General features: G+C 43.5%; 2 protein-coding genes across 2 annotated transcripts; one reads left to right on the top strand and one right to left on the bottom strand.

The window, feature by feature from the left end:
• The first annotated feature begins 17,136 nt into the window (after positions 1 to 17,136).
• LOC115117851 (mitotic spindle assembly checkpoint protein MAD2A-like) lies at positions 17,137 to 20,854 on the top strand. Its single transcript, XM_029646354.2, has 5 exons — positions 17,137 to 17,313; positions 17,600 to 17,746; positions 18,477 to 18,597; positions 18,684 to 18,787; positions 20,146 to 20,854. Exons 1-5 carry the CDS (start codon positions 17,250 to 17,252, stop codon positions 20,316 to 20,318), a joined length of 609 nt encoding a protein of 202 aa, XP_029502214.1. The 5' UTR covers positions 17,137 to 17,249; the 3' UTR covers positions 20,319 to 20,854.
• A 2,585-nt stretch (positions 20,855 to 23,439) lies between these two features.
• LOC115117850 (cGMP-specific 3',5'-cyclic phosphodiesterase-like) lies at positions 23,440 to 102,356 on the bottom strand. The gene is made up of 23 exons (XM_065021940.1): positions 101,558 to 102,356; positions 95,447 to 96,002; positions 90,382 to 90,555; positions 77,918 to 78,007; positions 77,179 to 77,250; positions 74,633 to 74,722; positions 74,103 to 74,240; positions 58,149 to 58,216; positions 49,368 to 49,476; positions 49,144 to 49,228; positions 47,940 to 48,115; positions 45,152 to 45,211; positions 43,416 to 43,561; positions 42,983 to 42,989; positions 42,333 to 42,458; positions 38,402 to 38,496; positions 38,199 to 38,286; positions 32,021 to 32,121; positions 31,568 to 31,645; positions 28,305 to 28,368; positions 25,598 to 25,672; positions 24,420 to 24,503; positions 23,440 to 23,872 (listed from the first exon to the last, which is right to left on the bottom strand). Exons 1-23 carry the CDS (start codon positions 101,653 to 101,655, stop codon positions 23,753 to 23,755), a joined length of 2,700 nt encoding a protein of 899 aa, XP_064878012.1. The 5' UTR covers positions 101,656 to 102,356; the 3' UTR covers positions 23,440 to 23,752.
• Positions 102,357 to 144,179: the final 41,823 nt, after the last annotated feature.

Here is a 144,179-nt window from a genome sequence, read left to right on the forward strand (position 1 = left end):
AGAGGACACACAAACAGGGCTATTGGCCTGGCAAACATCCTGTGTGTGTGTGTGTTAAACTCCAGTTGTTGCTAGAGAACACAGGCAAAGTGCCAGGAGGGTAAGTGTACAAGTCCATCACTAAAGTGAGTTACCTCTCTCTGTCTCTCTCACCCTCCATCTCCTTCTCTATCTCTCTCTAACTTCCTCCATCTCTCTCTCTGTCTCTCACTCCCTCCATATCTCTCTGTCTCTCACTCCCTCCCTCCATCTCTCTCTCACTCTCTCCGCAGTGGGTCTCTCTCTATCTCTCACTCACTCCCTCCATCTCTCTCTCTCTCTCTCCCCAGTGGGTCTCTCTCTGTCTCTCACTTCCTCCATCTATCTCTCTCTCACTCTCTCCCCAGTGGGTCTCTCTCTGTCTCTCACTCCCTCCATCTATCTCTGTCTCTCACTCCCTCCATCTCTCTCACTCTCTCCCCAGTGGGTCTCTCTCTGTCTCTCACTGCCTCCATCTCTCTCACTCTCTCCCCAGTGGGTCTCTCTCTGTCTCTCTCTCACTCCCTCATCTCTCTCTCTCTCTCCCTCGCTCTCTGTCTCTCTCTCCCTCCATCTCTCTCTCCCTCCATCTCTCTCCCTCTCCCTCCCTCTCTCTCTCTCTCTCTCCCTCCATCTCTCTCTCTGTCTCCCACCCCCCCCTCTCTCTCTCTGTCTCTCTCTCCCTCCATCTCTCTCTCTCTCTCCCTCCATCTCTCTCAGTCCCTCCATCTCTCTCTCTCCCCCTCCATCTCTCTCACTCCCTCCATCTCTCTCTCTCTCCCCCTCTCTCTCTCTCTGTCTCTCTCTTCCTCCATCTCTCTCCCTCTCTCACTCCCTCCATCTCTCTCACTCCCTCCTCCATCTCTCTCTGTCTCTCACTCCCTCCATCTCTCTCTCACTCCCTCCATCTCTGGAATTTGCTACAAACACTTGACGGCATATAATCAGCACACAAACCTAACACAGCATTTGTAGCTGGGATTTTTATGTTTTTTTGATTGACAGATTTTTGGTGTAACCACACATTAACACACATATTCAGCAGCGAAACTTGATATACAGTAAACAAAAATATAAACAAAACATGCAACTATTTCAAAGATTTTACTGACTTCCAGTTCATATAAGGATATCTATCAATTGAAATGAATTCATTAGGCCTTAATCTATGGATTTTACATGACTGTTGGTCACTCCTTTGCATAGAGTAGATCAGACTGTTGATTGTGGCCTGTGGAATGTTGTCCCAATCCTCTACAATGGCTGTGCGAAGTTGCCGGATATTGGAACACGCTGTTGTAGACATCGATCCAGAGCATCCCAAACATGCTCAATGGGGGAAATGTCTGGTGAGTATGCAGGTCATGGAAGAACTGGGACATTTTCTGCTTCCATGAATTGTGTACAGATCCTTGCGACATGGGGCTGTGCATTATCCTGCTGAAACATGAGGTGATGGAGGTGGATGAATGGCACGACAACGGGCCTCAGGATCTCCGCAGTGTTTCTATGCATTCAAATCAATAAAATGCATTTTTTGAAATAACATTTTATTGAACCTTTATTTAACAGTTGGCCATCGAAGGTTTTAACTGAAGTCGGTTACGACGTCAAACTGCAGTGGTGAGGATTTTTATTTTTCTCAGGATGACGAGATGTGCTTCCCTGAGACAGTTTCTGACAGTTTGTGCAGAAATGATTTGGTTGTTCAAACCCACAGTTTCATCAGCTGTCCGGGTGGCTGGTCTCAGACAGTCCCGTAGGTGAAGAAGCCGGATGTGGAGGTCCTGGGCTTGCGTGATTATACGTGGTTTGCAGTTGGGAGGCCTATTGGACATACTGTCAAATTCTCTAAAACAACGTTTTAGGCAGCTTATGGTAGAGAAATGAACGTTCAGTTATCTGGCAACCGCTCTAGTAGACATACCTGTAGTCAGCATGCCAGTTGCACGCTCCCTCAAAACTTGAGACATCTGTAGCAAATTTTAGAGTATATTTTTATTGTCCCCAGCTTCTTGATATGCCATACCTGTCAGGTGGATGGATTACAGTTGAAGTCAGAAGTTTACATACACCTTAGCCAAATACATTTAAAGTCAGTTTTTCACAATTCCTGACATTTAATCCTAGTAAAAATACCCTGTCTTAGGTCAGTTAGGATCACCACTTTAAGAATGTGAAATGTCAGAATAATAGTAGAGAGAATGATTTATTTCAGGTGTATTTCTTTCATCACATTCCCAGTGGGTCAGACATTTACATACACTCAATTAGTATTTGGTAGCATTGTCTTTAAATTGTTTAACTTGGGTCAAACGTTTCGGGTAGCCTTCCACAAGTTTCCCGCAATAAGTTGGGTGAATTTTGGGCCATTCCTCCTGACAGAGCTGGTGTAACTGAGTCAGGTTTGTAGGCCTCCTTGCTCGCACAAGTTTTTTCAGTTCTGCCCACACATTTTCAATAGGATTGAGGTCAGGGCTTTGTGATGGCCACTCCAATACCTTGACTTTGTTGACCTTAAGCCATTTTGCCACAACTTTGGAAGTATGCTTGGGGTCATTGTCCATTTGGAAGGCCCATTTGCGACCAAGCTTTAACTTCCTGACTGATGTCTTGAGATGTTGCTTCAATATATCTACATAATTGTCAATCCTCATGATGTCATCTATTTTGTGAAGTGCACCAGTCCTTCCTGCAGCAAAGTACCCCCACAACATGATGCTGACACCCCCGTGCTTCACGGTTGGGAGGGTGTTCTTCGGCTTGCAAGCCTCCCCCTTTTTCCTCCAAACATAATGATGGTCATTTTGGCCAAAACAGTTCTATTTTTGTTTCATCAGACCAGAGGACATTTCTCGAAAAAGTACGATCTTTGTTCCCATGTGCAGTTGCAAACCGTAGTCTGGCTTTTTTAATGGTGGTTTTGGAGCAGTGGCCTCTTCCTTGCTCAGGGGCCTTTCAGGTTATGTCGATATAAGACTTGTTTTACTGTGGATTTAGATACTTTTGTACCTGTTTCCTCCAGCATCTTCACAAGGTCCTTTGCTGTTGTTCTGGGATTGATTTGCACTTTTCGCACCAAAGTACATTCATCTCTAGGAGACAGAATGCGTCCCCTTCCTGAGCGGTATGACGGCTGCGTGGTCCCATGGTGTTTATATTTGCATACTATTTATTGTTTGTAAAGATGAACGTGGTACCTTCAGGCGTTTGGAAATTGCTCCCAAGGATGAGCCAGTCTTACGGAGGTCTACAATTTTTTTTCTGAGGTCTTGGCTGATTTCTTTTGATTTTCCCATGATGTCAAGCAAAGAGGCACTGAGTTTGAAGGTAGGCCTTGAAATACATCCACAGGTACGCCTCCAATTGGCTAAAATTATGTCAATTAGCCTATCAGAAGCTTCTAAAGCCATGACATCATTTTCAACTTGGTGTATGTAAACTTCTGACCCACTGGAATTGTGATACAGTGAATTATAAGTGAAATAATCTGTCTGTAAACAATGGTTGTAAAAATGACTTAGTAGAAAAGTAGAAGTCCTAACCGACTTTCCCAAACTATAGTTTGTTAACCAGAAATTTGTGGAGTGGTTGAAAAACTAGTTTTAATGACTCCAACCTAAGTGTATTTAAACTTCAACTGTATGTTGGCAAATGAGAAATGCTCACTAACAGGAATGTAAACAAATTTGAGAGAAATAAGCTTTTTGTGCACATTAAAAATTTCTGGGATCTTTTTATTTCAGCTCAACATGGAACCAACATTTTATATTTATATTTCTGTTCAGTGTAGTATTTAATTAGTAATACTTACTGTTCAGTGTAGTATTTAATTAGTAATACTTACTGTTCAGTGTAGTATTTAATTAATAATACTTACTGTTCAGTGTAGTATTTAATTAGTAATACTTACTTCGAGAAGATTTGCATGTAAATGTTTGCATGTGAACGGTGAGTAATTATACTTGAATTATGTTGTTATAATGCTATGTTTCTGCGTGTGAGAACATGAGTGTGCAGTGATATTTCTACAACGATAAAATGTTAGTAATTTAGGCCTGGTGGTAGGCTGTACGCTATAGGAACATTCACTTAACACACGTAAGCCATTTCAAAGACTTGCTGACACCAGAAACGAGAGAAGCAAAGGGCAACTCTTTACACTTTGTTCTGTGAAATAGTATAACTCTTGAGAGGGTCACCACAGTCTCTCCTGTGAAATAGTATAACTCTTGAGAAGGTCACCACAGTCTCTCCTGTGAAATAGTATAACTCTTGAGAAGGTCACCACAGTCTCTCCTGTGAAATAGTATAACTCTTGAGAGGGTCACCACAGTCTCTCCTGTGAAATAGTATAACTCTTGAGAGGGTCACCACAGTCTCTCCTGTGAAATAGTATAACTCTTGAGAGGGTCACCACAGTCTCTCCTGTGAAATAGTATAACTCTTGAGAGGGTCACCACAGTCTCTCCTGTGAAATAGTATAACTCTTTCCGGAGAGGGTCACCACAGTCTCTCCTGTGAAATAGTATAACTCTTGAGAGGGTCACCACAGTCTCTCCTGTGAAATAGTATAACTCTTGAGAGGGTCACCACAGTCTCTCCTGTGGAAATGAAATAGTATAACTCTTGAGAGGGTCACCACAGTCTCTCCTGTGAAATAGTATAACTCTTGAGAGGGTCACCACAGTCTCTCCTGTGAAATAGTATAACTCTTGAGAGGGTCACCACAGTCTCTCCTGTGAAATAGTATAACTCTTGAGAGGGTCACCACAGTCTCTCCTGTGAAATAGTATAACTCTTGAGAGGGTCACCACAGTCTCTCCGGTGAAATAGTATAACTCTTGAGTAGGTCACCACAGTCTCTCCTGTGAAATAGTATAACTCTTGAGAAGGTCACCACAGTCTCTCCTGTGAAATAGTATAACTCTTGAGAGGGTCAGCACAGTCTCTCCTGTGAAATAGTATAACTCTTGAGAAGGTCACCACAGTCTCTCCTGTGAAATAGTATAACTCTTGAGAGGGTCACCACAGTCTCTCCTGTGAAATAGTATAACTCTTGAGTAGGTCAGCACAGTCTCTCCTGTGAAATAGTATAACTCTTGAGAGGGTCAGCACAGTCTCTCCTGTGAAATAGTATAACTCTTGAGAGGGTCAGCACAGTCTCTCCTGTGAAATAGTATAACTCTTGAGAGGGTCACCACAGTCTCTCCTGTGAAATAGTATAACTCTTGAGAAGGTCACCACAGTCTCTCCTGTGAAATAGTATAACTCTTGAGAGGGTCAGCACAGTCTCTCCTGTGAAATAGTATAACTCTTGAGAGGGTCAGCACAGTCTCTCCTGTGAAATAGTATAACTCTTGAGAGGGTCAGCACAGTCTCTCCTGTGAAATAGTATAACTCTTGAGAGGGTCACCACAGTCTCTCCTGTGAAATAGTATAACTCTTGAGAGGGTCACCACAGTCTCTCCTGTGAAATAGTATAACTCTTGAGAGGGTCACCACAGTCTCTCCTGTGAAATAGTATAACTCTTGAGAGGGTCACCACAGTCTCTCCTGTGAAATAGTATAACTCTTGAGAGGGTCACCACAGTCTCTCCTGTGAAATAGTATAACTCTTGAGAGGGTCACCACAGTCTCTCCTGTGAAATAGTATAACTCTTGAGAGGGTCACCACAGTCTCTCCTGTGAAATAGTATAACTCTTGAGAAGGTCACCACAGTCTCTCCTGTGAAATAGTATAACTCTTGAGAGGGTCACCACAGTCTCTCCTGTGAAATAGTATAACTCTTGAGAGGGTCACCACAGTCTCTCCTGTGAAATAGTATAACTCTTGAGAGGGTCACCACAGTCTCTCCTGTGAAATAGTATAACTCTTGAGAAGGTCACCACAGTCTCTCCTGTGAAATAGTATAACTCTTGAGAGGGTCAGCACAGTCTCTCCTGTGAAATAGTATAACTCTTGAGAGGGTCAGCACAGTCTCTCCTGTGAAATAGTATAACTCTTGAGAGGGTCACCACAGTCTCTCCTGTGAAATAGTATAACTCTTGAGAGGGTCACCACAGTCTCTCCTGTGAAATAGTATAACTCTTGAGAAGGTCACCAGGTCACCACAGTCTCTCCTGTGAAATAGTATAACTCTTGAGAGGGTCACCACAGTCTCTCCTGTGAAATAGTATAACTCTTGAGAGGGTCAGCACAGTCTCTCCTGTGAAATAGTATAACTCTTGAGAGGGTCACCACAGTCTCTCCTGTGAAATAGTATAACTCTTGAGTAGGTCACCACAGTCTCTCCTGTGAAATAGTATAACTCTTGAGAGGGTCACCACAGTCTCTCCTGTGAAATAGTATAACTCTTGAGAGGGTCACCACAGTCTCTCCTGTGAAATAGTATAACTCTTGAGAGGGTCACCACAGTCTCTCCTGTGAAATAGTATAACTCTTGAGAGGGTCACCACAGTCTCTCCTGTGAAATAGTATAACTCTTGAGAGGGTCACCACAGTCTCTCCTGTGAAATAGTATAACTCTTGAGAGGGTCACCACAGTCTCTCCTGTGAAATAGTATAACTCTTGAGAGGGTCACCACAGTCTCTCCTGTGAAATAGTATAACTCTTGAGAGAGGGTCACCACAGTCTCTCCTGTGAAATAGTATAACTCTTGAGAGGGTCACCACAGTCTCTCCTGTGAAATAGTATAACTCTTGAGAGGGTCAGCACAGTCTCTCCTGTGAAATAGTATAACTCTTGAGAGGGTCAGCACAGTCTCTCCTGTGAAATAGTATAACTCTTTGAGAGGGTCAGCACAGTCTCTCCTGTGAAATAGTATAACTCTTCCTGTGAGAGGGGTCACCACAGTCTCTCCTGTGAAATAGTATAACTCTTGAGAGGGTCACCACAGTCTCTCCTGTGAAATAGTATAACTCTTGAGAGGGTCACCACAGTCTCTCCTGTGAAATAGTATAACTCTTGAGTAGGGTCAGCACAGTCTCTCCTGTGAAATAGTATAACTCTTGAGAGGGTCAGCACAGTCTCTCCTGTAGAAATAGTATAACTCTTGAGAGGGTCACCACAGTCTCTCCTGTGAAATAGTATAACTCTTGAGAGGGTCACCACAGTCTCTCCTGTGAAATAGTATAACTCTTGAGAGGGTCACCACAGTCTCTCCAGCACAGTCTCTCCTGTGAAATAGTATAACTCTTGAGAGGGTCACCACAGTCTCTCCTGTGAAATAGTATAACTCTTGAGAGGGTCACCACAGTCTCTCCTGTGAAATAGTATAACTCTTGAGAGGGTCACCACAGTCTCTCCTGTGAAATAGTATAACTCTTGAGAGGGTCACCACAGTCTCTCCTGTGAAATAGTATAACTCTTGAGAGGGTCACCACAGTCTCTCCTGTGAAATAGTATAACTCTTGAGAGGTCTTGAAATAGATAACTCTTGGGTCAGCACAGTCTCTCCTGTGAAATAGTATAACTCTTGAGAGGGTCACCACAGTCTCTCCTGTGAAATAGTATAACTCTTGAGAGGGTCAGCACAGTCTCTCCTGTGAAATAGTATAACTCTTGAGAGGGTCACCACAGTCTCTCCTGTGAAATAGTATAACTCTTGAGGTCACCACAGTCTCTCCTGTGAAATAGTATAACTCTTGAGAGGTCTCTCCTGTGAAATAGTATAACTCTTGAGAGGGTCAGCACAGTCTCTCCTGTGAAATGAAATAGTCTCTCCTAACTCTTGAGAGGTCACCTCACAGTCTCTCCTGTGAAATAGTATAACTCTTGAGAGTCTCTCCTGTGAAATAGTATAACTCTTGAGAGGGTCACCACAGTCTCTCCTGTGAAATAGTATAACTCTTGAGAGGGTCACCACAGTCTCTCCTGTGAAATAGTATAACTCTTGAGAGGGTCACCACAGTCTCTCCTGTGAAATAGTATAACTCTTGAGAGGGTCACCACAGTCTCTCCTGTGAAATAGTATAACTCTTGAGAGGGTCAGCACAGTCTCTCCTGTGAAATAGTATAACTCTTGAGAGGGTCACCACAGTCTCTCCTGTGAAATAGTATAACTCTTGAGAGGGTCACCACAGTCTCTCCTGTGAAATAGTATAACTCTTGAGAGGGTCACCACAGTCTCTCCTGTGAAATAGTATAACTCTTGAGAGGGTCAGGTCTCTCCTGTGAAATAGTATAACTCTTGAGAGGGTCACACAGTCTCTCCTGTGAAATAGTATAACTCTTGAGAGGGTCACCACAGTCTCTCCTGTGAAATAGTATAACTCTTGAGAGGGTCACCACAGTCTCTCCTGTGAAATAGTATAACTATGTAGTCTCTTGAGAGGGTCAGCACAGTTGAAATAGTAGAGGGTCAGCACAGTCTCTCCTGTGAAATAGTATAACTCTTGAGAGGGTCAGCACAGTCTCTCCTGTGAAATAGTATAACTCTTGAGAGGGTCAGCACAGTCTCTCCTGTGAAATAGTATAACTCTTGAGAGGGTCACCACAGTCTCTCCTGTGAAATAGTATAACTCTTGAGAGGGTCACCACAGTCTCTCCTGTGAAATAGTATAACTCTTGAGAGGGTCACCACAGTCTCTCCTGTGAAATAGTATAACTCTTGAGAGGGTCACCACAGTCTCTCCTGTGAAATAGTATAACTCTTGAGAGGGTCACCACAGTCTCTCCTGTGAAATAGTATAACTCTTGAGAGGGTCACCACAGTCTCTCCTGTGAAATAGTATAACTCTTGAGAGGTCACCACAGTCTCTCCTGTGAAATAGTATAACTCTTGAGAAGGTCACCACAGTCTCTCCTGTGAAATAGTATAACTCTTGAGAGGGTCACCACAGTCTCTCCTGTGAAATAGTATAACTCTTGAGAGGGTCAGCACAGTCTCTCCTGTGAAATAGTATAACTCTTGAGAGGGTCACCACAGTCTCTCCTGTGAAATAGTATAACTCTTGAGAGGGTCACCACAGTCTCTCCTGTGAAATAGTATAACTCTTGAGAGGGTCACCACAGTCTCTCCTGTGAAATAGTATAACTCTTGAGTAGGTCAGCACAGTCTCTCCTGTGAAATAGTATAACTCTTGAGAGGGTCAGCACAGTCTCTCCTGTGAAATAGTATAACTCTTGAGAGGGTCAGCACAGTCTCTCCTGTGAAATAGTATAACTCTTGAGAGGGTCACCACAGTCTCTCCTGTGAAATAGTATAACTCTTGAGAGGGTCACCACAGTCTCTCCTGTGAAATAGTATAACTCTTGAGAGGGTCACCACAGTCTCTCCTGTGAAATAGTATAACTCTTGAGAGGGTCACCACAGTCTCTCCTGTGAAATAGTATAACTCTTGAGAGGGTCACCACAGTCTCTCCTGTGAAATAGTATAACTCTTGAGAGGGTCACCACAGTCTCTCCTGTGAAATAGTATAACTCTTGAGAGGGTCACCACAGTCTCTCCTGTGAAATAGTATAACTCTTGAGAGGGTCACCACAGTCTCTCCTGTGAAATAGTATAACTCTTGAGAGGGTCAGCACAGTCTCTCCTGTGAAATAGTATAACTCTTGAGAGGGTCAGCACAGTCTCTCCTGTGAAATAGTATAACTCTTGAGAGGGTCACCACAGTCTCTCCGGTGAAATAGTATAACTCTTGAGTAGGTCAGCACAGTCTCTCCTGTGAAATAGTATAACTCTTGAGAGGGTCAGCACAGTCTCTCCTGTGAAATAGTATAACTCTTGAGAGGGTCAGCACAGTCTCTCCTGTGAAATAGTATAACTCTTGAGAGGGTCACCACAGTCTCTCCTGTGAAATAGTATAACTCTTGAGAGGTCAGCACAGTCACCACAGTCTCCCTGTGAAATAGTATAACTCTTGAGAGGGTCAGCACAGTCTCTCCTGTGAAATAGTATAACTCTTGAGAGGGTCAGCACAGTCTCTCCTGTGAAATAGTATAACTCTTGAGAGGGTCAGCACAGTCTCTCCTGTGAAATCAGTCTCTCCTGTGAAATAACTAACTTTGAGAGGGTCACCACAGTCTCTCCTGTGAAATAGTATAACTCTTGAGAGGGTCACCACAGTCTCTCCTGTGAAATAGTATAACTCTTGAGAGGGTCACCACAGTCTCTCCTGTGAAATAGTATAACTCTTGAGAGGGTCACCACAGTCTCTCCTGTGAAATAGTATAACTCTTGAGAGGGTCACCACAGTCTCTCCTGTGAAATAGTATAACTCTTGAGAGGGTCACCACAGTCTCAGCACAGTCCTCCTGTGAAATAGTATAACTCTTGAGAGGGTCACCACAGTCTCTCCTGTGAAATAGTATAACTCTTGAGAAGGTCAGCACAGTCTCTCCTGTGAAATAGTATAACTCTTGAGAGGGTCACCACAGTCTCTCCTGTGAAATAGTATAACTCTTGAGAGGGTCAGCACAGTCTCTCCTGTGAAATAGTATAACTCTTGAGAGGGTCACCACAGTCTCCTGTGAAATAGTATCCTGTGAAATAGTATAACTCTTGAGAGGGTCACCACAGTCTCTCCTGTGAAATAGTATAACTCTTGAGAGGGTCACCACAGTCTCTCCTGTGAAATAGTATAACTCTTGAGAGGGTCAGCACAGTCTCTCCTGTGAAATAGTATAACTCTTGAGAGGGTCACCACAGTCTCTCCTGTGAAATAGTATAACTCTTGAGAGGGTCACCACAGTCTCTCCTGTGAAATAGTATAACTCTTGAGAGGGTCACCACAGTCTCTCCTGTGAAATAGTATAACTCTTGAGAGGGTCACCACAGTCTCTCCTGTGAAATAGTATAACTCTTGAAATAGAGGGTCAGCACAGTCTCTCCTGTGAAATAGTATAACTCTTGAGAGGGTCACCACAGTCTCTCCTGTGAAATAGTATAACTCTTGAGAGTCTCTCCTGGGTCACCACAGTCTCTCCTGTGAAATAGTATAACTCTTGAGAGGGTCACCACAGTCTCTCCTGTGAAATAGTATAACTCTTGAGAGGGTCACCACAGTCTCTCCTGTGAAATAGTATAACTCTTGAGAGGGTCACCACAGTCTCTCCTGTGAAATAGTATAACTCTTGAGAGGGTCACCACAGTCTCTCCTGTGAAATAGTATAACTCTTGAAATAGTAGAGGGTCACCACAGTCTCTCCTGTGAAATAGTATAACTCTTGAGAGGGTCACCACAGTCTCTCCTGTGAAATAGTATAACTCTTGAGAGGGTCACCACAGTCTCTCCCTGTGAAATAGTATAACTCTTGAGTAGGTCAGCACAGTCTCTCCTGTGAAATAGTATAACTCTTGAGAGGGTCACACAGTCTCTCCTGTGAAATAGTATAACTCTTGAGAGGGTCAGCACAGTCTCTCCTGTGAAATAGTATAACTCTTGAGAGGGTCAGCACAGTCTCTCCTGTGAAATAGTATAACTCTTGAGAATAGGTCACCACAGTCTCTCCTGTGAAATAGTATAACTCTTGAGAGGGTCAGCACAGTCTCTCCTGTGAAATAGTATAACTCTTGAGAGGGTCACCACAGTCTCTCCTGTGAAATAGTATAACTCTTGAGGTCACCACAGTCTCTCCTGTGAAATAGTATAACTCTTGAGAAGGTCACCACAGTCTCTCCTGTGAAATAGTATAACTCTTGAGAGGGTCACCACAGTCTCTCCTGTGAAATAGTATAACTCTTGAGAGGGTCACCACAGTCTCTCCTGTGAAATAGTATAACTCTTGAGTAGGTCACCACAGTCTCTCCTGTGAAATAGTATAACTCTTGAGAGGGTCACCACAGTCTCTCCTGTGAAATAGTATAACTCTTGAGAGGGTCACCACAGTCTCTCCTGTGAAATAGTATAACTCTTGAGAGGGTCACCTCTCCTGTGAAATAGTATAACAGTCTCTCCTGTGAAATAGTATAACTCTTGAGAGGGTCACCACAGTCTCTCCTGTGAAATAGTATAACTCTTGAGAGGGTCACCACAGTCTCTCCTGTGAAATAGTATAACTCTTGAGAGGGTCAGCACAGTCTCTCCTGTGAAATAGTATAACTCTTGAGAGGGTCAGCACAGTCTCTCCTGTGAAATAGTATAACTCTTGAGAGGGTCACCACAGTCTCTCCTGTGAAATAGTATAACTCTTGAGAGGGTCACCACAGTCTCTCCTGTGAAATAGTATAACTCTTGAGAGGTCAGCACAGTCTCTCCTGTGAAATAGTATAACTCTTTGAGAGGGTCACCACAGTCTCTCCTGTGAAATAGTATAACTCTTGAGAGGGTCACCACAGTCTCTCCTGTGAAATAGTATAACTCTTGAGAGGGTCACCACAGTCTCTCCTGTGAAATAGTATAACTAACTCTTGTGAAATAGTAGGGGGTCACCACAGTCTCTCCTGTGAAATAGTATAACTCTTGAGAGGTCACCACAGTCTCTCCTGTGAAATAGTATAACTCTTGAGAGGGTCACCACAGTCTCTCCTGTGAAATAGTATAACTCTTGAGAGGGTCAGCACAGTCTCTCCTGTGAAATAGTATAACTCTTGAGAGGGTCACCACAGTCTCTCCTGTGAAATAGTATAACTCACCACAGTCTCTCCTGAGAAATAGTACTCTTGAGAGGGTCACCACAGTCTCTCCTGTGAAATAGTATAACTCTTGAGAGGGTCACCAGTCAGTCTCTCCTGTGAAATAGTATAACTCTTGAGAGGGTCACCACAGTCTCTCCTGTGAAATAGTATAACTCTTGAGAGGGTCACCACAGTCTCTCCTGTGAAATAGTATAACTCTTGAGAGGGTCACCACAGTCTCTCCTGTGAAATAGTATAACTCTTGAGAGGGTCACCACAGTCTCTCCTGTGAAATAGTATAACTCTTGAGAGGGTCACCACAGTCTCTCCTGTGAAATAGTATAACTCTTGAAATAGTAGGTCAGCACAGTCTCTCCTGTGAAATAGTATAACTCTTGAGAGGGTCAGCACAGTCTCTCCTGTGAAATAGTATAACTCTTGAGAGGGTCAGCAAATAGTCTCTCCTGTGAAATAGTATAACTCTTGAGAGGGTCAGCACAGTCTCTCCTGTGAAATAGTATAACTCTTGAGAGGGTCACCACAGTCTCTCCTGTGAAATAGTATAACTCTTGAGAGGGTCACCACAGTCTCTCCTGTGAAATAGTATAACTCTTGAGAGGGTCACCACAGTCTCTCCTCCTGTGAAATAGTATAACTCTTGAGAGGGTCAGCACAGTCTCTCCTGTGAAATAGTATAACTCTTGAGAGGGTCAGCACAGTCTCTCCTGTGAAATAGTATAACTCTTGAGAGGGTCAGCACAGTCTCTCCTGTGAAATAGTATAACTCTTGAGAGGGTCACCACAGTCTCTCCTGTGAAATAGTATAACTCTTGAGAGGGTCACCACAGTCTCTCCTGTGAAATAGTATAACTCTTGAGAGGGTCACCACAGTCTCTCCTGTGAAATAGTATAACTCTTGAGAAGGTCACCACAGTCTCTCCTGTGAAATAGTATAACTCTTGAGAGGGTCACCACAGTCTCTCCTGTGAAATAGTATAACTCTTGAGAGGGTCACCACAGTCTCTCCTGTGAAATAGTATAACTCTTGAGAGGGTCACCACAGTCTCTCCTGTGAAATAGTATAACTCTTGAGAGGGTCACCACAGTCTCTCCGGTGAAATAGTATAACTCTTGAGTAGGTCAGCACAGTCTCTCCTGTGAAATAGTATAACTCTTGAGAGGGTCAGCACAGTCTCTCCTGTGAAATAGTATAACTCTTGAGAGGGTCACCACAGTCTCTCCGGTGAAATAGTATAACTCTTGAGTAGGTCAGCACAGTCTCTCCTGTGAAATAGTATAACTCTTGAGAGGGTCAGCACAGTCTCTCCTGTGAAATAGTATAACTCTTGAGAGGGTCAGCACAGTCTCTCCTGTGAAATAGTATAACTCTTGAGAGGGTCAGCACAGTCTCTCCTGTGAAATAGTATAACTCTTGAGAGGGTCACCACAGTCTCTCCTGTGAAATAGTATAACTCTTGAGAGGGTCACCACAGTCTCTCCTGTGAAATAGTATAACTCTTGAGAGGGTCACCACAGTCTCTCCTGTGAAATAGTATAACTATTGAGAGGGTCAGCACAGTCTCTCCTGTGAAATAGTATAACTCCTGAGAGGGTCAGCACAGTCTCTCCTGTGAAATAGTATAACTCTTGAGAGGGTCACCACAGTCTCTCCTGTGAAATAGTATAACTCTTGAGAGGTCACCACAGTCTCTCCTGTGAAATAGTATAACTCTTGAGAGGGTCACCACAGTCTCTCCTGTGAAATAGTATAACTCTTGAGAGGGTCACCACAGTCTCTCCTGTGAAATAGTATAACTCTTGAGAGGGTCAGCACAGTCTCTCCTGTGAAATAGTATAACTCTTGAGAGGGTCAGCACAGTCTCTCCTGTGAAATAGTATAACTCCTGAGAGGGTCAGCACAGTCTCTCCTGTGAAATAGTATAACTCTTGAGAGGGTCACCACAGTCTCTCCTGTGAAATAGTATAACTCTTGAGAGGGTCACCACAGTCTCTCCTGTGAAATAGTATAACTCTTGAGAGGGTCACCACAGTCTCTCCTGTGAAATAGTATAACTCTTGAGAGGGTCACCACAGTCTCTCCTGTGAAATAGTATAACTCTTGAGAGGGTCACCACAGTCTCTCCTGTGAAATAGTATAACTCTTGAGAGGGTCACCACAGTCTCTCCTGTGAAATAGTATAACTCTTGAGAGGGTCACCACAGTCTCTCCTGTGAAATGTAACAGTGGTGCTGAGGTTCTTGGAGAAATCTATTGAACAGTTAGACTGATAACATGACAGCCATTTGGTTGGTTATTCAATGGTTTAGGATTGGAACTTGATCACCACTTGGTCAATACTGTTGTTAACTTCCAGAGAGACGACCACCGATCGCTTTTGTTTGTTATGGGCAATGGAAAGGTTTCCAATATTTGCTCATTTAAAGCAAAGACCGTCCAGAATAATACAGAACTGTGAGAAGGACTTTGTTGCATTGCAGGTCGGTTGAGAAAAAAAACTCTATTTACTAGTGTAGTTTCAAAATGGCAGGCTTCTTAGTATAGGGCCAGGTGCTTTTCGTGACCAAATGACCGGACCAGTTGATGGGCTTTTGTGCTCTATTCCCTTGTACTGGCATTCAAAGAAAGTTGGTAACAGTTGAAAAGGATGATGAATGAGAACATCAAGCCTGCGGTAGAGGAAAGACCTGTGGTAATGGCCAATGTGTGAATACTGTGCAACAGGTGACTTCACTGTTGGGCTTACAGCCTGTATAAGTTTCCTACAGTACTGTTGGGCTTACAGCCTGTATAGGTTTCCTGCAGTACTGTTGGGCTTACAGCCTGTATAGGTTTCCTACAGTACTGTTGGGCTTACAGCCTGTATAGGTTTCCTGCAGTACTGTTGGGCTTACAGCCTGTATAGGTTGAGAGACCTGCAGTACTGTTGGGCTTACAGCCTGTATAGGTTTCCTACAGTTTACAGCCTGTATAGGTTTCCTGTTGGGCTTACAGCCTGTATAGGTTTCCTACAGTACTGTTGGGCTTACAGCCTGTATAGGTTTCCTGCAGTACTGTTGGGCTTACAGCCTGTATAGGTTTCCTACAGTACTGTTGGGCTTACAGCCTGTATAGGTTTCCTACAGTACTGTTGGGCTTACAGCCTGTATAGGTTTCCTGCAGTACTGTTGGGCTTACAGCCTGTATAGGTTTCCTACAGTACTGTTGGGCTTACAGCCTGTATAGGTTTCCTACAGTACTGTTGGGCTTACAGCCTGTATAGGTTTCCTACAGTACTGTTGGGCTTACAGCCTGTATAGGTTTCCTACAGTACTGTTGGGCTTACAGCCTGTATAGGTTTCCTACAGTACTGTTGGGCTTACAGCCTGTATAGGTTTCCTACAGTACTGTTGGGCTTACAGCCTGTATAGGTTTCCTACAGTACTGTTGGCAGGAAAGAGCAAGTGCTCTCCATAGACAACAGCAGGAGTGGCACCACATGCAGGTGTGACATTATTCCTCAACAGTGTCGTGAAATCTGGCAGATGATATAGTTATCGCTGGAAAAATGTATGACTGTTGCACATATGGTTTTTCACTTGACGGCGTCTTGTAGCTAATATCTAAAGTTTTTAAAAACTAAACTGAAAGTGGTGCTCAAAAGCATGCAGCTGAGAACAGGGTAAAGGGATCCTTTCAGATTCAAAAATAACAGTAGCAGCATTATTATCCCTCAGAAGAAAGTCGTATCTTTTTCCCAGGGGGGCTATATTTGTAGATCAGGGATTGGGCAACTTGTGGGAGGGGGCCACAAAAAAAAAACAGAACTCATCGTGAGGGTCCGCGTACCCAAATCCATACAAAATAACATTTCAAAAATTGCTGCAATTCTACACAGTTTGACCACAGGGCCTGGAGAAACTGTTGCTGTTTTAAAACAAGATTGCAGTAATTCTACAGTTTGACCACAGGGCAGAGAAACATTAGCAGTTTAACAGCTCATTTCCTGCAATTCTACACATTTTTCCATAGGGTGGAGGCAAATGTTTGCCGTTTTTAATATGATAACTGATGATCAATGGGCCCCACCCTGGTCGGTAATTCCACCATGCTTACTACAAGTTTAGATAGCTGTCCGCTAGACTAACTTACAAATTGAAAAAAAAATTGACTGACATGGGCTAATTGAGTGACTGCAGATGCAAAAACAAATTTCGAATTTGCCCCAATGTATTTTATTATTCTAACTCTCGAAAGTACGTTTTGAATTGGTCTGCAGGCCCACAAAAAAAGTGGGCCGCCAGTGACCCATCCCTGCTGTAGATAACACTGTTGTAATAGAGTATGAACAATATTAGAAAGCGTAGGACGGTTGAGTATGTAAGATTAGAAAAGCTTGTACTTATCGTAACATACTATGCTGTCTGGAGACTACTTTTATAATAGAATCCTTAAGAATGATCAGCAGATTGTAAATCTCCAGGTCTGGCACAACACCGCCCTCTGGCTTCAGAGACGCAACATTGCGGGGTTGTAAACCGGCTCGGTGGGTTACGCATGCGCGGAAGTTCAATGACCTGCACATTTCAAACCTTGGCGGCGGGTAGAAAAATATATCTGACCGAGAAGAAAATACAATACAACAAAAGAATATAACTCAAACGTGCAAAGATGACGAGCACACTGAAAGGCATTACCCTGAAAGGCAGCGCTGAGCTTGTGGCCGACTTTTTCTGTAAGTATTTCACCGACTTTTGCTTTATTTTCGCCTGATCAGAAAGGAAAGGCATGCTACTTGAACATGGCGATGGTTTTCTCTGCGGAAGCTAGCCATCTAACGTTGTTACAACCATCGCATCCGTATTTTCCATGACGATAAGTAATATGTATGTCCTTACATGTGAGTTTGCTATGCTAATATATCCATACGTGTGTAATTGTGCCCCTTTATGCATTATTGAGACAACAATATTGTTACTAGTTAACTAGCTAACCACCTAACGTTATGTCTGTCCCTGCAGCATTCGGGATCAACAGTATCCTGTACCAGCGAGGACTCTACCCACCGGAGACGTTCTCCCGAGTCGCCCAGTATGACATGAGCCTTCAACTCACCACTGACACCAAGCTGAAGAACTACCTGACCAACGTTGTGTCACAGCTCAAAGGTGCAGTATGAAATCAACTCGGTTGAATGTAACGCACATGCGCAGAACGTTCTAATAAATGTGGGGGCAGAGGTCAACACTGACAGACACTTTATAGCAGGACGATCTAACCTTTGCTCCAGTCACTTGTGTAGCTATTAACCGTATGTTATTTCTCACAAGGTCAAATGAGGTGTCATATTTCACAACTTACTGTGTTGATTTTCTCAATTTTGATCAATGTTTTCGTTCCCTCAGAGATGCCAGTATGTCTGTTTCTGCTGTAGAGACTTGTGTCTCTGTGTTGCAGAGTGGCTGTTTGACTGACTTGTATCTCTGTGTTGCAGAGTGGCTGTTTGACTGACTTGTGTCTCTGTGTTGCAGAGTGGCTGTTCGACTGACTTGTATCTCTGTGTTGCAGAGTGGCTGTTTGACTGACTTGTATCTCTGTGTTGCAGAGTGGCTGTTTGACTGACTTGTATCTCTGTGTTGCAGAGTGGCTGTTTGACTTGACTTTGTATCTCTGTGTTGCAGAGTGGCTGTTTGACTGACTTGTAGTGTTGCAGAGTGGCTGTTTGACTGACTTGTATCTCTGTGTTGCAGAGTGGCTGTTTGACTGACTTGTATCTCTGTGTTGCAGAGTGGCTGTTTGACTGACTTGTATCTCTGTGTTGCAGAGTGGCTGTTTGACTGACTTGTATCTCTGTGTTGCAGAGTGGCTGTTTGACTGACTTGTATCTCTGTGTTGCAGAGTGGCTGTTTGACTGCACAGTGCAGAAGCTAGTCCTTGTTATCACATGTCTGGAGACTAGTGAGGTGCTGGAACGGTGGCAGTTTGACATTGAGTGTGACAAGAGTGCCAAGGAGATCAGGTACGGTAGGATACTTCAGCAGCAGTGGTACCTAACCACCACAAACACACAAACATGTGACGGCCTTTGTGTGTCTCTTCTCTCAGCGCTCCCAGGGAGAAGTCCATCAAGTCCATCCAGGATGAGATTCGCTCAGTCATCAGACAGATCACCGCCACTGTCACCTTCCTACCCCTGCTGGAGACTGCCTGTGAGTAGTGTGTGTGTGTGAGGACCCGTGTTTCCATTGGCAGTTAAGGGCCTGCTTTTGGCCAATAAAAAAACAAACACAAAAGCCAACAAATAAGCACATTTCTGGACACTTTGTTGCCAAGCAAATATCCCGATGAAAATAAAAATCATTTTATAAATCAGTTTTGCCGTGCAGAGAGGTTGGTTCAGGTTGTCTTTCAATAAAATAAGCTCTCTACTCTCCCTGCCTGTCTGTCTGGAGCTTGACTTAGCAACCTGCATCATTCTATCAATTTGTACCTGACTGCAAATGTTCCCACCTATTGTGTTCGTGACAGACAGTTGTTTACAGGCGGGAAGTGTTCCGGTATTTTATGACGTTTTGCTAGATTCATCTCTCTAAAAGATCATTTCCAGACGTTTTACTAGATTCATCTCCCTAAAAGATCATTTCCAGACGTTTTGCTAGATTCATCTCCCTAAAAGATCATTTCCAGACGTTTTGCTAGATTCATCTCCCTAAAAGATCATTTCCAGACGTTTTGCTAGATTCATCTCCCTAAAAGATCATTTCCAGACGTTTTGCTAGATTCATCTCCCTAAAAGATCATTTCCAGACGTTTTGCTAGATTCATCTCCCTAAAAGATCATTTCCAGACGTTTTGCTAGATTCATCTCCCTAAAAGATCATTTCCAGGCGTTTTGCTAGATTCATCTCCCTAAAAGATCATTTCCAGACGTTTTGCTAGATTCATCTCCCTAAAAGATCATTTCCAGACGTTTTGCTAGATTCATCTCCCTAAAAGATCATTTCCAGACGTTTTGCTAGATTCATCTCCCTAAAAGATCATTTCCAGACGTTTTGCTAGATTCATCTCCCTAAAAGATCATTTCCAGATGTTCTGCTAGATTCATCTCCCTAAAAGATCATTTCCAGATGTTCTGCTAGATTCATCTCCCTAAAAGATCATTTCCAGATGCCATATGTCTCCACCCAGGAGGATTATTTAGATAAAGCGATCTTCCTCAAGTAGTTACCTTTTTTTATTTTATAAAAACAAAACAAGCTAGTTAGTTTTACTAGCTACTGTACCAAGGATGGAGGCAATAAGTGGGAAAATAAATATTCTGTCCTAAACACTGAAACTAAGGATAATGACAAGCCAGATGGAGGGAGAAGTGGCATAAGCTAATGTTCACCTGGAAGGCTCATTCCTCTCTTCATCAGTGTTCATGGGCACATAAAGGGACTGCATTAAATGGATTTCTATTTTATCTTCTAAAATCTGCTCGGACGTTTGACCGGCACATATTCTTCTTAACAGAAATATTCCTGATGCGCCTTGATAACCCCTGAATTTTGACCCCTCTCCCCAGGTGCCTTTGACCTCCTCGTTTACACCGACAAGGACCTAGAGGTGCCCGACAAATGGGAGGAGTCGGGCCCCCAGATCATCGACCAATCGGAGGAGGTTCGTCTGCGTTCCTTCACCACCTCCATCCACAAGGTCAACAGCATGGTGGCCTATAAGAGGGCCAACTCAGCCTAGAGCCTTGACCTCTAACCTGCCGCCCCCTGTACATAGTTATCGCTCAATGCCACATCTTTCCTGCTGAGTACAAAAAAGGAACGTTGGAGATGGACTACAATTGATCTACAAATCATAATCCATAGTAATTTAGGATCCAATGTGATTTGTAGGTCAGCCAGTCTGCAGTCGCCGACTGCCATCTCAAACGCGCACAATGGCTATGAGATAATATATACTACGCTTTCCCTTTCCTACCTCCACCTCTCATATCTCTGCCTCTCTCTCCCTGTATATCTAAAGTCCTTTATACTGATTATTCTGTCGTGTCATTTCCTCTGTGTATTGGGGAGGCCTTGTTCTTCCTGACTCACTGCTTTGATGTAAATATATTGCCTGTCAATGGTCACCGATCTCTTTTGGTCCAATGCATTTACTTCCTTCTGAACTTTACCTTGTGATCTATTCAGCACTGAGCCTCGCTGTTTTAGAAGCTAGTGTTTTGTGTGTTGTATTTTTAAGAAATGTTCCTACAATATATAAACGTTTCCATTTGATCATGAAGTCCGTGTTTTACCACTGCGATGGACCAGACGGTGGCGACGTAACCCGGGTTTCAGTCCCGGGTGGATATCCGCCATCTATCTCTACATGTAAAATGAATGGTTATTTAGACCAGTGTGACGTTATATCCAAAGTTTGCACAGATGACCGAGCACAAAGATAAGAAGCAGTATCCTTTTAATGGGATGTACCATTCAACTTGTCTCACAGTGTTCATCAGTCAACGGGGGGGGACGGACAGAAGTCTAATCTATTTCTATAGGAGAAACCCTTTCTGAATGTCATCACCTCAGCCTCCACTAACAACCAACAGGTCCTGTGACCTCTATACTGTGGCTGTTCATAGTCATCTTTATAGGTGCCGTGCCTTCACATGCAACACACAGGTCTATCATTGGTGGAGAAGCAACACATGATCTGTTTTGACCAATCAGACACCAAAGCACAGGGACAAGTAGACAGTTACGGAGACTTCTTTAAGTACACAATACAACCACAGGAACCACATACATCTGCAAGGAGAAAAGTGCTTCAGTTAGGACAAGGTTAAGTCCAATTTCAGTTTCACGTGAATGACAGTGATACAGTCCACATGTCTGTACGTGACAACTACTATAGTATATTATGTGTGAATTTAAGAGGTTTGGGAAATGGAGAAAGTCATTTTCTTACAGAAAGGTAGTGAGTGGTTTAGCAGTCCTGTATTGGAAAGAATATAAAAACGAATGAATCCCCTTTTACATTTTCCATGAGAAAGAGTATTGTTTTGTATGAAATGCAAATGACCTTAAGTTGCAAATATATTTTAGGCTTCGGGGGTCAAGTGCTCCTTTCAACTCTAAAGATGCCCCGGCCTTACACATTAAACATGTTTAAGAAGGGAACATCAGAAAGGGAGCTGGTCCATTATGGGGGGGTCAGGGCTGGTCCAGCTGGTCCATTATGGGGGGGGTCAGGGAGCTGGTCCATTATGGGGGGTCAGGGAGCTGGTCCATTATGGGGGGGGGTCAGGGAGCTGGTCCATTATGGGGGGGTCAGGGAGCTGGTCCATTATGGGGGGGGGAGCTCAGGGAGCTGGTCCATTATGGGGGGGGGTCAGGGAGCTGGTCCATTATGGGGGGGGTCAGGGAGCTGGTCCATTATGGGGGGGGGGGTCAGGGAGCTGGTCCATTATGGGGGGGTCAGGAGCTGGTCCATTATGGGGGGGGGGGTCAGGGAGCTGGTCCATTATGGGGGGGTCAGGGAGCTGGTCCATTATGGGGGTCCATTATGGGGGGGTCAGGGAGCTGGTCCATTATGGGGGGGGGTCAGGGAGCTGGTCCATTATGGGGGGGGGGTCAGGAGCTGGTCCATTATGAGGGACTACGGGTGGGGTCATCTTTGCATCAGAGGAGGCTGTTGGAGATATAGGAGGGAGGATGGGATCGTTGTAATAGCTGAAATGGAGTTAAACATGTGACTTCTATGTGTTTGATACCGTTCCAGTAATTCCATTCCAGCCATTACAAGGAGCCCGTCCTCCTGTAGCTCCTCCCACCAGCCTCCTCTGCTGTACATACAAAACGGGTTATTTTGGAAATGTGAATCACACCTATCATATCACAGGATGGCAGTGGAATCTTCTAGAACACACGTCAAGTCTTTGGCTCAATGCGTAAAAATACACGGGTGAATGGATGGTCCAGGAAAGTTTTCACAGCAGAGACGTGTGTGTTCTCAACATGAAACTTGACCTTACAGTATAGAAATGGAATAAATATATAAAACAAATAAATATGCAATAGGTAAGACGAGTGATCGTTACATAAGATGAACATTCTCTCGAAACCTTTGTGTTGTGAGTGTGTGGTGTGTGAGTTTGCACTGCTATTACTAACAAGCTTATGATTGTGGTGCTTTATGGTGGGTAAAAGTAAGTTGTATCTATACCGTTACATTAATTCCATTCCAGCCATCGCAATGAGCTAAGACCTGGGTTAAAATAGTATTTGTAATCTTTCATTGAGCTGCTTGGTACAACGGAACCAATGCAATAGTCTCAAAAGTACAAATCCTGCCCGACCATCTGGGCTCAAAATATTTGAGAGATTTCAAATAATATTTGAACCCAGGCCTGTCTTTTCTATGGTGGCATATTGATCCCTTGGTGCTCAGTAGGCCGATAGTAGCCACAGGCACGTGACACACACACACACACCTTCAGTGTTCTTCCTCAGACTGTGAGAGATATAATATAGTGACTCCTCCTTCATGTAGCAAGTCGACTTTGTGCACAAAAAAAAAAAAAAGACTATGGTAATAAATATAGCTTAGTGTTGATGTTGTCTTCTCAGGGTGGTGGAGGGATAGTGGGGATGGAGGGATAGTGGGGATGGATGGATAGTGGGATGGAGGGAGAGTGGGGATGGAGGGATAGTGGGGATGGAGGGATAGTGGGGATGGAGAGATAGTGGGGATGGAGGGATAGTGGGATGGAGGGATAGTGGGGATGGAGGGATAGTGGGGATGGAGGGATAGTGGGATGGAGGGATAGTGGGATGGAGGGATAGTGGGATGGAGGATAGGGGATGGAGATAGTGGGATGGAGGGATAGTGGGGATGGAGGGATAGTGGGATGGAGGGATAGTGGGGATGGAGGGATAGTGGGGATGGAGGGATAGTGGGATGGAGGGATAGTGGGGATGGAGTGATAGTGGGGATGGAGGGATAGTGGGGGGATGGAGTGATAGTGGGGATGGAGTGATAGTGGGGATGGAGGGATAGTGGGATGGAGGGATAGTGGGATGGAGGGATAGTGGGGATGGAGGGATAGTGGGGATGGAGGGATAGTGGGATGGAGGGATAGTGGGGATGGAGGGATAGTGGGGATGGAGGAGAGACGTTGAACAGGTCTACACCGCTCCGTTGAAGAAGGCTTTGTCGCCCTGTTCAGCCAGAATCTTCCAATTTTGTCTGTTCTTCTGGCAGCCCTCGAGTAGTGGGGAACAGGACTCAGACATACTGGCCAGGGTCTGATGTACAGAGAGAGAGACAGACAGAGAGAGAGACAGACAGACAGACAGAGAGAGAGAGAGACAGACAGAGAGAGAGAGACAGACAGACAGACAGAGAGAGAGAGCGAGAGAGAGAGACAGACAGAGAGATAGACAGACAGAGAGAGAGAGAGAGACAGACAGAGAGATAGACAGAGAGAGAGAGACAGACAGAGAGAGACAGAGAGATAGACAGACAGACAGAGAGATAGACAGACAGACAGAGAGATAGACAGACAGAGAGAGCGAGAGAGACAGACCAGCGAGAAAGTGAATGAGAGAATGACAGAATGAGAGAGTACCTTCCTTGTGTCAATGTCATACATTAACATGAAGAAAAAAAACTAAATTTAACAGACGTTCTTATCCAGAGCGACTTAGTAGTGAGTGCAGACATTTTCATCGAACCCACAACCCTAGCGTTGCAAGTGCCATGCTCTACACGGGACTATACATGCTATATGGCCAATAAAATGATCCCTAAACATGACTAATAAAGACCAATCAAATCATGTCATAGCTTCACCTCATACAGCTGTGTGCAGATGGCATCAATGAACGACACCTGCATGCTCGGAATCTTATCCTGCTTGTCCCGATTCATCAGATCCTACAAAAGAAAAACATCTTTACAAAACCTAGTTAAGTCCAAATGTCATTTGCTCCCACATTGACATCTGGCTTTGCTTGCCAACTCGTAAAAACCTGGCTTGGCACAAAGCCAACATGTGCACATGCCAAGATATTCAAATCAGAATCTTGGAGCCTTGTAAGTAAATTTGACGAAACCCTGATTTCCAATGGTAATGGATCAACCGCAGCAGTGTAATAGTATAATAGCACACACCAGAAGACAGTAACGATGGCAAGAAGGATAATAGCAAGAAGACAGTTACGATGGCAGGGAACATAATAGCACACACCAGAAGACAGTAACACACACCAGAAGACAGTGGCAGGGAACAAGAAGACAGTTACGTGCTTATAATAGCACACACCAGAAGACAGTAACGATGGCAGGGAACAAGAAGACGTGCTTATAATAGCACACACCAGAAGACAGTAACGATGGCAGGGAACAAGAAGACGTGCTTATAATAGCACACACCAGAAGACAGTAACGATGGCAGGGAACAAGAAGACGTGCTTATAATAGCACACACCAGAAGACAGTAACGATGGCAGGGAACAAGAAGACGTTATAATAGCACACACCAGAAGACAGTAACGATAGGGAACAAGAAGACGTGCTTATAACACCAGAAGACAGTAACGATGGCAGGGAACAAGAAGACGTGCTTATAATAGAAGACACACATGGCAGGGAACAGAAGACAGTTACGATGGCAGGGAACAAGAAGAAGACGTGCTTATAATAGCACACACCAGAAGACAGTTACGATGGCAGGGAACAAGAAGACGTGCTTATAATAGCACACACCAGAAGACAGTAACGATGGCAGGGAACAAGAAGACGTGCTTATAATAGCACACACCAGAAGACAGTTACGATGGCAGGGAACAAGAAGACGTGCTTATAATAGCACACACCAGAAGACAGTTACGATGGCAGGGAACAAGAAGACGTGCTTATAATAGCACACACCAGAAGACAGTAACGATGGCAGGGAACAAGAAGACGTGCTTATAATAGCACACACCAGAAGACAGTTACGATGGCAGGGAACAAGAAGACGTGCTTACTGTTGGCTCAATGTTGAGTTCTTCTCTCTCCTTGTCCCCTTGCTCAAAGAACTCTGTAGCCACCAACTTGGCTATCTGTAAGAGAAGATGGAGAGAGACAAGACAGAAAGAAGGGGAGCTTATAATAGCACACACCAGAAGACATGTTGTTTCAATGGCAGGGAACAAGAAGACGGATTAGTAACCTTACGATGTAGTCTGGCTCAGCCACAAAGTCTGGTCTGTTAGACTCTAACCCTATGATTGTAGTCTGACAGCCACAACGTCTGGTCTGTTAGACTCTAACCCTATGATTGTAGTCTGGACAGCCACAAAGTCTGGTCTGTTAGACTCTAACCCTATGATTGGTCTGCAGCCACAAAGTCTGGTCTGTTAGACTCTAACCCTTGATTGTAGTCTGGACAGCCACAAAGTCTGGTCTTAGACTAACCCTATGATTGTAGTCTGGACAGCCACAAAGTCTGGTCTGTTAGACTCTAACCCTATGATTGTAGTCTGGACAGCCACAACGTCTGGTCTGTTAGACTCTAACCCTATGATTGTAGTCTGGACAGCCACAAAGTCTGGTCTGTTAGACTCTAACCCTATGATTGTAGTCTGGACAGCCACAAAGTCTGGTCTGTTAGACTCTAACCCTATGATTGTAGTCTGGACAGCCACAAAGTCTGGTCTGTTAGATTCTAACCCTATGATTGTATCTGAATAAGTACTTTAGCCAATCTGATGTCCAGGGTTTTTAAACATTCGTGTCTTTTGCAGGTATCTAGGAATTAGAACGGCGGTGTTTCAATGAATGTGATACGACCAGGGGGTTTCAGGTTGGATAGACAGCCTCCTGTTGTGTGAAGACAAAAGATACACATATCCACGGCCAATTGTATCAGACACCCTGCAATAGCACTCAGTATCCTACAAAGTGTTCCCTGACGTTTGTAGCATGGGAATAATGCAGGAGAGAAACAGTGAAAGAGAGAAAGAGAGTTCTGCTAACTGAGCAGCAACCGTACTGCGTTCATGGACTCTTTCTCTTTACAAAGGATAAATGAAGATTGACTACAGCCTCAGGTTCCCAATCAAGGATGTGTGTGTGTGTGTGTGTGTGTGTGTGTAGCCATCTGCAGAACACTGATTGGAGCTGTGTAATTAAGCCTAGAGAGCAGGAGGGGGGGGGTTCAGGGAGAGGAGGAGAGAAAGGGGGAGAAGGAGAGAGGAGGAGAGAAAGGGGGAGAAGGAGAGAGGAGGAGAGAAAGGGGGAGAAGGAGAGAGGAGGAGAGAAAGGGGGAGAAGGAGAGAGCCGGAGGGGGGTTCAGGGAGAGGAGGAGAGAGGAGGAGAAGGAGAGAGGAGGAGAGAAAGGGGGAGAAGGAGAGAGGAGGAGAGAAAGGGGGAGGAGGAGAGAAAGGGGGAGAAGGAGAGAGGAGGAGAGAAAGGGGGAGAAGGAGAGAGGAGGAGAAGACATATTTATGTACATTTAATCTTGGCTGATGTAGTATCCACTCTAATAATAAGATCTACTGAGCTCAACGAAAACTTTGTATGTGTGTGAAAGAGGATTTGTGTGTGTGTGTGCACATATTCCCCATGTGTGTGTATGTGTGTATGTGCACAGATTTCCTATATGTGTGTATGTGCACATATTTCCTATGTGTGTGTATGTGCACAGATTTCCTATATGTGTGTATGTGCACAGATTTCCTATGTGTGTGTATGTGCACAGATTTCCTATGTGTGTGTATGTGCACAGATTTCCTATATGTGTGTATGTGCACAGATTTCCTATGTGTGTGTATGTGCACAGATTTCCTATATGTGTGTATGTGCACAGATTTCCTATGTGTGTGTATGTGCACAGATTTCCTATGTGTGTGTATGTGTGCTGGAAGTGCAGATGTATTCACCAGCTCTGTCAGTTCTGTATGTATTATGTGAGGACCTGAGGAGAGGATCGGTCTAGAACAGGTTTCTGGGTCTAGAGCTGAGTCTGGTTCTAGAACAGGTTTCTGGGTCTAGAGCTGAGTCTGGGTCTAGAGCTGATTCTGGTTCTAGAGCTGACTCTGGGTCTAGAGCTGAGTCTGGGTCTAGAGCTGACTCTGGGTCTAGAGCTGAGTCTGGGTCTAGAGCTGAGTCTGGGTCTAGAGCTGATTCTGGGTCTAGAGCTGACTCTGGGTCTAGAGCTGAGTCTGGGTCTAGAGCTGACTCTGGGTCTAGAGCTGAGTCTGGGTCTAGAGCTGACTCTGGGTCTAGAGCTGAGTCTGGGTCTAGAGCTGAGTCTGGGTCTAGAGCTGAGTCTGGGTTTAGAACAGGTTTCTGGGTCTAGAGCTGAGTCTGGGTCTAGAGCTGAGTGTCTATCCTCCTCTAAGAAGAGTTCTAGAGCTCTTTAATCACAAACACACACACGGTTAGAGACTTGTCAGAACCTCTCCTTCCATTGCACCTAGGGAGCTTGATGAGGAACAGGAGGAAGAGACTTACACAGGGCAGTTGAAATGACACCAGGAGAAGAAGAGAGACAGAGACAGAAAGAGAACATCATCTAAGGGGTGAAAAGAAAATGGCGAGGTACTGAAAAAGGATGAGAACAATGAGAGCTGTGTGAGTGAAAAATGAAACGTTTGAAAGAATATCAAAGGAGATGACAGTAACAAGAACACAGTTGAGTTTATGAAGTGAGTCTTGAGGCTAGTGAATGTGATCACACTTTTCACTTACCCTCTTCTGTACTGGCCAGGGCTTGGTAATGGCAGAGATGTCACATGCAGTCATCAGCATTGACCTACAGCAGGTGATACACAAGCATATTGTTGGACAAGCAAGGCAAGAGAGTGGGTTATGTTGAACCATTACGCTCAGCATCACTCCATCAAGGGAAATATTGTTTCTAACAAAGTTATCTACATAGATTTCAGGATGTGTAGATAATCAGAATTCATGTAAACAGCTTATGGGGTAAGTATGGGGTAAGTTGAACTGAGGGACAGGGTAAGTTGAACTGAGGGACAGGGTAAGTTGAACTGAGGGACAGGGTAGGTTGAACTGAGGGACAGGGTAAGTTGAACTGAGGGACAGGGTAAGTTGAACTGAGGGACAGGGTCAGTTGAACTGAGGGACAGGGTAAGTTGAACTGAGGGACAGGGTAAGTTGAACTGAGGGACAGGGTAAGTTGAACTGAGGGACAGGGTAAGTTGAACTGAGGGACAGGGTAAGTTGAACTGAGGGACAGGGTAAGTTGAACTGAGGGACAGGGTAAGTTGAACTGAGGGACAGGGTAAGTTGAACTGAGGGACAGGGTAAGTTGAACTGAGGGACAGGGTAAGTTGAACTGCAAGACAGGGTAAGTTGAACTGCGGGACAGGGTAAGTTGAACTGAGGGACAGGATAAGTTGAACTGAGGGACAAGGTAAGTTGAACTGAGGGACAGGGTAAGTTGAACTGAGGGACAGGGTAAGTTGAACTGAGGGACAGGGTAAGTTGAACTGAGGGACAGGGTAGGTTGAACTGAGGGACAGGGTGGGTTGAACTGAGGGACAGGGTGGGTTGAACTGAGGGACAGGGTAAGTTGAACTGAGGGACAGGGTAAGTTGAACTGAGGGACAGGGTAAGTTGAACTGCAAGACAGGGTAAGTTGAACTGTTGGACAGGGTAAGTTGAACTGAGGGACAGGGTAAGTTGAACTGAGGGACAGGTAAGTTGAACTGAGGGACAGGGTAAGTTGAACTGAGGGACAGGGTAGGTTGAACTGAGGGACAGGGTAGGTTGAACTGAGGGACAGGGTAAGATGAACTGTTGAACTGAGGGACAGGGTGGGTTGAACTGAGGGACAGGGTAAGTTGAACTGAGGGACAGGGTAAGTTGAACTGAGGGACAGGGTAAGTTGAACTGTTGGACAGGGTAAGTTGAACTGTTGGACAGGGTAAGTTGAACTGAGGGACAGGGTAAGTTGAACTGAGGGACAGGGTAAGTTGAACTGTTGAACTGAGGACAGGGTAAGTTGAACTGAGGGACAGGGTAAGTTGAACTGTTGGACAGGGTAAGTTGAACTGAGGGACAGGGTAAGTTGAACTGAGGGACAGGGTAAGTTGAACTGAGGGACAGGGTAAGTTGAACTGAGGGACAGGGTAAGTTGAACTGAGGGACAGGGTAGGTTGAACTGAGGGACAGGGTAAGTTGAACTGAGGGACAGGGTAAGTTGAACTGAGGGACAGGGTAAGTTGAACTGAGGGACAGGGTAAGTTGAACTGAGGGACAGGGTAGGTTGAACTGAGGGACAGGGTAAGATGAACTGTTGGACAGGGTAAGTTGAACTGAGGGACAGGGTAAGTTGAACTGAGGGACAGGGTAAGTTGAACTGTTGGACAGGGTAAGTTGAACTGAGGGACAGGGTAAGTTGAACTGAGGGACAGGGTAAGTTGAACTGAGGGACAGGGTAAGTTGAACTGAGAGACAGGGTAAGTTGAACTGCGGGACAGGGTAAGTTGAACTGCGGGACAGGGTAAGTTGAACTGCGAGACAGGGTAAGTTGATCTGAGGGACAGGGTAAGTTGAACTGAGGGACAGGGTAAGTTGAACTGAGGGACAGGGTAAGTTGAACTGAGGGACAGGGTAGGTTGAACTGAGGGACAGGGTAAGTTGAACTGAGGGACAAGGTAAGTTGAACTGAGGGACAGGGTCAGTTGAACTGAGGGACAGGGTAAGTTGAACTGAGGGACAGGGTAAGTTGAACTGAGGGACAGGGTATGTTGAACTGAGGGACAGGGTAAGTTGAACTGAGGGACAGGGTAGGTTGAACTGAGGGACAGGGTAAGTTGAACTGTTGGACAGGGTAAGTTGAACTGAGGGACAGGGTAAGTTGAACTGAGGGACAGGGTAAGTTGAACTGAGGGACAGGGTAAGTTGAACTGAGAGACAGGGTAAGTTGAACTGCGGGACAGGGTAAGTTGAACTGGACAGGGTAAGTTGAACTGCGAGACTGTTGATCTGAGGGACAGGGTAAGTTGAACTGAGGGACAGGGTAAGTTGAACTGAGGGACAGGGTAAGTTGAACTGAGGGACAGGGTAGGTTGAACTGAGGGACAGGGTAAGTTGAACTGAGGGACAAGGTAAGTTGAACTGAGGGACAGGGTCAGTTGAACTGAGGGACAGGGTAAGTTGAACTGAGGGACAGGGTAAGTTGAACTGAGGGACAGGGTATGTTGAACTGAGGGACAGGGTAAGTTGAACTGAGGGACAGGGTAGGTTGAACTGAGGGACAGGGTAAGTTGAACTGTTGGACAGGGTAAGTTGAACTGAGGGACAGGGTAAGTTGAACTGAGGGACAGGGTAAGTTGAACTGTTGGACAGGGTAAGTTGAACTGCGAGACAGGGTAAGTTGAACTGAGGGACAGGGTAAGTTGAACTGAGGGACAGGGTAAGTTGGTAAGTTGAACTGAGGGACAGGGTAAGTTGAACTGAGGGACAGGGTAAGTTGAACTGAGGGACAGGGTAAGTTGAACTGAGGGACAAGGTAAGTTGAACTGAGGGACAGGGTAGGTTGAACTGAGGGACAGGGTAAGTTGAACTGAGGGACAGGGTAAGTTGAACTGAGGGACAGGGTAGGTTGCGCCTCCTACACATTTCTGTACTGAATGAAATATGACCACAACCTTTTTAAAACCATGTCTATCTTTATTTCCCAAACACAATTCAACACGATCACAATCACTTTTTTTTTGTCTTCTAATCATTTTAAGCATATTTTAACATAGGCTTAACACCTAATAAAGACGTTGTCCTGTTTTAATGGGATATTTCGAGATGTTGGCAATGAGGCCCTTTTCCTACTTCCCCAGAGGGAGATGTTCGCGAGCCAATGCTAACTAACATTAGCACAATGACTGCAAGTCTATGGGAATCTACTACAATTGATCCCAACCTTGAAAGACGCACAACCAAGCTGTCCCCAGGTGAATATGTATATGCATATTGTGTCCACTAACCTCAGCAAGTCTTTATGATAGTCATCGTCCCAGACAAATTGGCTGTTCTTGGTCAGTTCAAAGAACTCTCCTCTCCTCCTGAAAAGATAGGCAGTAAATTTGATATCTGTCTTTCTCCCCGTCTGCCTGCAGTCTAGTCATACGCCCACACTTCAGACAAGGAGAGGGAGGGGAAGAGAGAGAGAGAAGAGCTGAGATTAGGAGATAAGGAGAGAGAGTTGTGAAAAATAGAAAAAGTGTTAGGGGGGAGGATAGAGAGAGATATAGTCAATTACTGCTTTAGTACATTATTACTAGATCTTCTAATGAATAGGGTCTGAATACAACTTCCACCTTGACATTTTTCACAGCCCATCAATCTTAATTGAAGTTCTAATGAAAACTCTGCATAAAAATGTGACTTGAACGGTTCCCCTCTGTGCGCATCCCAGTTGTGTGTGACACTGTACCTACTTCATGTACAGAGCCAGGTCCGTAGCCAGAATAGCCCTCTCGATCATCTTCAGAGTGGCCTTGTACTCATCCAGAGACAGACTGCTTAGAATCTGATTCCCCTGGGGGAGAGAAAGTGGTGGAGAGAGAGGGGAATAGAGAGAGAGAGGAAGGAATGAAGGAATGAAGGAGAGAGAGAAAGGGAGGGAGGGGAATGGAGGTGAGAGAGGAATGGAAGGAGGGAAGAAGGAAGGGGGGGTGCATGGATAGAGAGATAGAGAAGGATGGAGAGAGAGAGATGCAGGGATAGAGAGAGAGGGAGGCAGGGATGACAAATTATTGACCCAGTTAAAGTTTTGTCACATGAAAATGTGAAAATTAAACGAAAAATAATAACAAGGAATAAATACACAATGAATAATGATAACTGGGCTATATACACAGGGTACCAGCACTGAGTCAGGATAACTGGGCTACATACACAGGGTACCAGCACTGAGTCAGGATAACTGGGCTATATACACAGGGTACCAGCACTGAGTCAGGATAACTGGGCTATATACACAGGGTACCAGCACTGAGTAATGATAACTGGGCTATATACACAGGGTACCAGCACTGAGTCAGGATAACTGGGCTATATACACAGGGTACCAGCACTGAGTCAGGATAACTGGGCTATATACACAGGGTACAAGCACTGAGTCAGGATAACTGGGCTACATACACAGGGTACCAGCACTGAGTCAGGATAACTGGGCTATATACACAGGGTACCAGCACTGAGTCAGGATAACTGGGCTATATACACAGGGTACCAGCACTGAGTCAGGATAACTGGGCTATATACACAGGGTACCAGCACTGAGTCAGGATAACTTGGCTATATACACAGGGTACCAGCACTGAGTCAGGATAACTGGGCTACATACACAGGGTACCAGCACTGAGTCAGGATAACTTGGCTATATACACAGGGTACCAGCACTGAGTCAGGATAATTGGGCTATATACACAGGGTACCAGCACTTAGTCAGGATAACTGGGCTATATACACAGGGTACCAGCACTGAGTCAGGATAACTGGGCTATATACACAGGGTACCAGCACTGAGTCAGGATAACTGGGCTATATACACAGGGTACCAGCACTGAGTAATGATAACTGGGCTATATACACAGGGTACCAGCACTGAGTCAGGATAACTGGGCTATATACACAGGGTACCAGCACTGAGTAATGATAACTGGGCTATATACACAGGGTACAAGCACTGAGTCAGGATAACTGGGCTACATACACAGGGTACCAGCACTGAGTCAGGATAACTGGGCTATATACACAGGGTACCAGCACTGAGTCAGGATAACTGGGCTATATACACAGGGTACCAGCACTGAGTCAGGATAACTGGGCTATATACACAGGGTACCAGCACTGAGTCAGGATAACTTGGCTATATACACAGGGTACCAGCACTGAGTCAGGATAACTGGGCTACATACACAGGGTACCAGCACTGAGTCAGGATAACTTGGCTATATACACAGGGTACCAGCACTGAGTCAGGATAACAGAGCAGTGTTGATTGTGACCAGAAGTGTCCATTTTGGACTCATCGGTTCATAGAATGGACTTGCAGAAACCTTCAGGTTTGTCCAGGTGGTCTCTGGTTAAGACGGACAGTTTGACAGCAGAGGCTTCTTCCTCTCAACCCTCCCATGATGGGCATTTGGATTCAGTCTTCTTATTATTAGAGCATGCACAGTTACCTGAGATGCAGCAAGGAAGGTCTGCAAATCTCTAGATGTTATGTTTGGGATGGCTTTTATCTGATGTATTATTGTTCTTGTGGCTCTTTGGGATACCTTGGAAGGGTGTCCACTTCTAGGCCGAGTTGCTGTCATGTTAAACGCTCTCTATTTGTAAATGATTTGCCTCACAGTGGACTGAAGGAGCTCAAATCTTTTTGAGATGATTTTATAGCCTTCTCCCCAGACTGATGTGCTCTCACTACCCTCGTCCTGTTGTCCTCTGAGATCTCCTATCCTCTCTGCATGGTGTGGTTTGTATTCAGCTGGATGGGTAATACCAAACGGACTAGGTTTCTTATTTCTGTCCAACCCAAACACTTTCCTAATGATCTCTCCTTTGATTGGTTCATTTTGTACCCAATTATTTACCCACCTGATACTACTTACCTACTTGATTTACCAATGCAACTTGGGGTTCACTTATTTTTGCACCTGCACTAATTCCTTTTCAATTTAGTTTTTCTACAACACGCATGATCTCCCCTACACCAACATATGGTATTGGTAAATAGAAACCCGTTATGTCATATCAAAAGGCTGGTTCTGATTAAATGGTAAAAACAAATTAAACCTGTAATTGCACAAGGGGTATATGCTGTATGTACATACAGTGCCTTTGGGAAAGTATTCAGACCCCTTGACTTTTTCCACATTTTATTACATTACAGCCTTATTCTAAAATTCCCCCGCAAGCTACACAGAAATCCCCATAATGACAAAGCGAAAACAGGTTTGTTGAAATTTTATCAAATGTGTAAATATAAAAAAACAGAAATAGCTTATTTATATAAGTATTCAGACTCTTTGCTATGAGACTCAAAATTGATCCTGAGGTCTTAGACAGTATTGTGTCGAGGCACAGATCTGGTAAAGGGTACCAATTGTCTGCAGCATTGAAGGTCCAACAACACAGTGGCCTCCATCATTCTTAAATGGAAGAAGTTTGGAACCACCAACACTCTTCCTAGAGCTGGCCGCCCGGGCAAACTGAGCAATCGGGGAGAAGGGCCTTGGTCAGAGAGGTGACCAAGAACCCGATGGTCACTCTGACAGAGCTCCAGAGTTCCTCTGTGGAGATGGGAGAACCTTCCAGGGGGACAACCATCTCTGCAGCACTCCACCAATCAGGCCTTTATGGTAGAGTGGCCAGCTCGCATAGAGTTTGCCAAAGGCACCTAAAGACTCTCAAACTATGAGAAACAAGATTCTCTGGTCTGAAGAAACCAAGATTTAACTCTTTGGCATGAATGCAAAGCATTACGTCTGGAGGAAACCTGGCACCATCCCTATGGTGTAACATGGTGGTGGCGGCATCATGCCGTGGGGATGTTTTTCAGTGGCAGGGACTGGGAGACTAGTCAGGGTCGAGGAAAAAGCACAGAGAGTTCCTTGATGAAAACCTGCTCCAGAGCGCTCAGGACCTCAGACTGGTGCGAAGGTTCGCCTTCCAACAGGACAATGACCCTAATCACACAGCCAAGACAACACAGGGGTGGCTTCGGGACAAGTCTCTGAATCTCCTTGAGTGGCCCAGCCAGAGCCCGGACTTGAACCCGATCGAGCATCTCTGGAGAGACCTAAAAATAGCTGTGCAGCGATGCTCCCCATCCAACCTGACAGAGCTTGAGAGGATCTGCAGAGAAGAATAGGATAAACTCCCCAAAATACAGGCGTGCCAAGCTTGTAGCTTCATACCCCAGAAGACTCGAGGCTGTAATCATTGCCAAAGGTGCTTCAACAAAGTACTGAGTAAAGGGTCTGTAATATATATTTTTAAAACTTTTAACAAATTAGCAAACCTTTCTAAAAACATTTTTTTTCTTTGTCATTACGCGGTATTGTGTGTAGATTGATGAGTGAAAAAAATATTGAATACATTTTAGAAGGCTGTAACCGAACAAAATGTGAAAATAGTCAAAGGGTCTGAATCATTTCCAATGGCACTGTAAACAGTAGGTAGGAATAAAGTGACTAGGTAACAGGATAGATAATAAACAGTAACAGCAGCGTATGTGATGAGTCAAAAGAGATTAGTGCAAAAAAGGGTCAATCCAGATTTTCCGGGTAGATATTTAATGAACTATTTAGCAGTCTTATAGCTTGGGGGTAAAAGCTATTCACTGTCCTCTTAGTTTCAGACCTGCATTGCTACCGCTTGCCGTGCGGTAGCAGAGAGAACAGTCTATGACTAGGGTGGCTGGAGCCTTTGAAAAGGGCCATTTTCTGACACCGCCTGGTATAGAGGTCCTGGATGGTTAGGGAGCTTGGCACCGGTGATGTACTGGGCCGTACGCACTACCCTCTGTTGTCCCTTGCTGTCGGAGGCCGAGCAGTTGCCATACCAGGCAGTGATGCAACCCTTTATGATGCTCTCGATGGTGCAGCTTTAGAACCTTTTGAGGATCTGAGGACCCATGCCAAATCTTTTCAGTCTCCTGAGGGGAAATAGGTTTTGTCGTGCCCTCTTCACAACTGTCTAGGTGTGCTTGGAACATATTCGTTTGTTGGTGATGTGGACGCCAAGGAACTTGAAGCTCTCAACCTGCTCCAATACAGCCCTTGGTCATGTTGAGGGAGAGGTTGTTGTCCTTGCACCACATGGTCAGGTCTCTAACCTACTCTCTATAGACTGTTTCATCGTTGTCGGTGTTGCGTCATCGATAAACTTAATGATGGTGTTGGAGTCGTGCCTGGCCGTGCAGTCATGAGTGAACAGGGAGTACTGGAGGGGACTGAGCACCCCTGAGGGGCCCCTGTGTTGAGGATCACTGTGGCAGATGTGTTGTTACCTAGCCTTACCACCTGGGAGAGGCCCGTCAGGACTTCATTAGATATCGTGCACTAGCTGTTGTTTACCGATATACATAGACCACCACCCCTTGTCTTCCCAGAGGCTGCTGTTCTATCCTGCCGATAGAGTGTATAACCCACCAGCTGTATGTTATTCATGTCGTCGTTCAGCCACGACTCTGTGAAACATAAGATATTACAGTTTTTAATGTCCCGTTGGTAGGACATACGTGTTTTTAGTTCATCCCATTTATTTTCCAGCGATTGTGCGTTGGCTAATAGTACGGATGGCAAAGGCAGAGGTAAAATAGATTTCAGTTTTCCTGCATTAAAGTCACCGGTCACTATGAGCGCGGCCTCTGGGTAGGCATGTTCTTGTTTGCTTATGGCCATATACAGGTTGTTGAGCACGGTCTTAGTGCCAGCATCAGTTTGAGGTGGTAAATAGACAGCTACACAAAATATATTGGTAGAGTGTGGTCTACAGCTTATCATGAGGTACTTTACCTCAGGCGAGCAGAACCTCGAGACTTCCTTAATGTGACATCACACACCAGTTCTTGTTAACAGACACACCCCCTCCTCTGACCTTCAATGTTAGGTTAGGAACACCTGCATAAGTTGTTGAACTTTTAGCCTTTGACCTTTGTGATGTCACCTCTGTTAATATGTGCATTCTTCACAAAACCTTCACAGAACTCAGAACGCAGCCGCCATTCTGTCCTGCCGATGTATAGAAAAACCAGCTACATTTATATTTTATTACAGTTCTTCAAATCACATTGATAGGATAGTCTCGAACAGAACTCATCCAGTTTATTCTCCAGTGATTGCGCATTCACCAATAAAATGGAGGGTAGTGTCGATTTATCCACTCTCCGATGAAGTCTCGTCAGGTATCCCGCACGCCGGCCTCTATAGAGTGTTGGGATTTAGGGCCTGGACCGCGATAATCAATATGTCTTTCGCCTCCGACTCATTGAAGTAGAAGTCCTCATTCAAAACGAGGTTAGTGATAGCTGTTCTGATGCCCAGAAGTTATTTTCCGTCATAGGAAACGATGGTGGAAACATTATGTACAAAAAAAGTTCAGATCAGCGCCAACAAAAAAACACACCAAATAGCACAACAGGTCAGGAACACTTTAAAATGGCCGCCATTCCCTCCGGCGCCATTATTAGGTTCACCTACAGCATGGTTGCCATGGCAGCACAATTCCACAATTGTTCTCCTTATCTTTGCAATGTGTGTGTTTAATGATGTGTTTGTGTGTGTGTCTACTACATCCAGATGAGCTAACTGATGCTCTCCAGTGAATTTGTGTCCATGAAGATGAATCAGGTCTCTTATTCACAGTGCTTAATTACACCATAGCAGTGTTATCTCCTAGACAAGACTAGACTAGCAGCTGGAGCTCATGGAATTGGCCCTACAAAGAGAAAATGAGGAAACACCAATAGAATCTTGACACGCATGATAAATACATTATGGTGAACAATGCCTTATTGTTCCAAATGAATAAATGCAGAATTAACTAAGTGAATAGTGGAATTAATTCATAAGGGTGTGTGTGTGTGTGTGTGTGTGATCTTACTGGGCTGTTGAGGATCATGAGACACTGATCAAAGTGGTGGTGCTCCATGGTGGAGTGGCAGTAGAGCTGGGCCAGGGGATGGTCACTCCTGATAGAGATGCACACACAACCACTGTGAGATTCTGTGCACACACACACACACACACACACACACACACACACACACACACACACACACACACACACACACTACTGCAGCCTACCTCTGTATGTAGGAGTTGTTGACTCCTCTGTGGTCCAGGTCATGACTCAGAGTGGCGATCATCAAGGCCAGGGTCTCCAGATCAGTCATATTACTCTGACAGAGAGGGAGATGGAGGGGAAAGAGAGAGGAGAGGGAGAGGAGAGGAGGGGGAGAGGAGAGGAGGGGGAGAGGAGAGGAGGAGAGAGAGAGGAGAGGAGAGGAGAGGAGAGGAGGGGAGAGGCGAGGAGAGGAGAGGAGAGGAGAGGAGAGGAGGAGAGGAGAGGAGAGGGGAGTGGAGTGGAGAGGAGAGGAGGAGAGGAGAGAGAGGAGAGAGAGGGAGAGGAGAGGAGAGGAGAGGAGAGGAGAGGAGAGGAGAGGAGAGGAGAAAGAGGAGGAGAGGAGAGGAGAGGAGGAGAGGAGAGGAGAGGGAGGAGAGGAGAGGAGAGGAAGAGGAGAGGAGAGGAGAGGAGGAGAATTAATCACACCATTCACTAAGATGTCGTTCATTATGAACAGTCATAGTATTACCGCACCAACTTCCATCACAGGCCACCAGCTAAACACATACAGTGTAGACCATGAACACACAACTACACACACACACCTTAACACATCTTTCCACAGCTGTTATATACTCCTCTAGCTCTATGGAAGGACACAGGTGCTTATCACAGGCCAGTATTACGACACGCGAGACAACAAGGGTTAGGCAAACACACTCACACAACAAATCGCATGCACACGCGTCCATACACACACACAGTGTTAGTCTCATTACACAGAGAGGGGAGTTAGTTGCTTAGCACTGTCTGCTTGAGAGAGCAGCTTACACATCAACTCAACAGCTTTTTGTTAGGAACACCTGGATAGTAACCTTTAATCTAAACAGAGGGAGTACATATAGTCTTCAGAACAGAGCATGTAGTCATCAGAACAGAGCATGTAGTCATCAGAACAGAGCATGTAGTCATCAGAACAGAGCATGTAGTCATCAGAACAGAGCATGTAGTCATCAGAACAGAGCATGTAGTCTTCAGAACAGAGCATGTAGTCATCAGAAGCATGTAGTCAGAACAGATCATGTAGTCATCAGAACAGAGCATGTAGTCATCAGAACAGAGCATGTAGTCATCAGAACAGAGCATGTAGTCATCAGAACAGAGCATGTAGTCATCAGAACAGAGCATGTAGTCATCAGAACAGAGCATGTAGTCATCAGAACAGAATGTAGTCAGAACAGAGCATGTAGTCTTCAGAACAGAGCATGTAGTCATCAGAACAGAGCATGTAGTCATCAGAACAGAGCATGTAGTCATCAGAACAGAGCATGTAGTCATCAGAACAGAGCATGTAGTCATCAGAACAGAGCATGTAGTCATCAGAACAGAGCATGTAGTCATCAGAACAGAGCATGTAGTCATCAGAACAGAGCATGTAGTCATCAGAACAGAGCATGAGCATAGTCATCAGAACAGAGCATGTAGTCATCAGAACAGAGCATGTAGTCATCAGAACAGAGCATGTAGTCATCAGAACAGAGCATGTAGTCATCAGAACAGAGCATGTAGTCTTCAGAACAGAGCATGTAGTCATCAGAACAGAGCATGTAGTCATCAGAACAGATCATGTAGTCATCAGAACAGAGCATGTAGTCATCAGAACAGAGCATGTAGTCATCAGAACAGAGCATGTAGTCATCAGAACAGAGCATGTAGTCATCAGAACAGAACAGCATGTAGTCATCAGAACAGAGCATGTAGTCATCAGAACAGAGCATGTAGTCATCAGAACAGAGCATGTAGTCATCAGAACAGAGCATGTAGTCATCAGAACAGAGCATGTAGTCATCAGAACAGAGCATGTAGTCATCAGAACAGAGCATGTAGTCATCAGAACAGAGCATGTAGTCATCAGAACAGAGCATGTAGTCATCAGAACAGAGCATGTAGTCATCAGAACAGAGCATGTAGTCAGAACAGAGCATGTAGTCATCAGAACAGAGTCATCAGAACAGAGCATGTAGTCATCAGAACAGAGCATGTAGTCATCAGAACAGAGCATGTAGTCATCAGAACAGAGCATGTAGTCATCAGTCATCAGAACAGAGCATGTAGTCATCAGAACAGAGCATGTAGTCATCAGAACAGAGCATGTAGTCATCAGAACAGAGCATGTAGTCATCAGAACAGAGCATGTAGTCATCAGAACAGATGTAGTCATCAGAACAGAGCATGTAGTCATCAGAACAGAGCATGTAGTCATGAACAGAGCATGTAGTCATCAGAACAGAGCATGTAGTCATCAGAACAGAGCATGTAGTCATCAGAACAGAGCATGTAGTCTGAACAGAGCATGTAGTCATCAGAACAGAGCATGTAGTCATCAGAACAGAGCATGTAGTCAACAGAGCATGTAGTCATCAGAACAGACATGTAGAACAGAGCATGTTGAACAGACTGGAACTGTAGTTGAACAGAGTATGTAGTCATCAGAAGAGAGCATGGAGTCATCAGAACAGAGCATGTAGTCATCAGAACAGAGCTGGGTGTGTGTACCAAGGGTTATATACTAGAACTGAGTTGGACTGGAACTGAGTTGGACTAGAACTGAGTTGGACTAGAACTGGGTTGGACTGGAACTGGGTTGGACTAGAACTGGGTTGGACTAGAACTGGGTTGGACTAGAACTGGGTTGGACTAGAACTGGGTTGGACTAGAACTGGTTGGACTAGAACTGAGTTGGACTAGAACTGGGTTGGACTAGAACTGGTTGGACTAGAACTGGACTAGAACTGGGTTGGACTAGAACTGGGTTGGACTGGAACTGGGTTGGAACTAGAACTGGGTTGGACTGGAACTGGGTTGGACTAGAACTGAGTTGGACTAGAACTGGGTTGGACTAGAACTGGGTTGGACTAGAACTGAGTTGGACTAGAACTGAGTTGGACTAGAACTGGGACTAGAACTGGGTTGGACTGAACTTGGACTAGAACTGGGTTGGACTAGAACTGGGTTGGACTAGAACTGGGTTGGACTAGAACTGAGTTGGACTAGAACTGGGTTGGACTAGAACTGGGTTGGACTAGAACTGGGTTGGACTGGAACTGGGTTGGACTAGAACTGAGTTGGACTAGAACTGGGTTGGACTAGAACTGGGTTGGACTGGAACTGGGTTGGACTAGAACTGGGTTGGACTAGAACTGGGTTGGACTGGAACTGAGTGTTTGGGATACGTTGAGTTCTGTTTCTGTCTGAGATACAGTACTTGTTTGTTCAAGTGTCTTTGACTATTTATGATAATGATTCTTCCTATATCATATTACATCTGAATCTTCTGGGTTGGACTATGCAGGTGACTAAACTTACTGCTAATTACATGGCTACAACTCACAGTAAAGCCTGTGGGGTCCCCTGGATAGCTCCCACATTACACACATAATCTCCCTTTAACCGAACACTGTGCCCGAAGAAGATCCTGGACGATGACGGACAGACAACTGAGCCAATGGCGGAAGACTGACTACAACCAGCTGAACTGGAACTGAGATCCGTTTCCTAGGGAACCTACTTTGAGTTCTGACTTTCTGTCTGTTCCAACACGAACTAACGGAAGAGCCGTGTTTGTTCAAGATATCTTTGAAATATTTATGATAATGATTCTTCCTATATCATATTACATCTGATATCTTCCAACTAAGACGCCAGAGTAATGCATTCAGAGGTACAACATTTGGTATTTAAATATTAAGGTAACTGGAAGCGAATGCTGACTTGACAGAACACAGTGGTCGGCTTGACCCGGTAACAGCACAGTTACAGCATGTTGACTCAATAGCCATTGGTCGGAATGACACAAATAAGACCTCCTGCTGGGGATATATTATTTATTGATTGATTGGACAGAGTGACCTGGCACCCCTTCCATGCTGGCCAATGATTGGCTGAACTCACCTGTAACCGGCCAGATTTGAACAAGGCGAACATGCACTGGGAGGTGTTGAAGGCGTGTCTCCAGTTGTGGTAGGCCACGTTCTTCCTATAGTTCTTCTTAACACTCAGGATCCACTGGCACAGACTCTACAGAGAGAGAGAGAGAGGGGGAACGGAGGGAAAAGGGGGGGGGGGGATATGAAGGAACACAGTAGGAGATAGACAAGACAAAGTGGGGAGAAAGAGGGAGAGATGAGGAGGAGGTGGTGGGAGAGGAGGAAGAAGAGGAGGGGAGGAGGAAGGGAAGAGGAGGAGCGGAGGAGGAGGGGAAGAGGAGGGGAGGGGAAGAGGAGGGGAAGAGGAGTTGGTGGGAGAGGAGGAAGAAGAGGAGGGGAGGAGGAAGGGAAGAGGAGGAGGGGAAGAGGAAGAGGAGTTGGTGGGAGAGGAGGAAGAAGAGGAGGGGGAGGGGGGGAAAGAGGAGGTGGGGAGAGGAGGGGGGAGGGGAGGGGGAAGAGTAGTTGGAGGGGAAGAGGAGGTGGGGGAGGAGGGGGCAAAAATGGCCAGCAAGAGAGAGGGAAAGGTTAAACAAGAAAATAGAGAACAGACAGAATGACAGTGACTTTAATTGTATCTGTACATTCTCAAGCAGTAGAGCTTCAAATTGGCCAGACTGGCAATCTGATTGGTGTTATAGGAAAACTTAGACCACCCTGCTAATAGAATCACTGGATTCTGTTCATCCAATCTTTCCATGTCCATCCATTTACCGGCATAAGCTTCCAATCAACTCCCTATCAGCCAATGCATAGTGACTCACACATTTGTTCAATAATGAAAATTGAACAAATAAAAATTAACATTCATTATGACCTTTTTCTGAACCTCAAAGTCCTTCGCATTCTATAGGTTATGATGTCATTAGTCATCTATTGTGAGTGATGCATGACAAGGCCACTGTGGTGTGTTAAGGAATCCTGATTAAGAGGGTGGTGAGCTGTTGTTATGAATGTGCAAACACACATATATGTACTCACACACATACAGGTATGTGCACATACATGCACATAGTCACACACACACACACACACACACACACACACACACTTGTATTTCATCTGGAAGTTCTGGACTAGGTTGAGGTCTACAAACATGCGTATGGTGGCCTGAGTGGTCTCAGCGTCGGACAGCTCAAAGTCACTGAAACTGAACTCCATCAGACGCAGAGACTGGGCCGACGGAACAGTGGCCACCTTCACAAACAGAGAGAGGAGTGTGTGAGAGGGATGTACACATATACACTCATACGGTATGCACGCACGTACATACCTTGGGGCGGTAGGGTAGCCTAGTGGTTAGAGTGTTGGACTAGTAACCAGAAGGTTGCAAGTTCAAATCCCCGAGCTGACAAGGTACAAATCTGTTGTTCTGCCCCTGAACAGGCAGTTAACCCACTGTTCCTAGGCCGTCATTGAAAATAAGAATTTGTTCTTAACTGACTTGCCTAGAGGTTAAAAAATAAACACACACATATACTATATTTATTCACACATTCACCCTCTCTAAGCACCAGGGATCTCTAGCAGGCATTAATAATTGATGAGCTGTGATCAGGGAGAGTATCTATCCGTGTTCGGCTCGCCTCCCCTTTAGCTGACAGACAGCACTTCTACCCAAAGCAGACAGGACACCCCTAATGCACAAAGGATCTCTCTCTCTCTCTTTTTAGATTATAACCTCTCTTTCCTCGCTTCTCTCTCTCTCTCTCTCTCTTTCTCTCTCTTTAGATTAGAACCTCTCTTTCCTCGCTTCTCTCTCTCTCTCTCTCTCTTTTTAGATTAGAACCTCTCTTTCCTCGCTCCTCTCTCTCTCTCTTTATTGTCATGGGAAACATATGTTTACATTGCCAAAGCAAGTTAAATAGATAATAGACAAAAGAGAAATAAACAAGAAAACACTTACAGTAAAGATTACACTCACAAAAGTTCCAAAATAATCATTTAATAATAATTTAAAATGTCATATTATGTGCAAATCTTCCTTCTGTGATGGCACACTGGTATTTCACCCAATAGATATGGGAGTTTATCAAAATGGGTTTGTTTTTTAATTCTTTGTGGGTCTATGTAATCTGAGGGAAATATGTGTCTCTAATATGGTCATACATTGGGCAGGAGGTTAGGAAGTGCAGCTCAGTTTCCACCTCATGTGTGCACATAGCCTGTCTTCTCTTGAGAGCCAAGTCTGCCTACGGCGGCCTTTCTCAATAGCAAGGCTAAATACGTGGTTGGTCGTACGGTAATTTGGTAAAAAGACGATTTGACATTTGCTCAGTACATTTTTTTTACTGAGGAAATATACGACTATGCTGTTAATGATAATGCAGAGGAATTTCCCAAGGTTTCTGTTGATGCATATCGCCTGGTAGTTATTTGGGTCAAATCTGTCCACTTTTGGGGATATCAGTCTTTGGTTCCAAATATTGGAGAAGATGCCAGAGTTGAGGATGATGTTAAAGAGTTTAAGTACAGCCAATTGTAATTTGTGGATCTCTCTCTCTCTCTCTCTGTCTCTCTCTCTGTCTCTCTCTCTCTATCAATTTTAAAGCCTAATCATTATGGTCAGTCTTTTTTGGTTATCCTCATAGGCCTGCATGAGTATCTACATGTGAGTCGTCATATTGGTTAGGTTTACATGCGCTGGAGTCACCTCATCTATACACCGTCCTTCCACTCAACCTGAAGGAAGGCATCTGTCTCGCAATGCTTGTATGGCCACAAGTGCGTGTGTGCGTGTGTGTGGTTGTAAGTGCATGTGTGGTAAGTTAATAAATTGTAATTTACCGCGGTTACCTGCAGCGCCCGCGTCTCTTCCTCTGCAGCAGAGGCATGATACGAAAGGACCTGAGAATGACACACACACACACACACACACACACACACACACACACACACACAGTTATCCCTCTGACTACATTACTACAGGTAATAACACACCAGTGCTGGAAAAAGGTCCTCAAATATCATACTGTAGTAAAGTAAATATACCTTTCATCTGTCATACTGTAGTAAAGTAAATATACCTTTCATCTGTCATACTGTAGTAAAGTAAATATACCTTTCATCTGTCATACTGTAGTAAAGTAAATATACCTTTCATCTGTCATACTGTAGTAAAGTAAATATACCTTACATCTGTCATACTGTAGTAAAGTAAATATACCTTTCATCTGTCATACTGTAGTAAAGTAAATATACCTTTCATCTGTCATACTGTAGTAAAGTAAATATACCTTTCATCTGTCATACTGTAGTAAAGTAAATATACCTTTCATCTGTCATACTGTAGTAAAGTAAATATACCTTACATCTGTCATACTGTAGTAAAGTAAATATACCTTTCATCTGTCATACTGTAGTAAAAGTGAAAATTACCCAGTAAAATACTACTTGAGTAAAACTCTAGAAGTATCTGGTTTTAAATGTACTTAAGTACAGTGGTAGAAAAAAAATGACTCAATCGTAAAAGTACAAAGTAAAAGTAATTGCTATACATCAAAATCCTTATATTAAGCAAACCAGAACGGCACACTTGTCTTATTATTTGTAATTACAGACAGATGGGCACACTCCAACACTCAGACATCATTTACAAACACAGCATTTGTTTTCCCGTGAGTCCATTATTTTACACTATCTGGTATTAGTGCTTAAACCTAAACTTTTGGGCTTAACTGTACCCGTGCCAAATTGCCTACACAGCCAATCGCAAGATAATGCTTTTGGGAACAGGCATAAAAAGTTAACATCCATCCATTGAGGCAAAAAGGACATTGTCGAAGTTAACTTCAATAAGACAAAAGCTGCAAAAGGAGAGTTGAAAATAAAAACTAGACACTCTAATGTACTTGTCCTCTTGCTCAGTTGTGCACCGGGGCCTCCCACTTCTCTTTCTATTCCGGTTAGAGCCAGTTTGTGCTGTTCTGTGAAGGGGGAAGTACACAGCGTTGTACGAGATCTTCAGTTTCTTGGCAATTTCTCTCATGGAATAGCCTTCATTTCTCAGAACAAGAATAGACTGACGAATTTAAGAAGAAAGTTATTTGTTTCTGTTCATTTGGAGCCTGAAATCGAACCCACAAATGTTGATGCTCCAGATACTCAACTAGTCTAAAGAAGGCCAGTTTTATTGGTTCTTTAATCAGAACAACAGTTTTCAGCTATGCTAATATAACTGCAAAATGGTTTTCTAATGATTTAATTAGCCTTTTAAAATGATAAACTTGGATTAGCTAACACAATGTGCCATTGGAACACAGGAGTGATAGTTGCTGATAATGGGCCTCTGTACGCCTATGTAGATATTCCATAAAAAAATCTGCTGTTTCCAGCTACAATAGTCATTTACAACATTAACAATATCTGCACTCTATTTCTGATCAATCTGATGTTATTTTAACTGAAAACAAAATGTGCTTTTCTTTTCAAAAACAAGGACATTTCTAAGTGACCCCTTTTGAACGGTAGTGCACATCAAACTGAAATCTTATCAGAAATACATTTGGTCGTCTTCACAGCCCCCCTTACAAACGGTCAAACTGATGATTTATTGTTGCTGTTGCTTTATTGTCCCTAAACGTTCTTTTCTCCCTCCGCGAAAGATGACAGAGAAAACTTTACAGATATCAGCTACATTGAAGCATTTCATTCTATCCATCTATTATATTATTCTGTTGAGCAAGAGTTTATTTAGTCCTCTAGGGCAACATATAATGACAAAAGAGAAGCTGCATGTATCTAAATCAGGCAAAACAAAATCCTGCACCCAGTGTCAATAAAAATCGTTCTGCTGTCTTTGACTGTTGCCTGCAGTGCATTTTCTGTTGGCGGGTCGGGGTCCTGATTTCCACCTCATCACATATAGTCAGACGGTTGCAGATGGGTGCGGGTGAACAAACAGCTATCGTTGCATATCAAGAAGCATGATCAATACACAGGTGCACCTTGCGCTGGCACAATAAAAGGCCACTTTAAAAATGTGCAGTTTTGTCACACAACACAATGCCACAGATGTCTCAGGTTCTGAGGGAGCGTGCAATTTGCTGTGTTGCATGCTGATGTCCACCAGAGCTGTTGCCAGACCATTTTATGTTAATTTCTCTACCATCAACAGCCTCCCGTACTTCCATCTAGCTTCACAACCTATGGCTGCACCCCTGCCCAGTCATGTGAAATCCATAGATTAGGGCCTAATGAATGTATTTCAAGTAACTGATTTCCTTATATGAACTATATCTCAGTAAAATCTTTGAAATTGTTGCATGTTGAGTTTATATTTTGGTTCAGTATAGAACCCTAATTTTGCATTTAGGTAGCTGACATACTTTCACATCAGATGTTTGTGACCTTCTCAGACAGACAGCCCTTTAGGGGAAGACGGAGCAGAGTGTGGAGAAGACCATCCAGTATCTCCTAAGGGCACCCATCGCTGTCACTCCCAACCCTCGTGTTAAAGTCTCCACATTGTAGTTGCATTTATAGGCCTGTTCTAGGATCAGCATACCTTCCCCCAACCCAACCTCAACCCTCAGGGTGGGAAACACTGAGCAGATCTGAGACCAGTGCCTCTCACCTCCAGTGTAACCTCCTGTTTAGCCATGGCTCTCTCCACTGTTTCATACATCTGGGTGTTCTGTATACCCAGGCCACAGAAAATGGCGAAGGCCTCCAGGAACTGTTCATCGTTCCGGTTGAAGGACCTCACGTTCGCAGACGCCTCGTCCATCTTGTTCACCAACTGACACACACCTTCAGACCCGACATAGGGGGAATGTTAGACACACACACACACACACACACACACACACACACACACACCAGAAAAAAACTAAAACTTCTTATTTCACCAACTGACACACACTCCAGACACTCAGATGACAAAACTTTAGTTTGGCTCTCCTTTTTATATGAAATAGTTTGCTGTTAGTGACCTCTTGTCTGAAACTAAAAGGTCCATCTACTCCAGGACTAATAGCCCCTTAAATGATAGCAAGGTTGTAATGAATGAAAAGCCCTATCCTTAGCCTGTAGACCTACTAAGTATTCACATCATGGAGAGGTGCCAACGCCAACACTGACCCTCCTCATTGACTTCACTTGCCCTTTCTCCTACACATTCTGCATGACAATTAAAGGTGGCTAAATGAATGCCCGGACACAAATCATAATAGGAAGAAAGAAAAAGTATATATATTGCTTCGCTAATGTCCAAGTAAAAGAAGGTGGGTGGAGGAGGGCATTATGTTAATAAATGCTATATTAGAGTCTAGGAGCAGTAGGTTGTCTTTTGACCCAAGTGTCTGCTGGACTCTTCAGGCAGTTGGTGGAAAGACTAAAGGGACCTGTCCTGTTCTGTTTGATCATTGGGGGACTGGGGGCGACATATATTACGGTTACACAACTGCCCAGATAATTCATTTCTCTATTTGTGCCTTCATTTATACATGCAAAAACCTATTGAGATTTAAATCTCTTTTTTACAAGAGAGACCTGTTATAATGATGTCAGCTGATGATGTTTTGGTTATAATGTAAATGCTAATTATACTAATGCTAAGGATGTGTTAATGAATGAGAAGGGGACTCTTGGCCCTAATGAATGAGGATACGATAGGGCAATGTCTGTAAACACAAACCACATGGAGGGAAAGGGGGGAAGAGAGAGAGGTAGAGAGAGAGGTAGAGAGGTAGAGAGGTAGAGAGAGAGAGAGAGAGAGAGAGAGGGAGAGAGAGAGAGAGAGAGAGAGAGGGAGAGAGAGAGAGAGAGAGAGAGAGTACCTATAACTTTATCCTTCTTCCCATTCCTGATAGGCGTACAGAGCAAACTCTTGATCAGGTTACTGGGGTGCTCTGGGTTCTCACTCTGAAAGAAACATAGATTCATAATATTAGGCAAAAAAAAATATATATATATATATATATATACTGTATATATTTAAGATTCTAACATAGTATTTTGGAAGATGAAGAAGATTGCAGAGTAGATCATGTTCAGCACTGACCATCCAGGGAAAGCGCTGGTCTTTGGTGACGTCAGAGATGTTCAGAGGCTCCATGGTGTTCTTTACATACTGGGCGTACATGTAGTTTATCTGACTCACGTCACAGTCCCTGTGGGGAACACAATTGAAATACTCAAATCAAATGAAATGTTATTTGTCACCTGAGCCGAATACAACAGGTACATACTTACGAGCCCTTTCCCAACAATGCAGGGTAGAAATAAAAATAAATAAATACCAAAGGAAATAGTAACACAATAAAATAACAATAACACGACTATATACAAGGTGTATGGTAAGGGTAAAAGTGAATAAGCAATCAGGATAGATAATAAACAGACTATCAGCAGCGTATGTGAAGACGGTGAAAGCGTGTCTGTGTGAGTGATTGTGTGTGGTCTGTGTGTGTGGCATCTAAATGCATGTTTGTGTGTGTTTTGTGTGTGTGAGCGTATGTAGTTGTATGCAGTCATATGTAGTCTATGTGTGTGTATGTGTGTGTTGTTCAGCAGTCATATGGCTTGGGGGTAGAAGCTAATCAGGAGCCTTTTGGTCCCAGACTTGGCGCTCCGGTACCGCTTGGCTTTCCACTGACACCGCCTGGTATAGAGGTCCTGGCCACAGATAAAATGACATCAAATCATATTATATCTACCACAGCTTTGATTGGACCGATCATGTCAACATCATACTTTCAAAATCTTAGCTAGCAGTCATCATGAATCAAGTCGACAATCTACTGGCAAATCCATTTCAATCCTTGTCATATAGCAAATTATGAAGAGAAATTATAGTTAAAGCATATTGGTGCTCATCAGCCATTGGACATTACATTACACAAGTTGGAAATCGCAAATTCAACAATGAGTGGTTTGGAAGGAATCAGTGTCTAACTGCAAGTGTTGCAAAGCAATCACTATCCTTCAGTGGAGTGGGTGTGTGGTCCAAGTCTGGGTTTAAGGGTCTCTTTTCCAAGCTTAAAACCACTGACCAGAAAAGGTTGAATACATTGGCCATGCTGTCAATCCAGCAGGATTTCTGCCACATTCAAAACAACTGGAAACTCGGAACATCTCCCAGTGAGTTCAACTGGGAACTTGAAGAAAAACGAGCTCCGACTGGGAAAATATGGTCATCCAACTCTGAATTCCAAGTCGGGAACTCAGGCCTCTTTCTACAACATCGACATGAAGATCACCGACATCATGATTCAACCAATTTTTTTTAACGAGTTTAATTTTTATTTATTTTATTTTACCTTTATTTAAATAGGCAAGTCAGTTAAGAACAAATTCTTATTTACAATGACGGCCTAGGAACAGTGGGTTAACTGCCTGTCTAGGGGCAGGACGACAGATTTGTACCTTGTCAGCTCGGGGGTTTGAACTTGCAACCTTCCGGTTCCTAGTCCAACGCTCTAACCACTAGGCTACCCTGCCGCCCCCGAGTTCCCAGTTGTCTTAAAAGCACCATAAATCCAGCGAATGCCTGACTTTGATGTCAAACTTTTACTAAATGTTTTGATGACTAACAGTTTGTGGGCGTATAACCGTTTGTCACCGTTATAGTGCAATTCCTGTATTTGTTCAGTGTTGTTTAGTGGCTTTGCTGGCATGCATCAAAAATATTTTGAGGGAGTTTCCCCCGCCAAGATTTACATGCTAAAATCACCACAGGCTAGCCCACACCAAGACCAACATGGCCAGCCCACACCAAGCCCAACATGGCCAGCCCACACCAAGCCCAACACAGGCTAGCCCACACCAAGCCCAACATGGCCAGCCTACAACAGCCTAACACGAGCCAGCCCACACCAAGCCCAACACAGGCTAGCCCACACCAAGCCCAACATGGCCAGCCTACAACAGCCTAACACGAGCCAGCCCACACCAAGGCCAACATGGCCAGCCTACAACAGCCTAACACGAGCCAGCCCACACCAAGCCCAACACAGGCTAGCCCACACCAAGCCCAACATGGCCAGCCTACAACAGCCTAACACGAGCCAGCCCACACCAAGCCCAACACAGGCTAGCCCACACCAAGCCCAACATGGCCAGCCTACAACAGCCTAACACGAGCCAGCCCACACCAAGCCCAACACAGGCTAGCCCACACCAAGCCCACACCAAGCCCACACCAAGCCCAACATGGCCAGCCTACACCAAGCCCACACCAAGCCCAACACAGACTAGCCTACACCAAGCCCACACCAAGCCCAACATGGCCAGCCTACAACAGCCTAACACGAGCCAGCCCACACCAAGTCCAACACAGACTAGCCTACACCAAGCCCACACCAAGCCCAACATGGCCAGCCTACAACAGCCTAACACGAGCCAGCCCACACCAAGCCCAACACAGACTAGCCTACACCAAGCCCAACATGGCCAGCCTACAACACCCTAACACGAGCCAGCCCACACCAAGCCCAACACAGACTAGCCTACACCAAGCCCAACATTGCCTGCCTACAACAGCCTAACACGAGCCAGCCCACACCAAGCCCAACACAGGCTAGCCCACACCAAGCCCAACATGGCCAGCCTACAACAGCCTAACACGAGCCAGCCCACACCAAGGCCAACATGGCCAGCCTACAACAGCCTAACACGAGCCAGCCCACACCAAGCCCAACACAGGCTAGCCCATACCAAGCCCAACATGGCCAGCCTACAACAGCCTAACACGAGCCAGCCCACACCAAGCCCAACACAGGCTAGCCCACACCAAGCCCAACATGGCCAGCCTACAACAGCCTAACACGAGCCAGCCCACACCAAGCCCAACACAGGCTAGCCCACACCAAGCCCACACCAAGCCCAACATGGCCAGCCTACACCAAGCCCACACCAAGCCCAACACAGACTAGCCTACACCAAGCCCACACCAAGCCCAACATGGCCAGCCTACAACAGCCTAACACGAGCCAGCCCACACCAAGTCCAACACAGACTAGCCTACACCAAGCCCACACCAAGCCCAACATGGCCAGCCTACAACAGCCTAACACGAGCCAGCCCACACCAAGCCCAACACAGACTAGCCTACACCAAGCCCAACATGGCCAGCCTACAACACCCTAACACGAGCCAGCCCACACCAAGCCCAACACAGACTAGCCTACACCAAGCCCAACATTGCCAGCCTACAACAGCCTAACACGAGCCAGCCCACACCAAGCCCAACACAGACTAGCCTACACCAAGCCCACACCAAGCCCAACATGGCCAGCCTACAACAGCCTAACACGAGCCAGCCCACACCAAGCCCAACACAGACTAGCCTACACCAAGCCCACACCAGCCCAACATGGCCAGCCTACAACAGCCTAACACAGGCTAGCCCACACCAAGCCCAACACAGGCTAGCCCACACCAAGCCCAACACAGGCTAGCCCACACCAGCCCAACATGGCCAGCCTACAACAGCCCAACATGGGCCAGCCTACAACAGCCTAACACGAACCAGCCCACACCAACCCAACACAGACTAGCCCACACCAAGCCCACACCAGCCCAACATGGCCAGCCTACAACAGCCCAACACAGGCCAGCCAACACCAAGCCAACGCAGGCTAGCCCACACCAAGCCCAACACAGACTAGCCCACACCAGCCCAACATGGCCAGCCTACAACAGCCCAACACAGGCCAGCCAACACCAAGCCCAACACAGGCTAGTCCACATCAAGCCCAACACAGATTAGCCCACACCAAGCCCAATACAGGCTAGCCCACACCAAGCCAACGCAGGCTAGCCCACACCAAGCCCAACACAGACTAGCCCACACCAGCCCAACATGGTCAGCCTACAACAGCCCAACACGGGCCAGCCTACAACAGGCCAGCCCACACCAAGCCCAGCACAAGTTACCACACACCAAGCCCAACACAGACTAGCCCACACCAGCCCAACATGGCCAGCCTACAACAGCCCAACACAGGCCAGCCAACACCAAGCCCAACACAGGCTAGCCAACACCAAGCCCAACACAGGCTAGTCCACATCAAGCCCAACACAGATTAGCCCACACCAAGCCCAATACAGGCTAGCCCACACCAAGCCCAATACAGGCTAGCCCACACCAAGCCAACGCAGGCTAGCCCACACCAAGCCCAACACAGACTAGCCCACACCAGCCCAACATGGTCAGCCTACAACAGCCCAACACGGGCCAGCCTACAACAGGCCAGCCCACACCAAGCCAAGCACAAGTTACCACACACCAAGCCCAGCACAGGCCAGCCCACACCAAGCCCAGCACTGGCTAGCCCACACCAGCCCAACATGGTCAGCCTACAACAGCCCAACACGGGCCAGCCTACAACAGGCCAGCCCACACCAAGCCCAGCACAAGTTACCACACACCAAGCCCAGCACAGGCCAGCCCACACCAAGCCCAGCACTGGCTAGCCCACACCAGCCCAACATGGTCAGCCTACAACAGCCCAACACGGGCCAGCCTACAACAGGCCAGCCCACACCAAGCCCAGCACTGGCTAGCCCACACCAAGCCCAGCCCCGGCTAGCCCACACCAAGCCAACATGCAACAATTTCAAAGATTTTACTGAGTTACAGTTCATACAAGGAAATTGAAATAAATTCATTAGGTCCTAATCTATGAATTTCACATGACTGGGAATACAGATATGCATCTGTTGGTCACAGATACCTTAACAAAAAGCAGGGGTGAGGATCAGAAAACCAGTCAGTATCTGGTGTGACCACCATTTGTCTCAAGGTAGGGGTGAGGATCAGAAAACCAGTCAGTATCTGGTGTGACCACCATTTGTCTCAAGGTAGGGGTGAGGATTAGAAAACCAGTCAGTATCTGGTGTGACCACCATTTGTCTCAAGGTAGGGGTGAGGATCAGAAAACCAGTCAGTATCTGGTGTGACCACCATTTGTCTCAAGGTAGGGGTGAGGATCAGAAAACCAGTCAGTATCTGGTGTGACCACCATTTGTCTCAAGGTAGGGGTGAGGATCAGAAAACCAGTCAGTATCTGGTGTGACCACCATTTGTCTCAAGGTAGGGGTGAGGATTAGAAAACCAGTCAGTATCTGGTGTGACCACCATTTGTCTCAAGGTAGGGGTGAGGATCAGAAAACCAGTCAGTATCTGGTGTGACCACCATTTGTCTCAAGGTAGGGGTGAGGATTAGAAAACCAGTCAGTATCTGGTGTGACCACCATTTGTCTCAAGGTAGGGGTGAGGATCAGAAAACCAGTCAGTATCTGGTGTGACCACCATTTGTCTCAAGGTAGGGGTGAGGATTAGAAAACCAGTCAGTATCTGGTGTGACCACCATTTGTCTCAAGGTAGGGGTGAGGATCAGAAAACCAGTCAGTATCTGGTGTGACCACCATTTGTCTCAAGGTAGGGGTGAGGATCAGAAAACCAGTCAGTATCTGGTGTGACCACCATTTGTCTCAAGGTAGGGGTGAGGATCAGAAAACCAGTCAGTATCTGGTGTGACCACCATTTGTCTCAAGGTAGGGGTGAGGATCAGAAAACCAGTCAGTATCTGGTGTGACCACCATTTGTCTCATTCAGTGTGACACTTCTCCTTCGTATAGAGTTGATCAGGCTGTTGATTGTGGCCTGTGGAATGTTGTCCCACTCCTCTTCAATGGCTGTGTGAAGCTGCAGGATATTGGCGGGAACTGGAACACGCTGTCGTACACATTGTTCCAGAGCATCCCAAACATGCTCAATGGGTGACGTCTGCTGTGTATGCAGGCCATGGAAGAACTGGGACATGTTCAGCTTTAAGGAATTGTGTACAGATCCTTGCGACATGGGGCCGTGCATTATCATGCTGAAACATGAGGTGATGGCGGCAGATGATTAGCAGGACAATGGGCCTCAGGATTTCATCACAGTATCTCTGTGTGTTCAAATTGCCATCAATAAAATACAATTGTGTTCGTAGTCCGTAGCCTGTGCCTGCCCACACCATAACCCCACTGCCACCGTGGTGCACTCAGGAAACGTGGACGTCGGCAAACCACTCGCCCACACGACACAATACTCGTTGTCTGTCATCTGCCCGGTACAGTTAAAACCGGGATTCATCCGTGAAGAGCTTCTCCAGCTAGTGGCTATCGAAGGTGAGCATTTGAAGTCGGTCACGACGCCCAACTGCAGTGAGGATGACGAGTAAGCAGATGAACTTCTCTGAGACGGATTCTGACAGTTTGTGCAGATATTCTGTTCTGCGGTTGTGAGTCCGGATGGACATACTGACAAATTCTCTACAACGAATTATGGTAGAAAAATAAACATTAATTTCTCTGGCAACAGCTTTGGTGGAAATTCTGCATGCCAATTGCACACTCCCTCAAAACTTGAGACATCTGTGGTATTGTGTTGTGTGACAAAGCTGCACATTTTGGAGTGGCCTTTTATTGTCCTTATCTTGGCAAAGGAGAAATGCTTACTAACAGGGATGTAAACACATGTGTGCACAACATTTGAGAGAAATAAGCTTTTTGTGCGTATGGAACATTTCTGGGATCTTTTACTTCAGCTCATGAAACCAACACTTTACATGTTGCCTTTATATTTAGTTCAGTATAGTTATATAAACTTAACAGTTTCTCTTGTAAAAATATATGTATGATAGTAACAACTCGGTTGTCTATCTGATACAATGTGTCAGATACCTTTAACACTTGAAAATCATGCAATTATGCATTGAATTAAATTGTAAGAAATTAATTATTTAGAAAATGTATTATTATTAAATAGCAAAGGTGCATTGGCCCATCGTGCCAATGTGGTCATGTTTGTTGGGTTGTTGGTGCCCTATGAGTGAGTGAGTGAGTGAGTGAGTGAGTGAGTGAGTGAGTGTAGAGGTATAAGAATAAGTCTCCAGTGGATTTGAGTCTAAAATAGTCCGCTCCAATATGGTTGGCACACTGTTTTCTTTGATGTGTGTGTGAGAGTGAGTGTGACAGTGATAGTGTTGGTAATCATTAAAACACTCACATCAGAGCTCTCCTTTATCTAGACTAGATATGATTAGATGGTAATAGAAACTGTTGAGAGAGACTGAGCAGCTGGAGAATGTGATGGAATTGGCTTGAATGGTACTGGACAGGATAGTGTGTGTGTGCCTGTTTGCGTGCGTGCGTGTGTGTGTGTGTGCCTGTTTGCGTGCGTGTGTGTGTGACGAGAGAACAGGATCACATGTTAACACCAGGGGCTGGATTCCACCTCCACGAGAACATTCCGGAACAGAACAAAGAGTAAAGCAGAGAAGTTGTTCTGTTCTGGCCTCATCTAAAAAAGACTCCTTGGACATTCAGTCTTTGGGCTAACTATCACAGTGTGTTCTCATCAATGCTGAACCTGGCAAGTAAACTGTGTTAATACGGTGTATGTGTGTGTGGGGGGGGGGGTGTACGTGCGCCTGCTCCTAAAACACCTCCCACCACTGAGCCAAAACTAACATCCTGCTATTAGCTGTATCCCCTGGGCCCCCGCAGAAGGCTACAAATGACTGGCTCCCCAGGCAGGAGTAGTCCTGCAGTATACACAAAACAACCTATTTGGCCCATTAGAAGATGGAGTACAGAGTAGAACGTGTTTGGGTCTGCCAAGCCAGAATGTAAAAGAACGAGACACAATGGGCTGGAGGGGGGGGGGTGGACAACCGCGTCTGTTTCATTTCACTTCTGTCCTCCTGGATGTCTCAGTTTCTTTGTCTCTAACTCTTGCCTGGGAGCAAGCTCTCTCCTTCTGTCTCTCCCCATTTCTCTACTGTCAGTAGAGAAGAACACACTCTCTCAGACAAGTAGACAGACTGACACACACACACACACACACACACTACCCACGCAGCAACAATAATTTATTAGTATTTATTTAATATGAATTTATTTGTATTATTTTAATATTAATTTATTCGTATTTATTTACTAGTATTTATTTCATATTAATTTATTCGTATTTATTTAGTATTTATTAGTACTTATTACATAGTACAGCAATTTTATTCTTGCTACCAAGAATGGTTTAGATAAATAGAAGACAAATCGTTGTTAACCTAAACTGAGTTCAATTGCGTTGAATTCAGTTGAGTTCTAAGTCATTAGACCCTGATCTTGGACAGCTTGTGGAAAAAAAGGCATGAAGTTGAAGGAAGTCTCACTGATTGTTCTAATAGTCAACACTTGACTTTCCATCTCCTGACAGACCTCCCTATTACTTATTAAGACATGAAGTTTAGCTGCCCACGTGGGCACCCAGCATAGCCAGTCAGGCAGCATAACAAGTCCGTAGCTCTCCACTGGGCCCTCGGCCTGTGCTTGTTAGGCCATCTCTGAAAGCCTTCCAAAAGGGAAAGAAAAATGGCATTTTAATGTGATAGATTGCTCCTAAACAGATTGTGATGGAGGAGCTGTCAAATGTGTCTTAAAAGGGGTTCATAGAAGAGTTTTATATCAGGATCCTTTAATAGGGACAGGGCCGTAGCTCCGGATCCAATGTCGTGGCTCACGCCATGGGGGGATGATGTAGGACTTTTCTTCAAACTAGAGTCAACTCTGTTAAAGTCAGAGAGGTCTTGACTAAACATCATAATTGGGGTCAGGAGCTTTTCCTGACCACATTACTTTTCACCTGGAAAGACTCCTGGCCTTACACCAAGATCATTGCTGGAGGACTCTCTCTTTCACTTCCCCCCTCCCCCACCCCATCTTCATAGGCCTACAAACACAATCCCTCAAATCTTGCGAATACGCAGTTCATTTATAGAGGTTATCGCCTTACCTTTTGGGGGTGTCCATGGCCTCTCCCAGGTTCTCATATTCCATGTGAAACACGCTGGAGAAGGAGTTCTGGAACATACAACCACCACAACAGCAGCCATTACTGACTACGAAGGGAGACGAAGGGAGAGAGACATGCCAGCCCAGCAAAAATGAGGGAGAGGAGAGAGAGAGGGGGGGGGGGGGGGGGAGAAAGTGTGTGTGTTTGTGCAAGCCGCGAGAATACTAAGCATAATGATGATACCCGATGGTAGCAGCATGTCGTTTTTAATTATTAAACCCAAACCATAGCCCTAACTTTAACCACTCGGGATGAATGACTAAACGGTTAACCTCTGCATTGTTCCTGTTTTGACCATGCAACCATGCTGAATTAATGCGCCAAAAATAGACATTTGTTTATAATACGTTGAAATTTGACAGGGAAACTATGAGATCTTGTTGGTCTGTGTGTGTGTCTGCGCTCGTCAGGTTTGCATGGGCCCTCATGTAAGTTAAAAATTCCTGAATGCTGATTGGTTAAAACAGCATTCCAGCCAGTGTCTATTCCACAAGTTATTAACACCGGCTAAATCTATGATGTTAAAATTCCTATTTACTCTGTACCATCTGACTGCGCAATCCACTGTCTCATCAGCCCAGCCAGGCAATTTATAAACTTGATCTTCACTATAAAAAACATCTAGACATTATCTCACATTTCTTTTAGACTAACATTTAGTTTTCAACAGTGGAGATTTGTATAAATCTTACTGTCTGTCTCTCTAACATTTGCAACATTGTTTCAATATTCTAATTCGATCTCCAGCTGTCCCATAGTAATGAGCGTGTTGGGAGTTGGGACGAGACAGACAGTCAGGCAGCGTTTCTCAGCCAGTCGAAATCATGAATCAGCTGGCATCATTTGTATGGATATATACAAAGACATGTCAATTGAAAAAAGTGCAGCTAGTTTAGTTTGCAGTCTTTCCAGCTTCAGTTTGAAGTGATTGTGTTAGCTGTGTTGTTGGCTAGCTCCTCTGAACAACAATATCCTGATGAGTGAGCACATTATCTATGCCAAGCGAAATTGCGCCACATTACCTCATTGTCATTGATGTATCCAAATAGTCACTAGAAAACAGCTTAAACAAATGCAAATGCAGCTACTTTGCTGTTATTCTGGCTGCACTTTTTGACGTGACTGTAAATTAGCCATTGTTGGCCAGCCAGTTTGGCAATGGAACATTTAAAACGAACGACTGGGTTGCGTCCATAGATACAGAACAAAAAGACTGAATGACTGGGTTGCGTTTCTGGCAACCAAAACGATAGAACGAACGACCAGCCGGCTTGGGTAGCAACCCTAGATTTGTGTCGGGACTATATATTGTGGCAGGCTGAAATAGTATGAATAAATTCATCAAAATCAAGTTTTTATTGAAAATATGTCAATCATTATTTGAACATGTTGGTAACCCATTACATAAAAGTGATAATGCCCTCGAAGCCGGTGTATGAAAGATATATTTGCATGGTTTGTCGGCAAATACCATTTAAATGTAGATGTTTTTTGCATTGGATATATTTACCATATCATGTGGAGACAGAAACATAAACCTTTTATCTTATCATAAGGAGACATAATTGCAAATTATTAAATACTTCCAATAGAAGGTTACGAATTAAACTTTAATTAAATGAGTTGACTCTTCACATGGGATGATTTCACTGAACAACAAAAGAAAGGGAATATTGAATGATCCCCAATGATCCATCGTATCTCCCAAACACGTTTTCAACATACATCTGTAAAATGATAGTCTAGAAACTAAAGCTTTGGTTGTCTTCCTCTCAGGCTCCCATGTCTTCTCCCTGGACCTCCTCAATGTCCATCTCTTGAACGTCAAACTCTGAGGCCTCATTTTCACTGTCACTTTCCAACCTTGTTGAGGATAGCTCGTTGTCAGACTCAAAAAGACTCAAATTTGCTCAGATGGCCACCAATTTTTCAACCCTTGTATTGGTCAGCCTGTTGCGTGCTTTGGTGTGTGTGTTTCCAAACAAGGACCAGTTGCACTCTGAGGAGGCTGATGTTTGTGGGATTTGGAGGATGATGGAGGCAACAGGGGAAAGAGCCTCAGATCCACAAAGTCCCTTCCACGAGGTGGCTGATATGTTGGCACGACTGCCATATTACATCTCCATCACAAAGCCCTTGCTTGGAAGTGTATTTCGCCAGACTGCCAAGAACCTTGCCCTCATTCAGGCCAAGGTGGCGAGACACGGTAGTGATGACACCATAGGCCTTGAGCTCTGCACCAGACAGGATGTTATTGCCAGCATACTTGGGGTCCAACATGTACACTGCGACGTGTATGGGCTTCAGGCAGAAGTCTTCATGCTTTTAGATGTATTTCAGAACTGCAGTTTCCTCTGCTTGGAGCAACAGTGAAGTGGGCAGGGCAGTACGGATTTCTTCTCTTACATCTGCAAGCAGAGTCTGAACATCAGACAGGATGGCATTGTCTCCCTCAGTCCGTGCAATGGCTACTGCTATAGGTTTCAGGCTGCTTACCTCTCTCTCCTGAAATAAATCATCCAGGAGGATCCTCTTGATGGGGCTGTCCACATCGGCAGACTGTGATATGGCCATTTCTTGGAGAAACTCCTTCCCCTCCAGGAGACTGTCAAACATGATGACAACACCACCCCAACGGGTGTTGCTGGGCAGCTTCCATGTGGTGCTCTTTATTCTTCTCACTTTGCTTGGTGAGGTAGATTGCTACTATAACTTGATGACCCTTCACATGTGCCTTAACCATTTCCTTGGCTCTCTTGTAGAGTGTATCCATTGTTTTCAGTGACATGAGGTTCTTGAGGAGCAGATTCAATGCATGAGCAGCACAGCCAATTGGTGTGATGTGAGGGTAGGACTCCTCCACTTTAGACCAAGCAGCCTTCATGTTCGCAGCATTGTCTGTCACCAGTGCAAATACCTTCTGTGGTCCAAGGTCATTGATGACTGCCTTCAGCTCATCTGCAATGTAGAGACCAGTGTGTCTGTTGTCCCTTGTGTCTGTGCTCTTGTAGAATACTGGTTGAGGGGTGAATATGATGAGTTAATAATTCCTTGGCCACGAACATTCAACCACCCATCAGAGATGATTGCAATAAAGTTTGCTTTCTCGATGATTTGCTTGACCTTCACTTGAATTCTGTTGAACTCTGCATCCAGAAAATGTGTAGATAAAGCATGTCTGGTGGAGCAGTGTATGCTGGGTGAAGTACATTCAGAAATCTCTTCTAATACACATTGCCTGGGAACATCGGAGGTGAACTAGTTGCATACACAGCTCGAGCAATACATTCCTCTGCATTTCTCTGACTACGTTCCTCCATTGAGTCAAAAAAACATCTGATTCCAGGAGGACCATGAGCTGTTGCTATCGATAAGGTGTCTGATTCCAGGAGGACCATGAGCTGTTGCTATCGATAAGGTGTCTGATTCCAGGAGGACCATGAGCTGTTGTTATCGATAAGGTGTCTGATTCCAGGAGGACCATGAGCTGTTGTTATCGATAAGGTGTCTGATTCATCATTTCCACATAGTATAGAAGTAGAGGGACTTTTGTCAGAGGTTGCATTTCGTGAGCGCTGAGGAAACTTTATGCACTTGGCCAGATGATTCTGTATCTTTTTTGCATTCTTCACATATGATCTGGCACAGTATTTGCACATATACACAGCTTTTCCTTCTACATTAGCTGCAGTGAAATGTCTCCACACATCAGATAGTGCCCGTGGCATTTTCCTGTAAAAATTTGAAAAAAATGAGTAAAAAAATAACAAACACAATTCCATGTACAGAGAAATAGTTAAGCAGATAGATTAAACAACCCCTTTGTAAGATAAATGTTTAAAATGAAACCTTAATGGAAACAGGTGAATTAACACTCCTCCGTTAGCAGGCTCAAGCAAGCTAAAACCCACATGGTAGCAACAACTAACTAGCAGAAATGGTTAAGTTAGAAATTATTTAAACACACTTTGCTGTCGGCTACTATTTACTAGTTAACAAAAAATCATGTATGTCGTATAAAATATATTCACCCCACCCAGTATTGTAATCAAAACTTACCAGAAAGCATGTAGTCCTTGGCTCAGACAGTGTAGTAGTGTGGGCTCAATAGCATCTCATTAGTGTGTACTAGCTTGAGAATCAGCTGTACATGTGATGGAAGAATGCACTGTGCAAGCAGACGGTTAAGATTCCATTGAATTGGGGTTAGTTTAACCAAAACATGCCACAAGACCTAGAATTGCCTTATGTGTATCCCACAAAAAAGGTTCACTGTTATAATCAAACTTTTTTGAATAATTTAAGCAAAATTCCCCAAATTCCCGGGCTTAACTTCCCATGGAAAATTTCCGAAAGAATTCTGGAAATTTACTGAAAAGTTTTCCGGCCCTTTGCCACCCTATGAACCACCGAGACCAACCGGTATTTACTGAGGCACCACCATCCATACAACCCTCTCTTTCCCCACTCCCAACGGAGAGAGGGAAGTTTATATATTTCAGGCCTGGCCAGAAGCTGAGTTTATTTCAGCATTCCCTGACTCACGGTTACCCCCTTATAGGGACTTGTTTTCAACCTGCGCTCTCCCTCTCGCAAAGTATCCATTTTCCATTTTTAAGAGCCGAGAGGGTGAGGCGGGATGTTCTGATCCTGAGTAAGTCAACTACATGAGAGTGGGGGAAGTTGTGTTCAAAAATGTCAACAAATAAATAATCTACCTCGCTTTCTATCACGGGGTGTCATACAACTCAATCTGAGTTAAGTCTGAATGGGTCTCGTGTTAAACATACAGAATATCACTGTCAAGCTTTAGCCTGTCAGGGAAAGTTTACATTAAGTCCCATAGGGTTTACTTTAAAAAAACACTTTTGTTTGGGTATATACATCCACCTATGTCAGTGGTGTTTGGCTGGATTTTATAGCAGCAACACAAGGGACTTTTAACGAGACATGCCTGTAATTGTTTAGTGTAATAACTAATCCAGGTTGTTTATAAAGGTCCATGTTGGCTAAATGAATCCCAGTCGCCTTGTCTGGCCTGGTTGGTTATATCACATCTGATACACCTCTCTGTTGGATTCAAGTCAGCGTCTGACCCAAAACAACACCGTGATGAGAGTTTTAACGGCAGGAGAGCATGTGGACTTCCCGTCGGCGAACCAAACGTCAGAGCCTATCAGAATATCCCGTCGCCACTTTTACGGCTCAGTGGATAATGTGTACAACGTCCCGACACGACAAGTCACATAAAGGAACAGAAGCATCCCTGTTCATTCAGTTAACAGGATTTCATATCTCTAACTTGACAAAGGCTTGTAAAACGCTAGCTTTGTCATTTACTGGACTTAGCTTGTAGAGGGAGTTTACAAACAGAGGAACATCAAATCAAATCAAATTGTATTTGTCACATGCGCCGAATACAACAGGTAGAGCCTGTTACTGTGAAATGCTTACTTACAAGCCCTTAACCAACAGGGCACCGGTGTCGAGGTAATATGTACATGTAGGTAGAGTTATATGGCTTAGTTGAGTTAGTACAGACGTTTACATTGAGAGAAGCATATGGGCTTGTCTCTCTCTCTCTCTCTATAATGAGGCTGCCAGTTGAGGACTTGTGAGGCGTCTGTTTCTCAAACTAAACACTCCAATGTACTTGTCCTCTTGTTCAGCTGTGCACCGGGGCCTCCCACTCCTCTTTCTATTCTGGTTAGGGCCAGTTTGTGCAGTTCTGTGAAGGGAGTAGTACACAGTATTGTACGAGAATAGACTGACGAGTTGTTGGACATCAGCATATATATATATATATATATGTTGTTGATTCTTCACAAAAAAATACAGTTTTATATCTTTATGTTTGAAGCCTGAAATGTGGCAAAAGGTCGCAAAGTTCAAGGGGGCCGAATACTTTCGCAAGGCACTGTATATATATATATATACATAGAGAGAGAGAGAGAGAGAGAGAGAGAGAGAGAGAGAGAGAGAGAGAAGAACCAGCTGGCCTGGCAACGAGAAACACACACACACAGTCACCTGGATGGCTCCCTATTGGAGCCGAGGCCAGTTGCCGCAGTACTAATTAAGCTACAGTGAAAAAACAACCCCTATGGCCCAAGCTCTAATCTTTGACCAGCAATAAGCTTTACCACTTGGGTCAGTGCCCGACTTAATCAGACAACCCTCAAACAACCACATAACATCTAATGGAGGACACGCTGCCTATGCTATTCATATTTACTGTTGTTGGACATCAGCATTTCAGCCAAAACACATGGACTTAGGAAATATGGCTGTTGTTAACCACAGACTCATATCTTTCTCAGTATCTATGACAACCTCCTGTGAGATGTTAACCACAGACTCATATCTTTCTCAGTATCTATGACAACCTCCTGTGAGATGTTAACCACTGACTCATATCTTTCTCAGTATCTATGACAACCTCCTGTGAGATGTTAACCACTGACTCATATCTTTCTCAGTATCTATGACAACCTCCTGTGAGATGTTAACCACAGACTCATATCTTTCTCAGTATCTATGACAACCTCCTGTGAGATGTTAACCACTGACTCATATCTTTCTCAGTATCTATGACAACCTGCTGTGAGATGTTAACCACTGACTCATATCTTTCTCAGTATCTATGACAACCTCCTGTGAGATGTTAACCACAGACTCATATCTTTCTCAGTATCTATGACAACCTCCTGTGAGATGTTAACCACTGACTCATATCTTTCTCAGTATTTTTGACAACCTCCTGTGAGATGTTAGTGGAACGGTAATAAAATGTGGGTCTGTTTCTAACCTCTGTGGAACATGGATGGTTTAGATGCTTTCTGCTTGGTAAATATGATGGAGGTCGAGTCTTGGCCACATTGTGCTGTGGAGATGTTTGTCTTACTGACACATACGCACCCAAACACATGTCTGCAGGACAAGTACACACACATTTGGGGGCATGCAGAGACAGACAGACAGACAGACAGACAGACAGACAGACAGACAGACAGACAGACAGACAGACAGACAGACAGACAGACAGACAGACAGACAGACAAGACAGACAGACAGACAGACAGACAGACAGACAGACAGACAGACAGACAGACAGACAGACAGACAGACAGAGGGGGCGGATCGTGATTGATTCCCTTTGACCAGAGTGCCACTCTTACTTCAGTGGCATTAGAAGAGGCCCTTTCTCCTCTCCTGATTGTGAAGGTGACTCATTTCGGGTAAAACAACTTTCAATCCAAATTGCAGCCTTGTACAGAAAAGCTTTCAGCTCTCTCTAGTCAACTCCATCCTTTTCTCCCTCTTAAAGTCTTAAACACAACACAACAGGTAGGATAGGATAAAGTAATCCTTCTCACCCCCCTTAAAAGATTTAGATGCACTATTGTAAAGTGGCAGTTCCACTGGATGTCATAAGGTGAACGCACCAATTTGTAAGTCGCTCTGGATAAGAGCGTCTGCTAAATGACTTAAATGTAAATGTAAATGTAAACATAACATAATGGAGACGTCTGGTCTTAGCGTCTAGTGTTCTCCTCTTCTTACTCACTACAATACATCACACTCCTCACCGTAGATAAAAGTAGCATTTTTTTCTGGAGGCTGTGGGGGGACTGTATGTGTGAAAGGGGAGTGGGAGAGTGTGTGTGTGTGTGTGCGTGAGCAAACGTGCATTCATGTTTATAATATATAATATTCCAAAGGTAAAAGTGTATTATTAATATCAAAGAGTTTGACATCCTATTTATAGGACTATTGAGAACTACATCTAAACTTCCATATCTAAAATCTGAGGCTTGTGTGCGGCTGCTCGGCCATTGAAACCCATTTCATGAAGCTCCCGACAAGCAGTTCTTGTACTGACGTTGCTTCCAGAGGCAGTTTGGAACTTGGTAGTGAGAGTTGCAACCGAGGACAGACTACTTTTTTTACACGCTATGCGCTTCAGCTCTCGGCGGTCCCGTTCTGTGCGCTTCTGTGGCCAACCACTTCACAGCTGAGCCGTTGCTCCTAGACGTTTCCACTTCACAATAACAACACTTACAGTTGACCGGGGCGGCTCTAGCAGGGCAGAAACTTGACAAACTGACTTGTTGGAAAGGTGGCATCCTATGACAGTGCCACATTGAAAGTCACTGAGCTCTTCAGTGAGGCCATTCTACAACCAATATTTGTCTATGGAGATTGCATGGCTGTGTGCTTGATTTTATACACCTGTCAGCAACGGGTGTGGCTGAAATAGCCGAATCCACTCATCTGAAGGGGTGTCCACATACTTCTGTATATATAGCGTAGGTATTTCTCTTGTCGAGGTGGGATAGGGCAGTGTGCAGTGTAATGGTGATTGTGTCGTTCATGGATCTGTTGGGGCGGCATGTGAATTGTAGTGGGTCTAGGTCAGTGGAGGCTGCTAAGAGGAGAACGGCTCATAATTACTGCTGGAATGGAGTAAATAGAATGGTATCAAACACATGGAAACTATGAGTTTGAAGTATTTGATATCATTCCACACATTCCGCCTCAGCCATTACCACAAGACCGTCCTCCCCAATTAATGTGCCATCAACCTCCTGTGGTCTAAGGTGTCGTGTAAGGTGGAGTTGATATGATCCTTAACTAGCCTTAATAAAGCACGTCATGGTGACCGAAGTGAGTGGTACGGGGCGATGGTCATTTAATTCAGTTACCTTTGCTTTCTTGGGTACAGGAACAATGGTGGACATCTTGAAGCAAGTAGGGACAATAGACTGGGATAGGGAGGGATTGAATATGACCGTAAACACTCCAGACAGCTGGTCTATACATACTTTGAGAATGCAGCTTGGGATGCACATTTTATTTCAATATAGCTCTTTATTTAGGTTGATGGTGTGGCGTTGAAACAATAACGTTGATTCATGACACCATTTTTACTATCAACATTGAAACAAGGCCAAATCAAATGTCTAATTAATAAACATAATTCCAACCACCTAATATAATGTATATAGGATGAACATGTGTAATTTTCAATCCAATTTCAACATTTACATAGTTCTGATGATTATGTTGAAATTAGATTGATGGACCAACCTGTTAGTCAGGTTGAGTCAATGTATATCAGATCAAGTTTTTATTTAACCAGGTAAGTTGACTGAGAACACATTCTCATTAACAGCAACAACCTGGGGGCTAGTTACAGGGGAGAAGAATGAGCCAATTGTAAGCTGGGGATGATTAGTTGAACATGATGGTATGAGGGCCAGATTGGGAATTTAGCCAGTACACCAGGGTTAACACCCCTACTCTTACAATGTGCCACGGGATCTTTAGTGACCACAAAGTCAGGACACCCGTTTAACGTCCCATCCGAAACCCTACACAGGGCAATGTCCCCAATCACTGCCCTGGGGCATTTGGGATATTTTTTTAGACCAGAGGAAAGGGTGCCTCCTACTGGACCTCTAACACCACTTCCAGCAGCATCTGGTCTCCCATCCAGGGACTGACCAGGACCAACCCTGCTTTGCTTCAGAAGCACGCCAGCAGTCGGACGCAGGGCAGTATGCTGCTGGAGAGAAAGAAACAGCTGGCCTGGCAATGAGAAACACACACACACACACAGTCACCTGGACGGCTCCCTGTTTGTGCCAAACATGTTAACCACAGACTCATATCTTTCTCAGTATCTATGACAACCTCCTGTGAGATGTTAGTGGAACGGTAATACAATGTGGGTCTGTTTCTAACTACTGTGGAACATGGATGGTTTAGATGCTTTCTGCTTGGTAAATATGATGGCGGTCGAGTCTTGGACGCAGGCAGGCAGGCAGGCAGCCAGGCAGGCAGGCAGGCAGACACAGGCGGCGGATCGTGATTGATTCCCTTTGACCAGAGTGCCACTCTTACTTCAGTGGCATTAGAAGAGGCCCTTTCTCCTCTCCTGATTGTGAAGGTGACTCATTTCGGGCAAAACAACTTTCAATCCAAATTGCAGCCTTGTACAGAAAAGCTTTCAGCTCTCTCTAGTCAACTCCATCCTTTTCTCCCTCTTAAAGTCTTAAACACAACACAACATAATGGAGACGTCTGGTCTTAGCGTCTAGTGTTCTCCTCTTCTTACTCACTGCAATACATGACACTCCTCACCGTAGATAAAAGTAGAAATGACAATTTATAGAAGTGTAGAAAAATAATAACACGAGGAATAAATACATCAGTAATTGTGTATTCAGATATATACTGTATGTACATTCAGATATATACTGTAGGTACATTCAGATATATACTGTATGTACATTCAGATATTTACTGTATGTACATTCAGAAATATACTGTATGTACATTCAGAAATATACTGTATATACATTCAGAAATATACTGTATATACATTCAGATATATACTGTATGTACATTCAGAAATATACTGTATATACATTCAGATATATACTGTATGTACATTCAGAAATATACTGTATATACATTCAGATATATACTGTATGTACATTCAGAAATATACTGTATATACATTCAGATATATACTGTATGTACATTCAGATATATACTGTATATACATTCAGATATATACTGTATGTACATTCAGAAATATACTGTATATACATTCAGATATATACTGTATGTACATTCAGAAATATACTGTATATACATTCAGATATATACTGTATGTACATTCAGAAATATACTGTATATACATTCAGATATATACTGTATGTACATTCAGATATATACTGTATATACATTCAGATATATACTGTATGTACATTCAGAAATATACTGTATATACATTCAGATATATACTGTATGTACATTCAGAAATATACTGTATATACATTCAGATATATACTGTATGTACATTCAGAAATATAATGTATATACATTCAGATATATACTGTATGTACATTCAGAAATATACTGTATATACATTCAGATATATACTGTATGTACATTCAGATATATACTGTATATATATTCAGATATATACTGTATGTACATTCAGAAATATACTATATATACATTCAGATATATACTGTATGTACATTCAGATATATACTGTATGTGCATATACAGTGCATTCGTAAAGTATTCAGATCCCTTGACTTTTTCCTTATTCTAACATGGATTTTTTTTCTCATCAATCTACAAACAATACCTCATAAGGATAAAGTGAAAACAGGTTTTTAGAAATGTTTGCAAATGTATTACAAATGTAAAAAACAGAAACACCTGAGCAATTGAGGGAGAAGGGCCTTGGTATGAGAGGTGACCAAGAAACCAATGGTCACTCTGACAGAGCTCCAGAGTACCTCTGTGGAGATGGGAGAACCTTCCAGAAGGACAAACATCTCTGCAGCACTTCACCTATCAGGTCTTTATGGTAGAGTGGCCAGATGGAAGCCACTCCTCAGTAAAAAGCACATGACAGCCCTCTTGGAGTTTGCCAAAGGGCACCTAAAGGACTCTCAGACCACGAGAAACAAGATTCTCTGGTCTGATGAAACCAAGATTGAACTCTTTGGCCTGAATGCAAAGTGTCACGTCTGGAGGAAACCTGGCACCATCCCTACGGTGAAGCATGGTGGTGGCAGCATCATGCTGTGGGGATGTTTTTCAGCAGCAGGGACTGGGAGACTAGTCAGGATCGAGGAAAAGATGAACGGAGCAAAGTATAAAGAGATCCTTGATGACAACGACCCTGAGCACGCAGCCAAGACAACGCAGGAGTGGCTTCGGAACAAGTCTCTGAATGTCCCTGAGTGGCCCGGCCAGAGCCCAGGCTTGAACCAGATCGAATCTCTCTGGAGAGACCTGAAAATAGCTGTGCAGCAACGCTCCCCATCCAATCTGGCAGAGCTTGAGAGGATCTGCAGAGAAGAATGGGAAAAACTCCCCAAATACAGGTGTGCCAAGCTTGTAGCGTCATACCCAAGAAAACTCAAGGTTGTAATTGCTGCCAAATGGGCTTCAACCAAGTACTGGGTAAAGAGTCTGAATACTTATGTAATTGTGCTATTTCTGCTTCTGATTTTTTATACATTTGCAAAATTAATGTCAATGTTTTTGCTTTGTCATTATGGGTTATTGTGTGTAGATTGATGAGGGGGGAAAACGATTTAATCCATGTTAGAATAAGGCTGTAATGTAACAAAATGTGGAAAAAGTCAAGGGGTCTGAATACTTTCCGAATGCACTGTAGGTAGGGATTAAGTGACCAGACAAGAAGATAGATAAAACAGTAGCATCAGAGTATGTGATGAATCATAAGAGTGCAAAAAGCGTCAATGCAAATAGTTCAAAACCTGGACTAACTATTTAGCAGTCTTATGGCTTGGGACTTGGTGCATCGGTACTGCTTGCCATGCGGTAGCAGAGGGAAGAGCCTATGACTTGGGTGGGTGGAGTCCTTGACAATGTTAGGGGAGGTATAGAGGTCCTGGATGGCAGGGAGCTTGGTCCCAATGATGTACTGGGCCGTACACCCTACCTGCCGTAGTGCCTAGCGGTCGGATGCCAAGCAGTTGCCATACCAGGCGGTGATGCAGCCAGTCAAGATGCTCTCAGTGGTGCAGCTGTAGAATTTTTTGAAGATCTGAGGGTCCATGCCAAGTCATTTCGGTCTCCTTAGGGGGAAGAGGTGTTGTCGTGCCTTCTTCACAACTGTGTTGGTGAGTGTGGACCAAAAATATAATGTGGTTGAAAATGTCAGTGAAGACACTTGCAAGCTGGTCAGCGCATGCTCTGACTACGCATCCTGGTAATCCGTCTGATGGAATATTAACCTGTTTAAAGGTCTTACTCACATCGGCTACGGAGAGCTAGATCACACAGTCATCCAGAACAGCTGGTGCTCTAATGTATGGTTCGGTGTTTATTGTCTTGAAGTCATCATAGAAGGAATTTGGCTCGTCTGGTAGGCTCGCGTCACTGGGAAGCTCACGTTTGGGTTTCCTTTTGTAATCTGTGATAGTTTGCAAGCCCTGCCTCATCCGTCGAGCACCAGAGCTGGCGTGGTAGGATTCGATCTTCATCTTGTAGTGACGTTTTCACTGTTTGATTGCTCATCGGAGGTCGTAGCGGGATTTCTTATAAGCGGCCGGATTATAAGGCAGCTCTAGCCTTTATTTCAGTGCGGATGTTGCCTGTAATCCATGGCTTCTGGTTGGGATATGTACGTACGGTCACTGTGGGGTTACATCGTCAATTCACTTATTAATGAAGCTGGTGACGGATGGTTATGGGATGAATCCCGGAACATATTCCAGCCTGTGCAAGAGAAACAGTCCTGCCGCTTAGCATCAGCTTCATCAGACCACTTTCGTACAAAAAATAAAATGATTGTTTAAAAACCATCAGATCTGTGCCTCAGAACCAAAAAAAAGTGCTAATCATGACTGTTGACCAATGACCAATCATCAGCATTGGCACGCAAAAGTGGCCTCAAATCCAGATTAGTGACTAGAAAGTGCTTTGTTGAACTTTCTCCTGGCAAGTAGCCTACCTAGTTAATATTATCCATATAAACAACAGTTTAGCAATCTGCTATGGTCGCATCTTTGCCAGAACATTAGTCTAGCCGGCGATTTCATTGATGGTTTTCATATTTCACATAGGCCTAGATTGGGAGGGTTATAACTATATACCTCAGTGGTGGTACTGGCTATATGTCAAACATCGCACCACCTTCAATGCTTATGGGATGACGATGTAGCATATTCAGGCGAATAAATTACGATATTTGTTAGGAAGAAGAAGGCTACAGACAGATCATGCTTTCCATCCGATCCTGCAAACTCCACATACAGGTTGGCCGTATGATCCCGCGTGACAATGTCACATGATATCCCTAGTTGATATTGACTGCTAACATGAATGACTTTTAGCTCAAAATGCAGGTGTAAAACGCAGTTCATTTCTGTATCTTGCGTTTTGAAAATGTATCACCGTTTATGGCTGTAATGACAGGCTACAGCGATTGTGCGCAGCGATTGTGCACACGTGTTTTGCCCTGTGTGTGTGCATGTGCATGCGCAGGGGGTTGCAAGGTTTGAATCACTCTTTTTTTTTTGTTGAGAACATGTTGAGAACCACTGAGCTAGCAAACAGATTGCTGATTTAGTGTAGGCCTAGAGCTACAGTATAGGACTGGGTGCAGTGCAAATGTCACATTTTAGGGAGAGAAGATTCCCATCAATAAATATGAAGCTCCCCAAAAAATTGGTGAACAAGAATATTAACTTTTTACTTTGCAAGCTCATCAGCAATGAGACATCAAGCAACAATTACCAGCACAGACCTACTGGTCTTTTGGTATGTCAAAATGTACTTATGAAGCTTGCATTCGGGAATTTGTTATTAAAATGAATTATTATAAAATGTGTTGAAAACAAAATGATGAAAAGGGCTGTCTGGTAGCCTTAATAAATAGACAAAGATTTTGTGACCTTGGGACCAGAAGGTTCTATCTGCGCAAAGCATAGTTCTGAGATTTTCCCAGATCTCAGAACTGTTTTGTAGTGAATTCTTCTTTCATAACCCATTAAAGTCCTCACTTTAAAGGCACTTAAAGTACAGGGGGTGTGAACCTTATGACCCTTATGAACCTTATGGCTCTGAAATGTCAATCTGGGTTCAGCCATAAGGTTCTGTCTGACACTACTGAATTAGACATGTTCAGTTCTTAAGAAGACTGTAGCTATTTGAATACATATATGATAGAATAACACTATTTTACTAAGACAAGAGTCAGAACACATCATCAAATACATTAAGACATGTATTATGATCCTCAGACGAATTACTGTCATCGCTGAACAACAATGTGACAACATAATGTACTTTAAGATTTCTGAGTGTTGTTTTTTAGCTTGAGTGCCATTATTGCTGGCTAGACTCGCCTAGACCACACTTGGAGGGAGACGTGTTCTGATTGGTCCGTCTGTATTTGTTCAGGCTTTGTACTTGGACTGCAGATTCAAATTCAACTCAAAATATACATCTGTTATATTGTCCTACGAAGGTGGTCGAGTTCAGTCCAAAATCTGTGTTGAAGATTCCATACCATCCTTTTTGATTCTAGGTGGAACCCTTTTTTGGTTCCAGGTAGAACCTTTTTGGGTTCCATGTAGGAAGCTCTGTTGAAAGTGTTCTACCTGGAACCACAAAGAGTTCCACCTGGAACCAAAAAGGGTACTTCAAAGAGTTATCCTATGGGGACAGCCAAAGAACATGTTTAGGTTGTAGATAGCACCTTTTTTTCTAAGAGTAGACCTAAGTGAAATCCATAGGCCTCGATCTGAAATGAATGGGAAAGATTGGTACTATCTAATTATTTAGAACTCTGCTTTTATTAATCATCATTCATACCAACAGTATTGCAGATTGTTGAGTGTCTATGTTCTGACTGAATAGAAATCATCAAAGGTATTCAAGGCTGGAAATACACAAGAGGTATACAGTAATTCTCATTGTGGTTCTATATATAGAATACTGTGGGATTCCGGCATTTTATCTTCTCACTGAGGAATTCTATTCACAATGTGCCTCACTGTCCATCCAATCCCTGTCATACTCTCTTTTCTTTTCTCAATCCCTGTCATATTCTCTTTTCCTTTTCTCAATCCCTGTCATTTTTCCTGTCTTTTCTTTGTCCTCTCACCATGAGACTGTCAAGTTGGACTGCGTGTGCATGCGTGCATGAGTGTGTGTGTGTGCTTGCATGAGTGTGTGTGTGTGCGTGCATGAGTGTGTGTGCGTGCTTGCGTGCATGAGTGTGTGTGTGTGCGTGCATGAGTGTGTGTGTGCATGCGTGCATGAGTGTGCTTGCGTGCGTGCGTACGTGCATGAGTGTGTGTGCGTGCGTGCGTGCGTACGTGAACTCACCATAACGTCTCCGTCAGCTATGAACACAGTGCAGCCCTGGGCCTGCATAAAGGAGAGGATGGTGCCTGCTATCTTCCTCAGTAACACCTCCAGGGACTGCTGCTCTTCCAAGATCAGACTGGCCAGGTCCAACAGCACCTGGGGGAGACATGCATAATAAACCATGAAAACAAACACACTGTAAAAAAATATATATAAAAAAATAACGTTGTTTCAACTAATTATTGTTAACTGGTTCCACAGTTCACCAAAAAAGGCTGTTAACCAGTTACTTAACAATAACTTGAAATAACTTTTTAATTTTTTATTTACAGTGCAGAAACATGACTGCATGAACACACACCCACATACTCATACACAAACACAAAAACATGAACACACACTCACAAGAAAGCATGCTAACACACACACCCACACAGACACCCACCTACGCATATGTGCACACCCACACACACACACACACACACACACACACACACACACACACACACACACGTTGAAAGCATAAAAACCCACAGACGGCAACAAACCTGATTCCGACGGTTTTCCAGCTGGGACGTCTCGTAGAGCTGGGCGTTGTGTAGGACGATCCCGGAGAAGGCCAGGTAGGCAGAGAAGTCCTGTCAGGGGAATCAGACTATAAGCTCGATTCAGAGTATGGCATTTATAGAGAAATGGAGACAATAATGAGAGTAGGAGAGCATTGAACACTCTTAGAAAAAAGGGGTTCTTCAGAAAGTATTCACACCCCTGAATGTTCCCACATTTTGTTGTGTCACAGGCTGAATATCCAATGGATTAAACTGAGATGTTTTTGTTACTGGCTTACACAGAATAACCACATAATGTCAAAGTGGAATTACTGTATGTTTTCTGAATTTAAAAAAAAAGCTGAAATGTCTTGAGTGAATAAGTATTCAAACCTTTTGTTATGGTAAGCCTAAATACATTTGGAGTAAAAATGTGCTTAACAAATCACATCATAAGTTGCTTGGACTCACTCTGTTTGCAATAATGGTGTTTAACATGATTTTTCATGACTATCTCATACCTGTGCCCCACATATACAATTGTCTGGAAGGTCCCTTAGTCGAGCAGTGAATTTCAAACACAGATTCAACCACAAAGACTAGGGAGTTTTTCCAATGCCTCGCAAAGAAGGGCACCTATTGGTAGATGGGGGGGAGCAAACATTGAATATCCCTTTGAGCATGGTGCAGTTATTAACTACACTGGATGGTGTATCAATACACCCAGTCACTACAAAGATACAGGTGTCCTTCCTAACTATGTCGCTGGAAAGGAAGGAAACCACTCAGGGATTTCACCATGAGGCCGATGGGGACTTCAAAACAGTTACAGAGTTTAATGGCTGTGGCTGGAGAAAACTGAGGATGGATGCCAGTCAAAAGAAGGAAACCTGTACAGAATAAAAATATTCCAAAACATGCATCCTGTTTGTAATAAGGCACTGAAGTAAAACTGTTAAAAATGTGGCAAAAAAAGTAAAAGCACAGGCAAAATCCTAGAGGAAAACCTTGTTTAGTCTGTCTTCCAACACACACTGTTTAGCAGCACAATAACCTAAACCACAAGGCCAAATATACACTGGAGTTGCTTACCAAGACGACATTAAATGTTCCTGAGTGGCCTAGTTACAGTTTTGACTTCAATCAACTTGAAAATCTATGGCAAGACTTGAAAATGGCTGTCTAGCAATGATCAACAACCAACTTGACAAATAATAATGTGCAAATATTGTACAATCCAGGTGTGAAAAGCTCTTAGAGACTTACCCAGAAAGACTCACAGCTGTAATCACTGCCAAATCTTGACTTAAGACTTGAAAAAACTTGGAACTCGACTCGACTTTACTTGTTCTTAGAATGCACGACTTGCACTTAATGCTCTTAGAATGCATGACTTGGACTTAATGCTCTTAGAATGCACGACTTGGACTTAATGCTCTTAGAATGCACGACTTGGACTTAATGCTCTTAGAATGCACGACTTGGACTTAATGCTCTTAGAATGCACGACTTGGACTTAATGCTCTTAGAATGCACGACTTGGACTTAATGCTCTTAGAATGCACGACTTGGACTTAATGCTCTTAGAATGCACGACTTGGACTTAATGCTCTTAGAATGCACGACTTGGACTCAATGCTCTTAGAATGCACGACTTGGACTTAATGCTCTTAGAATGCACGACTTGCACTTAATGCTATTAGAATGCATGACTTGGACTTAATGCTCTTAGAATGCACGACTTGGACTTAATGCTCTTAGAATGCACGACTTGCACTTAATGCTCTTAGAATGCATGACTTGGACTTAATGCTCTTAGAATGCACGACTTGGACTTAATGCTCTTAGAATGCACGACTTGCACTTAATGCTCTTAGAATGCACGACTTGGACTTAATGCTCTTAGAATGCACGACTTGCACTTAATGCTCTTAGAATGCACGACTTGGAGTTAATGCTCTTAGAATGCACGACTTGGACTTAATGCTCTTAGAATGCACGACTTGGACTTAATGTTCTTAGAATGCACGACTTGCACTTAATGCTCTTAGAATGCACGACTTGGACTTAATGCTCTTAGAATGCACGACTTGGACTTAATGCTCTTAGAATGCACGACTTGGACTCCAATGCTTCCCACAGTTGTGTCAAGTTGGCTGGATGTCCTTTGGGTGGTGGACCAGTCTTGATACACAGAGGAAACTGTTGAGTGTGAAAAACCCAGCAGCATTGCAATTCTTGACACAAACTGGTGTGCCTGACATTCTTTTGTCCATTATTTAATTGTTTATTAAATTATATTATTAGCCAAAATGATGTATTCTGATTTATTATTAGCAGCCATAGTTCATACATGGCACCATACAGGGTTCTACATGGAACCAATTTTGGTTCAGTGGGGTTCCCTTGGGGTTCTGATCAAAGAACCATATAAAAGGGTTCTATATAGAACTTTTAGAGGTTCCATTTATGAAGCAAGTGATATAACCCTTTTTGGTTCTATGAGGAACCTTTTTTCAAGGAGTGCAGTGTCTTTCTCCCAGTACCTTTTCATCCTGTTCAGTGAAAGTCCCATTCTCTCCACACTTCTTGTTGATGGCCTGTGCCACTCCTACCACCTGGGAGGCGAAAGAGAGGGGAAGGAGAAGAGAGAGGAGAAATAGAGAGAAGAGGGGGAAGAGGAAGGAGAGGGGGAAGAGAGAGGAGATGGGAAAGAGAGAGGAGAGGGGGAAGAGATGGGAGAAGGGGAAGAGAGAGGAGAAGGGGAAGAGAGAGGAGAGGTAGAAGAGAGAGGGGGAAGAGAGCAGGGAGAGCATCCATCAAAACGCAGCCACAACTATAAAGAACAGAACAGAATAAAAACCAATTAGATTACATTATTTCTCTTTGACCTCAATTGCTCTATTGTAAACTCTGAAAAGAACTCCATGTGCATCTTGAAATTGTTCAATATGGGTACAATCTACTCTTAGAAAAAAGGGTTCCAAAAGGGTTCTCCGGCTGTCCCCATGTAGACCCCTAAAAGGGTTCTACCTGGCACCAAAAAGGGTCCTTTAAAAGGTTCACCTATGAGGACAGCAGAATAGCCGTTTTACATTCTAGATAGCACCTTTTTGTCTTAGTATGTAGCTAGTGTTGTGAGATATCTATGGTCTGTAATCCCCTCTACATGTTAGCGTTGGAGAGCTGAAATGTGTTCACTTGTCTATGGTGTCTTACCTGCTCTCTATAATTCGTTCTGAGTAGCTGAGTACTGTATCTTGTATCCACTGTATTGTGTCTTACCTCTTCTCTGTGGTTCTTGATGGGCATACACAGGATACTCTGCGTCTTATAGCCTGTGATCTGATCCACCTCTGCATTGAACCTGGGGTCCTGTGATAAGAGATATGAACACTATGAACTACAATGTCATTTAACATTACCAGACCTGTACTCGCAAAGCATCTCTAAGTAAGAGTGCTGATCCAGGATCAGACCCCCTCCTCTCTTATTCATGAGGATTTCAAATGCTCTGAGACATTGTGAACACGGCCCCAGAAACACATGGACATTGTAGACAGTTGAGTCCACATAAAGGAATAACCACTACATTTTCCCTTTACTGTGAGACCCCTGATCTGGTTCCCCATTGGTTTAGACAGCAGCTGAGTCCCAAATGACACCCTCTTCCCTATATATTGCGCTACACTGTAAAACTACATTTAATTGTTTCAACTAATTATTATTAAGAAACTGTTTTGTCTTTTTTTTAAACTTATCGATCGAAGTGTTGCCTGAACAAAACAAAAAAACGTTGGCCCAAACTTGGTTCCAATTTCAGAAAACATAAGCTCAAATTCTCATTTGTTAATTCAACTAGAAATTATTATTTGGGCATTTGACCTAAAAAAGGCTGTGGAACTAGTTACACACACGCTGCTTTTAACAGACAATGTTCTCAATTTAATAATTGACACATGTTGACATACATGATGACATTGTGCATGTTCATTTATACAGTCATTAATATTCAACATGTCCTCACCCGGGATTTGAAATTCATTTTGAATTTAATCTCAATTCAATCCAGTTTGCTACAGCAGGAAAATAATCCTGCAGCAACTGGAAATGTGGATTATTATGTGGATTATAACGTGGATTATCACTGATAGTCATGTTTGTAGGGGTTGATACATTTTTAATTAGGGCAAATCAGGTTTTAAACATTAGAAGCCTTTTTAAACCTTGAATAAATACACTACAATCAAATTAAGATCCTACATCTGTAACAAACACTGACACATTTTACATCTAAACAATAAATATTTCTAAACAGAGTTTTACTGTATCTTAGATCAACACTCCTACTCTGAGACACTTTTTGATTACAGGCCAAAATCTCTATGACTAATGTAGAGACGGACAATATGATGGGTAGAACCAGACCAAATCTGTGGAAGCACACAAATAATAACCTGCTTTGTTTATTTGAATTATAAAGTCATTTATATTTCTGATGATATTTTAACAAGATAAAGTTTTGTTTTTTGCTAATAATGGCTTTTGGTAACAGTTGTATCTTGGAGTCAACATGACGAGTCAGTTCTTCCAACGGTGATAGATATGGTTGAACTAAAAGTCACCACAGTTGTAAAGACAATACTTTATGGGTATTGATAAGAAAGCTTCCCCTGTAATGGGTCTGGCCCGTGAGGTTGCCAATCTCTTTCCCTACAGAGGGCTGCGCCACTCCAACCATCCAGAGGGGAATTTTGTTCCCATTTTAGATTTGAACGCCATCCCAACCGCCCTAACTGGGGCTTAACGAGCCAATCAGAGAGCTAGGGGTCTCCCTAGGTAGGAGCTACCACTACGCAGAGTGACGCAGATGCACTTCCTGAAAGCTGTCTGTTTCTACAAACATAACACCGGTCCCGTATCAGGTTCTATGGACCCAGCTGGTGGTTTGTTTTGGTAGCACACACACACACACACACACACACATGGACGCATATACATGGACACACACCCCTCCTCCCTCCTTGTCCGTTCCAGATTAACAAACTAATTGGATACAGATGCGTTAAAGAGAAGTTACTCTCTCTCTCTCTTTGTCTCTTTGCCTCTTCTAATTGATCTATTTCTCTCTCCCTCTCTCTGCTCCAGTCTCGGCCCCTGTTGAGGAAAACACTTCATCAGAATCAAGTGCTAGAAAGATCACCAATAAAGTCATTGTCATTAGTCAGAACACTGTTGGCCAATCAAATGATTGTGTAGCAGCTAATCAGGCGTAAGGTAAACGATGTGATGTCATATGACACGAAACGTGATTAGACAAACATATACATGTATCAGTAAGAACACAATCTCATTTATGTAAGTATATATATATATATATATGTATGTGTGTATGTATATTTGAGCAATAAGGCACTAGGGGGTATGGTATATGGCCAATATACCAGGTTAAGGGCTGTTCTTAAACACGACACAACGCGGAGTGCCTGGATACAGCCCTTAGCTGTGGTATATTGGCCATATACCACAAACCCCAGAGGTGCCTTATTGCTATTGTAAACTAGTTACCAACGTAATTAGATCAGTAAAAATAAATGTTTTGTCATACCCATGGTATATGGTCTGATATATCACGGCTGTCAGCCAATCAGCATTCAGGGCTCGAACCACCGTTTACACATATATATATATATATATATATATATATATATATATTACAAAACAATATATATTTGGGATTGGAAATGATGCAGACAATTACATTGATGGAAGCTTCAATCTATCTGCAATAGTAGAGCTGCTCTACCCCCTAACACATACTGAGGAAAGAACACGCATTAGGAGAAGACATTCTGCCTTACGACGCAGGCACATATACACACACACTTAGAGAATACCCATACTTGAGTCCTAAATAACAGGCCGTTTGAGTATGCGAAAAAAAATGTTTTATAGTATGCAACATTTCTTAAATCAAGTATACTTTAAAATGCACAGATGTCATATAAATGTACGCTTTGACAACAGCTGATCAATTAGATATGGGGATGAGCTACCAAAATCAATTAATAGCGGGAAACAACACAATCACACATGACGCATTCTCACTATGTGAAAATACAACGTTTAACAGCATGCGACGTTTCAAAAATCGAGTATGGTTTAAATGCCAGGATGTTCTACTGATTTCGGTTCTTCGTCTAGTATAATTCGATTCACACGTTTCCACGATGCATTGGAAGAGGTAGGCTGCGGGTGATAGGCCATTGTTCTCCAAACAACCAAACTAGGCTACATAATTTGGAACATGCCGAACAGCGAAGCTTCTGCGGTGGTGTTTAAATGTAAGCTGTCGTTTTTTGCTCTCCTTAAAATTATCATTAGTATTGTAGGCTACATGTTTGAATGTCTTTTAAAGTCGTAAACATTTTTTTTTTTTTACCCAAAGTGGATTTCTGGTTTCTCATTGAAAAGTGTTTCTTGTTCTCTTCGCCTTCGTCAGCGCTTTTAAACTAAATACCATTTTTTGATTCCTTAATGTGTCGGCACGGGGGACTCGGATGTGGCTGCGATAGTGATGTCATGTTAATCAGGCCCTTTGATTTGAACATATGGATTGTCTTAGTTTTGTAGGCGTGGCTACCTATTTAATGATTGAATTAATGGATCAAGCCCCAGGAGTCATTCTGATCTCGTTCCCTTTATGATCAGTGCTTTAGTTTATTATGTTACTGTCCAGCAGTTCTGAATGTACCATGCACCTGACTGTCCACGTTTTCCTGTGCAATAGCCTTTTGATTTGAGCATTTTAAAAGTTGTGATGTGTGTACTAGGCTATTTGATTTTATTTATACATGTCACAGCACTTTGATTTCATGAATAAATATCTTTAAATGGAACCAATTAATCTTTTCCATTTTAAATAGGGTAGATGGGCTATATGGTCTACTACGGTGTAGGTCTAATGTCATAGTCTGCCTATAAACAGTCTAAGCAGGCCTATAACTCCATTTATATTCTATTCAGAGTTTAGACAAATATGTAGAATGGAAAATTAGATATTATCAGGCAGGTTAATGAGATGCATGTCTGTTGAATTTGTAAAAATCCATCCTCACTTGGCCCCGCCCCTCCTACTCAGCCAATCAGGAGCCGCTACTGCGTTGTGGCCGAGGCATACTGTATACTTTTTACTAAACGGTACGTGCTAAATACACTGAACAAAAATACAAATATAAATGCAACATGTAAAAAGTGTTGGTCCCTGGGTTTCATGAGCTGAAATAAAAGATCCCAGAAATACACAAAAAGCTTATTCCTTTCAAATATTTTGCACAACTTTGTTTTCCTCCCTGCTGGTGAGAATTTCTCATTTGCCAAGATAATCCATCTATCTGACAGGTGTGGCATATCAACAAACTAATTACAGCATTATCGTTACACAGGTGCACCTTGTGCTGGGGACAATAAAAGGCAACTCTAAAATGTGCAGTTTTGTCACACAACACAATGCCACAGATATCTCAAGTGTTGAGGGAGCGTGCAGTTGGCATGCTGACTGCAGCAATGTCCACCAGAGCTGTTTCCAGAGAATGTAATGTTCATTTCTCTACCATAAGCCGCCTCCAACGCCATTGTAGAGAATTTGGCACACTCTCTGCCTTTCTCTCTCTCAAACATCTGCTTTCTCTTTCAAAGACATAATTCCACTACAGGGCATCTGACTGTGTGTGTGTGTGTGCGTGTGGGTGTACGCGTGTGCGTACGTGTGGGTGCACGCGTGTGCGTACGTGTGGGTGCACGCGTGTGCGTACGTGTGGGTGCACGCGTGTGCGTGTTTGTGTAAGTGAGTGTGTGTGCTTGCGCATGTATATGTGTGTGTGTGTCAATGTGTAAGCTTTCATCTCCCTCTCCACCAATTGACACAGCTGGGAACCTACTGGGTAGTCCATAGGGGAGATTCCATCTCCTATTGAGAGGGCTCACGGACTGCGCACACAGGACCGGAGGTATGTACTGTATATGTACTGGCATGGTCTAATTGTGTCTGAGAATAAAGACAGTTAGATAGAAATGGAAAACAATGGCCGCCAATAGCACACACAAACAGAATCATGGAAATCTGCAGTCAGCAGACCTGAAAATCTGAGCTCAAGTTGTGGGCCAAGTGCAGCAACATCACAATGGGGATCATAGGTTAAAATCCAGCCTGTTCTCCAGGAGTCAAGGCATTGTAACTGGGCAGAGACTGATAGTACGACCTACAATCATTATAGACTGATAGTACGACCTACAATCATTATAGACTGATAGTATGACCTACAATCATAGACTGATAATACGACCTACAATCATTATAGACTGATAGTACGACCTACAATCATTATAGACTGATAGTACGACCTACAATCATTATAGACTGATAGTACAACCTACAATCATTATAGATCATTATAGACTGATAGTACGACCTACAATCATTATAGACTGATAGTACGACCTACAATCATTATAGACTGATAGTACCACCTACAATCATTATAGACTGATAGTACAACCTACAATCATTATAGATCATTATAGACTGATAGTACGACCTACAATCATTATAGACTGATAGTACAACCTACAATCATTATAGACTGATAGTACGACCTACAATCATTATAGACTGATAGTACGACCTACAATCATTATAGACTGATAGTACCACCTACAATCATTATAGACTGATAGTACCATCTACAATCATTATAGACTGATAGTACCATCTACAATCATTATAGACTGATAGTACGACCTACAATCATTATAGACTGATAGTACGACCTACAATCATTATAGACTGATAGTACGACCTACAATCATTATAGACTGATGGTACCATCTACAATCATTATAGATCATTATAGACTGATAGTACGACCTACAATCATTATAGACTGATAGTACCACCTACAATCATTATAGACTGATAGTACGACCTACAATCATTATAGACTGATAGTACGACCTACAATCATTATAGACTGATAGTACCATCTACAATCATTATAGATCATTATAGACTGATAGTACGACCTACAATCATTATAGACTGATAGTACCACCTACAATCATTATAGACTGATAGTACAACCTACAATCATTATAGATCATTATAGACTGATAGTACGACCTACAATCATTATAGACTGATAGTACGACCTACAATCATTATAGACTGATAGTACCACCTACAATCATTATAGACTGATAGTACAACCTACAATCATTATAGATCATTATAGACTGATAGTACGACCTACAATCATTATAGACTGATAGTACAACCTACAATCATTATAGACTGATAGTACGACCTACAATCATTATAGACTGATAGTACGACCTACAATCATTATAGACTGATAGTACCACCTACAATCATTATAGACTGATAGTACGACCTACAATCATTATAGACTGATAGTACCATCTACAATCATTATAGACTGATAGTACGACCTACAATCATTATAGACTGATAGTACGACCTACAATCATTATAGACTGATAGTACGACCTACAATCATTATAGACTGATGGTACCATCTACAATCATTATAGATCATTATAGACTGATAGTACGACCTACAATCATTATAGACTGATAGTACCACCTACAATCATTATAGACTGATAGTACGACCTACAATCATTATAGACTGATAGTACGACCTACAATCATTATAGACTGATAGTACCATCTACAATCATTATAGATCATTATAGACTGATAGTACGACCTACAATCATTATAGACTGATAGTACCACCTACAATCATTATAGACTGATAGTACGACCTACAATCATTATAGACTGATAGTACAACCTACAATCATTATAGACTGATAGTACCATCTACAATCATTATAGATCATTATAGACTGATAGTACCACCTACAATCATTATAGACTGATAGTACGACCTACAATCATTATAGACTGATAGTACCATCTACAATCATTATAGATCATTATAGACTGATAGTACGACCTACAATCATTATAGACTGATAGTACGACCTACAATCATTATAGACTGATAGTACCATCTACAATCATTATAGATCATTATAGACTGATAGTACCATCTACAATCATTATAGACTGATAGTACGACCTACAATCATTATAGACTGATAGTACCATCTACAATCATTATAGATCATTATAGACTGATAGTACCATCTACAATCATTATAGACTGATAGTACCATCTACAATCATTATAGATCATTATAGATCATTATAGATAGTACCATCTACAATCATTATAGACTGATAGTACCACCTACAATCATTATAGATCTACAATCATTATAGATCATTATAGACTGATAGTACCATCTACAATCATTATAGATCATTATAGACTGATAGTACCATCTACAATCATTATAGACTGATAGTACCATCTACAATCATTATAGACTGATAGTACGACCTACAATCATTATAGATCATTATAGACTGATAGTACCATCTACAATCATTATAGACTGATAGTACCATCTACAATCATTATAGACTGATAGTACCATCTACAATCATTATAGACTGATAGTACGACCTACAATCATTATAGAATGCTACCTTTACTAAACTGTATACTTATGACTGACCAGGATCAGGCTTAACTCAACATAATCTTCGTCTGCCCTAGTAACGACAGGCTGAAATGGCATGATGGTTTTATTATTGATTGGAGTAAGAAAGTCATCTGTCTTGTAACATTATACCCAACAAGATCAATATACTCCATCTGTCTTGTAACATTATACCCAACAAGATCAATATACTCCATCTGTCTTGTAACATTATACCCAACAAGATCAATATACTCCATCTGTCTTGTAACATTATACCCAACAAGATCAATATACTCCATCTGTCTTGTAACATTATACCCAACAAGATCAATATACTCCATCTGTCTTGTAACATTATACCCAACAAACATTATACCCAACAAGATCAATATACATCTGTCTTGTAACATTATACCCAACAAGATCAATATACTCCATCTGTCTTGTAACATTATACCCAACAAGATCAATATACTCCATCTGTCTTGTAACATTATACCCAACAAGATCAATATACTCCATCTGTCTTGTAACATTATACCCAACAAGATCAATATACTCCATCTGTCTTGTAACATTATACCCAACAAGATCAATATACTCCATCTGTCTTGTAACATTATACCCAACAAGATCAATATACTCCATCTGTCTTGTAACATTATACCCAACAAGATCAATATACTCCATCTGTCTTGTAACATTATACCCAACAAGATCAATATACTCCATCTGTCTTGTAACATTATACCCAACAAGATCAATATACTCCATCTGTCATGGGAGGACTTGACAAGATTGAGGTGTCTGAACTCTTAAGTAAAAGAAGGTCAACTAGCAAGGTTTTTTATGAGTATTTCACTTTTTATATCAATATCAAATAATTTCTAGGTAACAATGAAGTACCCTACTGTAATAGATTTTCATTAAAAAGGGCGAAAGTATATTTTTAGGAAAAAACTGTTTCTCAAGCAAGAATTTTGCTAGGACTGTCTGGGAATTGTCTGAGTGGGGAGGAAAACTGGCTGTTATTGGCAGAGAGGTTTGAAACTCTCTTTCTTATTGGTCTATTAACCAATGATGTCACCGTGGAAAGCTGAAACTCCCTCCCATGCAAACCTGCTGATTAGAAGGCCCTGTGTAGATTTGATTTTCAACCAGCAACTACACTACATGACCAAAAGTATGTGGACACCTAATCGTCGAACATCTCATTCCAAGGTCATGGGCATTAATATGGAGTTGGTCCACCCTTTGCTGCTGTAACAGCCTCTACTCTTCTGGGACGGCTTTCCACTAGATGTTGGAACATTGTTGCGGGGACTGGCTTCCATTCAGCCACAAGAGCATTTGTGAGGTCGGGCAATGATGTTGGGCGATTAGTCCTCTGGCTCGCAGTCGGCATTCCAATTCATCCCAAAGGTGTTCGATGGGGTTTAGGTCATGGCTGTGTGCAGCCCAGTCTAGTTCTTCCACAGCGATCTCGACAAACCATTTCTGTATGGACCTCGCTTTGTACACAGGGGCATTGTCATGCTGAAACAGGAAAGGGCTTTCCCCGGTTGACACAAAGTTGGAAGCACAGAATCGTCTAGAATGTCATTGTATGCTGTAGCGTTAAGAACTAAGCCCGAACCATGAACAACAGCCCCAGAACATTATTCCTCCTTCATCAAACTTTACATTTGGCACTATGCATTGGGGCAGGTAGCGTTCTCCTGGCATTCGCCAAACCCAGATTAGTCCCTCGAACTGCCAGATGGCATCGCACATCTTCGGCCTGTGTGTGGCTGCTCGGCCATTTCATGAAGCTTTCGACTAACAGTTCTTGTGCTGACATTGCTTTCAGAGACAGTTTGGAACTAAGTAGTGAGTGTTGCAACCGAGGACAGACTACTTTTACACGCTACGCACTTCAGCGCTCGGCAGATCCGTTCTGTGAGCTTGTGTGTCCACTGTCCACATACTATTTTTTATATATATTGTGTATCAGGAATAACACTGATCACATTTTTTCACACTTTTACAGTTTTAGTTTAATCAGCAGTTGTACAAAATGACACAAAACACAGGAAAAAACTGCATTTTGACTGCATTGGGCCTTCAAGTGTGTGTGAGAGAGATCAGTGTGCGTGTGTGTGTGTGTGTGTGTGTGTGTGTGTGTGTGTGTGTGTGTGTGTGTGTGTGTACATGTGTATGTGTGTGTCCTTGTATCTCTGGGAGAATCTCAATTGGTTTTGCTAGACTCGTCGCGTCCTCTCGTCCGCCCTTTCCTCACCTGCTTTTGAAAAAGGTCAAAGGTAATCAAGGAGCGGAGGACAGGACAGGAAACGTGGAAACGAGACGATCCTCTCTCAGGGTGGGAATTTACAAAGGGATCAAAACATATGTAGTTGTGAAAGACATCTTATAGATAAAAGGAAATAAGCGTATAGTTTATAAAATGTGAGCTTTTCTCCTTTGATAAAACAGCAACTGACTGAAATGGGGTTTGGTGGATTTCAAAACACTTCCGCACTAGATTCCGGGAGGATACGAAGTAAACTCAGCAAAAAAAGAAATGTTCCTTTTTCAGGACCCTCTCTTTCAAAGATCATTCGTAAAACTCCAAATAACTTCACAGATCTTAATTGTAAAGGGTTTAAACACGGTTTCCCATGCTTGTTCAATGAACCATAAACAATTAATGAACATGCACCTGTGGAACGGTCATTAAGACACAAACAGCTTACAGACGGTAGGCAATTAAAGGTCACAGTTATGAAAACTTAGCACACTAAAGAGGCCTTTCTACTGACTCTGAAAAACACCAAAAGAAAGATGCCCAGGGTCCCTGCTCATCTGCGAGAATGTGCCTTAGGCATGCTGCAAGGAGGCATGAGGACTGCAGATGTCGCCAGGGCAATAAATTGCAATGTCCGTACTATGAGATGCCTAAGACAGCGCTACAGGGAGGCAGGACGGACAGCTGATCGTCCTTGCAGTGGCAGACCACGTGTAACAAGACCTGTACAGGATCGGTACATCCGAACATCACACCTGCGGGACAGGTACAGGATGGCACCAACAACTGGCCGTGTTACACCTGGAACGCACAATCCCTCCATCAGTGTTCAGACTGTCCGCAAGAGGCTGAGAGAGGCTGGACTGAGGGCTTGTAGGCCTGTTGTAAGGCAGGTCCTCACCAGACATCACCGGCAACAACGTCACCTATGGGCACAAACCCACCGTCGTTGGAACAGACAAGACTGGCAAAAAGTGCTCTTCACTGAAGAGTCGTGGTTTTGTCTCACCAGGTGTGATGGTCGGATTAGCGTTTATCGTCAAAGGAATGAGCGTTACACCGAGGCCTGGACCTTGGATCTCAATCCCATTGAGTTTGTCTGGGACCTGTTGGATCGGATGTCATAAGGTGAACGCACCAATTTGTAAGTCGCTCTGGATAAGAGCGTCTGCTAAATGACTTAAATGTAAATGTAAATGTAATGGTGAGGGCTAGGTCCATTCCCCCCCGGTGGAAGAGTGGGTTAACATCTCACAGCAAGAACTGGCAAATCTGGTGCAGTCCACGAGGAGAAGATGCACTGCAGTACTTAATGCAGCTGGTGGCCACACCAGATACTGACTGTTACTTTTGATTTTTACCCCCTCTTTGTTCAGGGACACATTATTCCATTTCTGTTAGTCACATGTCTGTGGAACTTGTTCAGTTTATGTCTCAGTTGTTGATTCTTGTTATGTTCATACAAATATTTACACATGTTAAGTTTGCTGAAAATAAACGCAGTTGACAGTGAGAGGACGTTTCTTTTTTTGCTGAATTTAGTTACCACTTCTCCATTAGCTTACTAATGAATTGACACTCTCCTCGACCACTCAGCAGTAAGTGGTCAGCTATCAGCTGTCAGAGCATCTTACCAATTGCTGCAGCTATACACAGCCCATCTGTAAATAGTCCATACAACCAACTACCTACCTCATCCCCATATTTGTTTTTTGTTTTTCTGCTCTTTTGCACACCAGTTTTTCTACTTGCACATCCTCATCTGCACATATATCACTCCAGTGGAAATTGCTAAATTGTAATTACTTTGCCACTATTGGCCTATTTATTGCCTGACCTCCTCGCGCCATTTGCACACACTGTATACAGATTTTTCTATTGTGTTAATGACTGTACGTTTGTTTATCCCATGTGTAACTCTGTGTTGTAGTTTCTGTCACACTGCTTTGCTTTATCTTGGCCAGGTCACAGTTGTAAATGGGAACTTGTTCTCAACTGGTCTACCTGGTTAAATAAAGGTGAAATAAAAAAACATTTATCGGTTTCCAGGTCACAGAGGAAAGGAAGACGGAGGAGTTGAGGAGAGGATGGATTTTTACCCCATTCAGAATGTCCCCTTGCGTATGGGTTTCCTTCAGTCCAGTGATGAACTTTGACATACAATTTTCTGTTTGATCTCAGAATGTAAAAGCCCCCCCCCTCTCTCTCTCTCTCTATAAGTGAAAGAAGGTCAACTCGCAAGGATTTTTCTTTCCCTCCCTCCTTCCCTCCATTCCTCTCTGTGGTTTATGCTTGGCCAATCAATCTCAGGTCCTGCACTCTGTCAGCAAAGACCCAGACTTCCCAACACAAATACTGGCCTGATTCAAAACACACACACACATGCACACACACACACACACACACACGCACATGCAGGCACACACACACACCAACCTCCTCATTATATTCATCATCATAATCCTACATGCGCAAACCCCACCAGGGTGTTATCTGACACTCGGCAGAAAAACAAGGGAGGCCGCAGAAAGGAGGTCAATGGAGGATTACTCTGTATTTCACAGCCCCATATTTACTTGGTACAGTGTCTACTTAGAAAGCACATCGTAACAGGGTTATAGAAATAATTCAATGACCTACTGTAATGACCACCTGTGGGTTTCTTTATGACTCATCAAAACACACAAAAAAACTGTTGAACATTTCATAAGTACAACTTCTTTCCACATAACTTTGTAAGTACCAACTGTAATAGGACTGTGAAATTAACCATTCCAAAGGACAAAAGAGATGGAGGCCATCAAACATAGAGAAATAAAAAGCGTCTCACCTCGTAGGCATTCTTGATGTTGAGGGGCTGGCCCGTGGCCGCCACGTGACCCACAATGCCCTTGTTCCATTCCAGACGGATGCAGCTATTGGACACCTCCTCCAGGGTGGAGCCCTCGGCAACGTCAAATAGCCTGCTCACCAGGAACTTCCTGTTGGAGCTGTCCTCGCCCACCTGGGGTCACACGACAAGGAACAGTAAGGAAGTGATGTCATACATATCCAGACTCTACAGGAAGTGTATCTGCAACAGCTTTTTTAAAGTTGTCTCCACAGTGTATACTACGATATGATAATATATGATGTATGATAGTCAATTTGTTGTCCATTTGCATGGACATGTAATCATTGCTACCTGATATGGTTGTTGAATTAGACAGATACGGATTAGACAGAGATTAAAAGGTCACAAAAATAACCAGGAAGTCCACTTTGGAGCCAACTTTTCCAACAGCTTCATTCAGCATCATATACTTGAAATTAGGAAGCACAATATATCGGTGAACATATCGGAATGGGCCTTTATTAGCTAAAAGTGCCAACATCGGTATTGGCCCAATGTCTAGTTTAACGGCGATGTTAAAAACCGATGTCAAAGCTACCGTGCATAACTAAAATAACGTTGGTACATGACGTAATGACACCACGTAAAATTTTGCGCTACACGTGCAACACAGCATTCCTAACCTAGCCCACAATGACTGCTGTGTGGATCGAGCAATCAACAAGTCAAGCAGTCATTTGAAAGATTAAACATTTCCGCGAGACAACTCAAAGCCAAAATACATTAACGCCATGATAAGGGAACTCATTTCCCTTGACAATCAACCGTTCTCTGTCGTGGGTGATGTTGGCTTTCGCTACTGGTCGAGCACCGGGACACACTACCAAGTGCGCTATTTTTTCAGATGTTGCCCTACCGGAGTCACACAGTAATGGCGTCACTGCTATTAGCTTCACGACATACTATGGAATGCCGTTTTTGTCTTTGCGTGTCAAAAAAGATACACGTCAAATTACACTATTTGACATTAACACTATATGACGTATTAAATAAGCTATTAATTTGACATGTCAAATAACACAGTTATAGCTAGCTTTAGCTTGGTACCTAGCTAACACCAATACAACCAGCCTGAAAACAATGACCAGTAGAAACTGCAGTCATTTTCATTCTTCTTAGCAATGATTTAGGAATCCTTGTGAGTAACTATTAGCTAGGTAGCCACTTGTTGTTCTCCTATTGAAATTGAACTTCAGTTCATGAAAATAAATAGCTAGCCAGCTACTTAACCCTGTTGCCAAAAGCTAACGTTATAAACAGCCAGTTAGCTTCATCTGGCTAGTGAGGCTCGACCGGACCGGGCTATGTGTTGTGAAGCTAGCCACAATAATGCTCCAGTTTCAACTGTTCTGCCTTACTATTATTCGACCATGCTGGTCATTTATGAACATTTGAACATCTTGGCCACGTTCTGTTATAGTCTCCACCCGGCACAGCCAGAAGAGGACTGGCCACCCCACATATGCTCTCTCTAATTCTCTCTTTCTTTCTCTCTCTTGGAGGACCTGAGCCCTAGGACCGTGCCCCAGGACTACCTGACATGATGACTCCTTGCTGTCCCCAGTCCACCTGACTGTGCTGCTGCTCCAGTTTCAACTGTTCTGCCTTATTATTATTCGACCATGCTGGTCATTTATGAACATTTGAACATCTTGGCCATGTTCTGTTATAATCTCTACCCGGCACAGCCAGAAGAGGACTGGCCACCCCACATAGCCTGGTTCCTCTCTAGGCTTCTTCCTAGGTTTTGGCCTTTCTAGGGAGTTTTTCCTAGCCACCGTGCTTTTACACCTGCATTGTTTGCTGTTTGGGGTTTTAGGCTGGGTTTCTGTACAGCACTTTGAGATATCAGCTGATGTACGAAGGGCTATATAAATACATTTGATTTGATTTGAATAAGAATTAGGAACAATAGTGGCATTTGCGGTTTGTCTTTAAAATAAAAGTACTTCCTTGAAAGTGATGCAGAAGGTGGCAATTGGTGGAATCATGCCATATTTAGACTAGATCACTAGATCATAAAAAAGATTGGAATGTGAAGCAATGAAATGGGGTATCAATCTACCCGGTGACACCCGCAGAACACAACTGTGAAGTGTTTATGCAAACATTAGCGTTGTAGCTCTTATCGCGGGACCGTGACTGTGTGAAATCACCTCCCCAGTCAGCCTATTGTGTGTATTAACATTCATACTGCATTGTAAAGCTTTACCTAAGGATTGGGGATCAATGAAATGGGCAATCAGTCTACTCAATACCCAAGATATTGTTTCCCAACGTCCTCCTTAGAGATATCAGACTCCAAAACATCCACGCAGTATTGTTTTTCCTCAGGAATAGTGTTCAATACACAATAAATGTGGCTCAATTCACAATTCACAGAGTCTCACAATAAGAGCTACGATGCTAATGTTCTCTGGGTGTCACTGAGTAGACTGATACCCCATGTCATTGATCCACAATCCATAGGTAAGGTTGTACAGTAGAATAAGTATGCCAACAATGCAATTCTAAAGAAAAATACATCCAGTGTGATTTCAACAGATTTTTGGCAAATTAACAAATGAGTGTCTTTTGTTGATTTTACATAACACCATTCCAACCTCGTTTAGCATGATCTTTTAAATTATGGCATAATTCTACTATTTGTATTCATTTGCATCACTATCAATGACATACTTTTATTTTGAAGGCTAAACGCAAAGTCCACTATTGTGGTTAATCCTTATTGTGGCTAGCTTCACATAGATGAGTCCGACCACCATTAATCAAATAAGAACTGTCTTATAAATTTGCGTTATTTTAGATGATGACACCTAGCTATATAGTTAACTAGCTAACTATAGCTACTGAAACAGATTATGTCGTTTTGATATGTTTTTGGGGAAGAACTTGTTTGCATACATGAGCTAGCTAGCTTTTTTTATGACCAGAACTGTAGATGCGCGAGACAACTTTACCAGCATCATAGCATATGTATCGATTAATCGTTGTGACATATGAAATACGAGTGATAGTGTAATCAATGTGTAATAACTATGTAAAAAAATGTATGAACACATTCAATTACTATGTTAGAGCCAGTTTGCGCTGTTCTGTGAAGGGGGAAGTACACAGCGTTGTACAAGATCTTCAGTTTCTTGGCAATTTCTCGCATGGAATAGCCTTCATTTCTCAGAACAAGAATAGACTGACGAGTTTCAGAAGAAAGGTCTTTGTTTCTGGCCATTTTGAGCCTGTAATCAAACCCACAAATGCTGATGCTCCAGATACTCGACTAGTCTAAAGAAGACCAGTTTTATTGGTTCTTTAATCAGAACAGGTTTCAGCTGTGCTAACATAATTGCAAAAGGGTTTTCTAATGATCAATTAGCTTTTTCAATCAATCAAATGTATTCATAAAGCCCTTCTTACATCAGCCGATGTCACAAAGTGCTGTACAGAAACTCAGCCTAAAACCCCAAACAGCAAGCAATGCAGATGTAGAAGCACGGTGGCTAGGAAAAACTCACTAGAAAGGCCGGAACATAGGAAGAAACCCAGAGAGGAACCAGGCACTGAGGGGTGGTCAGTCCTCTTCTGGATGTATCAGGTGGAGAATATAACAGAACATGGCCAAGATGTTCATAGATGACCAGCAGGGTCAGACAATAATAATCACAGTGGTTGTAGAGGGTGCAACACGTCAGCACCTCAGGAGTAAATGTCAGTTAGCTTTTCATAGCCGATCATTCAGAGTTAAGAGACAGCAGGTGCGGTAGAGAGAGAGTCCAAAACAGCAGGCCTGGGACAATGTAACACGTCCAGTGAACAGGTCAAGGTTCCATAGCCGCAGGTAGAACAGTTGAAACTGGAGATGATCAACTTTGATTAACTAACACAACGTGCCATTGTCGTTTCCAGCTACAATAGTCATTTACAACATTAACAATTTATACACTGTATTTCTGATCAATTTGATGTTATTTTAATTGACAAAAAAAGTTAGCTTTTCTTTAAAAAACAAGGAAATTTCTAAGTGATCCCAAACTTTTGAACAGTAGAGTACGTAAATGCCAACAAAATAACTTTTTGGTCAGTATGGTTTGTGTGTAACCTTTATTTAACTAGGCAAGTCAGTTAAGAACAAGTTCTTATTTACAATGACTGCCTACCCCGGCCAAACCCGGACGACGCTGGACCAATTGTGCTCCGCCCAATGGGACTCCCAATCACGGCCGGATGTGATACAGCCTGGATTCGAACCAGGGACTGTAGTGACGCATCGTGCTGTCACGGCCGTTAAAAGAAGAGTAGCAAGGTGCAGCGTGATGAGCGTACATTTTCTCTTTATTTGGAAAATGACGCCGAACAAAACAATAAACACTACAAAAACAAACCGTGAAGCTAAAGGCTATGTGCCCTAAACAAAGTCAACTTCCCACAAAGACAGGTGGGAAAAAGGCCTACCTAAGTATGGTTCTCAATCAGAGACAACGATAGACAGCTGTCCCTGATTGAGAACCCTACCCGGCCAAACATAGAAATACAAATAATAGAACATAGAATACCCACCCCAACTCACACCCTGACCAAACCAAATGGAGACAATAAAAAGGATCTCTAAGGTCAGGGCGTGACACGTGCACTGAGATACAGTGCCTTAGACGGCTGCGTCCATGTGTGTGTGTTAACTATTTAACTGTACTAGAATGCTTAAAAGGCCGCTAAAATTGTAAATATCGCCTATCGTTATCGGTTTTTTTTTTGGGGGGGGGCAAGGAAAATATCGGATATCGGTATCGGCCAAAAATGTCGTATCGGTGCATCAGTACTTTGAGAGTACTGATCATAAATACTTTGAGATTCATGATCACTTTGCCTTTCTAATCCTTCCTCATTTCATCCTAGGTTTGATTCATGACATACACTAGCCACTGTTCGATCCTTCTTCCTCTCATCCCAGTGGCCCTGCTACAAACAGAGCACTGTGGGTATTGTAGTCCATGGTGCCACTACCTACCAGGAAGAGGGAGTAGCGGTCCGCGGCGATCAGCTCATGGATGTGCAGGAAGATCTTGTGGCACAACGCCGTCACATCCAGGTGACTCGACACATCCCTCACCAGCTCCAACAGCCTGGCACAGCGGTCCAACCCCCGGGCACTGCCAACCTCGCCCATCATCCCTGTGGGGATACCAACCCCGACCCCTCCCTGCTGGGTTCTGAAGGGTGTCCGGATGTCGCCTCGGTCGGGTTCGGTGTCGCAGAGGAAGGTTAGTGAGCCTTCCGCGTCCTTGACCACGATGGGCCTCAGCGGCCTGTCAAACTCAGATGCAGAGATCTTGCGGGTGGGGGTGCTGGGAGCGGGGCTGTGGGGCGGGGCTGGGGAGGGGGAACGCCTGTCGTTCAGGCCCAGGGAAGGGGGCAGGGAGGAAGCTAAGCAGGGGCTGTCTGAGGGCTGGGTGGGTCTCTGGGGTAGAAGGGTTTCTTTGGAGGATGACGAGGAGGAGGAGGAAGAGGAGGAGGAGGGCTGGATGGAATGGACTCGCTCAGCAAACCATGCATTCACCATCTCCCTGCAAATACACAACACAAAGGAGGTTATAGGGCCATTTTAAGACATTAAAAACAGTAATACACATTGTACAACAAGACCATTTAGTACATTTACAGTCTCTGAGGAATTTGTCTATTTGATTAGATTATTATATGACATTAACACAATATTAACACAACATTAACACAACATTAGCACAACATTAACACAATATTAACACAACATTAGCACAACATGAACACTACATTAACACAACCAACAATAACATTTACAAGACATTAACCAACATTAACAGGACATTAACCAACATTAACAATACATTAACCAACATTAACAAGACATTAACAATACATTAACCAACATTAACAGGACATTAACCAACATTAACAGGACATTAACCAACATTAACAGGACATTAACAGGACATTAACCAACATTAACAGGACATTAACAGGACATTAACAAGACATTAACCAACATTAACAGGACATTAACCATTAACAACATTAACAGGACATTAACCAACATTAACAGGACATTAACAAGACATTAACCAACATTAACAGGACATTAACAAGACATTAACCAACATTAACAGGACATTAACCAACATTAACAGGACATTAACCAACATTAACAATACATTAACCAACATTAACAGGACATTAACAGGACATTAACCAACATTAACAGGACATTAACAGGACATTAACAAGACATTAACCAACATTAACAGGACATTAACAGGACATTAACCAACATTAACAGGACATTAACCAACATTAACAGGACATTAACAAGACATTAACCAACATTAACAGGACATTAACCAACATTAACAGGACATTAACAAGACATTAACCAACATTAACAGGACATTAACAAGACATTAACCAACATTAACAGGACATTAACCAACATTAACAGGACATTAACCAACATTAACAGGACATTAACCAACATTAACAGGACATTAACAGGACATTAACCAACATTAACAGGACATTAACAGGACATTAACAAGACATTAACCAACATTAACAGGACATTAACCAACATTAACAGGACATTAACCAACATTAACAGGACATTAACAGGACATTAACAATACATTAACCAACATTAACAAGACATTAACCAACATTAACAAGACATTGTAAGTCGTTATTGGACATCCATTTTTTTTTACTGCAGGATTCTGAAACACACCCAAACACACCCAAACACACACCCAAACACACCCACACACCCAAACACACACAAACAAACCCAAACACACCCAAACAAACCCAAACACACCCAAACAAACCCAAACACCACACACACCCAAACACACCCAAACACACACCCACACACACCAATCAAATAATGTTTTCTTACAAAGTGTGGTTAGGAATTAGGATGCGGAAAATACTGTGGATACACAAAATAATACATCTCTACGCTTTCTTTTGTCTGAGAAATATGTCTGACCTTTTCACAGACCTGAAATGTACATGTAAATTATACAAATGAAATGTAAAATAAACAATGACAGGCACACTTATTCTGGCTCGACTTGAATGCAAATAAGTAGCCCTAAATCACAGGAGGCTGCTGAGGGGATGAAGGCTCATAGTAATGGCTGGATCGGTGGTCAATAGAATGGTATCAATCACATGGAAACCATGTGTTTGATGTGTTCCATGCCATTCCATTTGTTCCGTTCCAGCCATTACTTTGAGCCCGTCCTCTCCAATGAAGGTTCCCCCTGCCACCTGTGCCCTTTATAAGTCATAACCTACTCCCCTATGATAAACTAGGACTGATAGTTGTGGTTCCAAGATACGTCCCTCACTATATGCCCAGAATATATCCAGGACGACAGTAAGGCTGCTGGTTTGCTACTGGCATTATATTTGAGTAATTTAGCAGACACTCTTATCCAATTAGGCTTAAGTGCCTTGCTTATTAAGGGCACATCGACATACTTTGGCTCAGGGATTAGAACCACCAACCGTTTGGTTACTGGCCCAACGCTCTTAACCACGAGACTATTTACCTGAATCTTACCCAGGAATTTATAGTGTGCTCCTGTGAGATAAAATATTGTAAATAATGACTGATTACTGACTTTATGTCATTAATCAATCAATCAATCAAATGTATTTATAAAGCCCTTCTTACATCGGCTGATGTCACAAAGTGCTGTACAGAATCCCAGCCTAAAACCCCAAACAGCAAGCAATGCAGGTGTAGAAGCACGGTGGCTAGGAAAAACTCCCTAGAAAGGCCATGAGGGGTGGCCAGTCCTCTTCTGGCTGTGCCGGGTGGAGATTATAAAGAAAGTGGCTGTTCCACTGGATGTCATAAGGTGAACGCACCAATTTGTAAGTCGCTCTGGATAAGAGCGTCTGCTAAATGACTTAAATGTAAATGTAACATGGCCAAGATGTTCAAATGTTCATAGATGACCAGCAGGGTCAAATAATAATAATGACAGTGGTTGTCGAGGGTGCAACAGGTCAGCACCTCAGTAACATTTTACTGCAGTGGGCTAAATCAGGCTCACACAGTATTTATTGGTCGTCTGAAACAAATCTACTTTGAAACAAAAGCATAAAACCCTCACACACAAGAAGACACCTGTACCATGTCAGATATAGAGTTGAAATGTATTACATTTTGAGTTTGCATCCTAATATTACACTTTATATACATCACAGAAGACTGAAATGTAACAAAACAGTTTGACATAGAAACACTGGATTTCTGCCATTTAAAAACACGGTGTGTTTATTAATTTATGAAATTATGTTATTAATATTTTTCAAAATTTCATAAATTAATAAACATATATATATATATTTTCAACAAATTGTCCTTCTAGGTTTTGTAATCTGAGTAAATTACAGTAACAACGGGCACTGCAATATTTCAAAACATGTAATAACCCCTTTATATTATAATAAAGACAAAACAATGAATAATTTTAATAGTATCTATTCCAAAACTCTGAAAATAGATTTGTTCCGTGTCACCCTCCATCTCAGACTGTTCTGAGATCATTTTTTATAGTTAGAAACAGGCAAGATTGGCATTCCTGAAACATTATTTGGGAGAAATGTACTTGGCTCATCGTGCTCTAGCGACTCCTTGTGGCCGGCCGGACGCCTGCAGGCTGACCTTGGTTGTCGGGTGAACAGTGTTTCCTCCGACACATTGGTTCGGCTGGCTTCCGGGTTAAGCGGGCGGGTGTTAATTAAGAAGCGGGTCATGTTTTGGAGGACGCATGACTCGACCTTGGAGAGTTGGAGAGTTGAGGCGATGAGACAAGATTGAAAGTGGGGAGAAGAAAAAAATTAAATAATTGTGTGGTTTATTTTTTTATTATTATTATAATAAAACTATTAGACCATTCCTGGTGAACAAGCAAACCATTAGGCTACAGCAGAATTAATGGTTTCAATGTTATGGTCTCTAATGGTCTTCAATGGTGTGACAGGTAGCCTAGTGGTTAGAGTGTTGGACTAGTAACCAAAAGGTTGCAAGATTGAATCCCCGAGCTGACAAAGTAAAAATCTGTCATTCTGCCCCTGAACAAGGAGGTTAACCCACTGTTCCTAGGCTGTCATTGAAAATAAGAATTTGTTCTTAACTGACTTGCCTAGTTAAATAAAGGTAAAAGTCCCAAACATATATTATATAGTGTTTTGCGATGGTATTGAATTCTTTTAGTGTTGGCAAAACATTTTAATCCCTAGTTAATTTCTCCATCAGTGTTTTGGGTCTTTGGGAAAAGTCTTCATATGAGAATTGCACCATAAGGATAGCCCTCCACAGAGAAGTCTTCATATGAGAATTGCACCATAAGGATAGCCCTCCACAGAGAAGTCTTCATATGAGAATTGCACCATAAGGATAGCCCTCCACAGAGAAGTCTTCATATGAGAATTGCACCATAAGGATAGCCCTCCACAGAGAAGTCTTCATATGAGAATTGCACCATAAGGATAGCCCTCCACAGAGAAGTCTTCATATGAGAATTGCACCATAGGCATAGCCCTCCACAGAGAAGTCTTCATATGAGAATTGCACCATAAGGATAGCCCTCCACAGAGAAGTCTTCATATGAGAATTGCACCATAAGGATAGCCCTCCACAGAGTTGCCACTTGAACTATTCAAGGAGAGTTGGGTTGAAACATTAGGTTGATAAGAGAAGGACAAACTGCATTGCTTTCATGGAGGAATTGTGAGAATGACGACACAATTTGTTTTCATGAGCCAAATCTATTGGTTTTCTAACCAAAGTTGCAAAGTAAATGTTGTGATATATTTAATAAACAAGAGACCAGCAAAATGGATTAAAAAAAGAGTGTGGTGGCAGTAGCAGCATCTAGTGGTCAAAACCAGGTACTTCCAAAATATTTTACGGTAAATAATGCAAGCGATTTCAAGGATTCATTTCACTGAACAGGGGATGAAAACAAAGCTACAGATTCACAGGGATTACATTACATGGTATGGGGAAGCAATAATCCAGGAGAACAGGGGATGAAAACAAATCTACAGATTCACAGGGATTACATTACATGGTATGGGGAAGCAATAATCCAAACCGAAGCTTCATATTACTTGTCAAACATAAATAACTGATACTGTACGCTGGTTGTTGAGGAGGATTGGCATGGGATGGGTGGCACTTGACAACAACACAAATATTCCTTCATGTTTTACTCATTGGAAGGAAGAAGTTTGGTCCAAATCAGATGTTGGTTACTATATTTATTGAATATTATCTGAATCCTATAAATTAAAATGGCCAGTTTAGGTGCTTAGCATATCAATTATCTTAATTTATCAGAGATCAAATAATATTTCAACATAATAATGTTTCAGGAATGCTAATCATATCTCTTACTAACTACCGAAACGGTTTCAGAACAATCTGAGATGATGGGTGTCGAAAATGGTCCTTCTTCCCACTAGGCACACACTGGCTGAATCAACGTTGTTTCCACATAATTTCAATTAAATTACATTGAACGTGGAATCGATGTTGAATTGACGTCTATGCTCGATGGGTTGTGCTTTTTGAGGTGGAACGACCCAATAACAAAAAGCATTTTGGATAACTTTTAATTCACGGTGCGCGTTTGGAACACAATGGAAAGGAATCACCCCAATAAAGGTTAATGGTTTAACTTCTGCTCTGAATTATCTTGCTATTTTGGTGAATGGTTACTGATTGTAAAGACGATTGTGCGGCGCAATGTCAATAAATTGCTGTGGAGAGACGCTGGATACAGCTGGACATTGCGCGTAATACCATAAAAGGCTACAATATAGCGTGTCATATCGCAGTTAAACTCTCCAACCTTGTACAGTAGGCTAGCATGTTATTTTACGTTGAAACAAACAACCCACGCAGGTAAAATAGTCTGCCAGTGCCTTTCAATGCACGGGACACATTACTTATCGCCCAAATTGCTTAAAATAGAATGCACGGCGATGATGTGTCGTAAACAGAGCTATCCCTGTTTCGCAAATACAATGAATCACTTTTACGACTTCAGTCTCTCCCCGCGCTTACCTTGTAGCCTTCCTGACAACGTAGGAATGAGCGAACTCCAAATGGTCATCAAGCCACGCTTCCATCCTTTCACTTTCTGGGGGATAGCAGCCCTCCATGCTCAAAACCCAAATCCCCCCAATTAATCAGATTACCATCAACACTCCGAAGATGGAAGCAAATAATATCAGTCACTGGTAAGCAGTGTGTGTGGTAGTAGTCTTCTGTTTTCAGGGAGCGCTTCCTACATTGTGAGCGCGTGTGGGTAGACTTCGGCAAGACTTGAATTGCCTTTGTGCAGCAATATCGCACCCCTCCTAGTCTCTCTCTCTAAATTCTAAATGAACTATATTTTCCATGCTATATTCTAGCATGGAAAAGCAATGCATTTTTTGGGGGTCTGGTCTGCGTATTTGACAGAAAAGTAGATATGGGCTTACCTCAAGGGTAATAAATGGCAATAATATTTTTTTGCATATCTAGCATGGCAGATATTTTTCACATTTGTGAGTTAAGTAATTCTTAGGTGCTCCAGAAGTCAGCTGAACATAATTTAGGCATAATTGTCATTCAAATAGATTCACATTTTCATGTTTGATTGTTCTCATGAATACATGGGACTATTTAACATACAACAGGAGCTACGGCTCCTTCCGTACACTCCAATGAACTTGACTTGCCTCAGATGGGGCACATGTGTGTGATTGGGTTTTGGTGAGTGCTGATACAAGGGAACATAACTCAATGTCACCGACAAGGATGCATTTTACTTTGAGGGAATGCAGAGTGTGAATCGACCGCTGGTTATCTTCTAGTTTTTTTTTCGTATTCAAAGTTGCTGGGTCTGTAGTCATAAAGCTTCACAGCGTGGCACTGTTACTCTGAGACGCTTCATGGATACGGACCACCAAGTCACAATCCCTCAATCACTGAAACATACTCCATTAACCCCCCCCCCCCCCCCCTATTTGACAAATAGTAATGGACCATCCATTGCCTTGCCCCAGACACTCTAGATCCTGTGTGTCTGGTGGGACCCTGCTGATACTGTGGTGTTATCTTACCCAACAGATGGTTTCTCTTTTCCCCCTGAGGACACAGGACCTGCCCTCAGGCATATGGGAGCTCCCTGGCTTCCTACTAGAGAATCTGGACAGTGCAGTACATTAAGCCTCTTAAGGCTTCTAGTCTATCAGCATGGATGCATATGCACCCACACACTAACCCTAACCCTAACCGGTACTCTTACCGTTACCCTAGCCTTAATCTAAAAACCTAACCTGAACCCTAACCCGAAACCTTAGCTCCTGACCCTAACCCTAAAACTAACCCTAGCTCCTAACCCTAAACAGTCATTCTAACCTTAACCCTAAACCCCCTAGAAATAGCATTTGACCTTGTGTGGACTAACAAAATCTTCCCAGGTGGTGACATTTTTGGTCGTTTACTCTTCATGTGCTGGTCCCCACAAGAATAGTTAAACACATCCACATCCACACGCACACACACACACACACACACACACACACACACACACACACACACACACAGTAGTGGAGAGGGTAGTAAGTTTTAAGATCCTCGGCATACACATCACAGACAAACTGAATTGGTCCACTCACACAGACAGCATCGTGAAGAAGGCGCAGCAGCGCCTCTTCAACCTCAGGAGGCTGAAGAAATTCGGCTTGTCACCAAAAGCACTCACAAACTTCTACAGATGCACAATCGAGAGCATCCTGGCGGGCTGTATCACCGCCTGGTACGGCAACTGCTCCGCCCACAACCGTAAGGCTCTCCAGAGGGTAGTGAGGTCTGCACAACGCATCACCGGGGGCAAACTACCTGCCCTCCAGGACACCTACACCACCCAATGTTACAGGAAGGCCATAAAGATCATCAAGGACAACAACCACCCGAGCCACTGCCTGTTCACCCCGCTGCTGCCAACACACTGACTCAACTCCAGCCACTTTAATAATGGGAATTGATGGGAAATGATGTAAAATATATCACTAGCCACTTTAAACAATGCTACCTAATATAATGTTACATACCCTACATTATTCATCTCATATGCATACGTATATACTGTACTCTATATCATCTACTGCATCCTTATGTAATACATGTATCACTAGCCACTTTAACTATGCCACTTTGTTTACATACTCATCTCATATGTATATACTGTACTTGATACCATCTACTGTATCTTGCCTATGCTGCTCTGTACCATCACTCATCATATATCCTTATGTACATATTCTTTATCCCCTTACACTGTGTATAAGACAGTAGTTTTGGAATTGTTAGTTAGATTACTTGTTGGTTATTACTGCATTGTCGGAACTAGAAGCACAAGCATTTCGCTCCACTCGCATTAACATCTGCTAACCATATGTATGTGACAAATAACATTTGATTTGATTTGATTTGACACAGGGGTCAGCCCCAGGCTTTCTTCCAGATGTTCCCACAGTGGGTATCAATCTGAGCTGGTCAAGACTGGACATGTCAGGTCTCAGTCTTTCTAGAAAGCAGAGCACAAGCTTACATTGTGGGTTGATGCGTTAAAGATTCTTTACTCAGCTGGAGGGACCATTAAAGCATACTTGAAAGCCTGGAGGCTGGTTGCAGTAGTGGCGGAAGTTTATATGAGTGTGTGTGCATGTACAGGTGTGTGTGTGTGTGTGTGTGTGTGTGTGTGTGTGTGTGTGTGTGTGTGTGTGCATGTATAGGTGTGTGTGTGGGTGTATAGGTGTGTGTGTGCATGTACAGGTGTGTGTGTGTGTGCATGTATAGGTGTGTGTGTGGGCGTGCACACTTGTGTGTGTTCATTATTGTGTGTGTATGTCCTCCACAGGGACGCTGTGTCCTTGTGTAATCACTCAGCAGACAAGGTTGTGTCACAACCGGCCGTGATTGGGAGTCCCATAGGGCGGCGCACAATTGGCCCAGCGTCGTCCAGGTTTGGCCAGTGTTGGCCGTCATTGTAAATAAGAATGTGTTCTTAACCTACTTGCCTAGTTAAATAAAGGTTAAATAAACGAACATAAACAAGGAGAAGTTGGACTGTGCTGGCACAGCCTCTTAAGTCAAACAACACAGCCCTCTCCACCATATAATTCCCTGCTCTAGCTTAAATAGCACTCACACTATTGTAAATGTGGCCTTCAGTTGTACTCTGAGAGATAACCGCATTGGGGTAAAACTTTCCACAGTACATTCCCATCATGAAAGCCATGCTGACTGCAGTGCACCACACACACTGCTGTCAAGTCAAAACAATCCTACTTCTTAACCACGATGGGCAGTAGCATGGGTTAGCACAATCTAATGCATAAACAGTTTATACACCCCCCCCTTTCTCTCTCTCTCTCTCTCTCTCACTCTCACTCTCTCTCTCACACACACACACACATAAACATGTGTCTGAAACATCGAGGGGCTTTACTTTATGGCTGTGACACAGTCGGTAAAGGAGGCCTAGATTCTCTTGTTCTAAATGGTGACTCAAATATACCTCAGTGTAAAAACATTGACACACTTTACTGTAAATATGTTTTTAAGTTGTCTTTATCATAATCAGACAAAATGTATTGTCTAGAAAATACTATTTAAGCAATAAGGCCCGAGGAGGTGTGGTATATGGCCAATATATCACAGCTATGGGCTGTTCTAACATTAAAGAAGTCTCGAGGTATTGCTCGCCTGAAGTAGAGTACCTTATGATAAGCTGTAGATCACACTATCTATCAAGAGATTTCTCATTTATATTATTCGTAGCCGTCTATTTAACACCACAGTTGATGCTGGCACTTAAACCGCACTCAACCAACTCTATAAGGCCAGAAGCAAACAAGAAAATGTTCACCCAGAAGTGGCGCTCCTAGTGGCCGGGGACTTTAATGCGGGAAACTTAAATCAGTTATACCAAATTTTTACATGTGCAACCAGTGAAAAAAAAAACTCTAGACCACCTTTACTCCACACACAAAGATGCATACAAAGCTCCCCTCCATTTGGCAAATCTGACCATAATTCTTTCCTCCTTGTTCCTGCGTACAAGCAAAAATTAAAGCAGGAAGTACCCGTGACTCACTCAATATGGAAGTGGTCAGATGACGCGGATGCAACAGGACTGTTTTGCTAGCACTGACTGGAATATGTACCGGGATTCATCCAATGGCATTGAGGAGTATACCACATCAGTTATCGGCTTCATCAATAAGTGCATTGACTACGTCGTCCTCACAGTGACCATACGTACATATCCCAACCAGAAGCCATGGGTTACAGGCAACATCCACATCGAGCTAAAGGCAAGACCTGCCACTTTTGAGGAGCGGAACACTATTCCGAACGCTTATAAGAAATTCTGCTATGCCCTCAGATGAACCATCAAACAAGCAAAGTGTCAATGCAGGATTAAGATTGAATCCTACTACACCGGCTCTGACGCTCCTCAGATGTGGCAGGGCTTAAAAACTATCATGGACTACAAAGCGAAACCCAGACTCGAGCTGCCCAATGACTCGAGCCTTCCAGACGAGCTAATTTACTTTTATGATCGCTTCGAGGCAAGCAACACGGATTAAGATTGAATCCTACTACACCGGCTCTGACGCTCCTCAGATGCGGCAGGGCTTAAAAACTATCATGGACTACAAAGCGAAACCCAGACTCGAGCTGCCCAATGACCCGAGCCTTCCAGACGAGCTAATTTACTTTTATGATCGCATGCACGAGAGCACCAGCTGTTCTGGATGACTGTGTGATAACGCTCTCGGTAGCCGATGTGAGCAAGACCTTTAAACAGGTCAACATTCACAAAACCAAATGGATTACAAGGACGTGTACTCAAAGCATGCATGGACCAACTGGCAAGTGTCTTCACTGACATTTTCAACCTCTCCCTGACTGAGTCTGTAATACCAACATGTTTCAAGCAGACCACCATAGTCCCTATGCCCAAGGAAACGAAGGGAACCTGCCTAAATTATTACTGCCCCACAGCACTCACGTCGGTAGCCATGAAGACCTTTGAAAGGCTGGTCATGGCTCACATCAACAGCATCCTCCCGGATACCCTAGACCCACTCCAATTAGCATACCGCACCAACAGATCCACAGATGATGCAATCTCAATCACACTCCACACTGCCCTTTCCCACCTGGACAAAAGGAACACCTATGTGAGAATGCTGTTCATTGACTACAGCTCAGCGTTCAACACCATAGTGCCTACGAAGCTCATCACTAAGCCAAGGACCCTGGGACTAAACCTCACTCTGTAACTGGATCCTGGACTTCCTGATGGGCCGGGCCCAGGTGGTAAGGGGAGAAAACAACACGTCTGCCAAGCTGATCTTCAGCACTGGGGCCCCTCAGGTGTGTGTAATTAGTCCCCTCCTGTACTCCCTGTTCACCCACGACTGCGTGGCCAAACAACTCCAACACCATCATTAAGTTTGCTGATGACACAACAGTGGTAGGCCTGACAACAAAGAGACAGCCTATAGGGTGGAGGTCTGAGAACTGGCGGTGTGGTGCCAAGACAACAACCTCTCCCTCAATGTGAGCAAGACAAATGAGCTGATCGTGGACTACAGGAAAAGGCGGGCCGAACAGGCCCCCATTAACATCAACGGGGCTGTAGTGGAGCGGGACGAGAGTTTGAAGTTCCTTGGTGTCCACATCACCAACGAACTATAATTGTCCAAACACACCAAGACAGTTGTGAAGAGGGCATGACAAAACCTATTCCCCCTCAGAAGACTGAAAAGATTTGGCATGGGTCCCCAGATCCTCAAAATGTTTTACAGCTGCACCATCGAGAGCATCCTGACGGGTTGCATCACTGCCTGGTATGGAAACTGCTCGACATCTGACAGTAAGGCGCTACAGAGGGTAGTGCGTATGGCCCAGAACATCACTGGGGCCAAGCTTCCTGGAATCCAGGACCTATATAATAGGCGGTGTCAGAGGAAAGCCCATAAAATTATCAGAGACTCCAGTCACCCAAGTCAAATCAAATCTAATTTTATTTGTCACATACACATGGTTAGCAGATGTTAATGCGAGTGTAGCGAAATGCTTGTTCTTCTAGTTCCGACAATGCAGTAATAACCAACAAGTAATCTAGCTAACAATTCCAAAACTACTACCTTATAGACACAAGTGTAAGGGGATAAAGAATATGTACATAAAGATATATGAGTGAGTGATGGTACAGAGCGGCATAGGCAAGATACAGTAGATGGTATTGAGTGCAGTATATACATATGAGATGAGTATGTAAACAAAGTGGCATAGTTAAAGTGGCTAGTGATACATGTATTACATAAAGATGCAGTAGATGATATAGAGTACAGTATATACGTATGCATATGAGATGAATAATGTAGGGTATGTAACATTATATTAGGTAGCATTGTTTAAAGTGGCTAGTGATATATTTTACATCATTTCCCATCAATTCCCATTATTAAAGTGGCTGGAGTTGAGTCAGTGTGTTGGCAGCAGCCACTCAATGTTAGTGGTGGCTGTTTAACAGTCTGATGGCCTTGAGATAGAAGCTGTTTTTCAGTCTCTCGGTCCCAGCTTTGATGCACCTGTACTGACCTCGCCTTCTGGATGATAGCGGGGTGAACAGGCAGTGGCTCGGGTGGTTGTTGTCCTTGATGATCTTTATGGCCTTCCTGTAACATTGGGTGGTGTAGGTGTCCTGGAGGGCAGGTAGTTTGCCCCCGGTGATGCGTTGTGCAGACCTCACTACCCTCTGGAGAGCCTTACGGTTGTGGGCGGAGCAGTTGCCGTACCAGGCGGTGATACAGCCCGCCAGGATGCTCTCGATTGTGCATCTGTAGAAGTTTGTGAGTGCTTTTGGTGACAAGCCGAATTTCTTCAGCCTCCTGAGGTTGAAGAGGCGCTGCTGCGCCTTCTTCACGATGCTGTCTGTGTGGGTGGACCAATTCAGTTTGTCTGTGATGTGTATGCCGAGGAACTTAAAACGTACTACCCTCTCCACTACTGTTCCATCAATTTGGATAGGGGTGTTCCCTCTGCTGTTTCCTGAAGTCCACAATCATCTCCTTAGTTTTGTTGACGTTGAGTGTGAGGTTATTTTCCTGACACCACACTCCGAGGGCCCTCACCTCCTCCCTGTAGGCCGTCTCGTCGTTGTTGGTAATCAAGCCTACCACTGTTGTGTCGTCCGCAAACTTGATGATTGAGTTGGAGGCGTGCGTGGCCACGCAGTCGTGGGTGAACAGGGAGTACAGGAGAGGGCTCAGAACGCACCCTTGGGGGCCCCAGTGTTGAGGATCAGCAGGGTGGAAATGTTGTTGCCTACCCTCACCACCTGGGGGTGGCCCGTCAGGAAGTCCAGTACCCAGTTGCACAGGGCAGGGTCGAGACCCAGGGTCTCGAGCTTGATGACGAGCTTGGAGGGCACTATGTTGTTAAATGCCGAGCTGTAGTCGATGAACAGCATTCTCACATAGGTATTCCTCTTGTCCAGATGGGTTAGGGCAGTGTGCAGTGTGGTTGAGATTGCATCGTCTGTGGACCTATTTGGACGGTAAGCAAATTGGAGTGGATCTAGGGTGTCAGGTAGGGTGGAGGTGATATGGTCCTTGACTAGTCTCTCAAAGCACTTCATGATGACGGAAGTGAGTGCTACGGGGCAGTAGTCGTTTAGCTCAGTTACCTTAGCTTTCTTGGGAACAGGAACAATGGTGGCCCTCTTGAAGCATGTGGGAACAACAGACTGGGATAGGGATTGATTGAATATGTCCGTAAACACACCAGCCATCTGGTCTGCGCATGCTCTGAGGGCGCGGCTGGGGATGCCGTCTGGGCCTGCAGCCTTGCGAGGGTTGACACGTTTAAATGTTTTCCTCACGTCGGCTGCAGTGAAGGAGTCCGCATGTTTTAGTTGCGGGCCGTGTCAGTGGCACTGTATTGTCCTCAATGACACTCCTGAATCACTATAATCAGTAATAGTTTTTCTTGAGTGTACCTTTAACAGAGCTGAGATTTACTTCAAAGTGCATTCACCTTATTGCTTACGCCTATCCAGCTATCTCAGATCTACACGAATGCCTAGGGAGGAGGGTTAATAGTTTATCCTGGACAGGGCCTAACTATACTGGCCCGATAAGCAATGCCCTAGAGAAATCCCTTATTGGGACAGTGTTTATGGTGTTCGTCATTGGTGCTGGTGGCCTAGGTTCGAGTTGTTGGGTTGTTAGCTAGGTACATACCAGGTCTACCCCTCTGACATGCATTACTTACACGTGCTAAATAATGTGAGAAATATCTCCTTAGATATACCGGACCTGGTTAGATTAGAGTACCTCTCTCCATGCAGGTCAGTTTATGTGCAGACAGGCAAAGTAGTTATTTTATTTGACTTAACCTTTATTTAGAAGGGGTCTGGGATGTAATGACTAGTCTATGCTGCCTCTCCATATTTGACAAAACACAGAACCATCTCTGTAGAACGTCAGCACATGGTCACTGGGAGTAAATTAAATTGGAAGAGAAAATAATAGGTTTGCAGTCCAAGGGGAAGGCTTTGTCTAACAGAACAAAAATGACCTAGTGCCTCTGTCTGTCTGTGTGAAGCAGCCGAGGGGCCTGGTCTATTTCAATGTTCTTCCAGAACCCGGAACCCGTTGTTGTAAAACTGTCCTCTGTTCCATGGAACTGTGTGTTTACAGTGGAAGACTGGGGGGGTCACTAAGTAGTTCCAAACAACAACAACAAAAAGGAATTTCCTGAGCCGCTGGAAGCACACTCACTCTGAAAGAGCACATTTACATTTGCAGAGCAATATCAATCATGGTTCGCCTCAGTCTTTTTCTCTCCTTCTGAGCCATGACATTAAGGTGCGAGAGAAGTTTACCCTATTTTTTCCAAAGGTTTTGAACTGAGAAAGAGTTATTGCACGGTCATTCTAACTATCTTCTGATCTATTGGAAGAGTGTCTGCCTGCTTCCCTGCGTGCATGTGTATGCATGTGTATGCATGTGTGTGTTTACGTGTGGGTGGCTGAGTGGGTGGGTGCTTGTGAGTGCATGCAAGTGTGTGTGTGTGCCTGTGTGTGTCCTGCTTAGGAAAACAGACCAGGGAAAAAAACAAGTTTTTCTTGACTGATTTTGTAAATGCTGCAACACCTCCTTAGAGGATCAATTATAAGTGGGAGCCACTCTGCAAGAATAATTTGAATACATTTGCATGGCCTTTCAGTGTCTCACACACACACCCACACGCGCACACGCACACACACGCACACACACACACACACACACACACACACACACACACACACACACACACACACACACACACACACACACCTCTTAGCTTAATGATGAGCATTTTGCAGAATATGCAGGTTCCAAGCAGAATAGCTCTGTGTAATGTTCCAGATTTGTCAGTAGCCCTGCACCTTCAGCTGTAGTAACATGTAATTCCTCTCCCATTGCAGTGTGTCACGGCGCTTCAGAATGACTCATACGTACGGGAGAAACGGAATACATTACTAAAGTGAAATGATTGCTGGGGGAATTCACTTACTGCTATAAAGATGAGCATCATCCTCATTATAAGCCCAATCTACAGCATCATCAACCCACTTGACACACACTGGTTGAATAAAAGTTGTGAAATGAAATGACGTTGAACCAATGTGGAATAAACATTGAATTGATGTCTGTGACCACTGGAAAGACTTTTCCAACAAGAAACTGAAAAATAAACTTGGGGAAAAAATGGGAACAAGATCACGATCTGACACCTAGGTATTGAATAGCAGTGTATTGCCAATGTTCCCTGTTCCCAGACTAAAAAAGTGGAAAAGTGATTTAAAAAAATAATCCAGACCAAACAGAATTGATGTTACCTTGCATACCCCTAATGAGTTTGGTGAGAGAAACTTTTTTAGTCTGGCTCCAAATACGGGGTATAAAAAGCCTACTTAATTATATCAGGTTGAAAGGATATCATGTTACTCTTCAGTGAAAATATTTTAGTGACCGGCCTTCTATGTGTCACTGAACAGGATTCATTACCACCAACCCCAGACTGTTTTGTCTCATGCACACCTGGTTCCCTTTCCCCCTGATTAGTCATTTATGCATGTGCCCTCTGTTCCCCATTGTCCTTTTAGGTTATTGTTACCATGTCCGTTGGTCATGTGAACACCTGTTCTGTTGTATCGGCTTCCATGCTATGTGTTATTGTTACCATGTCCGTTGGTCATGTGAGAACCTGTTCTGTTGTATCGGCTTCCATGCTATGTGTTATTGTTACCATGTCCGTTGGTCATGTGAGAACCTGTTCTGTTGTATCGGCTTCCATGCTATGTGTTATTGTTACCATGTCCGTTGGTCATGTGAGAACCTGTTCTGTTGTATCGGCTTCCATGCTATGTGTTATTGTTACCATGTCCGTTGGTCATGTGAGAACCTGTTCTGTTGTATCGGCTTCCATGCTATGTGTTATTGTTACCATGTCCGTTGGTCATGTGAGAACCTGTTCTGTTGTATCGGCTTCCATGCTATGTGTTATTGTTACCATGTCCGTTGGTCATGTGAGAACCTGTTCTGTTGTATCGGCTTCCATGCTATGTGTTATTGTTACCATGTCCGTTGGTCATGTGAGAACCTGTTCTGTTGTATCGGCTTCCATGCTATGTGTTATTGTGCACTTTTAAAATACTTTTATTATAATTTTTAAAAATGTTACCCCCTTTTTCTCCCCAATTTCGTGGTATCCAATTGTTAGTAGCTACTATCTTGTCTCATCGCTACAACTCTCCTCCGGGCTCGGGAGAGACGAAGGTCGAAAGTCATGCGTCCTCCGATACACAACCCAACCAAGCCGCACCACACAGCGCGCATCCAACCCGGAAGCCAGCCGCACCAATGTGTAGGAGGAAACACCGTGCACCTGGCAACCCTGGTTAGCGCGCACTGCGCCCGGCCCGCCACAGGAGTCGCTGGTGCGCGATGAGACAAGGATATCCCTACTGGCCAAACCCTCCCTAACCCGGACGACGCTATGCCAATTGTGCGTCGCCCGTTGTGCACTTTCTTTACGGGTCTCGTTCCGTGTATTATTTAGAGGTTTTACACCTCGCTCTTTTGATTGGCTGGAGTAAATACAACCCTCTGTTACGTATTCCTGCGCTCGTCACCTTTCAATATACAACGTGACAATATCTTGAGAACATGGCAACGATGTGCATGTTACAATTGTGACGGCCTTGCCTCAGGGAATTCTATTATGCCCGTACAGCACATTCTATTTTCATTACATCACATGTGTATTTCTACATAAATGATGTGTCTTTCTATGGATTCCCTTCCACCCAAAATACAGTATGTGCTCTAACAATGGCCCTTTCCCTATTATCTGTATCCCAGAGGAATTTGGCTTTGAAGTAGACTATGCATCCGTTTCAAAATGAAAGATGCTTGTCAGACATTCCAATTACAATGCTGATTTATGACAGTTTCCATCATTCTAACTAAATAAAGATAGACCTGAACTCATAATGGACTTACACATCTGGAAATGATCCATCATTATAACTAAATAAAGACCTGAACACATAATGGACTTACACATCTGGAAAGGATCCATCATTATAACTAAATAAAGACCTGAACACATAATGGACTTACACATCTGGAAATGATCCATCATTATAACTAAATAAAGATAGACCTGAACTCATAATGGACTTACGCATCTGGAAATGATCTGCGTCTGTTAGTATGGTAATAATTCCACATATCTACAGCATCATACTGTAATCAGGCATCATACTGTAACACTGCCTCATACTGTAATCCGGCATCATACTGTAACACTGCCTCATACTGTAATCCGGCATCATACTGTAACACTGCCTCATACTGTAACACTGCCTCATATTCTGCATCATACTGTAATACTGCATAATATAATCTATCATACTGTAATACTGCATTATATACTGCATCATACTGTAATACTGCAACATATTCTGCATCATACTGTAATACTGAATCACATACTGCATCATATTGTAACACTGCATCATATACTGCATCATACTATAATACTGCATACTATACTATGTAATACTGCATTATATACTGCATCATACTGTAATACTGCATCATATACTGCATCATACTGTAATACTGCATCATATACTGCATCATACTGTAATACTGCATTACATACTGTAATAATGCATCATGTACTGCACCATACTGTAATACTGCATCATATACTCTATCATACTGTAATACTGCATCATATGCTGCATCATGTACTGCATTATACTGTAATACTGTATAATATACTCTATCATACTGTAATACTGCATCATCTACTGCATCATACTGTAACACTGCATCATGTACTGCACCATACTGTAATACTGCATCATATACTCTATCAAACTGTAATACTGCATCATACTGTAACACTGCATCATGTACTGCACCATACTGTAATACTGCATCATATACTCTATCATACTGTAATACTGCATCATACTGTAATACTGCATCATATGCTGCATCATGTACTGCATCATACTGTAATACTGTATCATATACTCTATCATACTGTAATACTGCATCATGTACTGCATCATACTGTAATACTGCATCATGTACTGCACCATACTGTAATACTGCATCATATACTCTATCAAACTGTAATACTGCATCATACTGTAACACTGCATCATGTACTGCACCATACTGTAATCAGGCATCATACTGTAACACTGCCTCATACTGTAATCCGGCATCATACTGTAACACTGCCTCATACTGTAATCCGGCATCATACTGTAACACTGCCTCATATTCTGCATCATACTGTAATACTGCATAATATAATCTATCATACTGTAATACTGCATTATATACTGCATCATACTGTAATACTGCAACATATTCTGCATCATACTGTAATACTGAATCACATACTGCATCATATTGTAACACTGCATCATATACTGCATCATACTGTAATACTGCATAATATACTATATCATACTGTAATACTGCATTATATACTGCATCATACTGTAATACTGCATCATATACTGCATCATACTGTAATACTGCATCATACTGTAATACTGCATTACATACTGTAATAATGCATCATGTACTGCACCATACTGTAATACTGCATCATATACTCTATCATACTGTTATACTGCATCCTACTGTAATACTGCATCATGTACTGCATTATACTGTAATACTGTATAATATACTCTATCATACTGTAATACTGCATCATGTACTGCACCATACTGTAATACTGCATCATATACTCTATCATACTGTAATACTGCATCATACTGTAATACTGCATCATATGCTGCATCATGTACTGCATCATACTGTAATACTGTATCATATACTCTATCATACTGTAATACTGCATCATACTGTAATAATGCATCATATGCTACATCATGTACTGCATTATACTGTAATACTGTATAATATACTCTATCATACTGTAATACTGCATCATACTGTAATACTGCATCATATGCTGCATCATACTGTAATACTGCATCATGTACTGCACCATACTGTAATACTGCATCATATACTCTATCAAACTGTAATACTGCAACACTGCATCATGTACTGCACCATACTGTAATACTGCATCATATACTCTATCATACTGTAATACTGCATCATACTGTAATACTGCATCATGTACTGCATCATACTGTAATACTGTATCATATACTCTATCATACTGTAATACTGCATCATGTACTACATCATACTGTAATACTGCATCATGTACTGCACCATACTGTAATACTGCATCATATACTCTATCAAACTGTAATACTGCATCATACTGTAATACTGTATCATATACTCTATCATACTGTAATGTATTGTCATTTACCTCAGTCTGAAATATGCATTTTGTTAGACAATCCCCATGAGAATAAATCACGTTTTCCCTTCTCTTGCCTTGATAGGAATGTTCCCTAGTTAATACAATCTAAAGTTGTTTATGGTGACATCTGTCAACATAATGAATGGATTTGTGTGAATTGTGAAAAAGAAGTGAACCCTAGAGTCCCATTAGTTGTCTGTGTGGCCTTGGTTCTGTTGAGTAGGGACGGGCTGTTGGAGTTCACAGACAGCCATAGACGTACAGGCCAGACAAATCCTGTTTGAGCTTTAACATTTTAACGGACGCCATCTTGGCTCCATCATGTTCCAAGACAGACTGCAAATTAGAATGTCATTGTCATGGAGTGAATGCCGAAATGGAGGATAGTTTCCAGAGTGTTAGGCTGTACCTATGGCTCTTGGGGGCAATAGACTGCTGAATGATTAATCAAATGGCCACCTGGACTATTTACATTGACCCCCCATTTGTTTGTACACTGCTGCTAGGTGGCCTAGTGGTTAGAGCGTTGGGCCAGTAACCGAAAGGTTGCTATATTCAATCCCCGAGCTGACAAGGTAAAAATCTGTCGTTCTGCCCCTGAACAAGGCAGTTAACTCACTGTTCCTAGGCCATCATTCTAAATAATAATTTGTTCATAACTGACTTGCCTAGTTAAATATGAAAATATATATATATATATATATTCTTAACTCTTTATTGAACTGCATTGCTGGTTAAGGGCTTGTAAGTAAGCATTTCACGGTAAGATCTCCACCTGTTGTATTCGGCGCATGTGACTAATAAAGTTAGCTTTGATTTGATTTTAGTCTCAGTATGAAAGTCATGGAAAGTCATCTCTGTTCTTGATTAGTGAATGTGTTGGTTGATTGAATACATCATCTCATAATCACTCACACACAGTTAATCAGCTCCACAAGAGCTACTCATTAGACACACACACACACGCACATACCACAGGAGGTTAATGGCACCTTAATTTGGGAGGACGGGCTCGTGGTAATGGCGGGAGCAGAATAGGTGGAATCGTATCAATTACATTAAATACATGGTTTCCATGGTTTCAATGTGTTTGATGCCATTCCATTCGCTCCGTTCCAGACATTATTATGAGCCGTTCTCCTCTCAGCAACCTCCGCTGATACACACACACACACACACAAATGTTTTCAAACTCCCTTTTCAGGCATAAAGACTGTTATGGTCCTGATTTAGCTTCCCTTATCCTCCAAAGACTGAACTGACCTCAAAATGAGAGGATGTGTTGTTCTACATCTCTCTATTTATTGAGTGTGTGTGTGTGTGCATGCCCTTGTACGTGCATGTGAGTGCATGCCCTTGTACGTGCATGTGAGTGCGTGCCCTTGTACGTGCATGTGAGTGCGTGCCCTAGTACGTGCATGTGAGTGCGTGCCCTAGTACGTGCATGTGAGTGCGTGCCCTAGTACGCACATGTGAGTGCGTGCCCTAGTACGTGCATGTGAGTGCGTGCCCTAGTACGTGCATGTGAGTGCGTGCGCACACTTCTATGTGCATGTGAGTGCATTCAAGTGTGAGTGTGTGCATGTTTGAGGAAAAGTTGCTTGGTGAAAAGTAACACTGGAAAATATTCTAATAGTGGAAACTGTGCATGGCTCAGGGTCATTACACACAGCATCACACTATTTGGTACTTTTTCTACTAGGCAAGTCAGTTAAGAACAAATTCTTGTTTACAATGACGCCTACCAAAAGGCAAAAGGCCTCCTGCGGGGACGGAGGCTGGGATTAAAAATAAAATAAAAATATAGGACAAAACACACATCACGACAAGAGAGACACCACAACACTACATAACGAGAGACCTAAGACAATAACATAGCAAGGCAGCAACACATGATAACACAGCATGGTAGCAACACAACATGTCAACAACATGGTAGCAACACAACATGGCAGTAGCACAACATGGTAGCAGCACAACATGGCAACAACATGGTAGCAACACAACATGGCAGTAGCACAACATGGTAGCAGCACAACATGGCAACAACATGGTAGCAACACAACATGTCAACAACATGGTAGCAACACAACATGGCAGTAGCACAACATGGTAGCAACACAACATGTCAACAACATGGTAGCAACACAACATGTCAACAACATGGTAGCAACACAACATGGCAGTAGCACAACATGGTAGCAGCACAACATGGCAACAACATGGTAGCAACACAACATGTCAACAACATGGTAGCAACACAACATGGCAGTAGCACAACTTGGTAGCAGCACAACATGGTAGCAACACAACATGGTAGCAACACAACATGTCAACAACATGGTAGCAACACAACATGGCAGTAGCACAACATGGCAACAACATGGTAGCAACACAACATGGTAGCAACACAACATGTCAACAACATGGTAGCAACACAACATGGCAGTAGCACAACATGGTAGCAGCACAACATGGTAGCAACACAACATGTCAACAACATGGTAGCAACACAACATGTCAACAACATGGTAGCAACACAACATGGCAGTAGCACAACATGGTAGCAGCACAACATGTCAACAACATGGTAGCAACACAACATGTCAACAACATGGTAGCAACACAACATGGCAGCAACACAACATAGCAGTAGCACAACATGGTAGCAGCACAACATGGTAGTAGCACAACATGGTAGTAGCACAACATGGTAGCAGCACAACATGGTAGCAACACAACATGGCAGTAGCACAACATGGTAGCAACACAACATGGTAGCAACACAACATGGCAGTAGCACAACATGGTAGCAGGACAAAATATGGTACAAACATTATTGGGCACAGACAACAGCACAAAGGGCAAGAAGGTAGAGACAACAATACATCACGCAAAGCAGCCACAACTGTCAGTGAGAGTGTCCATGATTGAGTCTTTGAATGAAGAGATTGAGATAAAACCATCCAGTTTGAGTGTTTGTTGCAGCTCGTTCCAGTCGCTAGTTGCAGCGAACTGAAAAGAGGAGCAACCCAGGTATGTGTGTGCTTTGGGGCCCTTTATCAGAATGTAACTGGCAGAACGGGTGTTGTATGTGAAGGATGAGGGCTGCAGTAGATGTCTCTGATAGGGGGGAGTGAGGCCTAAGAGGGTTTTATAAATCAGCATCAACCAGAGGGTCTTGCGGTGGGTATACAGAGATGACCAGTTTACAGAGGAGTATAGAGTGCAGTGATCTACAAGGAGCATTGGTGGCAAATCTGATGGCCGAGTGGTAAAGAACATCTAGCTGCTCGAGAGCACCCTTACCTGCCGATCTATATATTACATCTACGTAATCTAGCATGGGTAGGATGGTCATCTGAATCAGGGTGAGGCAGCTGGGGTGAAAGAGGAGCGACTACTATAGATTACGACAGTGCGTTGCTCACCAGAAAAGCATCCTCTGTCCACAGACTTCGTTGAGACTATATGGTAGTTACCTTACACCCAGATTCTCTTATCTGCAAATCAATCCAGACTCAGATCATACCCTATTCCCTTTACAGTGCACTACTTTTGGCCAGTCACATACTAAACAAAGACAAACAGCTCTTTAGGCTAACGTAATAGAGCTGTACCGTTTGTCTTTCTATGAGGCTCTGGACAAAAGTAGTGCACTATATTGTAGGGAAAGGGGTGTCATTTGAGATTTACCCAAGGCTAGATCAACAGGTTCATTAGGCATAATCCTTTCCTGATCTCTCAGAGGTATATTTATCTCAAGGCTTTGTTCCAGTCACATGTTGTTGTTGTGTTAATAAACAATGAGTTAGCATTCAGAGAAGCTGGGTTGTGTTCATTTGGCACCAAACAGAAGAAAGCGGATTGAAACAAGGAGGGACTATCTGAACTTGTCCAATTAGAAAAGCTTTCGAAACATTTTGTGACAGTGTGCACTAATGAATACAACCCAGGTCTCACTCTCTTTTAAATCAAGCAATCTGAGGCAGCAGTTCTGTGTATACCATCCATGTCATGCTGCTGTGTGTGCAAAGATGATGTCCCAAGCGCATCCCCATCTTGAAAAGTGTTTGCAAACCTGGGGAAATGATTGAACACCAAAGTCCCATGGTAAACACACAGAGTGAGGGATGGTGTCATTTGCTTATAGACATAATTTATATACTGAACAAAAATATAAACGCGTCATTTCAACTAAAACAAATCCACGTGAAGACATTAACTCATAAGGGCATTTCATATTTTTTCACCCGACTTTGAACCTAAATATGGTGACATTTTCTGTTGATTTTTAGTTGAATTAAAGTTAGTTGACAACTCAACCAAATGTAAATCTAAACTAGACGTTGAAATGACATCTGTGCCCAGTGGGTAGGTACTGCAAATATTTCTATCACATGTTTACAAAACAGTGCTCTATCTTTAAGGGAAGCCTACTGTATATCCTAAATTCAAATGAAATATTCCTTACATCTCTCATTTATCTTGAAAATTGTTTCCATTGATATTGTCCGTTTCAGAATCTAAGATGTGAAAAAAAAGCGAAAATACATTAGACCCTAAATTGTCTTTTAATTATCCATATGTCGTAAAGCCGAGGCTCCTTATAAAATTTTCCAGGCTCCAGAATCTGGATTAGAAATTTTGGGAGGATCAATAGTTGCTAGGCAACGGGGGGAGAGAGGTGTGGGTTTAGGGAGTCTTTCCTGCCTCATTGCATTCGAAGCGTATCAGCAACTTGATGATTCATTTGTCATCGTTGTCTATTTCTCACAGGGTGCGTTTAGACAGGCAGTCCAATCCCGATTTTTTTCTTCCAGTAATTGGTCTTTTGACCAATCACATCGGATCTTTTCACATCAGATCTTTTTCAGAGCTGATCTGATTGGTCAAAAGAACAATTAGTGAGAGAAAAAAATATCAGAATTGGGCTTCCTGTCTAAACACAGCCATAAAGGCACCGTGCCGCAGACGGAGAACGACGGGTATATCTGCAAGTAATTCCAGACCTTCAGGGGGAAACAGTTTATAGGAAAGACCCTATGAACACTGAGAAGACTAGACCTACTACGGTATGGCCATGAGCCTTCTTAAAGGATGTTAAAGGAAAAGACAGACCAACATGAACGTCTGCTTTAGCCAACTCGGTGGGTGACCATCCTATCGCCTCTAACCACAGAACATCAGCCGTTGTTTTCTGTAAATTACCCATTTATACAGTACATGTTAAATCGATCACCGCCGTTCAACGACACTCTACATCGCACGGACGATGTTCATCCTGGTCTACCTTGTCCTTAACACGCCAGGCCCTACACTAGGGTGAAAGTTACTCTCTAGTCCAGGGATGGGCAACCCTAAGTAGGCCAGCGGGTCATAAAAATCAAACAAAATAGGAACTCAGTTGGAGTCTCAACTTTTTGAGAGGAGAATAGTTACGCTACAGACTGCCAGTCGGAAGAAACAGACTCCAGATTAAACAAACTATGTCATTAGACATATAGATGGGATGGCAAATAGTTGCAGAATGCTGTGGTAGCCATGCTGGTTAAATGTGCCTTGAATTCTAAATAAATCACAGACAGTGTCACCAGCAAAGCACCTCCACACCATCACACCTCCTCCTCCATGCTTCATGGTGGGAACCACACATGCGGATATTATTCGTTCACCTACTCTGCGTCTCACAAAGACACTGCGGTTGGAGCACAAAATCTCAAATTTGGACTCATCAGACCAAAGTACACATTTCCACCAGTCTAATGTCCATTGCTCGTGTTTCTTGGCCCAAGCAAGTCTCTTATTATTATTGGTGTCCTTTAGCAGTGGTTTCTTTGCAGCAATTTGACCATGAAGGCTTGATTCACGCAGTCTCCTCTGAACAGTTGATGTTGAGATGTGTCTGTTACTTGAACTCTGTGAAGCATTTATTTCAGCTGCAATCTGAGGTGCAGTTAACTCTATTGAACTTATCCTCTGCAGCAGAGGTAACTCTGGGTCTTCCTTTCCTGTGGCGGTCCTCATGAGAGCCAGTTTCATCATAGCGCTAGATGGTTTTTGTGACTGCACTTGAAGAAACTTTCAAAATTCTAGAAATGTTCCTGATTGACTGACCTTCATGTCTTAAATGAATGATGGACTGTCATTTCTCTTTGCTTATTTGAGCTGTTCTTGCCATAATATGGACTTGGTCTTTTACCAAGTAGGGCTATCTTCTGTATAACCCCCCTACCTTGTCACAACTCAATTGATTGGCTCAAACGAATTAAGAAGGAAAGAAATTCCACAAATTAACTTTTAACAAGGCACACCTGATAATTGAAATGTATTCCAGGTGATGACCTCATGAAGCTGGTTGAGACAATGCCAAGAGTGTGCAAGGCTGTCATCAAGGCAAAGGGTGGCTACTCTGAAGAATCTCAAATATAAACTATATTTTCATTTTTTAACACTTTTTTGTTCAGTGATTTATTTAGAATTCAAGGCACACTTAACCAGCATGGCTACCACAGCATTCTGCAACTATTTGCCATCCCATCTGGTTTGCACATTTGTTTTCCAACAGGACAATGACCCAACACACCTCCAGGCTGTGTAAGGGCAGTTTGATAAAGAAGGAGAGTGATGGAGTGCTGCATCAGATGACCTGGCCTCCACAATCCCCTGACCTCAATCCAATTGAGATAGTTTGGGATGAGTTGGACTGCAGAGTGAAGGAAAAGCAGCCAATAAGTGCTCAGAATGTGGGAACTCTTCCAAGACTGTTGGAAATGCATTCCAGGTGAAGCTGGTTGAGAGAATGCCAAGAGTGTGCAAAGCTGTCATCAAGGCAAAGGGTGGCTACTTTGAAGAATCTCAAATATAAAATATATTTTCATTTTTTTCACACTTTTTTGGTTACTACATGATTCCATATGTGTTATTTCATAGTTTTGATGTCTTCACTATTATTCTTCAAAGTATAAATAAAGAAAAATAAAGAGAAGCTCTTGAATGAGTAGGTGTGTCCAAACGTTTGACTGGTATGGTTGTAGTTCTAATAATCCAGTGTATGTTCCAATCCTCCAGTCCCCTCTACCTAGGTGCTGCCAGCCTGCACTGTTATCTGGTAATGAGTGTTGAAACAGACTGATAGCCTGATAACTCCTTGCAGGTGGTTCTGGACTTCAGTTGGTAAAGCCAGTAGCTCTGATGAGGCAGCTTTGACAGAGCAGTCGAGCAGTAATCAGTGACCTAATGCCGGTGTGTTTTTACTGAGTCACTAGGGAGAGTTTCATGCACAACAACAAGAGGAACAGCCACATTTGATGACAGAAAGAAAGATATAATATTTCTATTCTAACCAAGTGGTGTACATTCATTCTATCAAACAATGCAGCATTATTGTGTGGGTAAACTGCACCTCTTTAACTTCCTGTAAATCACCCAGCACCCTCATTCCTCCACACCTCATGTCTCCCCTCCATTCGTTCCAACAAAAGGAGGTCTGGTGCTCTGGGGGCTGGCAGTGGTGGTTGATGGATGTGTGGCATTAGGTGTCAGGCTGGGTGTTCGAGATGAGCAAGGTGCTGGGCATCCATCAGCCCCCAGGGAGGTCTGTCTGGGTATAGACGGGCAGTCAGATGCCCAGGGAGGTCTGTCTGGGTATAGACTGGCAGCCAGATGCCCAGGGAGGTCTGTCTGGGTATAGACGGGCAGCCAGATGCCCAGGGAGGTCTGTCTGGGTATAGACTGGCAGCCAGATGCCCAGGGAGGTCTGTCTGGGTATAGACGGGCAGTCAGATGCCCAGGGAGGTCTGTCTGGGTATAGACGGGCAGTCAGATGCCCAGGGAGGTCTGTCTGGGTATAGACTGGCAGTCAGATGCCCAGGGAGGTCTGTCTGGGTATAGACTGGCAGCCAGATGCCCAGGGAGGTCTGTCTGGGTATAGACTGGCAGTCAGATGCCCAGGGAGGTCTGTCTGGGTATAGACTGGCAGTCAGATGCCCAGGGAGGTCTGTCTGGGTATAGACTGGCAGTCAGATGCCCAGGGAGGTCTGTCTGGGTATAGACGGGGAAATTGGGAAATTGCAGGGGGGCGAGATATATATATATATATATATATATATATATAGAGAGAGAGAGAGAGAGAGAGAGAGAGAGAGAGAGAGGAGGGGACTAAGTCACCACAGCTGTCCTCCTGTCCACAGATCAGGGGCACCAGCATCCCTCTGAGTGGTTCGGTTCAATCCCCTCTAATAGATATTAATGATGCTGCCACAGGGTAAATGAACCCAGGGTAAATGTTTGGTTGGATCCCCTCTAATAGATATTAATGATGCTGCCACAGGGTAAATGAACCCAGGGTAAATGTTTGGTTGGATCCCCTCTAATAGATATTAATGATGCTGCCACAGGGTAAATGAACCCAGGGTAAATGTTTGGTTGGATCCCCTCTAATAGATATTAATGATGCTGCCACAGGGTAAATGAACCCAGGGTAAATGTTTGGTTGGATCCCCTCTAATAGATATTAATGATGCTGCCACAGGGTAAATGAACCCAGGGTAAATGTTTGGTTGGATCCCCTCTAATAGATATTAATGATGCTGCCACAGGGTAAATGAACCCAGGGTAAATGTTTGGTTGGATCTAAAGAGAGGCATGTAAACATAGTTTAGTTAACATTGTTTGGGACTTTAGGGATTTGTCCACTCAATGTCAAGAAAATACAGTGACCTATATGCTATTAGCAGCAATATAAATGTGACCTCTTAAGGTTTAAATCAAATAATAACTCTGTTTCCATGAGTAATATTTGACTTGGCTTCAATTGAGGTTGAAATCGAATATCACTTTAGGAAACTGTCATTGGCCTGAACATATTTGACCCCCTCCCCTGTCAGTGGTCATGACCTCTAGTAGACCAACGCCAGACACAGATGACCCATCTTCCCAGTACAGATCAGGAGATGAAATGAAGCCTGTGACTCAGGAGACAGTGCTGGAGATCATGTCCATATTTAGGTATCAAATATGACATCTTCCTCCTACAGTCTTTTTTTTACTCTCACCCACTCAGAGAATTCAATTTCAATCCCGCATATACGCGGAGCCGTGCGAAAGCGAGACACTCAACCTCGGGAGCGGAAACATATCCTAGATTTAATTTTAGCCCAACAAGGCAAGCGTCAGTGACACTGTCATGCTATCATAGCTCAGACTAGGCCCCATACATTACATGGTCTGGTCAGTGTAATAGTTCGAGCTATACTGTTGTAGCACACAATCCTGTTACCCATGAGTCAAATTGGAAGTCGTTTTTTATAACCTGAAAGGTTGGAGTCATATTTTTCATCTTTTACTGGGGCCTCTGTCAAACCTCCTCAGACCTTCGGTGTGAGGGTATCAACCTAAGAAGTTGAAGCCCTGCATTGACATAACAGAGTACTCTACCACGTTTTGCCCCATTAAATCCTACCGTAGATACGGTATACAACCTCCTAAACTAAGCAGGAATGGCATTTTCCACATCTGTTCACTACATCCTCTTCTTTTATTCGGCCCCTTCATAACGACTCATCTTGTTTCTAGGTTATTTTTAGAGAGAAAACAGCACTTGGAATAACTTGCTCTGTCACCGCACTGCCCCCCTGAGGGAATAGAAACTGGCTCTGTCACCGCACTGCCCCCCCCTGAGGGAATAGAAACTGTCTCTGTCACCGCACTGCCCCCCTGAGACAATATAACTTGGCTCTGTCTAACACTGATACCTCCTGATACAATATAACTTGGCTCTGTCACTGCCCTGATACTTCCTGATACAATATAACTTGGCTCTGTCACTGCCCTGATACCTCCTGATACAATATAACTTGGCTCTGTCACTGCACTGATACCTCCTGAGACAATATAACTTGGCTCTGTCTAACACTGCTATTTCCTGAGACAATATAACTTGGCTCTGTCTAACACTGATACCTCCTGAGACAATACAACTTGGCTCTGTCACTGCCCTGCTACTTCCTGAGACAATATAACTTGGCTCTGTCACTGCACTGATACCTCCTGAGACAATATAACTTGGCTCTGTCTAACACTGCTACTTCCTGAGACAATATAACTTGGCTCTGTCTAACACTGCTACCTCCTGAGACAATATAACTTGGCTCTGTCTAACACTGCTACTTCCTGAGACAATATAACTTGGCTCTGTCACTGCACTGCTACTTCCTGAGACAATATACCTTGGCTCTGTCTAACACTGCTACTTCCTGAGACAATATAACTTGGCTCTGTCTAACACTGCTACTTCCTGAGACAATATAACTTGGCTCTGTCTAACACTGCTACTTCCTGATACAATATAACTTGGCTCTGTCACTGCCCTGATACTTCCTGATACAATATAACTTGGCTCTGTCTAACACTGATACTTCCTGAGACAATATAACTTGGCTCTGTCTAACACTGCTACTTCCTTATACAATATAACTTGGCTCTGTCTAACACTGCTACTTCCTGATACAATATAACTTGGCTCTGTCACTGCCCTGATACTTCCTGATACAATATAACTTGGCTCTGTCTAACACTGCTACTTCCTGAGACAATATAACTTGGCTCTGTCACTGCCCTGATACTTCCTGATACAATATAACTTGGCTCTGTCACTGCCCTGATACTTCCTGATACAATATAACTTGGCTCTGTCACTGCCCTGATACTTCCTGATACAATATAACTTGGCTCTGTCACTGCCCTGATACTTCCTGATACAATATAACTTGGCTCTGTCACTGCCCTGATACTTCCTGATACAATATAACTTGGCTCTGTCAAACACTGATACCTCCTGAGACAATATAACTTGGCTCTGTCTAACACTGCTACTTCCTGATACAATATAACTTGGCTCTGTCTAACACTGCTACCTCCTGATACAATATTACTTGGCTCTGTCACTGCCCTGCTACTTCCTGATACAATATAACTTGGCTCTGTCTAACACTGCTACTTCTTGAGACAATATAACTTGGCTCTGTCTAACACTGCTACCTCCTGAGACAATATAACTTGGCTCTGTCTAACACTGATACCTCCTGAGACAATATAACTTGGCTCTGTCTAACACTGATACTTCCTGAGACAATATAACTTGGCTCTGTCTAACACTGATACTTCATGAGACAATATAACTTGGCTCTGTCTAACACTGCTACTTCTTGAGACAATATAACTTGGCTCTGTCTAACACTGCTACCTCCTGAGACAATATAACTTGGCTCTGTCTAACACTGATACCTCCTGAGACAATATAACTTGGCTCTGTCTAACACTGATACTTCCTGAGACAATATAACTTGGCTCTGTCTAACACTGATACTTCCTGAGACAATATAACTTGGCTCTGTCTAACACTGCTACTTCTTGAGACAATATAACTTGGCTCTGTCTAACACTGCTACCTCCTGAGACAATATAACTTGGCTCTGTCACTGCCCTGCTACTTCCTGAGACAATATAACTTGGCTCTGTCACTGCCCTGCTACTTCCTGAGACAATATAACTTGGCTCTGTCTAACACTGCTACTTCCTGAGACAATATAACTTGGCTCTGTCACTGCACTGATACCTCCTGAGACAATATAACTTGGCTCTGTCAAACACTGATACTTCCTGATACAATATAACTTGGCTCTGTCACTGCCCTGCTACTTCCTGAGACAATATAACTTGGCTCTGTCTAACACTGCTACTTCCTGAGACAATATAACTTGGCTCTGTCACTGCCCTGCTACTTCCTGATACAATATAACTTGGCTCTGTCTAACATTGCTACTTCCTGAGACAATATAACTTGGCTCTGTCTAACACTGCTACCTCCTGATACAATATAACTTGGCTCTGTCTAACACTGCTACTTCCTGATACAATATAACTTGGCTCTGTCTAACACTGATACCTCCTGAGACAATATAACTTGGCTCTGTCACTGCCCTGATACCTCCTGAGACTATATAACTTGGCTCTGTCTAACACTGCTACTTCCTGATACAATATAACTTGGCTCTGTCTAACACTGCTACTTCCTGAGACAATATAACTTGGCTCTGTCACTGCCCTGCTACCTCCTGAGACAATATAACTTGGCTCTGTCTAACACTGATACCTCCTGATACAATATAACTTGGCTCTGTCTAACACTGATACCTCCTGAGACAATATAACTTGGCTCTGTCTAACACTGATACCTCCTGAGACAATATAACTTGGCTCTGTCTAACACTGCTACTTCCTGATACAATATAACTTGGCTCTGTCACTGCCCTGATACTTCCTGATACAATATAACTTGGCTCTGTCACTGCCCTGATACCTCCTGATACAATATAACTTGGCTCTGTCACTGCACTGATACCTCCTGAGACAATATAACTTGGCTCTGTCTAACACTGCTATTTCCTGAGACAATATAACTTGGCTCTGTCTAACACTGATACCTCCTGAGACAATACAACTTGGCTCTGTCACTGCCCTGCTACTTCCTGAGACAATATAACTTGGCTCTGTCACTGCACTGATACCTCCTGAGACAATATAACTTGGCTCTGTCTAACACTGCTACTTCCTGAGACAATATAACTTGGCTCTGTCTAACACTGCTACCTCCTGAGACAATATAACTTGGCTCTGTCTAACACTGCTACTTCCTGAGACAATATAACTTGGCTCTGTCACTGCACTGCTACTTCCTGAGACAATATACCTTGGCTCTGTCTAACACTGCTACTTCCTGAGACAATATAACTTGGCTCTGTCTAACACTGCTACTTCCTGAGACAATATAACTTGGCTCTGTCTAACACTGCTACTTCCTGATACAATATAACTTGGCTCTGTCACTGCCCTGATACTTCCTGATACAATATAACTTGGCTCTGTCTAACACTGATACTTCCTGAGACAATATAACTTGGCTCTGTCTAACACTGCTACTTCCTTATACAATATAACTTGGCTCTGTCTAACACTGCTACTTCCTGATACAATATAACTTGGCTCTGTCACTGCCCTGATACTTCCTGATACAATATAACTTGGCTCTGTCTAACACTGCTACTTCCTGAGACAATATAACTTGGCTCTGTCACTGCCCTGATACTTCCTGATACAATATAACTTGGCTCTGTCACTGCCCTGATACTTCCTGATACAATATAACTTGGCTCTGTCACTGCCCTGATACTTCCTGATACAATATAACTTGGCTCTGTCACTGCCCTGATACTTCCTGATACAATATAACTTGGCTCTGTCACTGCCCTGATACTTCCTGATACAATATAACTTGGCTCTGTCAAACACTGATACCTCCTGAGACAATATAACTTGGCTCTGTCTAACACTGCTACTTCCTGATACAATATAACTTGGCTCTGTCTAACACTGCTACCTCCTGATACAATATTACTTGGCTCTGTCACTGCCCTGCTACTTCCTGATACAATATAACTTGGCTCTGTCTAACACTGCTACTTCTTGAGACAATATAACTTGGCTCTGTCTAACACTGCTACCTCCTGAGACAATATAACTTGGCTCTGTCTAACACTGATACCTCCTGAGACAATATAACTTGGCTCTGTCTAACACTGATACTTCCTGAGACAATATAACTTGGCTCTGTCTAACACTGATACTTCCTGAGACAATATAACTTGGCTCTGTCTAACACTGCTACTTCTTGAGACAATATAACTTGGCTCTGTCTAACACTGCTACCTCCTGAGACAATATAACTTGGCTCTGTCTAACACTGATACCTCCTGAGACAATATAACTTGGCTCTGTCTAACACTGATACTTCCTGAGACAATATAACTTGGCTCTGTCTAACACTGATACTTCCTGAGACAATATAACTTGGCTCTGTCTAACACTGCTACTTCTTGAGACAATATAACTTGGCTCTGTCTAACACTGCTACCTCCTGAGACAATATAACTTGGCTCTGTCACTGCCCTGCTACTTCCTGAGACAATATAACTTGGCTCTGTCACTGCCCTGCTACTTCCTGAGACAATATAACTTGGCTCTGTCTAACACTGCTACTTCCTGAGACAATATAACTTGGCTCTGTCACTGCACTGATACCTCCTGAGACAATATAACTTGGCTCTGTCAAACACTGATACTTCCTGATACAATATAACTTGGCTCTGTCACTGCCCTGCTACTTCCTGAGACAATATAACTTGGCTCTGTCTAACACTGCTACTTCCTGAGACAATATAACTTGGCTCTGTCACTGCCCTGCTACTTCCTGATACAATATAACTTGGCTCTGTCTAACATTGCTACTTCCTGAGACAATATAACTTGGCTCTGTCTAACACTGCTACCTCCTGATACAATATAACTTGGCTCTGTCTAACACTGCTACTTCCTGATACAATATAACTTGGCTCTGTCTAACACTGATACCTCCTGAGACAATATAACTTGGCTCTGTCACTGCCCTGATACCTCCTGAGACTATATAACTTGGCTCTGTCTAACACTGCTACTTCCTGATACAATATAACTTGGCTCTGTCTAACACTGCTACTTCCTGAGACAATATAACTTGGCTCTGTCACTGCCCTGCTACCTCCTGAGACAATATAACTTGGCTCTGTCTAACACTGATACCTCCTGATACAATATAACTTGGCTCTGTCTAACACTGATACCTCCTGAGACAATATAACTTGGCTCTGTCTAACACTGATACCTCCTGAGACAATATAACTTGGCTCTGTCTAACACTGCTACTTCCTGATACAATATAACTTGGCTCTGTCACTGCCCTGATACTTCCTGATACAATATAACTTGGCTCTGTCACTGCCCTGATACCTCCTGATACAATATAACTTGGCTCTGTCACTGCACTGATACCTCCTGAGACAATATAACTTGGCTCTGTCTAACACTGCTATTTCCTGAGACAATATAACTTGGCTCTGTCTAACACTGATACCTCCTGAGACAATACAACTTGGCTCTGTCACTGCCCTGCTACTTCCTGAGACAATATAACTTGGCTCTGTCACTGCACTGATACCTCCTGAGACAATATAACTTGGCTCTGTCTAACACTGCTACTTCCTGAGACAATATAACTTGGCTCTGTCTAACACTGCTACCTCCTGAGACAATATAACTTGGCTCTGTCTAACACTGCTACTTCCTGAGACAATATAACTTGGCTCTGTCACTGCACTGCTACTTCCTGAGACAATATACCTTGGCTCTGTCTAACACTGCTACTTCCTGAGACAATATAACTTGGCTCTGTCTAACACTGCTACTTCCTGAGACAATATAACTTGGCTCTGTCTAACACTGCTACTTCCTGATACAATATAACTTGGCTCTGTCACTGCCCTGATACTTCCTGATACAATATAACTTGGCTCTGTCTAACACTGATACTTCCTGAGACAATATAACTTGGCTCTGTCTAACACTGCTACTTCCTTATACAATATAACTTGGCTCTGTCTAACACTGCTACTTCCTGATACAATATAACTTGGCTCTGTCACTGCCCTGATACTTCCTGATACAATATAACTTGGCTCTGTCTAACACTGCTACTTCCTGAGACAATATAACTTGGCTCTGTCACTGCCCTGATACTTCCTGATACAATATAACTTGGCTCTGTCACTGCCCTGATACTTCCTGATACAATATAACTTGGCTCTGTCACTGCCCTGATACTTCCTGATACAATATAACTTGGCTCTGTCACTGCCCTGATACTTCCTGATACAATATAACTTGGCTCTGTCACTGCCCTGATACTTCCTGATACAATATAACTTGGCTCTGTCAAACACTGATACCTCCTGAGACAATATAACTTGGCTCTGTCTAACACTGCTACTTCCTGATACAATATAACTTGGCTCTGTCTAACACTGCTACCTCCTGATACAATATTACTTGGCTCTGTCACTGCCCTGCTACTTCCTGATACAATATAACTTGGCTCTGTCTAACACTGCTACTTCTTGAGACAATATAACTTGGCTCTGTCTAACACTGCTACCTCCTGAGACAATATAACTTGGCTCTGTCTAACACTGATACCTCCTGAGACAATATAACTTGGCTCTGTCTAACACTGATACTTCCTGAGACAATATAACTTGGCTCTGTCTAACACTGATACTTCCTGAGACAATATAACTTGGCTCTGTCTAACACTGCTACTTCTTGAGACAATATAACTTGGCTCTGTCTAACACTGCTACCTCCTGAGACAATATAACTTGGCTCTGTCTAACACTGATACCTCCTGAGACAATATAACTTGGCTCTGTCTAACACTGATACTTCCTGAGACAATATAACTTGGCTCTGTCTAACACTGATACTTCCTGAGACAATATAACTTGGCTCTGTCTAACACTGCTACTTCTTGAGACAATATAACTTGGCTCTGTCTAACACTGCTACCTCCTGAGACAATATAACTTGGCTCTGTCACTGCCCTGCTACTTCCTGAGACAATATAACTTGGCTCTGTCACTGCCCTGCTACTTCCTGAGACAATATAACTTGGCTCTGTCTAACACTGCTACTTCCTGAGACAATATAACTTGGCTCTGTCACTGCACTGATACCTCCTGAGACAATATAACTTGGCTCTGTCAAACACTGATACTTCCTGAGACAATATAACTTGGCTCTGTCACTGCCCTGCTACTTCCTGAGACAATATAACTTGGCTCTGTCTAACACTGCTACTTCCTGAGACAATATAACTTGGCTCTGTCACTGCCCTGCTACAATATAACTTGGCTCTGTCTAACATTGCTACTTCCTGAGACAATATAACTTGGCTCTGTCTAACACTGCTACCTCCTGATACAATATAACTTGGCTCTGTCTAACACTGCTACTTCCTGATACAATATAACTTGGCTCTGTCTAACACTGATACCTCCTGAGACAATATAACTTGGCTCTGTCACTGCCCTGATACCTCCTGAGACTATATAACTTGGCTCTGTCTAACACTGCTACTTCCTGATACAATATAACTTGGCTCTGTCTAACACTGCTACTTCCTGAGACAATATAACTTGGCTCTGTCACTGCCCTGCTACCTCCTGAGACAATATAACTTGGCTCTGTCTAACACTGATACCTCCTGATACAATATAACTTGGCTCTGTCTAACACTGATACCTCCTGAGACAATATAACTTGGCTCTGTCTAACACTGATACCTCCTGAGACAATATAACTTGGCTCTGTCTAACACTGCTACTTCCTGATACAATATAACTTGGCTCTGTCTAACACTGATACCTCCTGAGACAATATAACTTGGCTCTGTCACTGCCCTGATACCTCTGTCTAACTGAGACTTCCTGAGACAATATAACTTGGCTCTGTCTAACACTGCTACTTCCTGAGACAATATAACTTGGCTCTGTCTAACACTGCTACTTCCTGAGACAATATAACTTGGCTCTGTCAACACTGCTACCTCCTGAGACAATATAACTTGGCTCTGTCTAACACAATATAACTTGGCTCTGTCTAACACTGCTGGAGACAATATAACTTGGCTCTGTCTAACACTGATACCTCCTGAGACAATATAACTTGGCTCTGTCTAACACTGATACCTCCTGAGACAATATAACTTGGCTCTGTCTAACACTGCTACTTCCTGATACAATATAACTTGGCTCTGTCACTGCACTGATACCTCCTGATACAATATAACTTGGCTCTGTCTAACACTGCTACCTCCTGAGACAATATAACTTGGCTCTGTCACTGCACTGCTACTTCAGAGGGAAAAAGTGACTCATGAAACCTCAAAAATGTCTGCCACCACATCACTGAGGTCTCAATCCATTACCAGAGGGAGAGGGTGTGTGTGTGTGTGTGTTTGTGCATGCGTGTGCGTGAGTGTGTGTGTGTGTGTGTGTGTGTGTGTGTGTGAGACATGAAACTGTCTCTTGAGGGACATACTGTAGATCAGATACATAACTTCTAACTTTGCCTATTCATCCCCCTCCTCACCCCCCCTCCTCCTCCTCACCCCCTCCTCCTCATCCCCCTCCTCCTCCTCACCCCCCCTCCTCCTCCTCACCCCCTCCTCATCCCCCTCCTCCTCCTCACCCCCCACCCTCATCCCCCCTCCTCACCCCCTCCTCATCCCCCTCCCTCCTCTTCCTCATCCCCCCTCCTCATCCCCCTCCTCTCTGGACGAGTGTCTTTCCCCTGTGATGATAAGCACATGGCCTGTTGCTTACATATTCCCATGATAAAGTCATGACTTCCCAGCGTGGCTCGCAGGCCTAACCCAAATGAAGCCTGTGACTCAGCCATTAATCAGATGGTTAGACCCCTTTAGCTCTCTTCTCTTCTATAAAGGGCAGCGGTATGTGTTTATCTAATCAGGGCTGTGAAAGGTGGGTTGGAGCTGTACATGTAGTTGTAGCTAGCAGTGGCCATCCTGGAAACAGGCCTGTGTTCGTGACACGTGGTGCTAGCGGGCGAAAAGGAACTGAACGAGCTGAAGTGAATATTTGGAATGGGAAGAGTAGCTATCAACGGTGTTGTCCTTGGTGACGGAATAATGAGCGTTTAGAACCAACATTCTAATGGTTAACTCCAGTGGTGAAACAAGTACCCATCTGTCAAACTGTAGTAAAAGTAAAGATAAGATAAGATAAGTCACCAGATAACATATTTGATTAAAAGTCTAAAAGTATTTGCTTTTAAATATCCTTAAGTATCAAAAGTAAAAGTATAAATCATTTCAAATTCCTTGTAATAAGCAACCCAGTTGGCAAGATGATACATGTTTGTTTTTTTACGGATAAACAGGGGCACACTCCAACACCCGGACATAATTTACAAACCAAGAACTTGTGTTTAGTGAGTACGCCAGATCAGAGACAGTAGGACCAGGGATGTTCTCTTGTTCTCTTGAAGTGCGTCAATTGGACCATTTTTCTGTCCTGCTAAGCATTCAAAATGTAATGAGTACTTTTGGGTGTCAGGGAAAATGTATGGAGTGAAAAGTACATTATTTTCTTTTGGAATGTAGTGAAGTAAAAGTAAAAGTTGTCAAAAATATAAATAGTAAAGTAAAATACACATAACCCCCCAAAATTACTTAAGTAGTACTTTAAAGTATTTTTACTTAAGTACTTTACTTTAACTGTTAGAACAATTACATTTGTTATTATACTATTATTATACTATACACTATTAACTGGAAATTCTGGTTTGTTACCACTAGAGGGCAGAGTGCATGACAGACTGCACTCTGAGGTTACTCTATTTTCTGAATTAAATGTTGACCATTATCTCCTCAATCTGACCAAGTGCAGAAGGTTGAATAATTGACCTGAACCACTCAACATTGACCAATGACCTTACTTGAGGACCAGAGCTTTGCGTCAACCCTCACAGCCCTGAACTTCTTCACATTGCTCTGATCTGTGCCTTCCTCTGGTCAAAAGCACCCCATTGGCTAAGACACTGCTTCAGTAAACACACACCCCATAAATTAATCAGCTGTTATATCAACACACTGTGTCATTAACACACTCAGCCCTTTCATACAATCAAAGAGTTCTCCACACCAATCAAAATACGCACAGACATCTGCACTAAAACAACCAGCAAACGACCCACAAATCAAAATACGCACAGACATCTGCACTAAAACAACCAGCAAACGACCCACAAATCAAAATCAATTCCTCAGGAACAAAGATAACAAAAACTGACTGTTGGGTTTTAATGCAGAATGACTAACAGACCAGAACCATTTTAATGCAGAATGACTAACAGACCAGAACCGTTTTAATGCAGAATGACTAACAGACCAGAACCGTTTTAATGCAGAATGACTAACAGACCAGAACCGTTTTAATGCAGAATGACTAACAGACCAGAACCGTTTTAATGCAGAATGACTAACAGACCAGAACCGTTTTAATGCAGAATGACTAACAGACCAGAACCATTTTAATGCAGAATGACTAACAGACCAGAACCGTTTTAATGCAGAATGACTAACAGACCAGAACCGTTTTAATGCAGAATGACTAACAGACCAGAACCATTTTAATGCAGAATGACTAACAGACCAGAACCGTTTTAATGCAGAATGACTAACAGACCAGAACCGTTTTAATGCAGAATGACTAAGACCAGAACTGTTTTAATGCAGAATGACTAACAGACCAGAACCGTTTTAATGCAGAATGACTAAGACCAGAACCGACCAGAAAGTGTTGTAGCGGCCATACTGTATATAGTCAGAACAAACAACAAAGTAGTCCCCAGCATCAGGTATTCTACTGTGATGGAAGCCTCTGATATTTGCCTTGCCGACGTCACAGATAAGCCTCCAGGACTGAAGGGATACTCAGCCGATAAAGAGAAAAACGTGAGTCCAGTCTCAGGCAGACCTAGTATCAACATGTGCAGAGGGCTAATGTTGATGTCCTCTGATGAAGCTCGGTGGTGAGTTAGGAACAGAGGGAGAAGCCCCATAGTCTATTCTTATAAAATTAGTGAGAAATTGAAAAGAGACAGTCGGCAGACAGAAAGAGAGAGAGCGAGAGAGAGGACACACATGGTGTCTCCAGAGTTTAAGAAGGAAACTGACCAGCAAGGAAGCTCCAAGCCTCCTCCATACAGACTCCAGTCCTCACAGGGTTTGGGCCAATCAGGATAGTCCACTCTTAAAGGTTAGAGATCAGAGCTGATGCTGACCAGGGTTTATCTCTTTTGACTTAATACAGATGTTTTCCTTTTTTTTTTAGAGGAACCTCCCTCCCAGGGTCCGACACAGACTCCCACGACCCCAGCTCAGACAGGCTTCACTCCGCAGAAATCCCCTTTCCTGGGAGCCACTGCTGAGTTTTGCTGTGTTTATTTACATTAGTTACCATGGGCGCGCACCGGGCGATGTGTAAAAGCGGGCCCGCGCTTATTGCGAATGGTCCAATGAGCTAAGAGCTGCCAAAGAGGGAGGGAAGAGAGACTAGACATATCCAGCAGGGTTACATCAATACCCGCCAACACCATCGCTAACTCTCAATCAAGGACAATAAATATAGTCTGGCGGCAACTCGGGGAAAAACAAGCCTGAATGTTGAAAGGTCTTGGGCTGTGAGTGGATGTTAACCATGGGGAGGTAAAGCCACCCGCTCTGAGACAGTGGACCACTTAAGTTATTTTTCGTCTGCTTGGTTTTTCTTCAGTGTAAAAGTTTCACTCAGAAAGAATTACGTTGGGAGATTGTTCCATTATGCACAGTCAATTATAGTCCCAGATCGGATTCCATGCCACACACTTAAAGTAATGTCATCTAGATGACACACCCGCACGCACGCACGCACACAGACACACACACACACATACACACACACACACACATACACACTCCCAGCCACAGCGATGGGAACAACGATAATCTCTCTCACAGACAAATGGTGGTTGCGGTCTGTATCTAAATCACAGCTGGGACGACATGGCATCCCCTCTGTCATCGCCGCAGTACTCACCCCATGGTGGAGGAATGTGTTCCCTCTCTTCTGACCACCGAACACTCACTCTGGCACCAGAGACAAGGGGTTCCCTGTCTTCTGACCACCGAACACTCACTCTGACACCAGAGACAAGGGGTTCCCTGTCTTCTGACCACCGAATACTCACTCTGACACCAGAGACAAGGGATTCCCTGTCTTCTGACCACCGAACACTCACTCTGACACCAGAGACAAGGGGTTCCTTGTCTTCTGACCACCGAACACTCACTCTGGCAGCAGAGACAAGGGGTTCCCTGTCTTCTGACCACCGAACACTCACTCTGACACCAGAGACAAGGGGTTCCCTGTCTTCTGACCACCGAACACTCACTCTGACACCAGAGACAAGGGGTTCCCTGTCTTCTGACCACCGAACACTCACTCTGACACCAGAGACAAGGGGTTCCCTGTCTTCTGACCACCGAACACTCACTCTGACACCAGAGACAAGGGGTTCCCTGTCTTCTGACCACCGAACACTCACTCTGACGCCCTCGTCTTTCTTTCTCTCCTCTCCTTTCGTGTTAAACTTTCCCCTCTCTGGCGAGGGCTCCCGGGGGTCTGACTTTCCCCTCTCTGGCCAGGGCTCCGGGGGTCTGGCTTTCCCCTCTCTGGCGAGGGCTCCGGGGGTCTGGCTTTCCCCTCTCTGGCGAGGGCTCCCGGGGGAAACTGTGCAGGCCTGCAGGAATAGAGAGCTGGACTGGGCTGGGACCTTCTCTCCCTCTAGCTCTCTCTTTCTAACTCTCTATCTCTTTCCTCCTTCTTTCTATGCTCTTTTACCTCTCCCACTCCCTATCCCTCTCTAGCTCTCCCTTTCCCCCTCTCTCTCCCTCCCCCTTTACAACTCTCAGAAGACCTATGCTCTTTGAACATACAGGTCTATTATTAATCGTGTCTCATCTCCCAGTAACTAGTCTCCAGGGTCCAGTTCAGTCCTGGTTGGTACACAGAGGTTCCGTCTCCACTTTTCTCTTCTCCACTTCACACCTCCCAGTAAGTAGTCTCTGGAGTTTCAGAAGTTGAAGTCAACTGGGAAGTGGGGAGTGTCTGTGGTGAGACATGCTGCATCTTCAACTTTGTGTGTTTGCATGTGTATGGGATGTGTGGAGTAGTAGTTGGATGTAGTCTGAAGGTTTGGCTGTTGCTATTTTATCATTCGCATACTATGTAACTATGTCTAATCTATGAGACCAGGTTGGATGATTTATAATTTGTTTACTATGTAATGTCTAACCTATGGGACCAGGTTGGATGATTTATAATTTGTTTACTATGTAACGTCTAATCTATGGGACCAGGTTGGATGATTTATAATTTGTTTACTATGTAATGTCTAACCTATGGGACCAGGTTGGATGATTTATAATTTGTTTACTATGTAACGTCTAATCTATGAGACCAGGTTGGATGATTTATAATTTGTTTACTATGTAACGTCTAGTCTATGACACCAAGCTGGCTATTTTATCATTCCCATTGCTGAGGCTGTGCATGTTTATGTTTGCGTGCGCTAGCATGTGCGCTAGCGCCCTCATTGGAGCGTGTGTGTCTGTGTGATGCATGTTAGATCCCAGGTGTGTGTTAGCCGCAGTGGCATGAGGATGTGTTGAGTTTTGTTCCCTCTGGAATGAAGGAGACCCCAACAGACTAGCTGGGTGAATGGTCCCCATGCTTCAAAGGTTACAGGGTTCAAAGAGACATCCTACATTTACATTTACATTTAAGTCATTTAGCAGACGCTCTTATCCTACAATTGCTTTGCTAAAAGCTACATTTCTTTGCTGACATCTGGTTACTTTGGGTGTGTCATGTAAAAGTATTTTTTCTTTTGTATTCTCTAGTGATGTACAGGTTATGAAAAGGATGACCCAATTAAAAAAATATATATATTTCACCTGCAGCTATTTTTTCCCCACTGTAACATCACCTCATCCCATTGAGCTTCCTTACAGTTTGTGGTAACCTCCCTGTCTGTGTGTACAGGCCTTACAGCGTGTGGTAACCTCCCTGTCTGTGTGTACAGGCCTTACAGCGTGTGGTAACCTCCCTGTCTGTGTGTACAGGCCTTACAGCGTGTGGTAACCTCCCTGTCTGTGTGTGTACAGGCCTTACAGTTTGTGGTAACCTCCCTGTCTGTGTGTGTACAGGCCTAACAGCTTGTGGTAACCTCCCTGTCTGTGTGTGTACAGGCCTAACAGCTTGTGGTAACCTCCCTGTCTGTGTGTGTACAGGCCTTACAGCTTGTGGTAACCTCCCTGTCTGTGTGTGTACAGGCCTTACAGTTTGTGGTAACCTCCCTGTCTGTGTGTGGACAGGCCTAACAGCTTGTGGTAACCTCCCTGTCTGTGTGTGTACAGGCCTAACAGCTTGTGGTAACCTCCCTGTCTGTGTGTGTACAGGCCTAACAGCTTGTGGTAACCTCCCTGTCTGTGTGTGTACAGGCCTAACAGCTTGTGGTAACCTCCCTGTCTGTGTGTGTACAGGCCTTACAGTTTGTGGTAACCTCCCTGTCTGTGTGTGTACAGGCCTAACAGCTTGTGGTAACCTCCCTGTCTGTGTGTGGACAGGCCTTACAGTTTGTGTTAACCTCCCTGTCTGTGTGTACAGGCTTAACAGCTTGTGTTAACCTCCCTGTCTGTGTGTGTACAGGCCTAACAGCTTGTGGTAACCTCCCTGTCTGTGTGTGTACAGGCCTAACAGCTTGTGGTAACCTCCCTGTCTGTGTGTGTACAGGCCTAACAGTTTGTGGTAACCTCCCTGTCTGTGTGTGGACAGGCCTTACAGTTTGTGGTAACCTCCCTGTCTGTGTGTGTACAGGCCTAACAGCTTGTGGTAACCTCCCTGTCTGTGTGTGTACAGGCCTTACAGCTTGTGGTAACCTCCCTGTCTGTGTGTGTACAGGCCTTACATCTTGTGGTAACCTCCCTGTCTGTGTGTGGACAGGCCTAACAGCTTGTGGTAACCTCCCTGTCTGTGTGTGTACAGGCTTTACAGCTTGTGGTAACCTCCCTGTCTGTGTGTGTACAGGCCTTACATCTTGTGGTAACCTCCCTGTCTGTGTGTGTACAGGCCTAACAGCTTGTGGTAACCTCCCTGTCTGTGTGTGTACAGGCCTAACAGCTTGTGGTAACCTCCCTGTCTGTGTGTGTACAGGCCTTACATCTTGTGGTAACCTCCCTGTCTGTGTGTGGACAGGCCTTACAGTTTGTGGTAACCTCCCTGTCTGTGTGTGGACAGGCCTTACAGTTTGTGGTAACCTCCCTGTCTGTGTGTGGACAGGCCTTACAGTTTGTGGTAACCTCCCTGTCTGTGTGTGGACAGGCCTTACAGCTTGTGTTAACCTCCCTGTCTGTGTGTGTACAGGCCTTACAGCTTGTGTTAACCTCCCTGTCTGTGTGTGTACAGGCCTTACAGTTTGTGGTAACCTCCCTGTCTGTGTGTGGACAGGCCTTACAGCTTGTGTTAACCTCCCTGTCTGTGTGTGTACAGGCCTTACAGCTTGTGGTAACCTCCCTGTCTGTGTGTGGACAGGCCTTACAGCTTGTGTTAACCTCCCTGTCTGTGTGTGTACAGGCCTTACAGCTTGTGTTAACCTCCCTGTCTGTGTGTGTACAGGCCTTACAGCTTGTGTTAACCTCCCTGTCTGTGTGTGTACAGGCCTTACAGCTTGTGGTAACCTCCCTGTCTGTGTGTGTACAGGCCAATCACAGAAGTCAACAGTACAGAATGTCCAGTTCAGTGTTTAACCAGCATGCTGAGGGCCAGAGGAGAAGAACACCATTCTCTGTGGGGGGATTTTGTCATCATAGGCAACCCGTTCCAGAACAAACACTGAGGTTTAACTACACGTCGATGGATATGTCTGAGTCCAGGAATCACAGAAGGCTGATCATAACTATATTCATATCAGTGGTAAGGAGGGCTGACAGTTAGATTATATCACTGTAAGATATTCATTTAGATCGACTTTGGAGTTGTTCTGATAATGAAGTAACGTGGCATAACGGTTGTGCTGTAATAGAGTGACAATGGAATGATGTCTTGTATGATGTAATGATTTGTTTATGATGTAATGATTTGTTTATGATGTAGGCCGTTGTTGTTTTGTTGTGATGGAATTGTTTTGATTCTGTTTGGAACCCGGGAAGGGAAGCAGCCATGGGGATAAGAAAGTGCAATACACGGACACAAGTACACACATACACAGACACAAGTACACACATACACAGACACAAGTACACAATCACACACATACACAAGTACACACATGCACGGACACAAGTACACAATCACACACATACACAAGTACACACATACACAAGTACACACATGCACGGACACAAGTACACACATGCACGGACACAAGTACACACATAAGTACACACATACACAGACACAAGTACACAATCACACACATACACAAGTACACACATGCACGGACACAAGTACACAATCACACACAAGTACACACATACACGGACACAAGTACACACATGCACAGACACAAGTACACACATGCACAGACACAAGTACACACATGCACAGACACAAGTACACACATGCACAGACACAAGTACACACATGCACAGACACAAGTACACACATGCACGGACACAAGTACACACATGCACAGACACAAGTACACACATACACAAGTACACACATGCACAGACACAAGTACACACATACACAGACACAAGCACACACATGCACGGACACACTTAGGCACCCAATTCTACTTCACACACAATAACAGGTCCTTGGATGGTGTATCTGAGACAGAGCCAGGCATAACAGGGAGAGCTGATGGAATAGTCATCAATCTTGACTGTAGAAACACGCTGGGAATGTAGGCAGTCACTAAACACACACACACACGTACACACACACGTTCACACACACGCACACACACTCTGTGTCCTCACCAGACCCCTTCTCCCACAGCACAGAAGAACCCCCATCACCGCTACCATTTTGACCCGCATGGCTGTATTAGTTGCTGGCATTTTCAGGCCTGAGGCAGGCAACTGTCAACATTTAGAGCCAGAATGGGCAACATTCTCTCTACTGCAGCTGTTGTTGACAATTTTCACAGTTGGCCTAATTGTAGTCTCTCAGTGTGTAGTCGGTTAATAAATTATGGATATATGAACTTCACATATAGTGCTCCATGTATCAATCAACTGGGTCAATCATCACAATACAGAAGTTCGTTGACAGTTGGTTTGGTGTTGTGACAGTTGGTTAACTGACAGTTGGTTTGGTGTTGTGACAGTTGGTTATTAACTGACAGTTGGTTTGGTGTTGTGACAGTTGGTTAACTGACAGTTGGTTTGGTGTTGTGACAGTTGGTTAACTGACAGTTGGTTTGGTGTTGTTACAGTTGGTTAACTGACAGTTGGTTTGGTGTTGTGACAGTTGGTTAACTGACAGTTGGTTTGGTGTTGTGGAGGTATCACTGTTATATCTAAATGGCCCTGAGTTTTTCCTGACCACATTATGTGACTAGGGCTCAGAGAATTCCCTGAGCAAGAAAAAATCCTGGCTGGCACTATACCACAACAAAAAGTAAAGCCCCCATTTTGTATCAGTTTAAAAACAGTTGAATGTATTCACCTCGGGTGTAATAAAATACTCACGCAAGAGCTTTGTGTGACCCGGCCTGACAAGGACGTTGTCCATTCACCATAAGAACCTGGACCAAAACATGATTTATCACCATGGTGACCGTAATACCCTCTGAAAGATCATTAAGTGAACATTATAACTGAGAGGTGACAGTGACAGAATCGACAGTGTGTGTGTGTGTCCACACATTTGTTTATTTCATCTCCATTCTGATCTACCTCTCCACTTCTTTCTTCTCCTTCTCTCATCCCTCCTATAACCTGTCCCTGTAGTGGTTTGATGGAGGAAAAAGAGAAACACACATCTCCCTTTGAATTCATTGGAGGTGAGAAAGTCCAGTTAATCCCAGATGAAATTAGATGTTTTTTCTCCCCCATACACTAATGTCCAATTCATAGAGAGGAAGACAGCACATACAGATCTGTTCAGTATTAGGAACTCCAGTCAGACCTGTTTGCTTCAGTCAAACAGCTTCAAACAGTCTGGTGGCCCCTCGATTTTCTCTCTCTTTCTCTCAATCTCTCTGGTTTGCCAGTCCCTCTCCGTCTTTCTTTAATTCTCTCTCTGGCTTTGCACATTTGGCTCTTCTTTCCAGTCACTGTCTCTCTCTGAGGAAATGTGCCTGACAGAACTTCAGTCCTCTAACCAAACAGGATGTTTGTTGATATGGATGATTGACCAGGAAATGATCGACAGACCAGTGGAACTGGATGTAAGGAGTTAGCCCAAATGGACCCCACTGTTTGTAACCTATGCACAGGCTCTTCATGACGACAGGGACATTTAAGAAATGATCTTGGCTTAGCTCACTGAAGCAAAGTTGTCCTGAAGAGACCTTTACCACCGTTAGGAAGAACATTGGGCTGTGTGTAACTGCTCACGATGAATCCCCCACGCCCCATCTTCTCCATGAATGCCCCCGCCCCATCTTCTCCATGAAACCCCCCCATCTTCTCCATGAATACCCCCTCGCCCCATCTTCTCCATGAATCGCCCCCGCCCCATCTTCTCCATGAATCCCCCTCGCCCCATCTTATCCATGAATCCCCCCCGCCCCATCTTCTCCATGAATCCCCCCTCGCCCCATCTTCTCCATAAATCCCCCGCCCCATCTTCTCCATGAATCCCCCCGCCCCATCTTCTCCATGAATCCCCCCGCCCCATCTTCTCCATGAATCCCCCCGCCCCATCTTCTCCGGTGAATCCCCCCCGGTGTGCCCGGTGTGTGTGTGCATGTAAGCTCAGTGTCATATCTGAACAGCGTCTGGGTGAGGTCTTGTTAGGTCCAGTCCTACTCACACACACCTTTGCCCAATGTCATACAGTCTGTGGTGCGACTCGTACACTAATACACGCTGGGGTGTGACTCGGACACTAATACACGCTGGGGTGTGACTCGGACACTAATACACGCTGGGGTGTGACTCGGACACTAATACACGCTGGGG

Source organism: Oncorhynchus nerka, linkage group LG8, assembly GCF_034236695.1.
Source record: "Oncorhynchus nerka isolate Pitt River linkage group LG8, Oner_Uvic_2.0, whole genome shotgun sequence".
NCBI classification, from domain to species: Eukaryota; Metazoa; Chordata; class Actinopteri; order Salmoniformes; family Salmonidae; genus Oncorhynchus; species Oncorhynchus nerka.

Coding starts and splice junctions, on each gene's coding strand:
- LOC115117851 (XM_029646354.2), top strand. CDS start 17,250: ATGACGAGCACACTGAAAGGCATTACCCTGAAAGGCAGCGCTGAGCTT. Junction 17,314..17,599: donor GCTTGTGGCCGACTTTTTCT/GTAAGTATTTCA, acceptor CTGTCCCTGCAG/CATTCGGGATCAACAGTATC. Junction 17,747..18,476: donor CGTTGTGTCACAGCTCAAAG/GTGCAGTATGAA, acceptor TCTGTGTTGCAG/AGTGGCTGTTTGACTGCACA.
- LOC115117850 (XM_065021940.1), bottom strand. CDS start 101,655: ATGGAGGGCTGCTATCCCCCAGAAAGTGAAAGGATGGAAGCGTGGCTT. Junction 32,122..38,198: donor TCATGATCCTCAACAGCCCA/GTAAGATCACAC, acceptor TCTCTCCCCCAG/GGGAATCAGATTCTAAGCAG. Junction 24,504..25,597: donor AACTCAACATTGAGCCAACA/GTAAGCACGTCT, acceptor TTTCTTTTGTAG/GATCTGATGAATCGGGACAA.